At 36.9% G+C, this 114524-nt stretch overlaps 4 protein-coding genes and 1 long non-coding RNA gene across 7 annotated transcripts; 1 reads left to right on the forward strand and 4 right to left on the reverse strand.

Annotated features, from left to right (window-relative positions):
- The first annotated feature begins 9267 nt into the window (after nt 1–9267).
- LOC133525908 (homeobox protein aristaless-like 4) lies at nt 9268–62708 on the forward strand. Its single transcript, XM_061862325.1, has 6 exons — nt 9268–10894; nt 29519–29688; nt 30642–30749; nt 46055–46222; nt 58482–58623; nt 60808–62708. Exons 1-6 carry the CDS (start codon nt 10264–10266, stop codon nt 60915–60917), a joined length of 1329 nt encoding a protein of 442 aa, XP_061718309.1. The 5' UTR covers nt 9268–10263; the 3' UTR covers nt 60918–62708.
- On the reverse strand, nt 19060–22013 carry LOC133525911 (GATA zinc finger domain-containing protein 15-like). Its single transcript, XM_061862329.1, has 2 exons — nt 21376–22013; nt 19060–20718 (listed from the first exon to the last, which is right to left on the reverse strand). Exons 1-2 carry the CDS (start codon nt 21419–21421, stop codon nt 20102–20104), a joined length of 663 nt encoding a protein of 220 aa, XP_061718313.1. The 5' UTR covers nt 21422–22013; the 3' UTR covers nt 19060–20101.
- LOC133525871 (cilia- and flagella-associated protein 61-like) lies at nt 33329–91865 on the reverse strand. The gene is made up of 33 exons (XM_061862279.1): nt 90988–91865; nt 87406–87540; nt 86948–87108; nt 85601–85745; nt 85014–85149; nt 84660–84808; nt 84159–84252; nt 82752–83063; nt 81637–81769; nt 81258–81369; nt 79793–79904; nt 78239–78315; nt 77091–77267; nt 75972–76050; nt 75345–75473; nt 74821–74933; nt 74572–74703; nt 74188–74382; nt 73755–73883; nt 72652–72823; nt 72194–72205; nt 71946–72116; nt 71484–71679; nt 70371–70540; nt 69813–70022; nt 69160–69294; nt 68534–68707; nt 67954–68211; nt 67509–67715; nt 66589–66651; nt 66470–66502; nt 65221–65415; nt 33329–33500 (listed from the first exon to the last, which is right to left on the reverse strand). Exons 1-32 carry the CDS (start codon nt 91128–91130, stop codon nt 65260–65262), a joined length of 4620 nt encoding a protein of 1539 aa, XP_061718263.1. The 5' UTR covers nt 91131–91865; the 3' UTR covers nt 33329–33500; nt 65221–65259.
- Nucleotides 56583–57487, reverse strand: LOC133525886 (uncharacterized). Its single transcript, XR_009800646.1, has 2 exons — nt 57045–57487; nt 56583–56756 (listed from the first exon to the last, which is right to left on the reverse strand). It is a non-coding gene; the product is annotated as an uncharacterized LOC133525886 (long non-coding RNA).
- Nucleotides 91866–95065: 3200 nt separating the features above from the next.
- LOC133525906 (REST corepressor) lies at nt 95066–104104 on the reverse strand. 3 transcript variants are annotated; one of them, XM_061862321.1, is made up of 11 exons: nt 103809–104104; nt 103356–103508; nt 103062–103276; nt 102458–102646; nt 101952–102041; nt 100805–100920; nt 100453–100684; nt 99865–100018; nt 99573–99725; nt 98848–98936; nt 95066–98745 (listed from the first exon to the last, which is right to left on the reverse strand). In XM_061862321.1, exons 1-11 carry the CDS (start codon nt 103912–103914, stop codon nt 98653–98655), a joined length of 1590 nt encoding a protein of 529 aa, XP_061718305.1. In that variant the 5' UTR covers nt 103915–104104; the 3' UTR covers nt 95066–98652. The 3 variants fall into 3 exon arrangements, with proteins under 3 accessions (XP_061718305.1, XP_061718306.1, XP_061718307.1); XM_061862322.1 differs by having other exon boundaries at nt 103356–103493; nt 103809–104102; XM_061862323.1 differs by lacking the exon at nt 101952–102041 and having other exon boundaries at nt 103809–104099.
- Between the last annotated feature and the right edge of the window lie 10420 nt (nt 104105–114524).

Consider the following 114524-nt stretch of genomic DNA (forward strand, 5'->3'; position numbering starts at 1 on the left):
ACTACAAATGCTAGAAAGTTGAAATTTACACACTAGGTTTCATTTATAAAGTGTACAAGAGCTAAGAAGCTATTTTGAGAAATTCAACCCCTAAGGGGGTTAAAAGGGGATGAAAGTTTGTATGGGGTTCAAGTTTTATTTTAGCTAGGGACTTGACACTTTGTAAAAAGGTATTTTATTTAAATAGAAGAATACTAATTTTAGCGTTTTTGAAAATTTATCCCTTAAGGTGGTGAAAAAGGGGTTGAAAGTTTGTATGGAGATCAAACATTTTTGAGAGTGCGGGACTTGAATCGTTGTATCACGGCATATTATTAGAATGCAAGAAAACTGATTTCAGCGTTTTTGAAAATTCATCCCCTAAGGTGGTGAAAAAGGGGTTGAAAGATTGGAAATCAAATAGTTTTTTGAGTGCGGGATTTGAAACTGGTTAAAAAGGGGTTGATAATTTGTATGAGGTTTAAAATTTAAATTAAGCTAGGAACTTGAAACTTCGTAAATTGGTACTTCATTAAAAGAGAAAAAAACAATTATAAGCGTTTTTGAAAATTCATCCCCCAAGGTAGTGAAAAAGGGGTTGAAAGTTTGTATGGAGATCAAACGTTTTTTTGAGTGCGGTGTTGAAACTTTGTATATGGGCTTTGTATAAAAATAAAACAAAAATTATTTCAGCGTTTTAAAAAATTCTTCTCCTAAAAGGGTTAAATAGGGGTTGAATGTTAGAATCCATTCCAAATGCTTTAAAACTTCATAGATAAAATAATATAAGATTAAAAAAAATATTTTAACGTTCTTTGAAATTACCTCCAATGAAATTTTAATCGTATTAAGAAAGACTGTAAAGTTTCATTTATTTTACTTTTTTTTACTTATTTTAATTAAAATAGATTTTCAGAAAAGCCATATATTTTCTCATATCTTGTAGATTGTTATATATTTTACTGCTCAGAAAGTGTCATATCAATCACAAAAAAAGTGTCAAGTGTGAATCATTATTAAATGGAATAGAGTTGTGTTTGTTTCATTCTATTTTCTTATGGCACTGATTTTAATTCGACTGCCAATTTTTCTTGTATGGACCACTAGATGTTTAAATTACCAATATAGGTCACGAAGTTCTAATCGTGTTCACCAACTATATATGTTAGTATGTAAACACGTATCTCGGGAGTCCGGCGTCCCGGAACGGTCGGCCACAGGAAGCCGCCGCGACGACCTGCGACGGCTGCGACGCTCCCTCCTCAATAATATACGATTCATTGCCGATAAATTAAATTGCTAATCATTTTATTCCAAGTGATGACTGTTTAAGTAGTAAGTAATGTGAAAAGGAAATGAGATCTGTTCCTGTACTTTGTGATGTTTTTTAGGAAACAAGCAGAGACTTGAATAGATAAAGGTGAGGGAGTGTCATTATAAATGTCATATTTTTATGAAACATGATAATTATGACACACTATGTCATTACTAATGCCATGTAAAGTTAACCTGGTCCAACTCTATTAGAGCAGCACCATTATCTCGTTTGATTTATTTGTTTCATTGATAATAATTTTAGGATACTTCTAGAGAATATGACCTTTTGATAACATCATTCAAGATACAGCATGCAAACTTAAGTTCTGTCGTTAATTAAACAATCATTGAAAAAAGATAAATTCAGCTGGACTTGAACCAGTATCGATACACCTTATTGGGGCTACACTACGACCGCTTTACCGATATTAAGCTATGGGTAAATTAAACTCGTGGTGTGGGTTCTTAACAAATTCCACTTGAACATATAAAAAGTCGTGTTAATTAAAACCAAGATTTTGGTTGAGATTTAATTAAATGACATATAAAATACTGGTAGTTGGTATGTGAACATAAATCGCATTGAAAGTTTTAACACGAATAACATTAAAGTTTTAACCAATTATGGTTTGACACAGTATAACCTAAATGGAATATAAATAAAGATTTTGAATACGGCATAGATATCTTTAAAAATATGCAGAATGCAGATTCTCAGACCCATAAGTTACGAAATGTTTTTTTTTTAAACCAACGATGCTATGGTTTAATACAACCTCGGATGAACATTAACCTTACAACTCCGATATCAAAATATACGATCCCCAAAATGCCGCGTGCAAAGCGGCAGATGAAAGACATGTAATTTGGCGTCGTACCACATCGCATTATTCCTTTGACACACTCGCAACAAAGCGACGGGGCGGGGCCACACATGGTCAAAATATAGTACACTAAGTAATTGTTGGGATTTTCCCCAATTTCTGAACAGTCACATTTCTGTAAGCGCATTAAAGGACATTTTAGAAATACAAAAAGCCATTTTAGGAACAGTTCTGTGTTTTTATGATTTCGTAGTCATCTAGAATCCGCATTGTTTCACTATCGGCCCGATTCGGAATTTAAGGTAAGTACGTCAACCATTTGCTAAAGATACGATATGAATTAGATACACAGTGTCAAAAGTGATGTTTTTCAAACAAAAATGTCACTCTTGACACTGACATATCCAATCCATATCGTATCTTTAGGAAATTTTTGACGCACCTTAAAGTTCGAATTGGGCCGTATGTCTATCTGTCCATCCTAGGCTTAGCTCCGTGCTCGTTTACTACTAAAAGCTGCAATTTGGCATAGATATATTTGGGAATTTCATACCCAGCTCAAGTGACTGCCAATTCGTCTTCGTCGGAACTCTCATATTCTTACCCTTCTTTATAATATTCTCTTCAACCCCATTACCCTCCCCATATCTTAACGAACGTTTTAAATATCTCTCTTCTGCTCGGTGTGCGGGAAAGCATCTCCTTGCTCCTCCTCCTTCTTCTTCTAAATTTTATATTAATTCCTTCAGCTTTCGGGCAGTTCGATTGTGGAATGCTTTGCCGTTGGATATAAGATGCGCCAAATCCCTTCCCATATTTAAAAACCTTCCCATATTTAAAAATCTCATTACCTCTCGCTTCCTTAATTTGCCTTTATTTATTTATGTATGTGTATTATATGTGTGTATGTTATACATATGTATATATTTTATTTAGTATAATTCTGCAACATATATATTCATGCTTGATATGTGATGCTGTTTCTATTAGTATTATTCTAATCTCGTATCAGCACTACCCGTTCATTGTTGTAAGTTATTGGTTTCCTGCTTCCCAAAGGTTGTCTGGAAGAGATCGCTATTGAGCGATAAGACCGCCTGTTGTTAACTAATATAATATGTGTTCTTTTTCTGTATTCCCTTTTCATTATTTGGTGCATAACAAAAAATATATTATTATGAATTTTTGAACCATGTGTCGAAAAAAAGGAAAAAATCGGTCAAGAGCATATCGGGCCATGCTCAGAGTAGGGTCCCGTAGTTACTCTTCCGTCACAATAAGCTGAACTGGAACTTAAAGTATAGTAGATTATTAACCAAGGGATGAACTGTGGATAGTACGTCTTACTATGAAGGGGAAACTTTTTGCGATAACTCAAAAACAGCTAAACTGATCATGTCCGCTTCATTTTTCTTTCATAGTTTTCATTAAATGTCTTTCTTAAGCTCTACTTCCACGATTTTTTTCATATTTTTTTGACCTATGGTTCAAAAGTTAGAGAGGGGGACACATTTTTTTTTCTTTCGGATCGATCATCTCCGAATATATTCACTTTATCAAAAAATTATTGTTGAAGACCCCTATTAGTTTTGAAAGACCTTTTAAACGATAGGGTTTGGGTTTGCTTCAACCCCACACTGTAGGGTTGAAGCAAAAATTTTCATCCCCACTATACGTGTAGGGGAAAACCCTAAAAAAAATTTTTTTAGTTTTTATTCTACGACTTTGTCGGCTGTATTGATTTGATAAATTCTTAAGAGAATACGGGAGCTAAGTTTTAAATATTTTAGGTGAATATATCCGTTTCACTAACGAAAGCGGGTCCTAAAACTAGTGTGATAAGGACAACGCCAGGTTAGGCGTAAAATCGGCTGTAGGCGTAACGAGTATGCCTCAAAGGACACTAAGCCGCCTTAATCGTATATATACGATACGACCTTCAAACCTTCAAGAAAAGAGCGCACTCCCATCTTAAAGGCCGGCAACGCACTTACAACCCCTCTGGTGTTGCAGGTGTCCATGGGGGCGGTAATCGCTTACCATCAGGTGATCCGTCTGCTCGTTTGCCTCCTCTACCATAATAAATATATATATATATTTGAAGAAGAACATTATTTTGCTCTGACGTGTTAAGCTTAACAGCTTAACAGCTACAGCGCAAGATGTAGAAGAAAAGAGTAGATATTCGTCATTATTTTAAGATCTTAGTAATTTTCAGATCTTAGTAGTAAATCAGAACGAGATACGTGTATGACTGTGTGCAAAATTAACCATTTACTACAATCTGTACGTACATTCTAGAGGTGTCCCCATACATATGCGCTTAGGAATCTTTTAATAATCATGGGCAATATAACGGTAGTATTACCCACCCAGTATCAACTTTACATAAATATTGTATTTTAACTCTGACTAGGCATTAAAACTTAAACTGAAATCGTATCATTATTTACTTTAAAATTTACCCACGTCGCCTCAAAAAGCACAATATATGTAATACAGTACACTGACTAAAAACTACTACTACTAGGTCAGATGGCAGTCGCTTTCGTAAAAACTTGTACCTACGCCAAATCTTGGGATTAGTTGTCAAGCGGACCCCAGGCTCCCATGAGCCGTGGCAAAATGCCGGGACAACGCGAGGAAGAAGAGGAGAGACACTGACTAAAAAGTCGCGTCTTAGATTGAACTAGGTATGTATGTAAAACATGGCTCGGAATCTATTTTTTGCGCCCTCGTACGCATAGCAACCTATCTAGTGGGAGGACGACGTATCCAGGATGGGGAGTAGTACTCTTGAATAAAAAACAAGGTAATCAGGCTCTGAACTGGTGTGTCACTGATATCTAGTAAACTCAGATTCGACGCCGTCTCTGTGTGATTTACAATATGAGTAAGAGCATACTTATTTATTGTACCATCAGCCGTAAAAGCGCATGGCGACGTTATCAACTGATTCATTCATAATTCCTAAATGCAATTTTTCAGCTCACTGTACTGTAAATAATACATACATTGCCTCCATAGTGCCCGAGCACAGGAGTCACACTCCAAGAAGCGTGGAGTCAATTAAAACTACTAATAAAGTTCTAAGACATTTCACTCCAAAGTCTAGTTGAAAACTTCGCCGTAGTTACACCTGGAGTGAATTCTATTTGGCCCTGCCTTGGCGATGGCTAAGAGTATGCATGTTCCTTAGCACATTACCATTTTTGAACTGACTAATGTACTGACAGTAAGCATATCATGCGTTAGGTTTGCGCCAAACCAAATTATCTGTGGTACCTGTACCTGATCTAACTATAAAATAAAATAAATTACAATTTTCATCGCCAAATGAATGATTAGCCGTCATCGCCCTTTTCGCTGCTCGTGACCAACTTTCGACTGCTGGAAATAAACTTCCTCTCATACACCAGAGGCATTACGCTACATAGCTCCCCAGCGTGGGAGCTATGTAGCGTACGTGCTCCTCAGTTCGGGTTGGAGATGTCACATATAACTTCTAAATTTCATGGCTCATCTGAAAACCAAATCGATACTTAATATACTAGAGTCCGTGTATGTTGTCTGCGCGTCAAGTGGTACGTCAATTAGGTGTGATGAAAAATATTGTGTGCATCACGGGCGGTTCAGGGATTACAAATCCTTCGGCTTCGGGCTTTAATTCACACTCGTTCATAAATTCTTGTATACCGCTCTTAATACACAATGTACTATGAATACCTTTACACCTCTTATTTATGCGTCACACTTATTGTGCGTCTGTGACCGTTAAAACATTTGCCAAATTGTATTGTATATTTTTTATAGTTCTTCATTGAGTGACGTTGATCAGTCCGTCGATTATAGTTGATGTAACAGGCCCTTAATGAGAAGAGCTTCTAAACGAAAATAATTAAATAAGCGCAACACATACATAAATTTATTCATTCATCATAGGGCGAATCGGAATAATATGAAAAATCCATTGATATTAAAATTTATAATTTACTAGTAGATTTATTTCCCGAAGACACACGTTCAACCCCCTTTTCACCCCCGTTTAGGGGTTCAATTTACACTTTATAAATGCGACCTAGTGTGAACATTTCAACTTTCTAACTTTTGTAGTTTCCGCTATGCGTAAATGAATCGGTCAGTCAGTCAGTCAGTAGGACACCCACATTTATATATATAGATCGATAAGTATTATTTGAAATATTAACACATTTTTAGCCTGTTCCGATTCGCTCTGTGATCAAATTCGGCTCGGTCTACGATACACCGTGTTTTTTGTTTATTTCCGTTAAATTAAGTAACTTTCTCAAAGACACCGGTATTCTAATTAACTCCATTTCGGAGATAATCATAATTTAATTTTTATCTTATAATGCCCTTATGAGCGTGTACACTTGCCTTAGGGCCTGTTTACATATCGATTAGTGTTTAGTATGAGATAACACATTTGCTACTAAACGTAAATACTATTTCGGACGATTGATGTTCGAAATGACAGTGATATGTCACAGTTTTCAATTGTTTGGTTGAGTTAAATATAATGCCCGTCTTACAACAACGCTATATGCAACCTTTGATTACTTTTTATAAAAATAATAATATTTAAAAAATTATTAAAAAAAGTTTTTATTTTTATTAAATTAACTATGCCATTTAGTTTCCCTTAACGTTCTTACTGATACCCCGAAGTTAACGGAATTCAATAAAAACACGGTGTATGTACATTAAAGCAAAAGTATCAATACTACTCATACGATGCGATATCTTCGTAGCTACGTAGCCGGGCTACGAAGTTTACCGCCCGATGTATAGCTATACATCGCCATCGGCGTCGTAGCATGATTGGGGAAGTGTTTTTTTCTGTCGAAGTCTTCTGAATGCAATTAAAAGAATCCGCGTTGCCTCTTTTTTACGTCAGAGTTATATATACCTATTACTAAGCATTTCAAATGGTCTAATATTATTTTCATCACACTTGCTCGAAAACGGTGTTATTGTATGCCAGCATACAGAGATGTTTATGATGATGATGATGATGAACAGAGATGATGTATTTCCTTTGTTGTTTTTATTATATTTGTTTGACATTTAGAATTTATTCTTGAAACAATCTAGACTAGTATTTTTTATATTTTTTTTTTGTATGACTATATTTTGTGAAATTTTTAATATTAAATTTGATCTATGAATTATAATCATTAGTTTTTTTTTTAATTTGATTATAATTACAATTTATTTAAAAACACAACATAATACATATAAAACTTAAAATCTAAATCTAAAAATAAATAAAACTAATCTTAAAATAAATAATTAAAAACTATCCCCCTGCGGCATGGTGCCGTAGATGCTGGCAGCATTTCCTCGTTGTATCGCAATACTTATTAGTATTATATATGGAATAATATTTACAACATCAATAAATTGCTCTGATAATTAGATTAAGATAATTATATGTAATACTGTCTTACTATTCATAAGTGCTTGTTGCTAGGCCTACATGAATAAAGTATATTTAAATTGAATTGAATTGATGCAATGAGCTATATTATGACCACAGGCGTATTTTTTTTTTAATTTCTTTACGTTCATGGGCATATTGGGCATAGGGTTTTTTTCACGTAGGTATGAATGAGTTTTAGTTTTAAAATACTGGCGTTTATAAATTATTTGTTTGTGTATGTTTATAAATATTTAATTGCCGTTTAAAATATTTTTACACCATTTTCAATCGTGGCTGATTGCCGGATAGATCTGTACTTTCGATACCTAACCAAAACCAAAACAATAAAGTTTTTTTCCTCAATTATGATGAAAAACGTTGTGTGCCACGGGCGTTATACAAGAATTACGAACTCGTGTTAATGAAGCCCTTGCCTTAGGCTTCGGGCTTAAAATTAACCCTTATTCGTAAATACTTGTTTACCGCCCTTAATACACAATTTACTATACCGTAGTATATTATGGCCCTTAGGCTACTGGTTCTATTTTCCAAATATTCATACAGACGTGTTGGCGTAAAGTATTTAAGAGGCCGATTCAAACTTATGTTCTGACATCAAAAACGATATCTAAATGATGTCAGTCGCCCGCGTTTCACTCGCGCCAATATGATACACATGTACGGACAAGTACGAACAAAATGCACGCGCGACTGAAATCATTTTGATGTGAGACTGTAATTGGCCAATACGAACGTGCACTGTCTTTGAATTGGCCTCTTGAAGTTTGCGCACCAATTTTGAGGAAGCGATATGAGGCACAGCTCGACCCAGGCCTAATGCTTCGTTTATTTGTCTTTGTTTAAATTACAAAATTACTTGTTTACAGATTAACATTAACACTCCTTACCGACATGTGCCTGTTTAAGATAGTTTTACTACTCCGATACAAGTAGCGCCATGGCTAACCTAACCAAGCAGTTGTCTCCATTTCAACACAATACGGCCTATTTCTACTATACGATTTTTATCTCCAATCTAAACCTCAAATTAAACATATCGAAGCTGCAGATCAGACACCGAACCTGATACCCTATCTGTTAATGGTATTCATAACTCGGTATGCAAAATGAAGGGTTGGTAGGATCGGCTACACTCGTATCTTTGATATTTGATATCTTGTTTAATATTAATTGTTTAAAAATGCTGATAATGGAACTGCGGTATTTATTATGTTATTGTTTTCTGTACTAAATGTGTATATGTGTTAGTACCTACTATTATGAATAAATCATGTACTTAAAGCCAGACAAGCTAAGTTGATAATAGCCCATTTTGATAGCCCAGTCTGTGCAAGTGTTAAGTAAACGTCATAATTTCATTGACGTTTAATATAACACTCGCACTGTCTGAGCTGTCGAAATCGCTACCAACTTATCTTGGTCTGACTCTACCTACCTCCATGCACGAAAGTTTATTATAAAATGATGTAAACTTATCCCTCTTTGGGGTTCCGTAGTCAACTAGCCATCCTTATAGTTTTGCCATGTCAGCCAGCTTAGCTTATGGTCTAACTCTACTCCCTTTTGCTTATTATGTACAGTCAGCATCAAAAGTAGCTGATCAAACAAGGTTTCAAAAGTATCTACCATTCTATAACTGCTTAACAAAATGTGATGGTTCTATATGTATAACAATTAAGACGGTAAAAGATATACTTTAGAATTTAAATTTTAGAGATTAATCTATATTTGGAAAAGTTATCCAGAATATCAGATACTTTTGGCGCGTTATTTCATCCGCTACTATTGATGCTGACTGTACCTGTGATACTTAATAATAGCTCCCGTTCAAGGCAGCCAATAGTGACCGACGAAAAACTACGGAACCCTACACTGAGCATGGCCTGGAATTTCATCCGTTACGATAGAGGTTAAGAAAGTTTATCTCTACATTTTACAATACTATAAACAAGATAATTATAATTGAGTAATATACGATTCCTATTTAGTTAGGCATCACCCAAAGACAAGATACACTCAAGAGAACGAAGTGCTTCGCTTTTATTGCTCTCGAATGTATTAGTAATTATTTAGGTTTATACTCAAATATTCATGAATATTATATACTAAATGATATATTTTTTTATTATAGTTACCTACTTCATGATTGAAAAATAGGATAACATATAGTGCAGTCTTAAAATATGTACAAAAATATAAATTTTAAATAATAAACTCAAATAACACGATAGCAATGAGTTCAATGAAAGTAGATGTGAGTTAAACAAAATCTACGATTTATCAGCAAGGAGAGTTATATAGGTGTAACAAAACGGGCTTAGATCAAACACAGCACTATCACAAAACACTCCTTTTAATATTCGCAACAATTCCTCATCTCTGTTTCACGTCTTATTTACCTCGAGAAGTTGGGACCCGTGAGCTATTTTGTTTGAATTTTGTGAAACAAAACATGGTGCAATGCATAAACTTTAAACGCAAGATCGACGAGAAGCCATGGAACAATAAAACAAACAAAAGCCTATCTGGCCCGGAGCACTGCCGCGGCGGGCTCCGCCCCCAGCTGGCGCTCGTTTGCCATTGGTCGCCCGCAGCCGCCCCCGACGCAGGGGCGCTCTTCGCAATGGGGGCAAACGAGATGCAGCATCCCTATAAAGATTTTACATCGATTATGGGGGTATGGGAGCAGGCCGTTTCGTTCTAGCCCGTGGGCGGTGGCGTTCGGTCCTCTCGCGCAGTCGCGAACAATTAAAACGTGCGGGGCGGCTTGTGCGCGGCGACGGCGACGTCACTATAATGTGGTTAGTCAGTGAGCGTCGGGGCCGGGCCGACGGCGACGGCACGCAGCACGAGGCCCGCAGCTCGCTCGGAGAGCGCTGGTCGATCAGCCCGCGAGCCGGCCACAGCACGGTGGAGTTCAAGAGTGCGGCGTGCGCGGCGGCCGGGGAGCCGCCCGCGCCGCCTTTGTCAGCGCTGCCGGATCCGCAGCAGTTCAACATCTTCCCCGCCTTCTTCAGCAGGCAGCTTAACTTTACTGGTGGAGGCGGATGCGGCCAAGGGTCGAAGATTATGGAGGAGTTACGGCCGAACCTAGTCGGAGGGTTGCTTGGAGTCGGGGGGTTGTTGGATGAGCACGGGGCGGACGCCAAGTTCCTGCCGGGCGGAGAGAGCAAATACACGCCGGACAAGGGTCGCAAGTGCAGCAACGCGTCGAGCTCGTCGGCGGAGGAGTTCGGCGCGCTGTACGGCGGCGAGCACGCGGCCACACCGCCCGCACCGCCGCTCAGCCGCTCACTACAGGATCATACACGTGTGTACACTTCTATATTAACGTGATCAAGGATGATTGTCCATCAATGGGAGAGCCATAAAGGTAATGTTTATTTTTCCCATCCTAACCTCTGGTGGACAATTAGCCGCGTATTATCATTGGTGATCGAATTTTTGAGTTCTCTAAGATGATCTTTTATTGGACACAAAAAGTGCGATGTGTTCCTTTGTGTTGATAGAGAGCTTATTTTTTTCGAAGCATCGTAGATTCCAATAGCAATACTTACCTGCGCGTAATTTTGGAGTACCTATTTAATTTTTATGCCGCTTCTAACAGGGAAGTCGATCGTTGTACATTTAATGCAAACCAATAATACTATAAAAAAACTACAGAGAGATCGATTGGATTGCAGTAATTTTATTAGAAAACTTCTTCTATGTGTCTTTCTACTTCTTCTGGCTTTTTCATTTCATATATAGTGGTTCCTAATTACGACTGTGATGATTTGATGAAACTAAGTAGATTTAATTGTAGCCCTGCTGCCCGCTGTAACCATGCAGCAAATAAGATATCTGACAGTTCAAACTATTCATTTAGTAACAAACTGATAACCCGCTCCGACCCAGACTGCATGCTTTCATGATGAAAACGACAGTATATAAAGTGGAAACAAACAATACGGGATATTGTTACTAACTCTAATAAACTACTTAGACCCTGAGATACTATCTAAACACCCGACGCAAAAAGAGAGGGGTTATATGTTTGACGCCAATGTCTGTCTGTGTGTCAGTGGCATCGTAGCACTCAAACGCATGAATCAATTTTTACGTGAAAGCGAGTCTCCTTTCTGTGGTTCTTAACTATGTTGGATAAAAATCTATCCAGCAGTTTGAAAATTATCATAAAGGACTTAAACGCCTGTAGGGTCCATATCGCTTAAAACCATTATGAGTTCGCTGTGATAATGACTCTATGAAGTAAGTATTTATGATTTTTAATTTTTTTAGCTTATCGCGAGATGGCTCACAGAGCCGCTAGTTTACCTTACTATGGCTAAGTAGTACACGGTTTAGACATTTTGTCCCCAAGGAAAAAACTCTTTTTCGCATTTTTATTAATTCTGAAACCATTTTATTTAGATAATTTGTTTACATTGTAGATAGGTAAGGTTATGGTTATACATATTATTAGGAACTATGGGACGAGCAGGACACTTGCAGGGAGAATAAACAGTTAAAGATGCTTAAAAATATTAAAAAATAAATAAAACGATAATTTGTTTATTTTAAAACAAACGGTCATACAAAAAATATTGTTACAGTTTCTTCTCTTAATCTAGACCTATATTTTCCATTTTTGTTAAACTTATCTTTATATAGAAGCACGAAAAGTACCAATCTTCGTTTAGGTTCAGCTAAGTAGTGACATAACATTATTTTCAAGTGGAGATACATCATAATTTAATTTAAGCCATTTGCTGATTATTTACATATATATATACAATGTGATAAGTTACATTTTAACTTTTGAAACCGAAACTGTTTTAATTTTTGATGATAGGCGGAGCATATAAAACGGATCTAAATCTTGGTGATAAAGTTCGTGCGCCGGAGTCATGCACGAAATCGGATGGCCGAATGTCATGATTTATTTTTTATGTTCACATTAAATATAGCAGTTGAGTAATAATTTTAATGTGCAACTTTTATGGATTACGCCGATAAATACAGGGGTCGTTGGGAAAATACCATTATACTACGGGCAACACGGTAGGAAGTGGGGACACGGATCAGGTTGGACAGGCTCGTTTACTTGGGTCGAGGCAGTCAAACAGAACACACCGTGAAGGTTCAGTCAGATCAGAGTACCTGCAAGTACCTCGATTGTTGTATTAGTAATTGTTAGAGGTATATCGTATGGTTAACGACAATAATCTTCACAATAGTAAGAGGTTACACAGAATAAGACAAATCAGTTTTACAAAACACTCGGTAAAAAGCACAATGAAAAACATGTTCTACTTTTTTTTTAAATAAGTATCGACAATCATGACTTCATGACATAATACTTTAAATAATACTTTTAAATATTGACAGATCGCGTTAATGAACTTATGGTAGAGTTAAATATGTCTACATTTTTTACAATGTTATTTATTATCATTATAGAGTGCACATCATGCTTGTTGAATAAACATATTTTTGAAATAGTTCTACTATATGGAATGGAGAATAAATGTTTGTATCTGAGACGACATCGGCGTTCTTTATTACCTGGAAATCTTATACAATTCAATAATAAACCAATGCATAAATTACATTGACGTAAAAAATACCTTACGTAGTAGGACTTTCCTCATACAGTTGCCCTTATCCGGAGCAAAATAAAGTATGTTTGTAAAAGGAGTAACAATAACAATAAAGATAGTTTAGATCCAGGTATTTTTAAATATTTGAATTCAAATTTACCTAGCTTTTCAATATTAGATAATACAGGCAGTATTTCGGCATATTTCGTTCTGACTGCAAAACGAGTAAGATCAACTGAGATAAATGCAACTGTGGGATCTCTCTATGTTACGTTTTATTTTACAAATAACTTAGTATGTGTCACTAGGTACTAGCTGACTGAAGCTCTTAATTATAATTCACGTTGTTTAACAAATTACACAAATAGACGCAATAATCTCATAGTTGTATTGCATTTATCTCGGCCCAATTTGTGATAATTTGGTCGTTTACAAAGTGTAGTATTTGGGAAATATGGAAACAAGACTCCTTGAAAATATTACTTTCAGTATCTGTTTTGTTGTAACAGTAATATTCCATATCTATTTCATCTGTTTGGCATAATATTAGACAGGTAGAAAATCCTTCCAGTGTGCTTTGTTTTGCCTCGTACTAAATTCTACATAAGTACTGAACGTGCGCACAAAATTTAACGAGAATCGGTTGAGAATTGTGACCTGTAGAGGAGAACATCCGGACATACGAAAGCATTTTGCTCGAGTCAAAACTGACACCTTCGCTAACGCTTCGGTCAATAATACTAGCTTTTAAGGGTTCCGTAGTCAAGTAAGAACCCTTATAGTTTCGCCATGTCCGTCTGTCTGTCTGTCTGTCCGAGGCTTTGCTCCGTGGTCGCTAATAAATAAAATAAAGCCGACCAAGTCGTACAATAAAATCTAAAAATTTTTTTTTTAGGGTACCTCCCCTACACGTAAAGTGGGGGGTGTATTTTTTTTGCTTCATTACTACAGTGTGGGGTAGTGTTGGAAAGGTCTTTCCAAACTAATGGGGGTCTTCAACAAACATATTTTGATGAAATGAATATATTCGGAGATAATCACTCCGAAAAAAAAAAAGTCCCCCCCCCCCCTCTAACTTTTGAACTATAAGTCCAAAAATTATGAAAAAAATCGTAGAAGTAGCTTAAGCTTAGCTTAAGAAAGACATTATATGAAAATTATAGCGGACATTATCAGTTTACCTGTTTTTGAGTTATCGTAAAAAGTCTCCCCTTCATAGTAAAAAGACGTACATCCACAATATGTCTATTACTTTTATTAGGTACTGGTAACTCGGTTGAAAGATACCATTTCATCCCTTGGTTAACAATCTACTTTCTTTCGTTCTGCTCTTTCGTTTAGCTTTAGCTTATTGTGACGGAAGGGTAACTACGGAACCCTATACTGAGCATGGGCCGACATGGTCTTGGCCGGTTTTCATAATACAATAGTACTCATAACTGGGCAATAATTTGAGAATAGTCTTGTTTAACCTACTTTATCATTTTCGGAAAAAATATCGAGAATTGATTTTATCGGAATATGAACTCCCTACCTGTCATTCAATTTTCCACCTAATACCCGATGCTCGGTTATTATGAATATATTATATACATAGGTATACCGGGTGTCTCCTGTACCACGAGCAAATAATTAAACCATATATTGTACTCCTAAAACGATATAACTTTTGATTAACAACTTTTAAAAATTATGAAATATTTCAATTTTATCTTTTTCATATAAATTTAATATTATTTTCAATGTACGTGTAGTGTGTTTGACGTTGCTGGTCACGCTTTAAACGTAACAAATGTAGGTGAGTTTGGGGAGTACAACTTACAGTTACATATAAGAATACCTATATATATATATATATATATATATATATACCTAATAATATGACGACTAATCGAGAAACAAAACTAAGTATAACTAAGTATAGTTAGTTATACTTAGTTATACTTAGTTTTGTTTCTCGATACCGGCAACAGATCGACAGACTAGGAAAAAATCCTACACCGAGGCAGAATGTAAAGTTACATTGGAATGGCATTGTAGCAATGCAATGTGGCAAAATGGCGGGCGCCGTCGGTTCTTCGCTCTGCCCGGGCGCTAAATCTGAAATCATTCGACTATAGGTACCTAAGATACCTACTGTTAAAGGCACACATGAACTAGGTATTCTTATATGTAATCTAAGGTAGTTTATTGCAGAAAAATATTGTATAGTGTAAGGTAAGATAAGGGTACTTAAACTATTTTTCAAGAATCATTTTATGAAAAAACTTTTAGTTATGTATTCGAGCAAACATATTACCTACCTTCATTGCAACGTACAATGCAAGCCCAAAAATGCCAGCAGACAAATCTAGGGTCTTATCGAGCATCCTCGTATCAGCTCACAATAGCAAGGCGACCTATAACCAAGCACTGTACGTGCCAGTGATTACAATTGCAATTAGAGTAATATAGCAAACAATCGGGCCCGAGTGACGTCATGAATACGAAATGTCGTCACTAACGACCACCCCCTCCCGTGGGGGGTGAATTTTCAACCACCTCGCCCAACTTGCAGTGTGAGCAATTAATGTACGATACATTTCAGTTGACGTCTTTATATTTTAGCTCGATATTTCAATTTATCCTGTATACCTACTAGTATAAAATATAGGCGCTAGGCATATAGGTATAATAAACGATCGATTCATGTACGAGACATTCCAAACCTGAGAGACTTTATATTTTTAGTTTTTAGTTAGTAATTGTCTTTTTTTGTAGATTGTGTACATATTTATCCTAGAAAAAGAAAAAAATATGATATACTTACAGCACAGCGCTCACTGTTTTTTTTACTGTTCACATTAAATCTCAGAGTTATGCAAGACGAACCTGATAAATTTTGCGCTTTTTTGCTTATTTATAAAATTATTTAACTTTACCTAATATTTATCGCGTGCCACTCTTAGTTATAATCAGGTCGTAACATAGGTAACATTACTTACAACAACTTAGTTACATTTACGATGCAATAAAGTACTTACTTAAAACTTATTTTATAGTTTATAGTTTTTAGATACTTTTGTTACTTACATGTAAAAGAAAACGCAAATCGCTGCGTTTAAGCCATATTTAACTACTAGCTGTTGCACGCAACTTTGTTGGAGTGATTTTTTATATTGGTTGTTGTTACGCTACCCGAACATCGTGCTGCAAAACGTAGCAGTTGGGTTAATAATTTGACAACACATAACATTTATCTGTCACAATGTCATTCTACAAAGAATCAAATTTCTCACTCAAAATAATTTATATTTTCGATAAAAACTTTCAACTTCCTCTCAACTCTCTAGAAATATATCTCAACCCCTTTTTAACCTCCTTGGAAGACAAAAACACTAAAATGGACGCAGTTAAAGGAAAAGGATTCAATCCACAGCGAGATGAGCAAAAGTTATGGAGGTTTAAAGTTAGAAATGGTATTCCTCATTACTGATTCACTTTTCCCATAATACTTATTTGGATGAAACATGAGTTTTGACGTGTTTTAAGATTCTGTACATAAACGATTTAGTTTAATGTCGTATTTCTTGAGATATTTAACTAAATGTGGGGTTGGATCCATTTTGAGAAAATACTTTTTCCATGTAACCTTTTTTCATTTTAAATAGGCAATAAGGATTCATCCCAATAAATTGGAAAAAAAAAAAACGAGAAAATCACCAAGAAAATATAAAAAACTATTAAAAAAACAATGTAATAGCTTATCAAAGTATTGAGTATTAACAGAATTGAGATCACTTCTGTTTAACGATAATAAAAGCCTCTTATAATCACTAATCGTTTACATAAAAAATCAGTCTGAATGTTATACACGAGATATGTATTTTAATCTGTATCTATATTAGGTACTATGCATTCTGCTTCAGGATCTTCAGTTTCAAAGTCAACAGGCCCTGTATAGTCTTCTATGTCTTCTTCAAACGTGGAATTTCCTCGAAGAGAATAGTAAAACGGTAGGTAGTCCCTTGGGATAAGATCCAACATCGATCTTAAATCATCCAACTTTGCTTGAGGTATTTGCCACAATAGTTAAAAATCAGTTTCAGAGATGGCTAGAGGCCTACCTTTTACCTTTTTCTCAATGTAGTTCTAAAGTTTCAAAATTATAATTACTATAACATTATTAATACCAGCAACGTATTAACAAAATTAATAGTAAAAGCAAATTTTTTTATGAACAATATAATTAACATGGATCGTTATTAAAATTTAGCATTGTATTACCATTTAAAAAAAATCCCTATAACGTATTCATGTAAACTAGATCTTCTCCGTTGATTAATTGGCCACTATGAAACTATACCTGGAGTAAATTATCAAAAAAGATCCAAGTAACTTAAATCGACTTTGATGTTTGACCCTGAATATAAGTACAAGTTAATTTAAACCTGCAAAAATGATTCAGTTTGAATTATTTCTGTTATTTTTCCTCATCTATTTAATTTGTTTATGAATTACGATCCAAGTCGACATATAAAGCAAAAAAATCAAAATTAGCCTGTCATAGTAGTAAAACTGCCTTTTAGGTTAAGTATAAAGCTGTTTAAATTTAAAAAGTCAGCCTAAAGTAAAGTTAATATATTTAACATGAATCGTTTTTGTTGTTTACTGACACACCAATGCTGGAATAACAAGAATTCCACAAATGTGATCCAAGTTTGCTGAATCGTTTTTGTTGTTTAGCTAAATTATGTACACATCGTCAAATTAGTTTCTCAAAAACGATCCAAATGGGTTGGATCAGTTTTGTTGATATATATTTAGGATGAATAGTATTCATTGCATTTTCTCAAAAAGATTCCAAGCAGTTTGGATTTTTCTTGTTGAAATTTATATAAACCAGTCCTGTCACTAGCCTAATTTTACAACAAGGTACCAAGAGTATTGAATACTTATTGGTGAATATCATTTTTAATCTTTCATACATGGGGGATGGTATCCGATGTGGATTAAAATATGAAAACGCTATGTGAGCTCAGTGCTTTTTTGCTGAATGAAAATATACACATTAAAGGCTTGCCTGGTACACTTAACTCATGTTTTGGTATTTTTGTGGATTGGATCCTTTTCCTTTAACTACGTCCTAATATTTTTTGTTTTCTTATATTGTGTCTTCCTACAAAGTTTAAAATCACACAAAAATAATATTCGTATCTGATACAAACTTTCAACCCCATTTCAACTCCCTCTTGGGATGATATTTCATATCACTTTTCTGATATTCTAACATTAGATCTTGCTACGAAGTTTCAAGTTCCTAACTTAAAATAAAACTTATATCACTCACAAACTTTCATCCCCTTTTTAACTCTCACAGGGGTTGAATTCTTCAGTATCGCTTCTTATTTCTTGTAGACATTAATATAACTTGATCCATCTTCGTAGCATTTGTAGTTTTAACCCTGCGTTGATGAGTCAGTCAGTCAGGACATACGCATTTATATACCTATATAAATTATTATAGAATACCTTCATCTAAATACTTCCATGGCCAAGAGGTACGAAAACTCTTTCAAAAAACCCTGAAACTATTCCCATCCCCGTCAATCCATTCTAATCGTAGAAAATGGCAGCCAACGAATAACAAATTCGACACAGGTTTACCGGGAGAGAAATAAAGGCGCGCACAGACACGTACCGCGCAGTACCCGGACAGCTAACAATGGCGAACGTGACCGCGTGCACCTTCACTTTGTAGCACAAACTATTGCAAGTTTCGCAGTTCAGGACATGCCTTGTTGAAATTAAGCAATGACTTAGCAAAGTGTTGCTTTTTTCTTATAATAAAAAAGAATATTATAATAAGCTATGGATTAAAAACATCGTGAATTATAAATGAATCATATTATGCTTAGTGAAAAGAAACACTTTAATATTATATTATATCTAGCACAAATTATTGTAAGTTTTTAGAACAAATTATTTCAGAACATACCTTGTTGGAAATTAAGCAAAGCTCAAGCAAAGAGTTGGGCTTTTAATTACAATGAAATATCATCTGAAATATCGTTTAATTAGATAAAAAATGCGCCATATTCTACCCGGTAAAATAAAACACTTCAATTATACATGATACTGCTGTTTTGACATGCCTACATATTAAGGGTCGGAAAAAGTGGAACCTGTGAAATATGGGACTACTTTTCGGGAATAACGGGATAACATTGAAAATACGTGCTACCCAAACTATACGTATTTAAGGAATGAACATTCATCCTAAATGCAGTATGCATACAACACAGAACATAGGCTTTGGTGCAGCTTGCTGAGGCAAAGCAAGCGTCTTAAAGCTGTCATTAAAAAAGAAAGATACTTATGTGCTTCGTAAATTACTAACAATTACCTTTTTTATGCCCAACAAATAAATTAAAGAAAACACAAGTTTCAATGAATAACAATAATGTGCACGAACACCGTGCCGCGTTCCCGGACAGCTAACAACGGACGTGACCGCGTACGCCTTCAGTTTTTACCACAAACTATCGCAAGTTTCGCAGTTTCGGAACACAGTTGAAATTAACAAAGGGTTAGCTTTTAGTTACGATGAAATGGTACGTGCGTTTTAGATTAAACGTTATAATAAAGTTAAACCAACAAATTTATGTATAAATAATGTCAATACATGGGCGCTACTACTTCAGTTTCCTAATCATTAACAGTTTAACAAAATGAAACTTGTTAATTACACTTTACTATTTAGGCTAACATTATGAAAAATAATCCTGTAGTAATTAATAAAAATAAATTCAAAATTTCTTAAAATGTTTTCAATGATGTTAATATGAATGAGGACTACCTGTATAGACTGACTGACTAGGTGTATGAAACACTTTTGTCTTAAGATTTTAAAGCTTTAACTTTGACCGACAAAATATTATTATCACTTAAAAACCTCAGTCCTGATAATACACAGTTTGCTCATATTTCACCGCTTCATTTTCTGGCACAACCGGCATCACCATAAAGTAAAACTTTTTCTTCGTCAATGACTTCAGAACACCCGTTTTCTCATGGTCATCCTTTATATTTATATTTTCATTGTCATTACTATCTGTTTTTTTATTATCACTGCCCGTACCTTGTCCTTGACTTTCTTTTTCTCTTTCCAACTTTTGCTGTTCTTTCAACCTATTTAGTTCCTTCAACCTTTCCAATAGTTTCTCGGCTTCTCTCATTTGGTTCTTTATGTCGTTTACATTATTATTCGGATTGGTTTGGCCTGTGTTCGTATTACGATTGAAATTATTTAAGTTGTTGGTGTTCGGTCTATTAGCATTTGTATTACCTCCTAGGACTGATAGTAAACCTCTATTTGCATTATTATTGTTAGGGTAGTTATTTGAATATTGATTGTAGTTACTGTTCAATGTATTTTGATTATTGTTTGATCCTAGGCCTAGGGCGCCAATGAGTGGTATGTTGGGATTGTTGTTATTACTGTCCTGGTTATTTCCGAGAAGAGAGCCAACAAATAGCTGAGCCTGTACTGTAGTTGTCGTCATCAAACTTCCTGTAGACAATCAATTTGACATCTTTATATTGGAAGAATATTAAGAATCTTCCATACTTGTTAGTAATATTTGAATACGTACTTTGCATGTAATCACAAAGCTCGAAAGGCATTATAATTAAATGAATGTCTGGCCTAATGGGTAATAACCCTGTCTATGAAGCCGATGGTCCCGTGTTCGAATCAGGTAAGGGAATTTATTTGTGTGATGATCTATTTATGTATGTACATATATTGTCGCCTAGTACCCATAGTACAAGCTTTGGTTTGTTTGGGGTTTCGGGCTAGGTCAATCTGTGTAAGATTGTCCCCAAATATTTATTTTATTTAAATTAAATAAATTATCAGTACTGTACTGAACATAAAACAAAACTAAATTGGTTTTGTACCACAGTCATCTGTGTTTTGTACAAAAAAAAACAATTTTCAGTTTTACAGAATGACCAAATAACAAACTAAGTAAATAGGGTCAAAAATATCCCTTGGACTCTTTACACGCCAAGACCAGTCGAAGCAAACATTTTTGGTAAAACACAATAAAAATAGATTTTAAAAGTTAACTCAATTACCTAAGTGGAGTGGAGGTAGACCACTTTATTAAGTATCATCAAATATAGCACGATTACTGACGCATTACGGAAAATATAAACTACTTACCAAAAACAATAGATATAAAAGCATGTCTACAAATTAAACTCTGCATTTTGATCAGGTAAGTTAATTGCACAATAATAAATTAACCAGACATTTCTCGCGCACAACCGCAGTTACCGCTGACAAAATCACATGGATAACTAACATATTTAATAACCATTTAACGTTATATCTTTCCGGTTTAATCATTAGATAAATATAATTAACAAATGTCCGTTTAACAAATGGATTCTTTTTTTAGCCGGAATAACTCAGATAATTGTCTCCATTATTATATTTATTATATCATGCACTGCACCATACATTATGTTATCTAGCTGTGATTGTGTGTATATCATAAAGATAATATAGAGATGAAATGGGGGAGCGGGGAGATGAACGAGATGCTCTTACGGAACTTTCAGTAAGAGTAGCAGAGAAAGCGTTATTCTTGTTTGTCCTAGTCATAGTCGCACTTGTCATTCCCAGTTTTAAAAAGTCCGAAGTGACATAGTCGATTTTTGTTGCCCACTGTTTTTTATGGTGGGTAACAATGAACCCGACCAAATTACATTGGTTGTTGTTGGTATGTTGTGAGGAATATTAAAAGGTGTTTTTAATTTTGTCGCATTGCGTATGATCTGTCCCTCACGGGCGCACGCGTATAGCACATATATAATTATGATCCTACCATCTATACATATATCTATATGTTTTGTCGTTATTTATGTATATATTATAAGAAATATAAGTATGTATATTTATGTATGTATGGTATGTTATTGTATTATATTTGGTTGTTGTTGTTAAAGTAGCACCGCCCACAATCTCTCTGCTTTGCCTAAAGGTTGACTGGTAGAGAATGCCTCATGGCATTAAGTCCGCCTTTTGTACTATAAGGTTTTCTTTTGTGCAATAAAGATTAAATAAATAAATATACATAGTTTACGAGTATGCTTAGTTAGCAAAATAAAATGAGGATAGAAAATTATTACAACAATATTCATTTAACCGATATAAATGATAAGTTTAATTTTCGGTAACTTCTTTGATATACACGTTCTAAGCACATCGAGATCACGGCGCACGGCGTGGTGTAACAGGTTCATCGAATATCGCGATATTAAGTAGGTATGTATAGATTTACTTACTTACTGATCGTACCTATGCCCAAAATTATGAAATAATATGTGTTTAATACCTAATAAATCTCTCTTTGCGTATGGGACTCCAGCTAAATCAAAAAGACTTTGTAATTTAATAGGCGCATGGCACACTGCATCCGATTCGCACGTCACATCCCTTACAACGGATACCTATTCGAAAATCATTGTTATCTCTACTTTGAAATCAATTCAGGCTAAGATGACTGCAAAATATGCATGTGCGCTAATTCCTGGCGCGTGCGAGACGCGTGCGCGGTTCACCTGCGTGCGTGTACGCAGAAGGGTTCCCTTGTAATGGATTAGTTGAGCCTATTTTTTTTTTGGGTAGGCGTGTGTCGAAATCAGTCGAGCCATAACTAAATGGACTGGTCAGTTGCTGGTCCATCTGCTTTCCTTTTAATTATTCTTTTGCAGGAGGGATCATTTATTAGAAAGGGTCGATAAATCCTATTTGTTGTATATAAAATCATAAACCAAACAATTTTTACTACCTAATATAAAACATATTTTACCACAAAAATTAAAATAAATATAGCTTTTATGTCCAAGATAGCTTTAAAAAAATGAAACATTTACGTGGAACTTAATCCATAAGTGGTCAGTGGCATCCCTGTAATGATTAAAAATTAAATACAATATAATTATTTGATTTATTTTTAATCAATTGATGATTTTCTCAATTAACAAGACAGAAGAAGGGATAGTATTTCAAAAATCTAGATTCCGTATTTTTTATCTCTCTTACCTACTTGTATTAACTGTAACTAAAAACCCCTAATATTCGCATAATAAATCCCATGCTTAGCACCCACTCGACATAATGGAGTGGCGATTGTGCGCCCCACGCACCGCACCGGGCGACAATCCGCTAAACCTATTGTAATTATACACATCAAAGCACCCTTTGGAATCAGCTGGCTGACAAAATATGTTCACTTTTTGCACCAAGGACTATTTTGATTATAAGAAAATACGAATTTTGATGTGATAACATTTAAAAATATAAAATAGGTTAGTATTTTGTGTGTGAGTAATATTTTTATTTAAGAGTCTAATGTTAGGTATCGTCAAATATAGCAATTAGCAAATAAATAAAAATGATGACTGAGCCAAATGCCTCTCTTTCTTACATTATTCCTTGAGCAAGCAACTAGTCAGCAATAATATGTTCAACTTAACCTACTTAATAATAAACACATAAAAATAAGCATTTTAAAATCTGAATGATTTAATAAAATCTGAGTGATTATAGCATCATATTATACCATCTTCGCATTGGTATCCGAGGTCCGTCGAATCGACCCCGTGCTGTGCTGAACATGTTTTGAACACTTTAACCGCAAATTTTTAAATAACCTGTCCATATTTATTTTAATAAAGCCTTCATTTTTGTATTCATTTAAATTGTTAATCTAATAAAAAGGCTTTTATATGATAAAAGTCCAGCATCAATGAAATGACTTCATAGTGTCGCCAACATAAAAACGTTGCGCCCCAACAGTTTAGAACTTCAATTCAAACTTATTATCGCAATTCTTTATCATCAGCATCCCAATGACGGGGATTTGTGGCATTTGCGCCGATTACAAATCTATTAACATGTGATAACATATGGACCCCCGGAGCCGGCCGGGGGCCCGAGCGCCCGGGGTGCCACTGCGATTGTATTTTGATTGCGATTCATGTTGAGCGGAATCTAGTGCAAATGACGACAGTTTTTTTAATGTCGCATTTTTCGTGTCTCCAAAAGAGGACTTAGTTCAGATAAACACAAAGTTGAATTTAGAAACGAAGCGGGGTATGAAATAGGATGTTTTAAAATTAGTCTTCCTAAGTAAAATAGTAGAACATTTTAAGGGTACTTTAATTGTTGAGTGTGTAACGGTGCATTATGAACGTTTTTTAATGTTAAGAATCGACCCTGGGTAATATCTAAAAAAATATGGATCACCTGATAGCTGATAATTTTTATTCGTATTTCGTATAAGACCGCCAATTTTTATTAGAAATTAAAAATGATAAACTTTTTTAAACGAATTACTGACAGTCATATTACACCATCTTATGATCGTCCTACTAAAAATGACTTCTCAGTAGGCTTATTAGTAGAGTCATGTGGGGCAAGTGTGCGCACTTTTATTTTCAAACTAGTATTAAAATTAAACAATAAGTATGGAAGGGAAATGAATATATGTATCAGGTAAAGCATTTATTAAGGTAATAATTAAATCAAGAAATAACTAATAAAATCTTGACACTCCGGAGAAAAATCGTTTTAATTAAATCAGCTCAAAATGCGCACACTTACCCACATTCTACGGGTAAGTGTACGTAGCTAAATTTAATTTGTAGATTTTTTTTTGTAAGCAGACTAATTTTGATAACATTTTGCGAACTTTATTGCGACATAATATAGCTTCATATGTTATACTGAATAAAAGGCTTAAAAACATTACTAACAGGAAAAAAAAATCATTTACTTGTGACAACTTTCATCTTAACGACAAATTTTACCTTAACAGCACCGGATTTTAAATATTCTTTTTTTTGAGTAAATGAATTTCTATCTCGATTTTTTTTGCATAAACTAATTCTTCACCAACATGTCTTTAATTTTTTTACACATATCACAAACTTCCCCCTCTCCAATAGTAAAGAAGTATCTGAGGTACTTACGTTTTTAAATAATATTTTGCGAAATCGACAAAATAAAGGACGTACATAATTATTTTAGGACTAATTCTCATTGACACTTTAATTGATTTGTCTATAACCGAAGTCATTCAAAGGAACAATTAAATTTTAGAAGAAATGATTAACACTGTAAAAAGGGTTTCAGTAAAATTCACCTTCAAGCCTAAGTTAGTGCGTCAAAAGTACTCCACTATAAAAAAAACAATGAAAATATACTAGAAACATTAAAACATCTCAACTTTCAGCAAAGCCGGTGTTTAGCGACCCGACACCGCAGATGGCGCCCTGTCAATCGTCATAATTAGGGATCAGCGCCCTAATGACACGTTGCACTGAATCTGTTACGCCTCCGAACAAATGTTTCCATTCTGTGAACAGTGAACACTTGACTTTGTCACTATGGACCACCCTCGTTTTCAATTTTCGCATTATTTTTATTTATTTGTGACTATGATTTTGGGAGTCTAGGACTTCTTATGCAGTTTAGGTGTAAGGCTTGGAGAGTGTCGAAAATTCTTTTATTATTTATTTTGACTTAATTCCATCACGAAACAGCGGCGAATTTAAAAAATATAGGGTCTAAGCTGGTTCGGTAAAATGATACATAGAATGTGAGTAGGTATTACACAAGCTGTAGTAAAACTGGTTAATAGTGTTCAATCTGTTGACCACAATCAATGTATGACCACTGTATTTTTTTTACAGCACTTCATCTTACTCGTACCGTTTCATTATAGGTTTTCTCGTTTATTCGACATAATTAGAACGTTATAAAAACGTTGAAATATCGGCGAGCCCGAAACAAAATCTAAAAATCTCTAATGGAAAAAATGCAAAAATGTCGCAACCATATTCGACGTCAAAGCGCCTAAAACATAGAAGCGGCTAAAAAAAGCCTTTTAAACGTTAAAAGGCCCGTTTACCGCGGACGCAAACACTTAGCTGCCTGTTAATTAGTAAGTAGCTGGGACACCGTCAAAGGGAATGCATGAATACTTGCTAAACCGACCTCCAACGGTGCTTTTAAAATTTCCCCCTCTTAATTCGAAGCTCAGAGAAACCGAAGCTAAACCGATTATGTCGCCAATATGGGGATTTTTCAGGGAAACGTTTAACCTTTGAAGTTAGAAAGCAACACAATTAGAAAGGACTGCTAGAAAATTGATGGCACTGACCGAGCGACCTCAATCGTGAATTTATTACGACAAAATATGACACGGGTTTGATTTTAAACTTCGTCATAACCGTTTCTGGTTCAACTCCAAGTAATGAAGATATGAATGAGCGAATCCCTTGTAAAAAAGTATTTTAACACGTTGTTATCATATTTAATTCATATCACCATGCCAATAAATAAGTACATGTTTTACAGGGGGCAAAGTTGTTGTTAAGTTGTTACTCATGCTAATTTGTGCACGAGGGTTAAACAAACTGCTCCAGAGTGACACATCAATTTCTCACGCGACGCGAGCAATACTAACCGTAAGATTATAGTAGTTTATGTGACTGCTACATAATAAAAGGCATTAAAATACACGAGTGTGGGTTTAATGCCTAATGATGTTCAGTTACATTCACTATTTTATAAACACACACATTATAAACTTGCTATGATATATTCACTAACCCAAATTACAGGGCATCGTTGCTCTCTTGGCGGAACTCGTGAATATGTGGCTACGTTACCGAAATATTTTTATCGCCCATAGTTACTTTAATAACAACAAAACATATTCATTATATACTTCAAACTAATTCAAAGATAAACAGTACGTCAAATGGCGGCAAATGGAAACTTTTTTCACGCATGTCACGCATTCGTAGTTTTTTTTATTAATTCCATAGACATACAATATAACATTAATTCAGAGCCAAACTAGAGTCGGGGGCCTATTTCCGTATCATTCGATACGAACTAACATGCGAGATATGTCAAAATTGTATGCAATTGACATTTCATTTCGAACAAAAGGCATCTCGACTGATATTATAATAGAGGTCAAATGGTTTTTTCTTCAGAGATGTTCCAAATTTGATATCATAACCAAATCGATATTGATTTAGTTATGAAGCAATTACAACATCATCACAGATAAGAAATTTGTTATAACAAAACAGCTTATCGTAATGTTGGGCATTATTTACAGATTTTGAAGGCATCATAGAGGGTTTATGATATGCGTGTAGATAAAATATTTAACATTCAAAATCATCACTTCCAGTCAATTCCAGTGGCCAATATGACAAAACGATTTGTATCTTATTAAGTTATTACTTTGACACTCTTGTGAATAAAATTCTACATTGACAAATAAAGAGAACCTTTAAGATCAGAACCCCTAGTGTAATTTTTTTCGATAGCGTGACGTGACGTACGCGTTTGCGTTAAGTCTCATTTTGTATGGGATTTAGAAACAGCGCAACGGGACGTTTTGGAAACTCAAAATCCCATACAAAATAAGACTTAACGTAAACGCGTACGTCACGTTTCGCTATCGAATAAATTTACACTAGGGGTACTGGTGTTGTGAAAAAAAACTTAAGTACTCAAATTTTGAAAACAGCTCGAATAAAACTTAAGAATTGAGGTTAGAGAACCTAATACTAACTGCTTGGTAGTTTTTTTTCATGGTTGTGAGTTTGGACGCTAGTAGATTATAATCACCATTAACATCCATCTTAACCAGTTATAAGCTTACGTGGTTTCAAATAATATTTCTCAAGCAATCCACACATATCCAAAGAAATTAAAAAGCTGAGGGGTGATGATGTAATCCTGTTATCCCTCATTAGGGACAGAGGGCTCGTAGAAAAATTTTCCATTTGGAGCGATCCTGAGCGGCTACTTCCAGCTCTTTCCAGCCGATTCCAGTTGAGCCAGCCTCCTTCTCAACTGATCGCTTCCATATGGTAAAAAGCTGAGTACAAGCTGAGTATTACAAATTATCAACTTTATGGGCATGATCAAGTCAATTGTAACATACGAATGATAACCCTAAGGGTATAATTGTGCTGGGTAAAGATACGTCTAAAACTGATACCCAAATATGTTTAAGACTTTTGCCCACGACCATAATTGTAAAATTAACACAAATAAGGTGTTGAGATTTCGACTACATCGTTTCTAAACTTTATAAAATGTACAGTAAAATTTATATAAGCGTAGGACTTTTCTAAACCGATATAACTGCCATCGAAGTGTTTGGTCCATTTTGGCCCACCAAAAAACACGTGATCACTCACAGCCAGCTGGATGCGTTAATGAAGTTAGATACCTACGCGTCAATCAATAGCCCAGTGTGGCCAGCAATCCGACAAACTTTTAATAATATAAACCAAGGATTAAAAAGAAAGTGTATCTGTAACTACTTACTTTTGTTATATAATTTCCCTTCTACTGAAACATAACGCGGTAAACAAAGCTATGTTGAAAAGGCAAAATTGTACGTTTTGACGATACTATTGATGCTGACTGTACGTCCATCAAGAGTTACAATTATGTACTTACTAAAAATCAAGTTACTTTGTTCTTTTCGTGAAATACCTTTTTGATTCACCAGTGTCTGTACATCCCCGAAACCCAGTCCATTTTTCCTTTCCCAGCAACCCGGTCCAGTTTCCCCACACTGCGCGGCTCTATGCTAATTCCCGACAGGATTACTTAACCGCATTACTTAGCCAGGCGCCGCAATTACGCGCGCACTTGACCTAGCCCAACCATCGATCCTATGCAAATAAGAAACCTTTCTTTGACTGAGTGAACGTGATTGTATACACTGTACAGATGGTTAGGGTTCAAGCATATTTTGTAGGTAAAGCGGTTAGGTTAGCAATGCTTTAGTGACACATGATATATTTTATTGAAGCATTTAATTACAAATACTAAAAGTAGGTAATCTGGTCCGAATTAGCTGAGGCATGTTTTGACATTTATATATTGGGATTATTGACATTATGATCCATACTAATTTCTACGGCCATATTGGTATTAAACTTGTTGGCCACTGTCAGGTGTCAGGTTTAAAGTGAAAATTAAATGCAGATCCGCTCTCCATTCCGGTGACCGAGCAAGACATCGCTATATACGTACCTCATCGCTATATAAGTGTCCTGTTCATAGACCGGAGCGCCGTGCGTATCCGTATCAGTTTGATAACGCTGTTACAATGGAAATTCTTTTTACAAAGGAGATTGCAGAGATGTTACTTATTAATTGTATGAAATTGAAAGTCAGAGATGCCTAGTCATCTGCTCGACATTGAGCAACCAGTATTGATTCCATTTACAAGCATGGCTATTATTTACAGCTGAAGGCGCCTTCAAAAAGTTAAAACCGGAGCCCGGCGCGAACAACGGCACATCGGGAGCGACGTCGGCACTATCTCCCGCGTTGGGTCCCCAGCACGCGGGGCACACCCCAACGACGGCATCGTGTCCTACGCCCGCAAGGAGGCGGCATCGGACAACCTTTACACAGGTACTAACTACACCTCAACATGTTCTACTGACGTCAGCACTACCTATATCCCGCGTTGGATCCCCAGCACGCGGGGCACAGCCCTACGATGACATCGTGTCCTACGCCCGCTTTGGCATCGGATAACCTTTACACAGGTACTTAACTACACCTAAACATGTTCTACTGACGACGGCCCCAAAAAGCGGGGATCACTTCTATGTCTCCTACGAGAGCCTCGTGCTCTACGCCCAGAAGGAGACGGCATATTTATATGCTCATGAGGGCCTTTATTCAGGTATACAATTGGCTTTTTAATACATTTCTGCGGATCAGATGTCGATATGATGTTTTTTTTATTTGACCGCCAGAATGATTTGTCATTGATCCACAAAGTTACCTTTCAGAGTACCGTCAACTTTCAGAGTGCTATTCTCGAGAATGTTCTCCGTTTACTGTGGGCAGAACGTCACAACTATAGCATTACCTAACTATGCCAAACATTGCCTGGCTTGAAAAACAGTGGTATCCTACCAAATCGCTATTTTTATTTCATTCTTAATAATGGGAAGAGAGTAACTGTTAAGAGGAATACGACATACACAGCTATTTGACAGAGAATCACTGTTTTTTCAAGCCAGGCAATGTTTAGCATGGTATATAGGCAATGTCAAAGCAGTTGTCGGTATAGCAAGAGTTGAAACACATTCCATTTGCCCTACATTTAAGACACTACGGCCGATACAAAATAAATACCGCTTAGACGTGGCGTTTATCAGCAAATTTACATCTACTAAACTTCTGAATAATTTAAAAATATATAAAATCAATGTGGTGAGAATCGGCATATAAAATTGATTGCAGGGAAGACCTCTGTACAAAAGTAAGAGTTTAAAGCGACGAAAGAGCTTGTAGACGGTCTTCCCCACATTGGCCTTCTAATAAAAGTACTAAAATGAAAATTTGTTGCACAGGAACAATTAGCAGAATTAGAAGCAGCATTCGCGAAATCACACTACCCTGACATTTACTGTAGAGAAGAGCTCGCGCGGACCACGAAGCTGAATGAAGCGAGGATACAGGTTAGTTATTTATACTCGTAGTTTTTCTTAATCTTCATTTTCATAACCCAGATACCGCCGGGGAGACAGCGTTGAAACGGACTTGTGGCAGCTCTAAGCCGATAATTTTCAGGAAGCGGCGCAGGGCTATAACCGCGAAAATCGAAGTTCGTCAAGTGCGAGCATTTTTCTCTGTCACTCTAATTATGTCCTAGTAAGAGTAAAAGAGAAAAATCCCCGCAAATTGCTAATTTCGGTTTTCGCGGTAGGCCCCCAGGATCGGGAAAAGTGATGTGCTTTTGTTTCGGAGGCCAAGACCCTTTTTGGGTCGCTGAGACACATTCATTAATCATCTTCATAAAAGAAGTAACTAGTCCGTTGGATGTAACCTAGGTAAATAAGTAGCTGATGCCTTCAATAATGTTTCGAAAATAACTTTATTGTTAGTACAGTAGCGGATCTTAGAACCGTACCTTTCCGCAAACAAGCTAAGTTGCTTTAACATCAAGATTAGAATCATTTCTTTAATTGGCAGTGATCAGGCCAGTGGAAATCGATAAGCTATATACATGAGGTATTATAAATTATAACGCCACGCCAATATAATAAATAAATAAATATTATGGGCCATTCTTACACAAAACGACCTAGTCCTATTAGACGATACATAAAAATAGATATATACAGATATAGATCGTGTCATTCACGAAGACGCGTGTGATGACTCATAATGTCATGTTGGATTTGACAAATCTGCCCGACATCGTAGATGACACGAACTAACTACTTAAATTCATAGAAAACATTCATAACTCAGGAACAAATATCTGTGATAAGCACACAAATAAATGCCCTTACCAGGTTTAAAATAGAACCCGGGACCTCCTGCTTCTTCAGCAGGGTCACTACCAACTAGGCCTATTATAGAAGCAATATTTTTCAGCAACACAGTCTTCCTACATTATTAAAAAATTGGAAAACATTATGTCAAGTTTTGTACATAGGTATTCTTTTCTTTAACAGACATTATGTTTTATTTTATGATGGTTTAAAAAAGTTACAAAAAGACTTTATATCCATTTCGCAAAAACAAAACATATAAGTAGGTCATAAACAAGCGCAAAATATATCGCCCTAACAGAGCTTGAACAGAATTTTTGAAATATCAATGATGCGAATGCTCGCATAATAGAATTTAGAGCGTAGGCCGGAGGCAGATTGAATTAACGCCATCTGTCGTCTGGACCGTATGAATACGAAATGCTTGCAGTCACTCCGAGCGATCTTTATCTCAGTTTTAAAATTGCTCAATCCCTCAGGGCGTGCGCTATTGATTTGTCCCCCGGGCACCTAATTCGGCGCTTTAGATGTTTTATACAGAAGTACGTCGAAAACTTCCTCTAAATTTCGTGAAGAAAATACCTAATGAGAAAATATTACACGCATTTTAACAATAGAGTGTTCCATTACGCCCATGTATAAGTTCAAACGAGTAATGTTTTATTCACCGACACTCCATCAAGAGACGGTAAATGACTCTTTTATTTCAACGGCAATAAGCGAAGTTCGACTTAAGAAAATGAAAGGTTCCACGAAATGACATTAGATCGGGGACGTACGATGTACATACCTACCGCTAAAAGCACGTGAAACACTGGCGTATGTGCCACGTGTGAAGTGCTGGCACGTGTAGACATCAGACCCGAAAGGTTCCATAAACATTGGATCTTAATATAGACATAGGACTCTTTGTTGTTGGTTGTAAAAGTGTAAGTAGGTACGCTCGCACGCGCTCCGTAGGAGGCTATTAACGTTTAGGCGACGCTACATAAGAATGTAAACGTTAAAGACGACAGCGACGTCGCTTTCCCTCCTTCTAGAGGAAATTTCGATATAAAAATACAACGTTGTCGGGCGAACGAGGGTAGCGGGAGGCGGGTGGCCCCTGAGGCATTGCAATCCCATCAAATGGATCCGTAACGAAGTTAGCCGTTCATCCTCCCCGCGCGCCGCCGACATTGTCTCTGCCCTCAAATGAATTCTACAATTGGAAATAAGAAAATGTTTTGTTGGATCCCGTGCTTTTTCAGTTTAAAGGCGACCGTTTTCTCCGGATAACTCGGCCTCGGAAAATACCTATCTATCCGTCTTTGTTATACGATGAAATGTTTTAGCTTCAGCGAAAGATCTTTACTGAATTAAGCTTTATCTGCCTTTAAATGTCGCTCAGAGAGGAGTTTATTTGAAAGGTTAACAGGTTTTGGCCCATATAAATACTTGATTATAGCGACCTTTTCAGTTTAATGATTACAAAATGTCAGAAAATTTTGTTAAATCATCGTTATTAGTCGTGAAGTATTAGAGCTATTTTTTCTGAAGTGGTGCAAATGGAATAATTATTCGCGACAGGATGTTTAATGTCTTCTTGTATATTTACTTAATATGTATGGGAATGTGTTTTATACAACATCGCATAAAAACACACTTAACTTATTTGGAACTTGGAAAAATTAATTGAAGCCAATAATTATAAAATAAATAATAAACTGCTTTCCTATAAATTACAAGGGACCTCTTTACTAATAATTAATACAACCAAAGATATTTTACGTGTTTTACTAAAGATAAATATTTATATAGTATGTAAATAACAAAAAGAACATGAATTATCAGGCACATTAAATTACTCTTTGTATAGGAAAACTCCCATCTTTTTCTGTTGAACTCGTGATTGCTTTGGAGTCGTTTTGTGCGTTTTGCGTCAGTGCCGACCTGAAAGGTAAACAACTCTTATGCAGTGGCATATGTGAGCGAATAACTTGCGATGCGACACGGCGCGGCGCGGCGGCCCAATAGTACGGTCAAATTAACTCAAATTTCACTAAAGTCAGGAACTAATTCTAAGGACTAATAAAATCACTACGGATTGTTTTGTATGGGCTAAAAATCGAACTTTATACAATCGTTACTAAATTCACCCCCCCGGAAAGGGGTGAAATCGGCTGAAAATAATGTAATGGTTGTAACTAAGAAGAGAAAAAAGGTGTACTCGGTGCAATTTGGCGTACGTTTTACAACACTTATATCTAAATTCGCACGTGTTATTTATGTTAATTTAAGCTACGGAACAGGTAAAAAAAAAAACAACATACAAAAAAATCTATTTTGGCCATTGCGGGTCTGGGGAAAGTAATGTACTCGGTGCAAATTGAGTAAATAATTAGAAAAAATATCTAAATCCAATGTCAAATTCGCACCAGGGTGCGACACCCGGAAAGTAGTTTTTCATGTTTTACTGTCGTTGTACTTCGGGGGAAATTTTAATACTATTGGAAATTGATGCAATCATATTCATTTGATTTTGTTTACATTCGCACCCCATAAAAAATTGGCATTTTTATACGGAACATGCAGTTTTGTAATCAAGTACCAAAAACGTAGAGCAATAAATACAGAGAAGCGACAAGCGCGTGATTAGTGGCAAGAGAAGGAACGCGCGTAGATGCACCGACGAAGCACGGCTCTTGAGGCACGAGTAGTGGCATGTACCTACTGCAAAAATAGTATGATTTTTTTTTTCTTTTATACTACGTCGGTGGCAAACAAGCATACGGCCCGCCTGATGGTAAGCAGTATCCGTAGCCTATGTACGCCTGCAACTCCAGAGGAGTTACATGCGCGTTGCCGACCCTAACCCCCTCCCGCCCCTCGTTGAGCTCTAGCAACCTTACTCACCGGCAGGAACACAACACTATGAGTAGGGTCTAGTGTTATTTGGCTGCGATTTTCTGTAAGGTGGAGGTACTTCCCCAGTTGGGCTCTGCTCTAGATCTGGAATGACATCTGCTGTGCTGTGCCCTACCACACATAGCGAGATGACATTCACAATGCCCATACCTCTCGTAAAAGGTTTCTGAGTATGCAGACAGACAGTCAACAAATTAAATACAGGTACGCTCAATGTTTGTTAAATTCGAAAAATCGCGTTTTTCCATATACTTACGAAAACGTTAGACTACTTATTTCACTCAATGATTGTTTAAAACAATAGTTCCGTTTTAATGCCAGAAGAAAGATTTGTGCTCGTTGCCCGTCAAAACTGTCTCGGAACAATCGCTGCACGTAGGGTTTGAGATCCGGATATCCGAAATATCCGGATATCCGTCAACTATAAGATCCGGATCTAGCGGGTCATAAGATCCGGATATTACGGATCCGTTAAATATGGTTATTGACCTATAACCGAAACAATTTTCTAATGAAATTTGTGAATAATTTTGTCATTTAAATATAGTATTTTCATATATTTAAGCAATTCAAATACTAACAGCACATCAATTTTGATAAGTACATCATGTCACGCAGTAACTTTATACAATGAATGCGAATGTTGCTTAATGCAAACATTAGATTATTGGATATCCTGATGACTTGGGGCTATAGGCTCAAAACAAAAGCGACCTGGAGGCCAAGGCTAGGATAGTAGAGTAGGAAGGAGAGAAAAATGGTCTGATAATCAACCACTAGAATATCTCCAAATGAATAGGGCTAAGATGGTCGGCTCTTTATCATTTGTCATGAAGGGCATAGTGACAAGTGATAAAAATAGAACCATGCTGCCACCGCAGATCGAAAAGAAAAGACCTACCTAAAGTAATCGGGAAGAGGAGATAGATGTTCGAATCCAAAATGCCCTAAGATGCTCAGCAGCGCTTCACCGAGTTCTAGTATCCAAGCTGATCAGTAGACTGTCCATGATTCAAGTCTATAAGACAATAATTAGATTTTGATGAATGGCATCGGTAAGTATTACACTTGGACTCTGAATCAGAAAAAAAAGAACAAGTTCTTAGTTAAGAAGACGAAATTCTGGCGGAATATTCTGGGACCTATCAGAGATGAAGATAGAGAAGATGAAAGCGTAGGAAAAATAGGGAGCTAAAGTAGCTAGTTGCGGCACCCAATATAATTAGCGAGATTATCGCCGCACGACTTCGCAGACTTGGTCACTTGGAGTGGACGGGAGAGAATCGGGCTGTGAGAAGATAGGAGCGATGTAGCCCTAAAACGCCCTCGGAGTATCCAACTAGCGTGGAGTGGTGCAGAATAGAGCAGAGTGACGTTGTACTTGTGTCAAAGGCCAAGATTCTTTTTGGGTCACTGATCCAGTGAAGTAAGTAAGTATTGCTTTCATAGTTAGTATTTCATGACGAATGAACACGAGGTGAGGCATTGGATGTATTTCCAACTATGCACCAGCTAATCCAGATATAAACCCTCCTTATTAAGTACGGTTTTAGAGATAACATTATGTTAACTATTATAATAATCAAGTAATCATTTAAAATTGGTTGGGATAATATCATTGTATTAAAACATAGTTAAAAACGTAATTTCTGTGTTATCTAAATCCGTTTATTCGGATAAGTATTTATTTTGGTGGATATTCGAATAATTAGAATATCACAATATTCTAATTGCAAACCCTACATATAGTAGTGACACCCAGTAGTGACACAAATAGGTAATGTAAATACTGCGAGGAGGATCTTGATTAGGAAATAATCAGACAGACAGACGGACATGACGAATCTATAAGGGTTCCGTTTTTTGCCATTTGGCTACGGAACCCTAAAAACAGAGCGATCGAGTATATTTCTTCAACAGGATGCTCTCTTACAGCATATAAAAAGGGCTTAACAGACCCACATTGGGACCAATTTACCTGAATAGCGACCCACAAATGCTAGATTCTTGCAACTAGGCTTGGCGAAAGAAAAATGATGGACCAGCGTACACCTCTTTGTAGAAAACCCTTCCTGATGCTAGTCTCAGCTGCAAGGAGCTATTGTCTTGCAAGTGCAAAGAACGCTGTACAGGGTGTGGGTGAGTAAAACACGGATTTAAATACACTATGCTTTGCGCATGCGAAGGTGCATGCTCTGGGACAAAATAACACGTAAAAAAAAATTGTTTAATTAGTGTGTTACACAATCAAGTTCTACGTCGAAACAAAAATACTCGTAGTACCTAGTACGCAAATGCGTATAAAGTCCCACTACGATCTACGATTGATTTAATTAATTAGTGTGTAACTTTAATTAGCTAGATCCGGAGTAAATTACAATAAAACGATCTCAGTATTCTTAATTTTGATAATAATACTTTTATCGAAAATATTACTTTACTATAAATATCGTTCAGCAAGTTACCTTTACTTAAACATCATTTGCCTTGCAAATTGTATTGAAACAGCCATCCGACTCTTGGTGGTGTCATCCGGTATGGAACAAAAATAATGTAATTTGCTTGTTTATAAACCGATTTTCAAAATTTTAATGGAATTTAATAGCTTACTAATGTAGCATTCATATCTTGATACAATGTTTTCCTGTAAAGTTACTAGTAAAGTTGATGAAAACAAAAAACGGATTTTTTTTCGGGAAAATTTAAATAAAACTTAAAATTTCTCGCAAACTATGGTACTTACAAGATCAAATGTTTAAATGATATTGTAGCGCATTTAATTTTGCTTTTTATGACACCCCACACAAGCTTACATGTGATATACTTTCTGTGGTATACGCAATATTCTGAACACGGCACCGGCCATTTTGATGACGTCATAACTGGTGACTTAACCACGTTTGAAACTGTCTCCCGATGGTTTTTTTGTCAAAATAACATGCTTAACAACATACTAAAATATGGTGCTGGTTTCATCAAAGGCACCTTTTGGGCCCTATATGACCCTAAGGGAAGCGCCTTCATACCTACTCGTATAACATTTTTTTATACAATCAAACACATTTGAATAAGTAGTCGATAAAGCGGTCAAACACCGATATATTATTAATATGTTGTAACATGACATCACTATTTTTGATCTCACATAGACAATTTACGCACAAACTTGCATTTCATTTTTGGTCGCACTTTTGAAGTTTGACAGTTGTTCTTGATATCCTATTTCTATGTATCCGGATCCGAAAAATTGTCGGATATTGCAAATCCTAGCTGCGCGCTGCGCTATCTCCCCGCCCCGCGCGCCCCGCGCCGTGTGCGGCAACCACCTTCGCTTGCAGTTCGTTGCGATTAATTCTATTTACTTTTTGACAAACTTCCGGTAAAAAAAATCTATTTTTTATTTAGTGCGAATGTAGTGTCTTTAGATAAGTACCGTTTTTAAAATTTTCACGTCTCTCTTAATTTCCCCCGAAGCACAATGTACAAAATAATTAAAAATACATGTTCCATAATTTGCCCAGGCGTGCAAAGTTAACTGAATGTTTATAATGCTTTAAAAAGCTTAACTTGAGATTGCACCAACCGACTGACTTATCCTCGAGCCGCAATCGAAAAAAAAATTTTTTTTAGGGTATCATACATTGCACATCTTTTTAATTAAGATATACTATGCACCAAGGTGTTCTCTATACACTACTTAGCTTGAACCCAATAGCTTTTAATTTACTCCAAAATTACGGCACTTTATAGTTTATACCTAAAATTTAACGGTCTTCCGTACATAATAAAAACGGTGCAACTCGGGGGAAATAATCTAGTTGCGCCATCTAACGAATCCAAAAAAAGCACGACTACACGACTTACTTCCATACTTTTCGTTAATTTGACTATACTACAACGGCATTCACGTTCACAACGAGTTCGCCGTTCCAACGTAGGACACTTCCATTGGTATCAAACGATTGAATTCACCCGCGCCGCGCCGCGCCGCGTTCGGGAGTTATTCGCTCACGTAAGCCGACACCTTATCGTAAAGGACGTAATAATAGAGTTTAAAAAATGTTACATACTTTAATGTCTAGTTTAAAGTAAGAAATACAAAAACAGTTTTCAGAACATTTCATGAAGTTATATTTCCAGCACATAAGTGGTAGAAATGACAACATGTAATATTTTTTCTTGTGAAAAGTTTTGTTTCTTAATAAGCTATATTTACTTAATTTTGAAAGTTAAAAGTTAGAGGGTTAAAGTGATTATTTCGTCAGGTGACAACCAAAACTCACTAATTGCTATCAGAAGTTCAGAGCCATGGATCACTATGGGTGCGTCCTATAATATATACGCACTTTTGGAATAATTTCAGTTTACAAACGTTAAAAATGTATACTAATCTTATGTATAATAAAGTAAACGTATACTTTCAATTAGTATAACATAAAAATAATATAACATACGACATACATATGGCTGTTTGGTATAATTATAAGTTAAGCTCATTTCATATAACTGTCATAATATATACATATTAAAATATAAATATCATCTTATATAATTAAGTAGTAAAATTAGTAGGATGACCTAGAATTTCAAACCTCATAGAACACACTACTAGAAAAAAACTGCTAAAAGTGGGTTAGGTTAGGTTAGAACTGTGACCCCCTAGATAAATAAATTGTTTCCAGAATAGGTAGCAGGTTAGGTTAGAACTCTGAGGCTTCGGAGAAAGAAACTGTTAACAGAAAAGTGGGTTAGGTTAGGTTAGAACTGTGACCCTCTAGATAAAGAAATTAGCACCAGAATTACCACAGAAAAAAGCTGCAATCTGTAATAAATAAATATGTAGCAAACTACGTTGAAATATAAATTCGCATAGTATAGATGTTTCAAATACACTGCTCATTTCATAATAATTTAAAAACTGTATCTGTTCATTAACTAACACACAAAAATATATTTAAATAATGTAATTTCGGTAGTGAGGAAAAAAAAACAATCGATTATGCAATGAAAAGTACATTATATTTTGCAAAAATACATGCAGTTGACCAAAAAAACGTGTCGTTATTTTATTGTTTTTCAAACTTAAATTAGATGCGATTGCTTTAAGATATTCACATTCGGAATACTCAGGTTTCCGTTTTATCACATTATTAATACGCGCTTGTTGTTGCTCGTGTATTTTCTTACGCTTGACGGATGGCTCGCCGTTTTTCAGTTTTTCTATATCGGCCAAAACCTTTATGCTCTCATGCAGGAGTTCTACAGCCACATGATAAAAACCGGGCTGCACCTTATCGATTATTTGGTTAAATCTGTGGTGCCACGATTCGGCACTGTTTTGAGTTCGCGGTAAGCCACGTGATTCCAAAGTAGAAACACTCCATAGAGTCGGAGGAAATATTGGCTGATTTAAAACATAATCCTTACCAAAATCACCAATTATATTTTCGGCTTCAGGCGAGCACTGTTTTTTAAGCATTTTAAAGTATTTTGGAATTTCATCGGGTTCCAAAAAAGCCAAAGCTAGAAGACATTTCATCTCAATAGAAAATTGTTTATCAATACCGTATAAAGTTGATTTACCATCTGTTGCCCCAAATGGAAAAAACATCCGTTTATTTGGACATGATCAAAATAATACTTCACGCTCTGTATTGCGGCCATTTCGAAGTCCATTATTACATGTTTAACGTTTATTTCAATATCGTTTTCTTGACAGTATTCAATAATAGCTTCTAACATTTTGATGTAAGTCGCTTTGTCTTTGTGACTACAAAATGTGTATACCAAAGGATATGTTTGTCTATTGTCCTGGAAAATATTTCCATGTATGACGTACAGTTGCTGGAATACTCCTGCCACAGAAAAGGTGCCGTCCATAATCCATAGAGCAGATCTCCCTAAATATCTCATCATACATAAAGATGATAGTATTATAATTCTCTTACGCTCAGTAATAAATTTATCGGCAATAACAAAACTTGCATTCTGTAATTGCAATATGTCTTCATGCAAAGTGAAGAAGATATCTTTTGGTTCAATTAAAGTTGGTTTCCCTTTTTGCTTCTCTCTATACGCAATTTGCCGTAAAGATGATGTGGAAGGCAATTGTGAAAGTGTAGTACAGTCGTAGTTCCTTTTACAGTTTTGTAAAATACGACAAGTTTTCAGATCAGAATGGCTTCTTGATTCATTTTTTATGTCCTCAATAATGTTTGAAATTTCCAGCTTAAATGGGTTTGGGTCATGATTGTGGTTGTCATCTACCTTTTTAACTATATGAAGATCACTTTCGCCGTTTGTAACTGTGATGGCTCGAGCCTTACACTGCTCCCTATGCCTCAATTCACAAATCCAGTAATATTTACTATCTACTTGTCGATTCTTGCAATAACTATAGCCATTTATAAACAACTTTATTCCTCCCTTAGCACTTTTAAATGTTTCACATTTGTACGATTCCATTATAAACTTAACTCCACTTAATTGCGTTCTAATCACTACAAACTCAAAGTAAATAGTAATAAATTTAAGATTATTTTATTCTTACCCACATCTATTGCAATACCAGTTTAGAAAAATAAAGGTGCAACTATGCACGCTATCTGCGTAATTGCACCTAACAAATAGTAGGCGCTTATTTTTAATGTATGATATTTGTTTTGTATGTTATATTATTTCAACGTTATACCTTACTAATGTTATCGTAAACAATGATATATGTAGTGTTTATTATACAATTTACAATTATAGAATTCGTTGTTATACATATTGCATGTTATTGCAATTGAATATTATTCCGATCAAAATTATACAAATTGAATTTATACATTCAGAGTGATATATTATAGGTTTGTATACGTTCTATTACTTACCCGGATCACTATGGCTCTGTGCTGGTACAGTCAAAGAATTTAATTTCCTACCCATTTCGTACCTTGCCACAGTGACAATAGTATGAGGTCTCTAGCGACTTTCATGTTGTTTGTCACTGTGACAAGGTACGAAATGGGTAGGAAATTAAATTCCTTGACCTTATCAAAAGAAGATAAAATTTTTGTTTATTTTGTTTTTGCAATTACCTACTGAGTATTGATTGTCACCTGACGAATTTCGAAAATATTCACTAAAATCAAAACACTTTGTTAGAAAGCTTAATATTGTTTTTAATGGTCCATCGAATGATGTGGCACGTTGGATTTATATACTGTTTTTTGTCACTTTGAGTTAGGCTCATGTGCCCCAAAAAATATTTTATATAAATATATATTTTATAAAAGGATATATATTTTTCGATTTGAATTTTTAATTCGATTAGGTTTTCCCGCGGGTCTACATGAGGTTCTTCAAAAAAGGAGTGTACAGATTTTTAAAAGGTCGGCGACGCGCATGTAACACCTCTGAAGTTGCAGGCGTCCATAGACTACAGTGACTGCTTACCATCAGGCGGGCCGTATGCTTGTTTGCCACCGTTTACAAATTTAATTGAAATATTCTTATGGTTTCCGAGTAAAATTACTGTGACGTGCGGACAGAGGGACGGACAGAGGGACGGACGGACAGACGGACATGATGAAGCTTTTTGCCATTTGTCTACGGAACCCTAAAACCTGCTCATGTGGGTGTCGGACCACGCATGGAGTGTTCCACACCTTAATACGGTAGGAGTTGAAAGTAATTATTAAGTTTGATAATGAAGTTTTATAATTATTAAATTATAAATACAATTTGTTTTCACTTTTTGTTACATGGCGCCCTAAAAATATATTTTATTTTGATTTGTAAATTAAATACATAGGTAGCACAAAATATATTTATGTTCCAAAAAATACGAACACAGACAACACGATTTATACGGACAGAAAGACGGGCGAATGGACCGACGAACGGACGGGCAAACAGACGAACACAACGAACCTTCATATTAAGAATTCCATCTTTGGTACTCCACGGTCACATTTTGTTGCTTTTGTTACCGAATGAATCTCCATACTAGTATTAAAAACTATTCAGTCAGACTAAACAAACTAATCCCGTAACTCATCAACAACTAATCAATCTGACCTGGCGCTAGTTGCGCACGCTTAATGCCGCACCACGATACGATCCGACCGGACCGGTACAGACTGGACGTTCGTTTCGTCCGTGCAATTTTATTTAGTGTTAAGTATGTTCGTCATGTTTATTTTATGTATCTTTCCTTTTTTCTGTTACCTTCCGTGATTACTTCGCACTCGATGGTCTCATCGGAAGATCAGCGCTGGAAGTCGCCAGCAACATGCTGAGATGAGGCCATTTCGTGACACTTTACTCTCACTATGTTCTCTTTTATGTCTGTCTATTACTGTTTGTGTGTTTATGAATAAAACAAATTCTATTTCTATTTCTATTCTATTTCAATCTGATTAACGTTTAGTCTAACTGAACTGAATATGAAGTATCAATATCTCCGATCACACGAGCTAATTCTCAATAAGATCATCTGTTAGCAGCATAACGTGTTTTTTCATAAGCTACTTTTGCGGAGTTTGCTTGGTCATACATATTAAATCAATGAAATTCCGACACCGTACCCTACTAACAGCGACGGTATAATGCTCACGGGCACCTTGTAGATATATAGACTTTTCTCAATACATTTTGGATTTCGTAGAACAGCAATATGACTGACACTTAGCTGACACATATCACTGAAAGTTATAAGCTTTGTCTATTTAGCCAATACAGCATTTCCCGTTATGATTAAAAAATAAAAGTTTAATTGGCTAAAAAAAATTATGTCAAGTATATGTCAAACTTCTTGCGCGGTATAACAATAATTGACGTTGTCAACATACGCGCGGTTTTTTGAGCTTTAGTCTCCATATTTATTCAAGTTCGTGTTATCCACGATGGCGCGCAGATATGTCAAATCTAACCTTTAATAACATGGCAATACGAATCAAGGCACGCAAATTCCTAAATAACACGATCTATTTATAATGAATATTAGATAGGTACACGTACAGGGCCCAATTGTTTAAAATTACAAATAGAGAGACATACGCTTCACCGTGACCAAGGTCCTCGCCTTATACCGTTACGCGGGGTCGGCTTTCTTGATTTTGAGGCGCCATCTATTCCGCTGTTTTGCATCGTCGACAGACAGGCCACATTCTTTCATGTCCTTCTAGACGTTAGTCATCCACGTAGTCTGTGGCCTGCCCTTCCCTCTCTTTTGTGTAGTCATGGAAAGGCACTTTTTAACAATATGGTCATCGTGTCTACGATGCACATGCCCAAACCGTCTCAGTCTAGTCTCAGTTATTTTCTCTGTAATAGGAACAACTTTGAAACTCCTTCTTATGTGCTCATTGCGCACTTTGTCCTTAAGTGTAACTCCACCCGCCCAGCGCAGCATACGCATTTCCGTGGTATGAAGTTTTTGTTCTTTTTTTTTCTTCATAGCCCAGGTTTCACTACCGTAGAGTAGAATTGGTCTTACAGCGGTTTTATAAACCTTACCTTTGGTTCTTATTGGCATCTTGGGATCACATAAGACTCCTGTTAGGGTGCGCCATTTATTCCACCCACATGTAGTTCTATGTGTAATGTCAGCGGTTATCGATCCGTCTTCTGCGAGAACTGAGCCTAAATATTTGAATGTATTTACTCTAGGCATTACCATCTAGCGTGACGGCTACGCTCGACCGGCTTGACTCATCGGGACTGAAGTTGCAGACCATGTATTCAGTCCTTGTTCTGCGCAACCCATTCGATTCGAGGGATTCCTTCCACTGATCCAGGTTTTCTTGTATATCGTGTATACTGTCAGAGATCAGAGCCACATCATCTGCATATAGGAGATTCCACGGCGTAGGTTTCTGAATTTTCTCAGTAAGATAGTTCATGGTGATATTAAATAGCAATGGCCTCAGCACACTACCTTGATGAACTCCTACTTTGATGTCGAAGCTCGATGGCATACCGGCCGGACTTCTTACACTGGTCTGCACGTTTCGATACATGTCCATTAATAGTCTGACATAGCATTCGGGTACATTCTGAGCTTGGAGAGCTTGCCATATCAGACTTCTCGGCACACGATCAAACGCTTTTTCGAGATCTATGAAGACCATCCATAAAGTTTGCTTGTTTTCACGAGCCTTCTCCATTACCAATCTAATTGCGTGGATCGCGTCTGTAGTTCCTTGGCCCGCAGTAAAGCCAAATTGATTTTCTGTTAAATTTGTTATATGTAGAAGGCGTTCACTGAGGACACGTTGCCAGACCCTACCGGGCCGGGTCAAAGACCAACGATATGTTAAGTATCTAGTATTTATGTTTGTGCCTAGTAACTTAATGCAATAAAATAGAGCCCAGTGTATACTGATACAACAATAAGGAAAAAAGTCCACCAAATAATTCCATTGCTTTCAAAAATAAACCATCAAAGCTACAAAATCCTCGCATCGTCATTTAAACCAGTCGGATATTGCCTCATTTTCCACTACAACGCGTAGAATGTCAGTGCAAAAACTAATATCCCATTTACGTTTCCTCCTACAGTTAATACAAGTATATAGGTACGCGTAGGGAGGGTTCGGCTACCCTATACCTATATAGAGTGTATCGGTTTATTTATATGGAGAGTGCGTAGAGGGCGCGGCCCTCCCGTCGGGCCCACCCCTCTAATCAGCTGTAATCACCATATCAAACGACGTACGCTCATTCCTGTTGACAACACGCAGATTAGACTATACTCGCTACTATGTTTTGTTGTTTCGTCTTTTATGTTGTCGTTAATGTCATTAAGCGAGGGAAGTATGTACCTCTTCGTGAGCGGTTCATTCGATTACATTTAACTATATGGCGTATCGATTTCGCTTTTTTACGGTAGGCTGACAACTTTAGTTGGTTGCACGAGTATGCGCAAAAAAATACTAATGTGTAAAGCTACTAAAATCGAATTATCTAAAGCAATTGAAAATAGCTAAATAGCTTGATTTGTAAGTTTAAGGCGCGAAAACTTTAACCACGTATTCCTAATCCTAATTAGGTCATGTTTAACTTTGGAGAAACATATAGGTATGAAGATTTGTGATATTAATTGAATTATATCAGTTTTCTAAAGAAATAGCTAAAAGTAGAACTTAGAAGTAACTAATAGTCTAAGGATCGGCTTTAACTCAATCTTCTTCTTCTCCTTCCTCGCGTTTTCCCGGCATTTTGTCACGGCTCATGGGAGCCTGGGGTCCGCTAGACAACTAATATTGTAAAAAAAACCTTGAGAAAATAAACTCGTATGATTTTATTAAAAAAAAAGTGTCAAGTACTCTGAGTCAAAGCTCTTGCTCTATAAGTAGTTATAAAGCTTGGTGTCAGCCTTGGCACAGTGCAAATCGTTTAAAACTAAGTCACGTACTGAACCTAATGACGTTTACGCTTACTAACTGAGCTTCGGGTAAAGCTTCTTTATTTAGTTTAGTCGATTGCGACCGTACTTTAACTATAATGTTTTTTTTTTTTTCAAAAACTTGAAATTCAACTCCTGTTTGTCAAATTGTCAGACATAGATGTAAATATTATTATTGTTTTAGGTCTGGTTTCAAAATAGGCGTGCCAAATACCGCAAGCAAGAGAAGCAACTACAGAAGGCGCTAGCACCGGCGGTACTACCTGGCTGCAACGGTATGATGCGCAACATCCAGGGCTACCGGGGCTACCAGCCCTACCCGCACCCCAACACCATCAACCGGTATCCACAGGTTGGTACTACCACTAACTTTAAGCATCTTTAAGCATCTTTGTAGATAAAATCTGCGGCCCGATTCAAACTTTAAGGTACGTCCAAAATTTGCTAAAGATACGATATGGATCGGATATGTCGTTTCTTCAAACAAAAGTTCGAATCCGGCCCTTGGTATACTTTACTGGCAGGTACCTTAGATTGGTACATTAAAAAATGATTTCATTAAAAAGTACTTTGTGAAATAACAATGCAGTGAGTCATAAGGAATGGAATGGGATGAAAATTGCTTACTTTTGTTTTATCTCAACACATTCGAATAAAACATCGATCATTAAGCTAATTTCACGGTTTGACTAAGATATCATGTATTAGCTTAATGTCAGTATGGCCCACGACAGTTTAAATTCGAAAACATCAATCATTTGAAGCTTTACAATATTCCACGGCTAAACTTTGCCGATAGCCCGCCATTGTCCCGTACCTCGCGAGGCACAATCAGGCTGAAAACAATGCACTACAGCGAAGTGCGCGCAATTTTCGCCTCATTACTATGCGGCGCTAATCAACGCTGATTACGCGATAATCCGATTGCGCGGCGCGCGGTCATACGCGAAAATATGCAGCCTGAGGCGCTTTTGTTTTGATTGTGGTGGAAATGTGTCTCTTTATTTTATGGTGAGTGACAGGAGTGTGAAACTATCGTAATATGATTCGGACCTATTGATTAATTCTCTAAAGCTGATGTGATTTGAATAAACTACAAGTGGTATCCAAAAACTAAACTGACATATATTTGCGAGCATGTCTTCAATAAGATTACCGTATACCGTCTATACTTTTTATGGCTAAAATAACTATTATATGAGTCGTTCTATTCCTACCCATTTGCTCCCTAAAACGACTGAAAAAAAAACCAGAAAATATAGGATTTTTTCTAACTGCTTTTAGTTTACTCTGATTCTGTATGCTCAGTAAACGATGGCAATGTTGGCAATCTATCATTGTGTGAGCTAAACCTGGCAAGATTCTATTTGATCTTCGCTATTGAGGATTTTCAGTGGTAGGTAACTCCTAATTTATTTTACTGACAAGGCGTAGGTAGTCTTTGAAAACAGACGTTGAAAATCATAGAATTTCACCGATGTACACAAGAAGAAAAGATTTCGCATCTATCTAGCGTGCTCCACCGTAGACCGCATCATCACTTACCATCAGGCGTGATCGTGGTCGAACGCCTGCCTATCTACCTAAATAAAAATAAATAAATAATTTTTTCCACAAAAATGCTAAAAATGATTTCCAAATATGAAAGACAATATATTTTAAATATGTATAGTAAAATATGTATTTACATTAAAAAAAGGACAACACGAATTGCATAAAATTCCAATAAACAATGTAAAAATTGGTCATTGACATAACCTATGCTGACATTTCATAGTACGGTTCTATTTAACTGCTTAGTTAGTTTGAGTTTAACTTAACTCATTCGCTGACAATACTATTAGTACAAAATCGAATGTTAAAAAAAGAAATACATACAAAGAAATCAACTTCGATAAATGTGCCATTTAATATGAATATTTGAAATCAAACTTTGATGAATAGGTAATCGTTATAAAGCCAAACATGTCAATCTGGATTCTTTAAAAATAAGGTTTTACTTTCTACAAATATTAATACGAAGCCAATTCAAACTAACTGTACCGACTATACATGATATACGCATATTATTACGCATATTATAAGGATACTTCGAAATCAGATATTACGGAATATATACGCGAAAAAACCAAAGATAACATCTTGCTTGATCAAATAGTTATGAAAAATAAAAACAGCAATCACAACGCTTATAAGTTCTACGTGTGCAAAAATAAAGTGAATATGTTTCTGGACGAGAAGTTGTGGCCGAGCGGAGTTATATTTCGCCGTTTTATAACTTCTAGTTATAAACCTACCGAAAACAATGATTACGCATCTACCTCCCAAGCGGCTGTGAGTGCTACGGTGGACGCTACTATTGCTACGCACGCTACGACGAGTTCTAACAACAAAGCAGTCAATGGGAATAAGTAAAATAAATGAAGTTACCCTTTGCTCTTTTAACTGTCGAAGTGTTAAGCGGTCAATTGATGATATAAAACGATTGTGTAGCACGGCTGATATTATAGCTTTACAAGAGACTTGGATTCTACCTCATGACCTCGGATATCTAAGCAGCATCAGTGACGAGTTTGCCTGTACCGGAACATCAGCAGTTGACACGTCTACGGGTATCCTGCGGGGCCGGCCGTTCGGCGGGACTGCTATTTTATGGCGTAAGAAGTTGTTTCCATCGACTACGGTTATCCAGTGCGACAATGTTAGAATCAGTGCGGTTAAGATATCGTCGGGCGATAAGCATATAATAATATTTTGCGTATACATGCCAATCAATGGTGTGGATAACTTACCTGATTTCGTGCAGTGTATGAGTGCAATAGACGCTATTGTAAAAGAAAATTGCGTTGAAAATGTTTATATATTAGGTGACTTCAACGCGCACCCGGGTGAGTTGTTTTGGGACGAGATGTCTAGTTTTTGTGCGGAACAGGGGTGGATTTGTGCCGATACGGTAAAACTAGGCATAGACTCGGGCGCGCATACGTACTTAAGTGAAACACACGGGTCGAAACGATGGTTAGATCATTGCGTGACCACAACAGCTGCGTGGGACACTATTATAGATGTGTATATCGACTATGATGTTTACTGTTCAGATCATTATCCCATTGTAATGAAATGTAATCTTGACGCGGTTAAATCTAAGCACATATGTAATAATAATAAGGAAAACAGTGTAATCTCGAATAAAAAGAACGTTGTTTGGGGGGAGAGAACTTCCTATGAAATAGAGAATTATATGAATAAATGTAACGAACTATTAAAGACTATTGATTTTCCTTCTGAGCTTTCCAACTGCTATGACGGATACTGTATGGATAACTATGAACATTGCAGGATACTTGATAATTTGTACCTTAAAATAATATCCTCGCTATGTGAAGCTTCTTCATGCAGTAAGGCCGTCACGAGTGGTCTAGCCAGTGTTAAAAAGAAGGTAATAGGATGGAATAAGCATGTTAGTGATGCGCACAGAGAGGCGAGGGCTAGATTCGAGGAGTGGGTCTGGTACGGCAAGCCCAGGGGGGGATCTGTTTTTGATGCTATGTGTCACAGTCGAAAGGTATTTAAATCGAGACTAAGGTGGGTCCAGAATCATCAAGAACAAATAAAAATGGATTTACTTGCCACTCACCATAAAAATAATGATTTTAAAAACTTTTGGAAAAGTACGAAAAGAATGGAGTCTAGGCCTGGTCTGTCTGTAAGCGTTAACGGTATCTCGGATCCTAAGTGTATTGCTAACGTGTTTATGGAACAGTTCAATGTGAGGTGCTCTTCCACCGACATCGGCGAGGTCGAGCCGCAGCAGGTGCTCGATGCTGGCGGACTGGACGGGGAGTCACAGACCAGGTTCAGTATTAGCGACGTAAGTCAAATAATAAAAGGTATGAAAAGGGGTAAATCTCCCGGTCACGACCACTTGAGCATCGAGCACCTGCAGTGTGCCGGTCCCCACCTGCCTCGAGTACTAGCAATGTTTTATAACCTATGCATATGTCACTCTTACCTACCACCGCTTATGACTAAAACGATTGTAATACCTATTGTCAAAAATAAGACGGGTGACATTTCGGATAGTGCTAACTATAGACCTATTTCTCTGGCAACAATTGTAGCGAGGGTGCTCGACGGCCTGCTCAACGTACAATTGGATAGGTATTTAAAATTGCACGACGCGCAGTTCGGCTTCCGTGCAGGCTTATCTACCGAAAGTGCTATTGTTTGTTTGAAGCAGGCTGTCGAGTACTATACGCGTAGGAAAACACCTATTTATGCGTGTTTTTTAGACCTTAGTAAAGCCTTCGATCTTGTTAATTACAATTTACTTTGGAAAAAACTTGACGATGTGCAATTTCCTCGAGAACTCACACGCATATTTAGGTGTTGGTACTCTGGCCAGAGAAATAGTGTGCGTTGGGGTGACGTGATGTCCGACGAGTACGGACTCGAGTGCGGGGTGAGGCAGGGGGGGTTGACCTCACCCAAGCTGTTCAATTTGTATATGGATGCCCTGATCGGTGAGCTCAGCAGTACTCATGTTGGTTGTCATATAGATAGGGTGTGCTTTAATAATATAAGTTATGCCGATGACATGGTACTGTTGAGCCCATCGATCGGTGGTATAAGAATACTAATTGAGAAGTGCGAGTCTTATGCCCAAAAACATAACTTACGATATAATGTCGCGAAAAGTGAGTACATGGTTTTTAAGGCGGGGAGCAAGTGCCCATCATACGTCCCACCCATTCGCTTGAATGGCGTACAACTGAGGAGGGTTTATTCCTTTAAGTATCTTGGGTACTTGGTCACCGACGATATGCGTGACGACGCGGACATCGAACGCGAGCGTAGGGCATTAGCTATTAGGGCTAATATGGTCGCCCGTAGGTTCAGCAGGTGTACAGCGCAAGTTAAAATAACACTTTTTCGAGCGTATTGTACCTCGCTGTACGCCTGCAGCCTGTGGACGAGATACACGCAGCGTTCTATAAATGCCATGCGTGTACAGTACAATGACGCGTTCAGGGTACTGTTGCGGCTGCCGCGATACTGCAGTGCGTCGGGCATGTTCGCCGACGCGCATGTGGACGGTTTCCACGCGACGATGCGCAAGCGCTGCGCCGCGACGCTCCGAAGGGTGCGCGACAGCCGCCACAGTCTCCTGGCCGTCGTGGCAGGGAGATGGGACAGTGCATTAATTAGGCACTGGACCTCCCAACATCTTAGTTTAGGTACTAACATAGTAATTTAAGTATATTTGAACTAACAAAATATGGATTGTGTCGTCCGAAATAAATGATTTTTATTTTTATTTTATTTTATTTTTATTTATTTATTACCATATATGTAAGCTGTTTGTCGCGACACTAAATATCTCAGGGCCAAATAAAAAAGCGGCCAAGTGCGAGTCGGACTCGCGCATGAAGGGTTCCGTACGATTTATGACGTATTAAAAAAACTACTTACTAGATCTCGTTCAAACCAATTTTCGGTGAAAGTTTGCATGGTAGGTAATGTATATCATATATTTTTTTTAGTTTTATCATTCTGTTATTTTAGAAGTTGGGGGGCAGGGTTGGGCAAAATACTGCCTTCATCGTATTTCAAATACAAATTACAAATTACATAAAAAATTGTATTTGAAATATAAAATACAAATAACTTCGGTGACAGGTATTTGAAATACATAATACAAAAATACTCTGTTTAAAATAATGTATTTTAAATACAAAATACTAAATATATTACTTTTTATCATATCATTATTAACTTATATGCCAATATTTTTTACAGGTTTTATGAATTGAAGAACGAATTTCCTTCCATAAAACTTATTTCCTATTAGTATGTATTAGCTAGGAATATACGTATCGCAGGCATAAGGCATAATAGATTTTTTTTAAGTGCAGTAATATTTATATTATAAGTTTTTTACGACGTAAATAACGAACAACTTATTTTACATGAATCTTTCCATGCATTTCGGCGTAACCGTGCGCGCGCCACATTAATATTGGCAACTTTGGAAGTTGTTGGGAAAAATACAATAGATAGCAGGTTTATTAAAAAAATAAATCTCACGGGAAGAAGAATCGATTGACATTCTCCAAAAATTTCATGCATGTAGCTAATTGTAAGACAAGTTCAGAGTTGTTTTTTTTTTTTTTTTTTTTAAATATTATAGGACATTATTACACAAATTGACTAAGTCCCACAGTAAGCTCAATAAGGCTTGTGTTGAGGGTACTTAGACAATGATATATATAATATATAAATATTTATAAATACTTAAATACATAGAAAACACCCATGACTCAGGAACAAATATCCATGCTCATCACACGAATAAATGCTCTTACCAGGATTTGAACCCGGGACCATCGGCTTCGTAGGCGGGGTCACTACCCACTAGGCCAAACTGGTCGTCAAAGTTGTTGGTGAATGAACGTATCCAGTCAATGGAAACAATATCTCAGAGCGGAGCTAGCTAGGAGCAATATGCGGAGTAGCAGAGGTTTAGTTAATTTTTCTTATTATTAAAAAGATAACTTATTATAATTGCTCCCAGATGCAGACCATAAAGACATCGTCATTATTCTTGCTCGATTCTTACAGATTCTAAATAAATAACCTTTGCCAGTCCTCAAGGGAGCAGTATTCTGGATCCCATCGCATTTTATACCTATAAACACACGCCCACTCACTTAGCCTAGCTTAGATCAAGCTAAATTTAATAACATTCCATAATACGATTTTATAAAATGTATTTTGTAGAAATGTATTTTTAAGCTTGAAGTATTTGAAATACAAAATACTAAATACATGTGAGTATACTATTTGAAATACCAAATACAAAATACTTCCCCAAGTGGTATTTGAAATACGTATTTGTATTTCAAATAGATGTAATTGAAATACTGCCCAACCCTGGGGGGGACACATTTTACCACTTTGGAAGTGTTTCTCGCGCAAACTATTCTGTTTAGAAAAAAAAAAATTTGAAACCTCGATAACATTTTTGAAGACCTATCCATAGAGACCCCACACGTATTGATGGAATTTTTTTTTTTTTTTTTTAATTTTATGACGTATTAAAAAAAAAATTTCGGTGGATGTTTGCATAGTAATGTTCATCATATATTTTTATTAGTTTTATCATTCTCTTATTTTAGAAGTTACAGGGGGGAGGGACACACATTTTACCACTTTGGAAGTGTCTCTCGCGCAAACTATTCAGTTTAGAAAAAAATTATATTAAAAACCTCAATATCATCAATTTAATCAATTGTTTATTTTTCTTGTATATTTTTACTGAGGTATAGTTAAAAATTGAGTTTCAGTTCTAAGTATGAGGAACCCCCAAAATTTATTGTTTTTTTTTCTATTTTTGTGTGAAAATCTTAATGCGGTTCATAGAATACATCTACTTACCAAGTTTGAACAGTATAGTTCTTATAGTTTCGGAAAAAAGTGGCTGTGACATAAACGGACAGACGGACGGACATGACGAATCCATAAGGCTAGGTTCACACGGCGTTAATTTTTCCCGTATACCGTATACGGGATTTTATCGAATACCGCAGTGACAGCAACATTTGTATGGCTTCTTTCAAAATCGTTCACACGGCTAGACGGCTTTCCCGCATAGACGCCGTGTGAACGATTTTGAAATAAGCCATACAAATTTTGCTGTCACTGCGGTATTCGATAAAATCCCGTATACGGTATACGGGAAAAATTAACGCCGTGTGAACCTAGCCTAAGGGTTCCGTTTTTGCCATTCGGCTACGGAACCCTAAAAATGACAGGCTTTACTTTCTATCCTATTAACCTGCACAGTACATGTATACGCACTTGGAGATCCAGCAACACATAACACAAAATTTCTCGAACTAAGGCCAGTGCTGCCGTTTACGGACTAACCTCTAGTCTAGCAATTACCTATACCAGCTCTCAGACCACTTCGACTAGCCGAGATGCCTTCTAGACATGTACGTCTAGCCGTTGTCAATAGGATAGTGTAATGGCTCTGGTATAGTACTGGTTTTGTACTTATACGTGATGAAATTAGGCCAATTTACAGCATTGCGTATTTATTTGCCGCTTTGGTTTTGTGGGCTGCATATTAGCTGCAGTGTACCGTAGTGAGCGTTTCAAAGTTTAACAAATTTCAGCATATACATTTTGGTAATTGGTAATCGAAAGCTACTTCCTACCTATCCTCAGCTAACTACCTAATTAGTCTGCATGAGATTCTCTAGCATTTAATTGCCTGTTTTTAATTGTTTTTGTCCATTGATTTTTTTGTACCTACATATTATAATATGTTATGAATAAAATATTTCACGCAAGACCTAACCCGATCGCGATGGCGGCCGCGATTGCCCATTAGCGGGCTTCAATCAGTGCGCGATAAACGACCACCACTTAGGGCCAGTTGCACCATGCCCATTTGATGTACTGATCATGTGTAAATATGGCGCTAGCGAATGCTAACTGCATATTTGGGTTGCACCACGCTATGTGTCCGTTAAAAAGTTACGCTGCCCTTAACCGGTGGCAGAGCACTGGTTAACAGCAAAGTCGTTCGATAAATATGGCAGCGCTTTTTGGAAATCGTCCGTATTTCACGAATTTATGTTTGATTATTAAATAATTTGAGTAAAAAGTAATGTAAATTATTAAAAATATATTTATAACAATAAAAAGGTGGAAATATCTAAACGCAAAAACGTGTGATAGTTGACATAATGGTTTTAAATGTCATTTTAGTTGCGAGACTACTTGTGTTTCATAAAATACATTAATTTGTTCCGGATATTTAAAGAAAAGGTGTGTTTTAAATTGAAATCGAGTGCAGAATGAGTTTAAGTTGAGGATAAGATCAGATTGATGCTATTACAGGTTAACAAATACGTCCTATAAAGTGAAACTCGACGGCATGTAATGAAAACTATTTATCGACAGACTGGTCATTAAAATCAATTTAAAACGCTCTATGTTTATTGGAATCAAGATAAGAATGTTATATCCCTTGGAAATATTAGTGGACTAACTATGATATTCGAAAACAGCGAGATGACAACTATAAACATATACAAAGTCGGCCTCTGAAAATCGTAACCCAGAAGAGAAGTGAACTATATTTATAACTATAAAATCACATAAAACAAGATGCTACATATGAAATCAAGTATTTTAGTGCGAAGAAAATGTATTGGACAATTCCAGACCAGTCGGCATAATAGGTTATATATAAGTGGGCAAAATGTGTACCTAATGTAAAACTGATTATAATACTTCAATTCATACATACTTGCTTGTGTTTTATTTGCTTTTACAACATATCTTATTCATTAACCCTAGAAACAACAACTTTGCAAGTAATTAACTAAAACAGTTTTATTTATGGTGATATTTATATTTAAATTAATATTTATTAGAATACAAAGTTACAATTAGATTTAACAATTAACAGCTCCAAAAATCTACATTTATTTTGAGTGTGGGCTACCTGGGTTTCTCTTATCTTCAATTATTACATTATACCTATTATAGGGTCCCGCACCCATTAGCGACATGGCATGGCAGGGCGTCCTTCAGCATATTGCCGAGGCATCCCTACACATTGAGCTCTGCTTGTGAATGTCAAGGTATCCCTCTGGAATTTTCAGGTTTACCACAGTGTCTTAGAAATGCCAGATGTTCTTAGCATTTGTTTGTGTGAGGGATGCTTCGGCATGCCCTGACATACTTACCTTGATACTACGCCAAAGGATCTCTTACTGTGTCTAGACAATAGTAGCCTCCGAGCCTAATAAAGTAATTCTTCTGGAAATATCGAATATACATGAGAACAACTGAGTAGTTTAATAGGTATAACCTGCAGTGGCAGCATGGTTCCATTTTTATCCACTTGTCACTATGCCTGTCACTTTTGCACATACATACTTGTTAGGCATGGTGACAAATGATAAAAAGCTGACCATCTTAATTGTTTCCTTTCATACTGGATAACATTTATAAATATAACAGCCAATACCTGGGTTAGATAAAATATAATATGGCCTCCCTTCTGTCACCTGAATTTTACTTGTATTCAACCAGTCATACAGTGAAGTCGCATATAAATAAATTACAATGTAACAATTGTATGTAACCCTAGCCATGTATTGGAAATAACATAACAGTTAATTAGTAAAAATATAATCCATAGGTCTTAATTTGCAAAAGAGCATTACAACATACTTTAGAGAATGTGTAAACCCATTATTTTTAAACCTGACTACACATTTATTATACACATGACTGACTACTGACAATACCCTACCTACATATTAACCCACCAATCCCTATTCATCATCATTTAAAACCTAATATACCTAAATAGCTCTAAAATCAGTCATAATAAAAGGCCCTCAGATTGATTTTATTTGTTTTCCCCATACCAGTTTTTCAACAGCCCATGCATGTTTCATAAATGATTTATATCATGATCACCCCAACAAAGAAAAAAATAAATAATAGTTGGAATAAACAAGTGAAGTCACCAGTATGACAGAAAATATAATAAGTAGGCACTTAAATATAATTGTGAAATAATATATGTCAATGAGTTGTTGATTTCTCTCCGGATAACCTTTTACCTCCATTAGTCACTACCTAAAAAGGATTTAGTGTAAGATAGAAAATAAAGTAAGATAGGGTAACTAAAAATGTATTTTATTATCAAAAATTAAATTCAGATATCATTTATAATACTTTATTTTTCGCAACAAGTTTTTCCAGTTAATCTAGTGTATGATTCTTTGATTTCTTGAATCGATTCACTTGTGTGTAACTTTCATCTTGTATTCCATATCAAATGGTGTATATCAAACCTGAAAAGAAAGTAACATGAAATTATTGTGCATAAAAATATATTGTGATCCGTATCAACCATTGGCAAAAAGAAAATGCTTAGATCAAGCAGGTTTAAATTAAAGTACAAAAGTAACTTGAATATCTGCTACTAACAGAACTAACAGTTATGTATTATTGTGTCAACAATATATGTAATTGGAAATGTTGCCCCAACTGTCGGTATTTGTAGGTAGCGTAGGTAATTCCTTGTGCTTAGGGCTCTGAAAGTAGTTAGGGATACGTATTAAACGAATAAGATAACTTACCGGGCAATGCAGCTCCTTGTTTAATTCGGTATTGCAGCTTGGAAAGCACTTGGACACTGCACAATCGTAGTCAGCAGTTTCACTTTAATTTAATGTGCCATTAATATAATCATAAATATATTCAAGATTGGCATGGCATAAATTGTGTAATATTTAGATTTAAAACCTGAAAAGAAACTAGTTCGCGTCTACAAGTTTTCTCGTTGTTGAAAAATTTGACAACTTTGACATTTATGACTGGGTTGCTATATGAAAAAATAATTCTACCATAAATTTTTTGGTAGGAACGCGTTCATAGTATGGCCACACGATTAGCGCCGACATTCTGTTATTTTATAGTTGGTGCAACGCATTTTATTTAGCAATCGTTAAGACCCCCACGTAAGCGTTAAAATTTAGCGAACTGTGCTTACGTTAGCAGGTGGTTTGGTGCAACTGGCCCTTAATGATGATCATTGATCACTATGGCTCGCACCAAAAATTGACACAGGTAAAACAATAACTAAAGCCCGTCACACATGCGCGACACAAACGCGCTGTTCAGTATCGCGCATCTGATTCATTATAGTAAATTAGCGTTTGTATTAATCAAGCATCAATTGTAATTAAAACAGCCATACTGTATTTGTGGATAATGGTCACTCTAAGGTAGTAATAACACTAATAACACGCTTTATGACGTTTATTACCTTTAAATTCAGTACCTGTGACCTATGTTGCTAATATTGCCTCTTGACTGAGCCGCTGCATTTATCGGAAAACACCACTTAGGTAATGTACAAGTATATTATATGACATGACACTAGCCGAAATTTTACATACTCAAGCAGCCAGGTATACACCCCGACTTTTCGTAATGCTTCGCTTCAAACGTGAGAGTCACGCACAGTTAAACCACCACTTATCGATGGTAAACTTATTTACATCAATAACGCTAGTTGGTACTGAAAATATATGACAATATCAGAATGACATCTAACTGATGTCATTCGTTATCATGCATTTCGCTCGTACTTGTCCGTACATGTATTAGCGCGGGCGAGTGGCACGTTAACTAAATAACATCATTCAAATATCATTCTGCTATCAGTGTACGTTCGAATTGGGCTGATTATTAGCGGCTCCTATAGGAGTCCAGTACCCCTAGTGTAAATATTTTTGACAGCGAAACGTGACGTACGCGTTTGCGTTAAGTGTCATTTTGTATGAGATTTTTGACTTTCCAAAACGTCCCGCTTGGCGCGTTGTTCAAACACCCATACAAAATGAGACTTAACGCAAACACGTACGTCACGTTTCGCTATCGACTAAATTTACACTAGGGGTACTGATAGTTGTTAAGTTAAGTACAGAACAAAAAATGGTCAGGTTTTGGTTTCCGATTTTGTTTTTGCATATCATGTCGGTCAACCTGTGTAACTTTTTCTTTTTTTGCAGCACCACGGGAGCTACGAGGAGCTGCAAAAAGACATCTTCTCGCTCTCGCAAATGGGCGGGGGCTCGTACCCCATGACCCAGGGCTTCTCCATGGGGCACGGGGCCAACATGAGCGCCGTCGGTATGAGGCAAGATGCCATGGGTAAGTTGAATTCTTTTAGAGCTATCACGATGGTAAACTAACGAACCGACAGCGACAGTCGGTGGTGATTTTACTAACGGGGTATATAGGGATGATGTATATAAGGTGTAAATCCTTGCATTTTTTCCAACTAACCTCATTGCTATCCCTACTAACCTAACTACGGGGTGACGTGGAATTTCCTACTTCTTTTTGTTTATCGTTAACATTATGAAATGAAATGACAGATAATTATTAAATAATTAAAATTCATACAATCGGAATATTGTTTATTCGTGTTTAAATTTGTGTTTTGTCCTTTCTCCATTGTCCATTTTACGATAAACACAATATATTCAATTCCGTAAACACCGTATCGGCCCAAGTTTGTTTTCAACTAATACATTTTCAACACATCACATAAAAAATAAAGTTTTAATATTATTCAACGTTCGAGCATGACGCTAAGACGTAAGTTGCGAAGGGAAGGGAGGCAGCTTTCATCAACTTTCTATTACGGCCGTCGAGGCAATTATAAAGTTGCGCGCAGGATCGCAGTGCCAACCTCCGTTTTACACAAATACTTATCTTATAATAATGAGAAAACTTGCTCTTTTTGTCGGCCGCATTGTTTGACTAACTTGGATCAGATGATCATAAAAAACGACATTCCCGCGGTCTTAGAAAATTCTGCAAGTTAAGGTTTAAATTAAAGAGCGAACGAAGAACGAGGTGCTTAAAATTTTGAGTCATTACGCAGTAATTCACTCGTATTTGTATCTTAACTCATTAGTCTCATTACACTACCTATATAATGAAACCAAGTTTTAGTTGGTCCTGTACCGTACGGAGTACGGGATATCGAAAAAATACTCGCACGAAACACATTATATTTTCTCAGTTTTTTTTAACGTTACTGAATAAATTGTTTAGTTCACCGGTTTAGAATAGAAATAAGTGCAGCCATTAGGCGTGACGGCGACATGTCATGCGCGTCTCGAAGACGCGGGTAGCGCTAATCCAATGATCCTTGAGTCTGTGGCCGGAGATTATTAATTTGTAGTACGGTACGTACGTGCAACTAATATCTATCAGATCATCATCTATGTACAGGCAGAATTGTTAATTTGCCGTTAGAGTTAGCAAACTGTTATGGATATAGAATCTAGTACAGCAAGTTTACGGGGTGATTTATTATGCAGAAAGATAAGCATAGGTATCTATGAAATGATATGTGAACATTTGGAATATTAATGGACAAAATTAGTATTTAAATCAGTCTACTTGCCAGTCTAATAGTTACATAACTATTATGTATAAGAAACAGAATCTTTGAAAGTTCTATTTGGGTTTAGTCTTTTAATGTAATGGATTTTTTTCCATTAACTTATCCGTCGCTCAAAAAGTGTCCCCCGTAACACGTATAAGAAAAACGCGTAGGTACGCGATAAAGCGTGTAACAAGAGCCGGTCTGGAAGATTCCTGCGTAGCAAAAAACGAGAGAGGCAAGGCATCGTACCGTAGATATTCTAATAAGAAAATTTCCACTACATTTACTTTGGCGGGCGGCCTCGCGGCGTCTTGGCAAATATCTTATTTCCTGCGGCGAGATTGCATCTTGAGAAAACGCGAGGGTCGATTCAGTGCCTCACTATTCGCTTCCCGACCCTCTTACAGCGACCTATATATAGCTGGAGCTAGAGGTAGGAGGGTCGAACCACTTGCCGCGTACCTTGTTTTGCACAGTTTTATTTTTCTACCTTAGTTTCCACGATAATATAAATAAATAGGTCAAAATAACCTTTTTATGATATTACGTCAAATTCCAAATTATCTAGTAAAATTAAGCTATTTAAATTACGATTTTATTTAAATTATCTCTACCTACTATTTTACTATAGAATTTTTGTCTTTTCAAAAATATACCTGTCCTCCTAATATTGTATGTATTTGATTAACCGGGTGCAACAATATGAAAACAGCTCTGCCCAATAGTATCCACTTATGTGCAACTTTAACCTTTTCGACGCCATTAACTTGATATAAAGTCAGCACATTTCGTGCCCCACACGCCATGACTTGATATGTTATACGGGTTGTCTACGTGCAATTTTTGACATACCGTTGATGACACTTTATTACTTTATTGGCGATGAAAAGATTAACAAATGTGCGTATATTACTAATACCATTTTTCTTGTACAGGCATGAGCGCAGAAGACGAGTGGTACAACAAGTCACTATCGGCCCTGCGGATGAACAGCGGGCACCACGCGAACCTAGCCGCCGCGCCCATGCTGCAGTACCAGACCTAATCGTTGCTCCACGGCGCCGACTACTCGGCGTCGGCGTCGCCGTACGCGCCCCCTTAGCCTAAAAGGTGAAGCTACGATAGACGCGACAGTGGCGTTGCGATTATACCGCCGACTTTGCCTAGTCATAAAATTGAAACTGATCTCAAAGTGAAATATTTTGTTTCCTAATTTATTGAAGCTGCACCGCAGACTGGAACCCGAAAGGTGATTAAAGAAAGTTCACGGTACGAAGTGTACATCCACGCGAAAAAAATAAGTGATTAAACTATGTATAAATTATTTCTGCAACTAATTATAATTCGGTATGTATATTCGTTATTTATTTTCTAGTCAACGCCACTGTACCAAACTAGTTTTTCCTAGCAATTCAACTTTCTTGGAAAAGAGATATCGATTTATTTATATGTATTATACATTTTTATAGCTGACCATACACACTAAGATATGCCTGCGCAGTTTTATCAACTGCACATGTAAAACGGAGGGTATAATGGTATTATACTGTGCAGTTGAACTGTACAGCATACATGGCCAGCTTAATGTACAATTCCCACCGACCGGCTGGAGTCGGGCCGCGCCGGAACGGCTTTGAGTACAATGTGCCTATACATTATGTATGGCAGAAGCAATGACGTCCCTCCGGAGCCGGTCGCATACGCGAAGAGTCGACTGGCTTCCGGCAGTATAAATATGAAATGCGCGCCGACTCCCATTCGGTGGAAATCGGACTTTAAGCTGTGACTTTTTGACTTACTTCAAATCGTTATAAAAATTCGAGGATCAGAATCGAAGTTTAATATGGCTATATTATACTACAATATTATAAAAAGATGATAACAAATTGTATCAGTAGAGCAAAGATGGTCGGTTTTTTATCATTAGTCACCATGCCTGTCCCGTTCTAACAAGTATGTAAGTGCGAAAGTGACGCATGACATGACACGTGATTAAAATGCGACCATGATACCGCTGCAGATTATGTTTCTACCGAGTAACACAAAAAATGTGACTGACTCAGCTGTCAAATATGAATTTACTTTTGCGTTTTATATACGGTTCAAATAGTTATGATGAAAAATTAGAGGAAAAATCATAATTTGTTACATAATAAATAATCGAGTCATTCTTTAAAGGTGCAGTGGGTTCAGCCAGGAGGCTTTTTGAAAAATCGAAGAACTTTTTCAGATCATAATACGGTTGCCAAAAAAAATGAATAGCAATCTTGAGGCCTTTTTCTCGTTACTTCATCGATTTGAAACCTGATTACATTAGCACAAAATCTAAAAATATAAAAAATTCTCCCATTAATTCGTAATTTTATTTTTAATTGAACTGATCGATTACTTTTTTTTGTTAAAACTGGCTAAAAATAACAATTCATAAACAGTGATATCAGGCCGCGTAGCCAACGTGCAAATCTCTTACGCTCCGTAGCGATCGAAACGCAACTATCACTGTCGAACTTATATTGAAGAATGCTAAAGAGACACAAAACGTTTCGGTGTCGAAGCGATAGCGATTGTCACCTTCGCTAGGTCGGCTGCGATCCCGGACACGCACAGCCGTATCGCTCACGCTCAGTAAGAGAGAGGAGAACCTGAACTCACGGCGCCTTAACACTTCCCAGTCACATAGACAGTAAGAACAAAATGTAAGACTTCAATGATCGAACTAATAAAGTAATATGTTATTTTATATTCATATGAATCTTCTACATAATTCGCAAACTTCTCGTTCGGCCAAAGTCTTCAATTAAATTATCTAGTATTTTTTATGACATTAAGATACAATATGAATTGTATCTTAATGCTTGCGGAATTTGATATATTCCCTAATATTCTAGGTGTACATGTAAATTCGGAAACTGAATTGCCTAACCAAACTATATATTTTTTATTTCAACAGAGATATATCTTTTTCCGCAGTCATTCGTGAGTTTAGATATTTATATATAGGTACAAATAGTGTTATAATTTGAATATGAATAATTTGTTCTACATTACGTAAGGTAAATCAACGTGTATGCTAGTCTGTACAGCCATTTAAATTGGTTAAATGATAAGTATTTTCATAATTGTTGTATTGATTCTGATATCAAACAAAACATTTATTTGATAGCTCTCGTAAAAATACATACTTTGGAAATCTTTGGAAAATATTTTAAAGGTTTTTAATACTTCAAATTTCGTACAGTATAAATATTGACGATTGCTACTTGTAGATACCAGCAAAAAGGTAAATAATAGTAGTCTTCCGACTCTTCTCAATAGAAAAGTAAATAGTAACACGAGGCATTGATATTGATACTTAGTTTTTCCATCCTCTTTCTTGAACTTAATACTTTCAAGGATCTTGTTAGTATTAGAAATATAACGAACTGTAACAAAACTGTCACGTTCGTGGGGGTAAAAACAGTCGATACTCGGATATATTAAATATATTAAAACGCTCGGCAGTGGCTACATGTTTGAGCCTTTTGAGGTGGAAACGTTACGGCCATGGGGGCCCAGCACCCGGCGTTTTTATAAGGATTTAGCGTCGCGTTTAGTGGATGCCACGGGTGACCAAAGGCTTGGTCAGTATTATGCCTAAAGAATTAGCATCGCCATTCAATGGGGAAATGCGGCCAGCTGGGCACACTGCCTGCTAGCCGTGAGTTAGAGGGTGTTTTTTTATTTGTATGATTTTTTTATTTATACTTTTAGAATAACTAAGTTGACGAAGCCTGTTGCAGATTTTACCGTTGTATTGTATTGTGACGAAACCTGCGTTGCGGATATAAAATTATGGTCCCTGGATAAAAATTTAAAACGTTTAACTCACCTATTAAGTCGAAAATTGCTCTACATTCACTTATTACATTCATTCATTTGTCGAGAGTTTTAATATGTTTGTGTCTCACAGAAGTTTGTTATTAAACACTAACTATGTACTGGGTTTTATATATTTTTGTAATGTAATTTAAGTTAAACTTCTATTCAGAGTTTACAATAGATTTCAATAAATATACCAACTTATAACACTACGAATAGTTTGGAGCTATCAAATAAAATGTGTTATAAAGTTAATTCTTTATCAGTGCAACTCTACCAATGTAAATAATCGTTTTGCATGATAATGATATTTTGTAAGATGTTAACAGCTCAACGATATCATAGCGTTAACTAATTAATTGTCTAGTCAAATTAAAATATAAGAGGCCGTTACATTCTAGTCTGGTCAACAGATTACAAGATCAGTTGGAGCAAGTGCGCCCACTGGAAAAGCGCTCCTACAGAATATAATTACAGAAAGAGGTTTGGGTTACAAACTCGTGGACGCACATATCCTACATGACTGGCAAGTGCGCCAGTTAGCCTTTGGACGCAGTTCGCAACTGATTTTAATAAAACTCATTTCATACGTTCTCAAGCTAATTAAAATTTGATCTCATAGTTTTATATACCGTAAATGTAATTGACTACCTAATTGTTTATTCCAAATAATGAATGTTTTGAATTGTGTACAAACAGAATCATATCAAGTAAGACTGTTTCGGCGAAAAATCTTTAATCATCGATGGCCATCCTGTGCATTGTGTAAATATAATATTTAAGAAACATTGTCTAAATAATGAACATGTGTAAAATGGAATAAATTGTCTAAAACGTATAAATAAGTTTTTCTTGGAGTAGTAATAGGTATGTATATCAACTACTCGCATGCCTGTTACCTCAACCAACGCCAAATAGAGTGAGCAGAAAAAGCGTATCATACTTATAGCCGCCACTTTCAAAGTAAATCGAATTATTTTCTTTTTTTTATAAAGTGCAACTCCACACTTTCTGACAGCCTTGTAAAAAAGTCACGTAATGTAATTATATGGAATTTGTACACGCACAACGGATCTAATTTCAGCTCCAATCCCATAATTACATAACACTAAAAATGTTTGCTATGTCTACAGCAGCGAGCATACCATTGTCCGTCCGTTGTATTTATGTAGTGTTTGTTCATCGAAACAGCGCATATCCTAGATAATATTGGGCCTGATGTTGGCGTAGGTACTGCGCGCTCAACGTACCCGGTTGCGGTCGAAGTGCGCGGTCACGATGCGGTCGCCGCCCAACTCGTTCCAAAATTCCCTCGCATCGTTACGCAGTATTACAATTTGGCCATGCAGTTTCGCACCTTCTGGCAGCTTTATAAGTCGCGTACAAGTACAATAATCGAGACTAGGTATCTAATTTACGCCGGTCCCAGTCCTTCTCCACTCAGCACTAAAAGCCATGGCCATATCTACTGCATGCTGCAGCAAGCTTACCTTTGTTTGTTCGTAGTTTTCATCGGAACGGTGCATATCCTAGATAAGGTCGGGCCTGATGTTGGCGTACTGCGGGTTCAGCACCCGGTTGCGGTCGAAGTAGTGCGCGAGGTGCGCCGTCACGATGCGGTCGCCGCCCAGAGCATGCCAAAATGCCTTCGCATCGTTACGCATTATCGTACTTTGACCACACTCCTACAAAATGAACATACAGTTTAACTGGTATTATGGCAAACGATATTTTTTTCTCACATCCCTTATACAATCAGCATGCCAAGGTGGTCAAATTTATCGTAAATAAGGATGTGTTCCGAATGTTCCAATATATTTGGCCCCTTGGCCGTCTATTTATCTATTAATTTGCTGCTGACTGTACCTAGAAGTACCGATAACAGCAATATATTGAAATTATTGTTCCTTTTTTGTTTGAAAAGTTTCTTAAAGCTATTTAACTTAATATCATGCATTAAAATCGCATTCACTCATTTTTTTAATAACTATGGAAAATGCCCAATATTAAGAGGGGGCAAAATTTCAAAGAGTAGTCAAGTGACTAGGTCTGGGGTATAATTTGAAAGTACACAAATAAAACATTCAGAAAAAAATATTTATGAAGAAAAAATTTTAAAAAAATACTACCCCCCCCCCCCCCCCCCCCCCCCCTTATCTCCGAAGTTTACCGAAGAAAAGTTATGAAATTTTTACATAATATTAACATTACTATAAATTTTACAGGAAAAATACGAATATAACTAGCCGTTAACTTTTTTAGGGTTCCGTAGCCAAATGGCAAAAAACGGAACCCTTATAGATTCGTCATGTCCGTCTGTCTGTCCGATTCTGTCACACCCACTTTTTTTTATTAACAAAAACATGTCCGAATTCAGTTTGCAACTTAACCAACTTTACGTGTGTTTATTACGAGTACACTTGAAATGTCTATAAGATTACATAAAAGTCACCTTTTTTTAAATAAAAAAATCAATTTTTGAATTCGGTTCACATGACAGCAAATACATATTTCGCGCAAATTAGTTAGACATTTGCCGATAGATGGCGCTGCAGACAATTACATTTACTATGGGTACTTCTGATCAAAAGTGTTTCGCCTTTATAGTTACACGAGATAATTCAAAGTTTGTACGGAACCCTCGGTGCGCGAGTAAAACTAACTCGCACTTGACCGGTTCTTCTTAATTCTTTAACTCCCTACTTAAAACTTATCAAATAGAGTGTATTGGATACTTACCGACGGGAGGTGTTTCTTTAAACCCTCGTTCATCTGTGAAAGATAGGTGGACGCAAATTAGTGACAATACACGAAACACTGTCTCAAATTGAATAAAAAGACGTGTTGTTAATACTAACCTCGGTAGAAATGGGTATAAACCTTTCAATTACTGAACGGACTGTACCAAGATTTGGCGCATCCTAGAAGAAACAAACAAAAACATGTAAAATAGAATAGAATTAATTTATAATTACTTGTGAAAACGGGGTATTTACCAAGTACATTTATTTTGACGACTTCTGGATATTTCATCACACTTGCTCGTGCCATATGTTGCGAGATTAATTGTGATCTACCCACACAACATAGCGCTCTCTCGGATTCGCTTGTTACACACGGTGTATGTACGCTACTATACCTCACTATGGAAAATAACCCGATTCTAAGAGTATTCGAACCTATTGGCTGTTATACAATGTTATATAACATCGTGTGACATGGACAATATAATAAGTTACTATAATAGTACATTACAACAAGTACGAAAAATAGGAAATTCGAAACGAGTGGCGATAAATTAAAACACGACCGAAGGAAGTGTTTTAAATCGACACGAGTTGCGAATTACCTATTCGCACATGTATCGTACAACGTTTTACAGTACATATGGCCCTTTAAATGTTTGACACAGTAACGTAATATACTAATTTTCGCACTAATGCGGTAAAGTAGCACCATAATATATGTACTGTAATAGTACATTACGATACAAGTGCGAAAAATAGGAAATTCGAAACGAGTGGCGATAAATTAAAACACGACCGAAGGGAGTGTTTTAAATCGACACGAGTTGCGAATTACCTATTCGCACATGTATCGTACAACGTTTTACAGTACATATGGCCCTTTAAATGTTCGACACAGTAACGTAATATGCTACTTCTCGCACTAGTGCTATAAAGTAGCCCCATATGTACTGTAAATACTATTATGATCTCCCTGTGACACGTTCTTGTACAACATTGTATAACGGCCAATGTGGGAGCACAATACTCACCCCAGCGCAAAAGAAGCAGCCCGGTTCCGAGTAACAGGAATGGATAGTAGAGCAAGACATAGTATCTGTGACCTTTTCCGACGTTTCCATTCCGTCTTCATTAAAACTCATATCATCACGGGTAATCAGTGAGAAATGAGATTTGACGAGATCATACACCTGTAAGATAAAAGTTAAGTACTGTAACTTTGTCCCTAAATAAGAGATCTAAAGTTGATTTCCAAAAACGTTCGGAGTTCGAATTTCAGACGTAACGATGCTCTATACTAATTCAGTACGGCTACCAAGAGTTTAAGACTGACATATTCGCTAGCGTGTGCAGCGTAATACTAATATAATATGCGACTACGAGCAACAGGCATTGAAAGTAAGTTACGCAGACGTTAGCAAATATGTCATTTTGACACTGCTATGAGTAACGCAGTCGGGGTAAGACTACAGGTCAATCAAAGCAACATTTTAAATCCGGCCCGCGCGAAATTTCTATTATACAAGATACTACTCTATATAAATATATTGTCTGGCCATCAATTTTCGTAAGTAAAACAGGGAAAAGTAACAAAAATGTCTTGAAAATCTCTGTTATTACCGTCCCCACATTTTGTTGGCAAATATGTCTGAGTAGGTTCCCGAAAGTCTCCTGGTACAACGCCGACATCCACGGCTGCATGAAGAACTCGTAAAAATCGTCTATCTTGTTCATCTGTGAAATTGAATCGCCCTGATTGCATTTGACTCTCTGCGCTCACGATTTTCGCGCGTCACCAATAGGTATGTTGCGAATATCAATATAAAAAATCCGAACATATGTTGCAATGCTACGGTTAATTTAATATACATACAGTAGCTGATCTAATCATTCCATTTAATGTTGAAATGTATGATCTCTACGCTGTACTTATCTTTAAGAAAAGTAGTTAGTTTATGAATATTGGTTTGCTACAAAAAATGCCTAATAAAACAATAATTTTGTCTGTAAAATTTCTGCCCTAGAATTATTTTATTTTTGAGAGCTATAAATTTACCATAAATCTAGCAAGCAAGTTGTTGAACAAAGACTCGTGCATTCCGTGAATCTGAGCGAGTATATCGTAGCAGGGAACTTTTTTAGCAAGGCATGTGGCGCCATCTATGCAATGAAACTCGTCAAGTTGCAGTTGGAAATAGTTGCCATCCTTATCCGTGATCAGCGAATGGCCCTGGATAAAAATAATTATTCCCATTATTTTTAAAAGTGATTCATTCATGTGTCAAAAGCGATTCATGAATAGCGCGGAAATCCAATATATCAGAAATTAATAAATAATTACCAAATTCTTTTTTTTTTTAGTTTTTGTATAGTTTTATATGTATCTTTATGTTTTATCTGTCGTGGCATCGCCGAATGGGCCAAATGGAAGACCAGCAATGGCTTCCAGCCAGTATTATGCTGAGTTGGGTCCATTTCGTGATGCACTCTTAATGTTCTGTTCTTTTCTTTCTGTTATTGTCTGTACATATTCGCACATGTTTTGTCATCTTCTTTTATCTTTTTTTTTCTGACCATGGCAAAAGTTACACACCATGCAGGCCCTAATCACGTACTATCCACAAATTTAGTAGCCAATTTGTGGACTAATGCAAAGTCCGTTTTATTCGAGTTTGCACTTACTTGATGAGGTAGGGTCAGTCTGACTTCCATCGGTATGTCCACACCAGGCGACTTAAGGTGCGAATAATACAGTGGGCCTGGGAAAGTAGCCGCAAGTAATAAAGGCGACTCAAATTCCATCACAGGTTCCCACCTACGAAATTAAGTTATACTTGCGTGTTGGTGAACGTAGAAAAAATATACATATAATTATAGACGCACGAAAGTTCACATACTTAATTTTTTTTCTATGATGCACTATTTAAACCCATGCGTGTTGGTGAACGTAGAAAAAATATACATATAATTATAGACGCACGAAAGTTCACATACTTAATTTTTTTCTATGATTCACTATTTAATTACCGGGTGGGCAAATAAGAGTGTTTTTGAATTTTAATATATTAGGTACAAAATTTATTAAATATTTTTTAATTATGTTCCGCATGTTTTTATTTGCCAACCCTGTATAATATATTTTTAAAACAATTCTTAATAATCTTTGAACTTAATATAGTTAAAATTTTAAAACAAAATGTATACTTCTAATTTGGCCATCCTGTAGCTCTAATTGTCATGGTCTACGTCTGCGTAGCGTAGCAGGCACATCTATATTTAATATAAGTATGCTTTTAACTTACTTTCGATTCTTTTCCAGTGACGGTCTAGTCAACGTTTCTATGCTTGGATGAGGAAAGCTGAAAAAAAATCAAACATTTGTCGAAGTGTAAAAGCGAAATCGTGCTTAGGTAAATATTATACAAGGTATACAAAGTGTACCAGGTCAGCAAGCTCGATCTGTATCGCGGCATGGGATCCAAAAGATCCGATTCCGGGTCCGCCATAACAAAAGGATCCATTTGACGCAGGAATATATTCGCAAGCTGAAATTATATAATCCTATGATAGTGAAACTCAAATGCGCTATATTAGGGCTCGCTTTTTTTTCCACCGCTCTGCAAACTCGCTCAGCTCGGTTGCTTACTATTAACTTAATTTAGGGTGTGCTCCCGATACTGGTTTTTATACAAAATTAGTTCCGGAACCAAGAATTCCCGGTCCTCAACAAACTCAGTACCGGATATTCACTAAGTTAATCACTTGATTTCATACAACAAGTTTCAATAGGTTGGCTTAACTCACAATAAGCCATCAGATAAAATAAGTTATACCTAACAAAAATGAAACATTTAAAAATTAATTGTTCTTTTAGAAACTCGAGACACCCTTACTGCCTCGCCCACGTCCTCGGAACAGCGATCACGGTGTAACTGGCGGTCAGCGCGCAACCGTCTCGAGTACTGAACGCAGGTACCCGCGCCATATACGTGAGCATCGTTGGTCTTGAACTTCGTGTCAACTACTAAACCGCCGTCGTATACCAGTCCGCACTCGCTAATCGCTGAAAATAACAAGTTAATCGTTTTGAAGATGATTAAATACATAGGAGATGTTCCATTGAATATTTCCAATCTATTAACTAAGCAATCGCATATATTGCAATCAAATACCGTCTACCAGACAATTTACACAGCATACAGGATATGGGGTAATTTTAGTGGACTTGCTTAAACTGTGAGGGAAACAATGTACTTACTTTATTATGAAAGCACTTTACGAGTATGAGAGATTCAATGAATTGTATTTTATAATTATAAATAATAATAATAATAAATAAATATTATAGGACATTATTACACAAATTGACTAAGTCCTACAGTAAGCTCAATAAGGCTTGTGTTGAGGGTACTTAGACAACGATATATATAATATATAAATATTTATTTATAAATACTTAAATACATAGAAAACACCCATGACTCAGGAACAAATATCCATGCTCATCACACGAATAAATGCCCTTATCAGGATTTGAACCCGGGACCATCAGCTTCATAGGCAGGGTCACTACCCACTAGGCCAAACCGGTAGTCAAAATAATTGTTGATGTGCTTGTTTTTGCTTGTATGTAAATTCCTTGTTGACGTGTAAAAGTGCCCTTGTGGCCTATTTGCTGAATAAATGTTGAAGTTGAAGAAGAGCTAGCTCTCTCCCATGTAAACTATTCAAGGTTATGGAAACAGCGCAGCTAGCTTGGCTTACGTCACCTAAATGTTCTCCGAGAACTAGGTATGTATATTCAATCAATTAACCCCACCTCGTTAGCATATCAAATAATGAGGGTATGTGCTCTTATAACCTGTTTTTATATTGATTAGATGATTAGTGTTAAGTGCGAATTTGCTACTAAACGCAAGTAGCACATTAATGAACTCCACTTAACAATATGTAAACAGGCCCTTAGATAGGAGTACTCACTGAATTCTGGCATAAAAATAATATACCTTTAAAAGCATAATAGTTAATAGCCTTCAAGCCGTAATAAAAAAGAGCGAAGCAGGGTATGGAGATCCTGTGGAGCGACGACATAACGTCCAGGCTGGTGATGCGAGTCCCCTGCGTCTGCCAGCTTACGAAGTGACATTTACGATATACGTAAATTCCCAAATTGTCTAAGCTTGCTTGGACTCTTTCGTCAATCTAAGACAAACAATAATGTATTACCAACTTAAATAAGTCTTCTAGAAGAAGGAGTCTTCTAGAATATAGAACATGAAAACTTTTAGCGTCACCAGCTTTTCTGACGAGTCCAACGTCAATAAAGGATGTTTGACACATGGCAACGAAAGCTCCGTGTTACGCTGCGTCGTAGCAAGTACAGCATTAGCAAGTTTTTTTTTTAATATAGCCTTTATGATTTATGATAATGCTAATTTTTATACATTCAAAGAGTCGAAGATACACACCAATTCATCGTTAAAACAGTTGACTCTCATCACGTTGCGATCAACAGGCGGGAATGGCTCCACGAAGGCGATCTCCTTAGGAGTGATGCCTAATTCAAGTAGAGCCGCCATAGTGCTGTAGGACTCCAGGTGGTCTCCGTACACAATTACCCGATTCTTGGCGCTTAAGTGCTCGCGGCCTGGACATTAAACAACAAGCATAAATCAGTTTACCCTTCTATGATGTGGAACAAAGGGAAATGTTCAACGAAAGGGATTTCCTGAGGAGCGATACCCAGCTCAAGTAAAAAGGGCATTGTACTGTAAAACTCGAGGTGGTCACCGTACACGATCAATGATTCTTGACGCTTAAGAGTAGGTGGTCGCGGTCTGGATATTTTAAACAAGCTAGGTAAGACTCCTTGCAAGATTATATTCTGGTCAAAGAGACCATTGGACTGGTCTTAGAAAACTAAAGGGTCAAGTTCTTGAGGCATCTTAGTTTTTCCTACAAGTCCTACATATTTTAATTAAAATTACGAAACGTCACCTTAAACTAAGCAGAGCAACAACAACGTCTACGCTAGTCTTGAGAAATAAGTACCTATTATTATACTCTCAAGTAAAATTTCTCAATAATAAAGTATGCCATAGCTAAAGGTCTAGTTAGTCTTTCAGCCAGAGTATTTTTTAACTTTATATAGATGATTGCTTGCTTTTAAAATACGTAAAGTTCCGTACGTGCATTGACCATGGACATCAGCCTTCTCAAGCAAATGTTGGCTTCGTACATAGAATTAATCACGAACACGTTATCGGGTAAGTCGGGCCGAGGTGGCACTTTGTCTGGCCGGTACTTGGGGTTGTCCATCAATATCCTCTCACATGGCTTGCCCTTACTGTCGCAATAAAAAAATGGAAAAAGTTAAAAATAACGCTTAGCATGATTTGCGTTGTCGCGCTGGGCTCAATATGTTAAGCGCGACTCTAAGTATGGGCAAACGCGCGCGACAACGCAAGTCATACTAAGCGGTTAGAATCATAAATTTATTATGAGGTACTTGAATGGTGGAAACTTGACAATTTCCTGTACTTATGGGGTTGGACCTTTCTCCCTAACTCCCTAATGCTTATTAAAAACCTTTATTTATGAAAACCCCAAGAACTCGTCAGCAGGAAATCACCAAATTCCTACCATCTGATCTTCAGACCCACTGGGAAGAAAATAAGCCTTGTTGACTTTCATAATTTTTTTGGGAAAAAATACATTTTTGTTATTAGCTTTTATCGCTGACTGTACTTTTCTTTCCACGTGCAACTAATACCCATTGAGACAATAATAAAAACACGATTAGGTTGCGTTGTTCTATCACAGAGTGCCTATGGCCTCCTCCTGTCTCCATCATTAGATCAGCTCGATGGTACAATGATATTACATTATCACCCGACTTACACATGTATGCAAATTTTCAGCTTCATCGGAAACCGGGAAGTGGGTCAAAAACTTGGAAGATTTGATTACAGACCCCATACACTGACAAACAATGGGACAGGTGAAAATAAATAAAAGATTGTAAAATGCACAACCCTTCCAAATCACAAACCTTCATCCTTCACCTTCGTTTTGTTCAGCCACCATCGGATATATCGGAGCGGCCTAGGTCCTCAAATATCTCAACAAAGCCCCTATCATCAAAACGTAAAGTATGTTCAGATGTTTTTGAGAACCTTGGCCGCTCTGTTGTCCTATAAATCTGTTGGCGACTGTTCAACAAAATAGATAACAATTACAATTAAAACAACTAGGTTGCAATGTATAATTGCAATTACCTCATCTTTTTGCTATGTGCGAAGGACTCCGCCAAATAATCCGGGTGTTGAAATTGCTGGCCGCATGTCAATACCAGCTCGTCGTAGTACTTAACCGCTCCGCCTTGCAGCCGGATGAATTTCTTCTTTCTGAGAATACAGACAGACTACAATCGTAGGACGGATTTAGAATCATAAGAAGACTAAAATAAGAAGGCCAAAGCGCACTAAATTTGATCATAAAGGTACAGAAAAGGCATGAAACTATTACGGGCCCTTCACAGTTTCGCACTAAACATACTTCCCAATCCCCAGTATCCTTCACCATAGTAATACACTTCTCATAGTAATAGGGACGCTTATTTGATACTCTCAGATCTCTAATAGAGACAAAATCTGACGGCATCGGAATACCTTGCTCGTAGAACGTTGTTAATTGTGAGATAATATATACCTATCAATCTCCACCATAACGCCAGTAATGCAGTCGACGTAGTAATACAACGGGAGGCTCTTCAGATATCGATCCGTGTACCGACCACTCCTGGGGACGCAGGTCTCCGCCGCCGGAATACACTCGCATAGCATGGGAAGACCGTGCTCGGATACAAGGGTTATGTTCGTAAATGTCAGGTAACGGGATGCGGGACTGTATAGAAAAATTACAGTTAATTTTATGAGATGTCCTCAAAACCTTTTACGAGTAATAGATAAGTTTCATGTTCAGGTTTATAATGTTTCACTTGTAACAACAATTGACGGATAGATGGATAGCGCAGACTCTTCGGTTAATATCGGGTAAAATAGATTTCAGTAAAACTTTATATCTATTACTCACCCCATCAGTAGAGTTTCGATAAAGGCCAAGCCAGTCCGACTGGCACCGACGACCACAATTCCATGGTTCACGTCCACTTTAGGCAATGCTGTCAAATGCGTCTCAATGCCAAACAATGCACAACTTTTCGTTCTGAACAATGACAAAAAATATAAATTTTCTGATTTTCAATGTTAAATGATGTCATTTAACATGAGCTGTGTGAACATAAAATAATCAAAGCCTAAAATGTTTAGTTATTTCACTTACGAATTCCTCACTTTATCCAAATATTTGATCCCGGTGATATTAGGCACGTGATGCCGGTACGGCACGATGGGAACCATTCGTCCTGCTAGGGACATTACGTTTCGGCTTGAGTACTGCAATTATATGTATACAAAACTTCATCATCAGAATATTTAACCAGAACTTTCGCGGTTAGATCTATATCTAAACCTTAACCTACTTTAAGGAACGTTACAGATATCGGTTCCTTAGAGTGTTTTTTCAAGTTTTACCAGTTTCTTACTTGTTGGAATCTGACCAATTCTGCATGTTGAGCCTCATTGACTATTCGTACTCAGTCGTTGTCGTTCGTAGTCGTCATTGTATTCACATTTGAAGTATATTTACTTTGCCAACGTCGTTTTTCGAATAAGTCATGTCATTACATTTATTAACAACACATTGTCACAGCGACAAAAAACAAGAAAACCGCTAGACATCCAATATTCGTGAGATTATAACAAAAGAAGTGGTTGAGAAATCAAATTCCTTGATCGTGTAAAAACATGTACCTTGCCCGTTTTATTCAGCTGGCTCGGCCAGAACAGGTGGTAGAACTTTGAATGGCGTATGAGATCGCGGAGATACCAGCGCGCGTGGGGTTCCAAGGCTGGCGAGAGTATCCCTGCAATGATCTGTCGCAATCACAAAAAAAAAATTATACCCAATTAAAAAAAAAACTACTTCAATGGACAATACGGTGTTTAAATACAGCTATTTAAATGAATATTTATTACGAATCAATAAATAAATAACTTCTTAGTGGCAATGACAACATTTAAAACCTTCCTTGAAAAATCATGAAGAAACTTCTCTTTATTACGAAGGCTTATTGAAAATTGATTTAGATTCCGTTGCCATTTTCCAATATTAAAATCTATCACACTAATAATAGCTTTAGTATATCATTTATATCACGCAACTCCTTACAACGATAGTAACGATGGCAAGTTTATTTAAAGCAAAAATCAGGCTGACAGCGATTCTTTAGGTAAGTACGTCTCATAGTCCTCTTGATAATCATGTTTTCAAGAATAAATCTCCTCAGTCACCCAAGCTATCAAAAGTGGGGATGCAATAACGCTTACTTAGTTTAAGTAAAAATATTTGTAAAACAAGTGGATTTGACTCACCGCTCCGTCGGTGCCCGCGCTCCTGGGTTCAGGCTCTAAGTCGTATTGCGTCCGGACCCCAACACAATTATCTAGAGACCTGTCCAGGAAATAAATTTATAGTCATTATATCACCTTTAAACCGCAAAATACGATCCTGATATATTAACCAAATAGGTATTAGATATCGACATGGACAATGAGCCAAAAATATGCAAACTACCTTAATGTATGAAAATAAGGTCGTGTAAGTATACATATTTTTGGCAATTTGTTCGTTTCGATATTTACTACCTTGACTGTACGCATTCCAAGTTGTTGAGTGTGTGACATGATGACATCGCTCCACTGTGTACCTATTACCTATATCGGCTATACATATATCAGTCGGAAACTTTATGTAGGTAAGCACCTATTATTATTGTAGTGTTAGTGGGCCTTTCGAGTGCCACAGGGACCAGGTATTGATCTATTGTAACGACCCCTTAAAGTTGATTACTAATGCCCGTTGAATCTAGGAAATTCCATATTCTTGGGGCCGTAAAGCCAAGAACACTCGAAAGCTCTAATCAAAGGGTTCAACAGCAAAACTGCTAAGGAGCTTCTAGGGCTCAAAAGACACAAAACATGCGCAGTGACTAGGTAAGTAACCTAAAGAGGTTATTCAAAAAACGAGTAACAGGTTTTAAAAGGGTCGACAACGCGCATGTAACACCCCTGGAGTTGCAAGTGCCCATAGGCTACGGTGACTGCTCACCATCAGTGGGACCGTATGCTTGTATGCTATCGACGTAATATTTAAAAAAAAAACCTAGTGATGTTCAATGGAAATCCCAAATAATGTAAACAAATATGACAGATTTTATAAGCGTTTGACATACCTATTAATTACCTAACATTTATAGGAAGATTGTTTTCACTAAAATATTAACAATTAACTTATATTTTTACCAAAAGTTTACATTAATGCTGATAACATACATAAAAGTTTTAAGTAAAAAAAGTATTGATAAACATCTTGATTGTCCCTACAAAGTGCGAGATTACGAAGTAATGAAAGTAAAATTTACATTATTTTCAACTTCTATGAAACTCCTTTTTGTCACGCATGTCACACAGCACATTAACTTGTATAATTACTCAAGTATAACCACTCCAACGGCCTGACGCTGGCTCAGCAGCACGTAGGCGTCCAGGTCGTCCGATACGAGACTCCTCTCCAGGAGCCGAAGTATGTTCTGCTTGTCGTATACGTGTTCAAGGATGTGAGCCATGGACGGGAAGTCGAAGGCTTCCGCTGGACGAACTGCCACGCTCCTAATAAGACGATACAATATCAGACAAAACACATTGCCTTATATATTACTTCGTATAGACGGGCCTTACAGGCCAGTACATTGGTGTCAAGTTGCGTTTACAAGTCGTGCAGCCTAACACAACTAAGAATGAAAAAGTAAGTATGAATAAATATGTTGCGAAAAGTGGAATCTTGAGCGTTGCAAGGGTATCCAGGCTCGGGCCTGAAATTTTTTGTATTATACTAGGAGGCAAATATATTCACTACACTAACGCGAGGAAAATACTAACTGTAAAACATCACACAAAATCAAACCATATCAGATCCAAATAAACGTTATATACTAAACACTGATTCATGGTAAACCTTGTCATCAATGGAAGAGCGGAGCCTTCTAGCACAAGTATTTGTTTTACTTTAAAAAAGCCTCTTGTTTTGGTTCTAGTTAAAACCTATTGTGTACCAATAAATCATTTTTCATTTTCATTTTTCAATCATGTCTTAGCGAGGCAGAAATTACGTAGAAAAATTTGAATGTCGTGTTACATTTTTGTTTTTTAACAAATACTATTGTAAAAGTACCTAAGGAATAACAGTAAACCAATTTAAACAATGCATTATTAAAATAAATAACACCATAGCTCGTATACGCGGATCGTTCCGAGCGATAGTGTACACCAGATTATTGACAAGTAACTGATAATAAAATAATAATAATAATAATTCAGCCTATATACGTCCCACTGCTGGGCACAGGCCTCCTCTCATGTGCGAGAGGGCTCGGGCTATAGTCCCCACGCTAGCCCAATGCGGATTGGGGACTTCACATACACCTTTGAATTTCTTCGCAGATGTATGCAACTGAAGTAACTGATATTCTTTATTAACTCGTATTCAGCATTTCTAGCTCCATTCATGCCGGCGCTGGGTTTTAAACACTAATATTTTGCTGTGTTTATAAAGTTTTAATGCCTCTCCCGATCATACTTACTCACGTACGGTGTTAACATGCGCCACATAGAGTGACTGACTTGTGTACTTCTCCCGGTAATGTTTGGGTGTAACTAGCTGAAAAAAAATCAAAATCTATTACAATTGAAAAATAAGATAGTTACACTTTTCTTGTAACATAAAATCCCTTAGCAAACAAAAATATAGTAGGTATATAGGTAAAGGTAATGCAATACACCTCCCTAGGTATCCTAACACTTTTTAGTTATAATCTCAGGCCAGCGATTCCCTTTGTCAAGGGCGGAACCTATAGTTATTTTTTCGCAAATAAAACATTAAAACTTATTTTACAGTACATATGGGGCTACTTTATAGCACTAGTGCGAGAAGTAGCATATTACGTTACTGTGTCGAACATTTAAAGGGCCATATGTACTGTAAAACGTTGTACGATACATGTGCGAATAGGTAATTCGCAACTCGTGTCGATTTAAAACACTCCCTTCGGTCGTGTTTTAATTTATCGCCACTCGTTTCGAATTTCCTATTTTTCGCACTTGTATCGTAATGTACTATATTGTAGATCCAGCTCAGGGTCAGGGCCCATGGGGATCATGTCCCCCATCACTCCCCTGGATCTGCCCATGTTAGGCTATGTCCCTTTGTACCGTGTATCATACCTATTTTTGAGTATGGAAAACTTTAGGTGCCTACTTTTTTTAACCATTCTTTTTTAGGGTTTCGTAGTCAACTAGGAACCCTTATAGTTTCGCCATGTCCGTCTGTCTGTCTGTCTGTCTGTCTGTCCGAGGCTTTGCTCCGTGGTCGTTAGTGCTAGAAAGCTGAAATTTGGCATGGATATATAAATCAATAAAGTCGACAAAGTCGTACAATAAAATCTAAAATTTTTTTTTTTTAGGGTACCTCCCCTACACGTAAAGTGGGGGTGACATTTTTTTTTCGCTTCAACCCTAGAGTGTGGGGTATCGTTGGAAAGGTCTTTCAAAACTAATAGGGGTTTTCAAGAAATATTTTTTGATAAAGTGAATATATTCGGAGATAATCGCTCCGAAAGAAAAAAAAATGTGTCCCCCCCCTCTAACTTTTGAACCATAGGTCCAAAAAATATGAAAAAAATCGTGGAAGTAGAGCTTAAGAAAGACATTAAATGAAAACTATAGCGGACATGATCAGTTTAGCTGTTTTTGAGTTATCGCAAAAAAAATTCCCTTCATAGTAAAAAGACTTTAATTAGGTACTGATTATGCAAATTTGCCTATTTGTTTAACTCGGGTGAAAGGTACCGTTTCATCCCTTGGTTAACAATTTACTATACTTTAAGCTCCAGTTTAGCTTATTGTGACGGAAGAGTAACTACGGAACCCTACACTGAGCGTGGCCCGACATGCTCTTCGTTCACGCTCCGTAGCGTATCGTAGCTATCTCTCTCTCTCTATCACTCTTCCTAACATTAACAAAAGGTCTGTTCTGCTTATAAATTCTCGGACCACCTCAGGTGCTGCCAGAGACCACCACTGGTCCGCAGACTACCGGTTGAGGACCACTACTCTAAATAAATATATTCTGACTGTACCGTAAAATGTTCAAGGAGAGGAAATGCTGGTTGGTTGGATGGAAGACACAACACACAATAATCTCTGTCGGGAAACATCTCGAACGCTGTCTGCAGAATATCGTACCCATATCTGAAAGTGAAAGGTTTTCTATACAATTGATAAATTACAGATTTATAATAGTTATTTGTTTTACAAGGGGGGAAATTAGTTGTTTAATTTAACAGCTCGTGCTAATATTGATTCCCGAGCAACTTCAACTTCAACATTTATTCAGCAAATAGGCCACAAGGGCCAAGGGCCACGTCAACATGGAATTTACATACAAACAAAAACAAGCACATCAACAATTAAGTATAAAATACAACTACAAAAAATAACTAAAATAATAATAATATATAAAAAAACCAAACATACAAAAAAAATCTAAAATTATTTAGAGGTGTAAATATCTCTAAATGTCAGAACTAAATGACTTTTATCAAATTATCCTTAGAGATGTATAGAGTCTCTAAGAGTCAAAATTCCGTATAATTAAAACATTCATTACTTTCATTAGCAAGTGAAAGAACCGAAATTGAAAAGTGAAAAATTCGGAAAAGTGCTTGAGTGTTGCGAAGGTATCAAGGCACGAGAGTTAAACAAATTTTGCCATTCAGTAAAACACTTAATTTTTTACCACACTAACGCGAGAAAAATACAAAGTAAATGTAAAATAAAACATCAAACAAGTTCAAACCAAATCAAATGCAAATAAATGTTACTAAAAATATTTACTATCAAAATCTTCATTTAAAAGTAAATTCTACCAGCCAACATAAGGAAACAAATAAAAATTTGCATCCAATTACTTTCTCACTCTTGTGTATAAAATGTAACTTTCTTATAAGTTTTTGAACAAACAAGAGAGTCTTTACGAGCTGGTGAGGTTTAATTTAATTTTCAAATTTAACTATTAAACATATGTTTTACCCTTTGTTGTAAATAAATGGTATACGTATAGTTGAACACAATGTGATTTAATAGATTTGACGTGTAAAATCTAAAATATAATATACATTAACAGCCGGGATACCGAAACTAAATCCCGGTTATATTATATGACAAAAATACCGGTATTCAATTTCTGATTGTAGATGAACTCGTAGATATTAAGTATATGTTCTAAACAGAAAAAAAATGGAAAACATACTTGGCATGTGGCATGTAAAATAATAATAATCAAAACACCACAAAAAGTAAACAAGCCAAGATTGTAGAATATAACTTCTGGCAAAGCCCACTTTGTCAGTACAAAAAACGCGCGAAATTCAAATTTTCTATGGTAGGACAACCCTTTTCGCGTCGTCGTTTTTTCTACTGACGGAACGTACCTAAATCGCTTGCCAAACAAAATAAAGCTATGAAATAAGCTCACCCTAGCATGATACTGGCCTATGGATCACTTTAAAATTTATTACATATATATATACATTTTAATCTTACCTTTCGTCATAATCTGGATGCATCGCAAACACTTCTAACAGAAAAGCGTTCGGTGTTCCCGAGTAGCGAACGATTTCAAACGCAGATCGAGGACGAATTTTGTCGGTTGATACTGAAATTTAAATAAAAAATCAAAAAATCCCATTTATAGGTCAAGCTTTTATTTTATTACTGATGGTGCCATATTTTCCATAATCCGAATCCGAAGTCACGTCATCAATTGAGACAATGGTAATACGTCTCCAAAGTTACAGTTATGTTATAATATAGTATAGCCAACTTCGGTCACTCTTTCTTTCTCTCTTCACTTCTTAGTTATGTTTTTAAGCGCCATAAACATACGGTGTCATGGCGTCAATAATACATTGGAAATACTTACCGGCTTTTTTCGGCTTAAGGATATTATTTTCAAGATCTTGAGCAACCAACATTTCCTTGGTGGTGACTTGCAAAGTCCTATCCGACTTCAGCCTATGCGACAAATAAATCGTTTTATTGAATGGGGTTGGCAACTGCCAAAAGTGTTTATAGATGTCGCCAACATCGGTTTTACCTGTCTCTAGTTTGATTCTAGTGATTGGCTTCATAAAAATCTAGGCCATAAAAAAAAGTTTAAGACAGGTAAGCCCTATGCTTGCGCCCTCTGTAAAATACTTCAACCGGCCAACACCATTTTAAAAAGTAAGGTAAATGAGTAAGTACAAGTACACTTGTAGAAAAGTATAACCAAATCAATTCCAGGTTACCTCCGAACATGCATAGGAAACGGGTCTGATCAATTTGCGCGCACGGGCTGTAGGCCCGGATAGGAGGCGCAGGAGTGCAACGCTAACCAATCTTAGAGGTACTACTTATTCGTGGCGCATTCGCTATACCTACCTGGAGGCACCTTTCAGAGAGACCCCACACTATAACGTGTTTTTTTAAGATTAGAATTTTTCTAACCTCAGAAGTAGTGGTAATTAACTTTTTTTTCCGAAATGCTATGATATATTGCGGTACAATAATATGTAAACGGCACTATAATTGCACTATAGTTACTCAGATTTAATTTTTGAGGAAAAACGTTAAGGGCGTTGAGGTTATACAACGGACTAAAGCGTTTCCCGAGCGTCGCGTCGGCGTCTACAACTGCGCTGGACTGGACAATAGCGTTGCTGCGCAGTTGCGCCGCAACCAGCAACGCCATTGTCCATAGCGCTGACACCGGCGCTCAAAAGACGCTAGTGTAGGGTCCCTTTTAGAGCCACCCCACACTACCGTCTTTTGAGCGTCGGCGTCTAGTCAGCGCCATGGAAAATGTTGTTGCTGTGCAGTTGCGTCGAGGCATGGGGTATCTCAAGTAGTCATTTTTATTTGAGTTAAGTGTCCCCTCGCTTTTCCTAAGGAAGGTATTAACTCCTATATTCATATCACTTAGTTAGATACCACTGATACCAGCAAGCCGCATCAGATAGTGGTGGCTAAGAGACATGTCAGATAATTTGTTATTTACTCGAAGACTATATTGAGTTCCACGGAGAGTGGCCTCGGTATCCGCATCAGTTCATTAGTGATGTTGACTATGTCGTATTCTCCCAGGTCGTCGTCGTTATCCACCATCGGCAGCGGGAAGACTACCTCCTCGGATTCCCATTGTGAAGCCTCATAGCCCCAGTTTAAGGTCTGAGGAAATAGATAGATAGATAGATAGACTTTATTCAAAATCAATACAAGATTGTGTGAAATTATAAAAACTAAAAATCTTAACCTATTAATTAAAATTAAAATAAATCTAATATTGACAATAGCAAATGTCATCATTATACACAATATACATTACATTCTTTACAATATACATTATTATTTATGGCAAACCTCTTACATTTCAGACTCAGACGATTTCTAATTAAAATACCTATTATTTGCTCTTCGGCACTCAATTGAAATTGACACTACAGACATTATACTTTCGCACTTTAATATAGGTATAGACCGTCTACACTATCTTTGCACCGACATCAGACCAAGGCCAATAAAACTGCAAGTTACAATTTTAAAGCGTTAGTCTCTTTCTAACACATAGGGTTAGAACGAGAGTTCCGCTTGTGAATTGTAATTTGTTGCTTTATTAAATAGGCCACAGAGAATGGCAAACTTTCGAGAACATCCGAGTCAACTGAACTATAAATCACCAGTTATAGGAATCTCAAAGAGCCGGTAATGCTTTTAGTGGTCAAAGCAAAGAACTCCTATTAATTTTTGGATGGCTTGAAAAGCCCCAATAGTACCTCCGAAGAACAGCACCGACCCCTGGCGTAAATTGGAATCTATAAGTATATCTTATCGGTCTGAAATAAATGTTTTTTTTTTATGTTTTATCCATGATTTAGATAAGAGTATTATCATTATTTTCAATTATTTCATCACATAATAAGTTTATTATCAATAAACACATAACCGAATATCAGGTCAACCGAGTGTCAGGCCCTGGGTCTCGCACTAAGCTACTATCGCGAAGATCCAGGGTGCCTTGCCAAAATGCCAATCGTTTGCGCTACGACCACGAAACCCTATTTGTCTATCTCTCGTACTAATATGTAACAGAAGCATTCCATGAAAACGGTAAGTTTGTCTAGCCTAGTCCTTTTTAAAAAAATCAGTTATTCAAGCAATGGTTAATTGCAACTCAAAGTATTGGCGTAAGCGTAAAAGCGTAGCGTAGTAAAAGCGGCTTGCAGATGATACTTATAATAAACGAAAAAAGACAAGCCAAAAGAGTACCAGGCTTGGACAGTCAATAAAATGAGTGCAAATATCGATTACGTAACGGTGGATTGCTTCAAGAGTGATAGAGAGACGAAAAGCGTTTGGCATCTTAGCTAGCCCCTGAGTTACAGTTTAGGTTATTGAGCTCTTTACCTTCGTCTTCTGCTCCGCTTTATCACAAGGGGGAACGGGATTTCCAGATCTCCTAAGATTCGAGTCACGCCTCTCTGGCTTCGTGCTCCCCAAACTGAAGACACAAGTTTTGATGTCATCCAAAAGTATGGCCCCATTAGTGACGATGCGTTGCGTTGTAGCAGCGTTTTATGTAGTTGCGACGATACGAATGTAAACCCAACGCAACGCACTATGAAATAATGAAATTAAGGTGTGTACATTCCGCTTATTTATGTTTGCCTATTTCATAGGCCAACCAGATACTTAAATTATTTTTTCGAACGAATGATAACTAACCTAACCAAAATAAACACTATCAATGAAACATTTGTTCAGATAAAATAAATTAGGTAATTTTCTAATAGCATATTTTTACATAACAACACACCTACCTTCATAAAGTTTCTTAGGAAATTTCACATTTTTGATTTTATTAAGAGTGGCTGATTTGACAGACAGAATAATACTGCATGGACTTACATTTCTGAGGAAGAGTTGACGTATTGAACAACAGGCTTGCCGCCTAAATGACGGAGTCCCGCGAAAGGAGAGAGATCGAAGCTCTCCTCCAAAGACTCGTAGTCGATCATTGTGTTCAAAATCATCACTCCGATTGCCAATTCCTGACGCTAAATACAAAAGCTTTCAGTAGACTAATATACTTAAAGTAGGTTAAGTCGGTAGGTATTACAGTAAAAGCATAGTATTTAGAAAACGATTTACTGAGGTGATACCTTACCTACGCTTGTTTGTCAAATTGCCATTGTCGTTCTGTGAATTAAGAGTTTCTATAAAGATGGTATATTTTATTTAAATCATTTTAAAAAAAATTACCTCACCAACTAAGAGAACCCGCTCAGACTCTGGATGCCGCGATATCAACTCGCTAATGTAGAACTCGCCGTACATTTCCCGTAGGCGCTTGGAATGCTGCTCGATTATTGGAACCAAGTCATCATTGTCCTCCTCGCTGCAATACAAACAGTAATAAGTAAGCACCTTCATGATTCTCCACTTACAAAAAGCCTTATGGCTTATTATAACATCAATGGAATTAATTCTGATCGGGAGCTCTGGGTGCTTTCCCAACTCAACAAATGATTTGTACCCAAAAATATGAATGACACAGATCTTTCTTCGTACCTACCTCGGCTTTCGTGACAAAGGTACAGACTTTCTGTCCGCTCTGCTATGATACCCGCCGAAAAGAATCACTCTATAACATTATCACTACTACACACGACCATTGTGGCCCGCCTTTTTGGCCGTCTTCCTCCCCTGGTATGATAGTCCTACCTAGTCCACATGACAAGAGAATGCCGAAAAGCTTGCGAAGTTCAAAAGGAGAAGTCCCAAAGCGGTAATGGATTTTGAAGCCGTACCTGATAATGCAACTGGTATAAAATATTACAAAAACTAACACAGCCCTTCGCACCCTGAGCCTCGGGCACACTTCTGAACGTTCCGCCAAGCAGAGCGAGGGCACTAAATCGGGCGGCAACCCGCGCTCCGCCGCAGATACTCGCCGAAAAGAACCCTCGCAGCGACTTTGTCCTGGCATCAGCACTGAAATACAAGCACACACTGCGTAATAATCGCCTTTCCGAGCGTATTTTGATTAACTTTTCACTTTCGTTCGCCGCGTAGTACAAAAACTCACTAACGAACATAGGTAACTATTTAACCCTTTACCAGGCTGACAGTTCAAAAATGACAATCGAATGTCAGTCTTACTCATCGAAAATAGAACACATGTTTGAAGAGCCTCATGTGGGAAATATATATCCCTTAGCCTGGTAAAGGGATAAAGGGTTTAAAATAGCTGTTTAAATTCGCCGTACTGAAAACCTGAAGGTTACTTAGCCAATGAACTTGAACATTGTCGCCGCAATGTTGGTTTTTGGGGTGGTAGGGACGGTAATTCACTAATTTATTTAGGCCATATAGTCCCAACAAGGCCTAGTTTACCCTCTGGGTTGGAAGGGCAGATGGCAGTCGCTTTCGTAAAAATTAGTGCCTACGCCAAATCTTGGGATTAGTTGTCAAGCGGACCCCAGGCTCCCATGAGCCGTGGCAAAATGCCGGGACAACGCGAGGAAGAAGAGTACGCTTTGACACTATATAACGAAAATCGATTGTAGAAGTTGGACTCATCAGGCTATCAATGCTCCAGTAGCTTCGTTGGCACGTACTTAGTCCAAATCCACTCGAAACTTGTTGCAATAGCCGCCGTGAAACAATGACTGTGGCGTAATGTTAACCTTTTCGACACCAACGACGGATTAATCCGTCACAGATTAACATAGACCTACGTGCATATGCATAAAGTTCAATTTCAGTTTTGACACTTCGGTGACGTGACGGTTTTTCTGTTTGACACAAAAAAGATTTTTCTTTCTTAATGGCTCAGATTCATTGATCGATAGGCCCCGTATGCGGGGTGCGGGAGATTTCCAAAACGCATGCCACTATTAGTTTCACTAGTTGTTATATGTACCACCTTACCGCCTGCGAAGAGTCACCCGCATGCTTTATATCGTCCGAACTATCGACTAATGAGTTTCATTAGTCGTTATATCGCCTGCGGGGATTCCCCACACGCTTTATATCGACCGAGTTATCGACCAATGAAACTGAGCCATATGTCTTCAACTACTTTCCAATTACTCTAAATAATATTTATGACCATTAACTAACAGGCAATGGTATACCCAAATATGATTACCCTCAACCGCGCTACCCCTAAGTAACTACACAAGTAGACTTACTTGGATATTTAGGCATGCACTTGATGAAAGCAACGTTCATCAGGTAGGAGTCGTGCATGAACAAACTTTTCAGTAGACTGTCGACTACTTCGCGCCCGTAGAGCTTGCTCCAACAAAGGAGATGGATAAAAAGGGTATTCCGAGCAGTCATTTCTATAGTTCTGGAAATATACATTTAAGTGTTCGGTAGCGAATAAGCGGATGGCCTCTACAACAATGATGAGACCTCAAGTTTGTATGATGTATGTACTCGTATATACATATACATACAAATATTCTTTAATTCTTACCTACATGATTCGCAAAAATTATTCAACTAAATAACAGACAAAATATTTAGTATACATTCTTGGGAAGTAATAAACATATAGCTATTACTGAGGGTACAGCTACGTGCAAAACGAACAAACTTTAATCATGAATGAATGAGTTGAAAAAACCAATGAAATAAAACCTACTTGTATTTAGTCCAGATATAGTGTTCCCAGGCAGATGGGTGGACCGATGGTAGTAAAGGATGGTCTTTTGCGGCCAGAAACCCGACGATTACGTTTTTGTCATTGAGTTGAACAATGGATAGCGTGCAGGACTCTCTGAAATAAATATCATGCGTTTTAAATAACAGTTTACCAAAAATAAATTAAGAAAAGACAAGAGCCGAGACCGCGGTCACTTTCTAGCCATAGGTAAATATTTATTAAAAATAAAATGTGCCCCATTACTGCAATGTTCTGCCGCCAGAGTGCAGCACTAGCACATATTGCAGATAAACATACTATAGTTAGGGAGGCGAGGTAGCTAAATGGCGTAATTCAACGGCGCCGTCGAGACCTATCAAAATCGAAAGATAAAATAATTTCGAAAAGAAAAGCTCGTATGGTAAAAACCATTTTAGCGGTGGGTTTGGCGTGTACGGTTTTTCAAAAATGTTAAAAAAAACAGTTACTTGGGCATTCTCGAGCGCGTCAGATATTCATACTACGTATGCCCCAAGTGCCTCTGATAACAACGGTATACTAATCTGCCGGTTTTCGTGGTGGGGGTAGGAATATAAAGTAGTCAAAAATGCAAAAAAAAAAAAATTTACTCGAGCGCGTCAGATTTTCGGAAGGGGTATTAAGTAGGCCCCAAGGAAGCTCCCTTTAAAAAAACTGAAGATTTCGGCGTGACGATAAGTTACGATGAATTTTTGAAAATGCTAAAAAAAAAAGTTTTTTTGAAATACTCGAGCGCGTCAGATTTTCATAGGGGAGGTTTATCTCGGTATCCTGAAAGCATATTTTCTTAATCTGACAAAAATGTTGGTGGGTTCTCTTAATCTGACCGAAAAAGGTTTTTTGGTTTCTTTTTTTTTCCTTTAATAAATTTTGAGATATAATAAAAGTCACATAATTTAATCATCGTTATTTCATATCAATTTTTATTAACACCCTCAGTTTTCGAGATATACTCAAAAAGCGGCCAAGTGCGAGTCGGACTCGCGCATGAAGGGTTCCGTACCGTTGATGACGTATTAAAAAAAAATCTACTTACTAGATCTCGTTTCAACATTTTACCACTTTGGACACACATGTTACCACTATGGAAGTGTCTCTCGCGCAAACTATTCAGTTTAGAAAAAAATGATATTAAAAACCTCAATAGGTTTTTTGATGACCTATCCGTAGATACCCCACACGTATGGGTTTGATGAAAAAAAAAAATATTTTTATTTTATGACTTATTAAAAAAACTATTTACTAGATCTCGTTCAAACCAATTTTCGGTGGAAGTTTGCATGGTAATGTATATCATATATTTTTTTTAGATTTTTCATTCTGTTATTTTAGAAGTTACGAGGGGGGGGGGGGGGGCAAACATCTTTCCATTTTGGAAGTGTCTCTCGCGCAAACTATTCAGTTTAGAAAAAAATTATATTAGAAACCTCAATATCATTTTTAAAGACCTATCTATAGATACCCCACACGTATGGGTTTGATGAAAAAAGATTTTTTTAGTTTCAGTTCTAAGTATGGGGAACCCCCAAAATTTATTGTTTTTTTTCTATTTTTGTGTAAACATCTTAATGCGGTTCATAGAATACATCTACATACCAAGTTTGAACAGTATAGCTCTTATAGTTTCGGAAAAAAATGTCTGTGACATAATCGGACAGACAGTCGGACTTGACGAATCTATAAGGGTTCCGTTTTTTGCCATTTGGCTACGGAACCCTAAAAACCGGGAGTTTGAGTTTTTATGATGCTTCAAGTCAAAAAGTTTTAACTTTGGACAAAAATGTAAAGAGACCTTTTTTGTGTAAAATAAAATTACCTTTTCTGTTTATTTAAACTTTTTTTTTGTAAAATGTATCGTTCGCGACTTATATGCCGCAACGCGTTTTTCGGAAGACGAAATGGCTCCTCCATACTTCCGGTCATGCGGAAACCGGCAGATTTTGTATTTTTAGTAAGTTTTAGATTATATTCTTCAAAATAAAAAATAAAAAAATCGCGCTCGAGAATGCCGGATTAACGTTTTTTTTTACAAGTTCGCGACTCTATAACTCGGCGGCGTCAAGGACTTATCGTCAGATTAGTTAATTTTAGTCTTAAAACACTAAAATCAACCCCCAATATCTTAATCTGACGCGCTCGAGTATTTCAGACTGTCAATTTTTTTTTACTAATCTGATCGTCTATCCTAGGCGCGCGTCACTACATATAGAGCTAAATACTTTACAAGGTTGTTCTATTAGGTCTAAGGTATCTCTCATATCTTAAACTGCCACGCTCGAGTATTACCGAAAATTCCCCTATTCGCCTCCCTAACTACTAGGCATTAACAGTTTACTGCAAGCCATACTTCGTAAAACACAAAATACTTACTCTATCCTGCCTTTACATTCTGTAAACAGAATTTTACACAAGACGAGGAGACATAGGTACCCACGTCCTACCCATCTAGATTCAAGATTAATACCACCACCCTCCCGATTAAAACTACGATTGACTGGCCCTTTAAAAGTTTCAATAAAATTGTACAATAAATTACCTGAAGAAAAAAAAAAAAAGGAAGTATTTTTGCAAAGAAATTAAATCAAATGCTTATTAGAAAAACTTATTTTATTCTGTGAATGAATATTTAAACAACAAACTATAAAATGTATTTTTTTGTATAATAAGCTTGTTACTAAGCTAGTGTAAAAAAAAACATTAAGTAATTACAGGGCTCATGTTTAAAACTTTTATTTCATAAGTGACGGCAAATAAACTACTTGAATACTTTATTTGAATTTTTTTCCCAGATAAAGTTAAAAATAAAGTTTTTAAATGCTGCCAACATTTTACCTTAAACAAGAGCTAAAGAGCTGCTTAAGTTTACTTTTTCATTGATATTAATGAGTTTGAAAATTAATGGCGCCATACATCCCAGCATGACTGGAGCAAAAAACCATAGTTTTAATTTGTTAATAGCATTGAAACAAATTGCAGTAGCTTTCATTAAATACACAGAAAACATAAGGACGAATAGGACATTCAACTTTTAACGCATAAAGCGGTGGAAATTTTACAGGTGTCGTAGGAATATCAAAACTACTCCATATTTTCTCTTAAATGTCCCATGATTGGCGCCGTTAACATAGTCGTTCCTTTCTCAGCACCCATCATACAGACTACCACCAGTGCCGCCTGCCGCTGCCGCCTTGCTGCCACTCCTATCGCTCCTATTTGCTCTAGGGTCGGGCCTTCTGGGCCTTAGGGCAAATCCGCCACTGCAGAGGGCCTACCGCGAATCGCGAAAATCGAAATTTCGTTCTCTGCTTCTATCGCTCGAATATGGAGTGATAGAGACATAACAAAATTTCGATTTTCGTGTTTTGCGGTAGACCCTCTGTTTGTGCTAGTGCCGTCCCCTACGCAGAGTTTTGCGTAATACTATTACAGGCGCACAGGTGGACGCAGGGAAATAAACCACACTTGCCTACCTTGGTTGAAAACGTTGGAGTTCAGCGCAAGTCACATTATAAATCCAGCAGAATAAATTAGGTACCTACTTACATAAGGACAATTATGTCAAACACTTGACGTATGCGGAAATTCTTCGCCATAGATTCGTTGATGAGCTCAAATATGTCGGAGACATCCTGCAGGGTAGCAAGCCGAAGCCTGCCAAGCATCGGTGTAGTCATCTTGATCTCCATTTAGAAAAGTATACACCTCAGAATACCTAGTGGAAATAGATTTTTTAAATCGATAAGTTATGTATGTTATGACTGATCCATCCAAGAATCGTCATTGATGACATTCTAGTTTTTTTTCTGATAAGAAGAGTACTTACGCAAAGAGCATATAATCAACTAATCACTATTAAGTACTATATACGTTTAACTGACAATTTGGTGACATAAAGGATGGATTTATTATAAATTGCAAGCGATGCGTAACCCGCGCATGATGATGCATTTACGCAGCGCAGGTTACCTATACGCATCCTGTTAACAACAGCATAACAGCGTAGCATGTGCGAACTTACGAAGTGTGCAGTGGGAGCTGTGGGAGCACATGTAGAGCAGCTATAGGGAATGCAATACAGGGAATACCAGGATTCCGAAATACGGGGGGAAAACGATTTTGCGGGATTTGCCTACTGGCCGAAATTCTTCACGGAGCCTAGATGCATTTGTAGAGGTAGGGGGTAAAGACACGGAAGAGAATTTCGTCCTAACTTGTCAATTTTTACCCGACTGCCAAAGGGAGGAGGGTAATGTTTTTTGAGTGTATGTATGTATGTCTGTTTCTATGTGGCCTCCTGTAGCCTAAACGGCTTGATGGATTTTGATGTATGAGGTATCGTTAGATTCGTCTTGATCACGGGAGTGTCATAGGAGTTTTTGAGGTAACTAAAAAGTTATAAATAAATAAAAATTAGTATAAAAAAAAAAAAAACAAAAAACCCGACTGCACACAAAAAAGAGGAAAACACACGTTTTTGATGGTAAGTATCGCAGGCGGGGACCAACAGAGGGTTACTTATAGTCATTTTGGTTGTTGGTTGTTAAGTTCACCTTTTAGCAGAATCTTACTTAGGTAGGTATTTTCGTTGGTGGCGGTCAAGTTGGTCCCCGCCTGCGATACTTACCAATAACAACAATATTCTTGTGGGGCTTGTTTTCCTCTTTTTAGTGTGCAGTCGGGTTTTTGTTTTATAATAATAATAATTTTTTTGCGACCTTGTGCATTGAGTAATATTTGTTTAGATATGTATTTAAAAAATTCATTTATTTATATGAAAAAATATTTTTTGCTTGTAAATACTTTAACTTTAGTACTGGCAACAGTAGGTACCTACCAAGAAACTTACGCTGTGTCATGTGTGAAGTATTTTTTGAAGGCCAAATGCAAATTGTGTAAAGCAATAATAAATCTACGGGCATATTTTATACAAGTAGTGTCTAATAATTGTAATAATAGAGTTAAATAAAGAACTTTTCATCACACTTGCTCATAAAAGGTGTACACGTAGACGATGCGGTCCATAAATCCTAAACATCGACCTAGGGCTGTAATGTATTTCTTCATCACACTTGCTAGGCGATGCGGTCCGTAAATCCTAAATTTCAACCTAGGGCTGTAATGTACGTCCGAAATTAGGTAATTTTTAGGGTTCCGTAGCCAAATGACAAAAAAAAACAATACATTTTGGGGGTTCCCCATACTTAGTTGTTTCATCAAACCCATACGTGTGGGGTATCTATGGAGAGGTCTTCAAAAATGATATTTAGGTTTCTAATATCATTTTTTTCTAAACTGAATAGTTTGCGCGAGAGACACTTCCAAAGTGAAAAAAATGTGTCCCCCCCCCCCCCTGTAACTTATAAAAAACAGAATGAAAAATCTAAAAAAAATATATGATATACATTACCATGCAAACTGCCACCGAAAATTGGTTTGAACGAGATGTAGTAAGTAGTTTTTTTTTTAATACGTCATTTAATAAATGGTACGGAACCCTTCATGGGCGAGTCCGACTCGCACTTGGCCGCTTTTTATTTTTACAATATATATGGTGCTACTTTTTCGCACTTGTATCGTAAATAAGTATTTCGACAGAAGTGTGACGAAAAAACATTGTGTCAGGGGCGGTACAGGAATTACGAACTCATATTAATTATGCCCTTCATACACGATGTAGAGATAATGTCTGAACCTTCAAATTTATTATCAATTATATACTAACTTGCAGGATCCCACAAATACCGGGATCCAGCGGGACTGAGAACTGACAACTGACGATTACATTCCCTAAGCAGCTACAACCAATGATCGCGCTTGACATGGCAAAAATGAGAACTTTCGTCGAAATAAATTATGCTACTCATTGTCATTTGCCCCACATACAGTATAGTATAGTGCGCAATCTCGGACCGCTGACAGCAGAAGGTATCGAAGTGTAAGGGCCTCCGCTAGCTAAGGCGGATTATCCGGAACGGACGCCCCGTCTAATAAGAAATTGTATGAACAGCGCAAACTAGCGCGGGCGCGTGCGACGGATTTGGCCTGGGAGCAGGGCCCGCGAGCGTGCGCACGCAGCGGGCATCCGCGTCAGCTAGCGATACCTATTTTTTTTTAACCGACTTCAAGATTTTAAGTTTTTTTTTTCTACACTGTGCTGTGGTCAATATAAATTTATACCTGAAAAATTAAGTGACGAAATAAAATCGGACCATTGCATCCTGGTGTCGTATCATACCTTTTATAATGTTTTGAGATAAGATTTAACCAGTGATGTGAAAAATACTTTATAAAAAGTATTTAAATACAAAATACAAATACTTCCTTGATATACTATTTCAAATGCAAAATACAAAATAGTTTTCAAATTTGTATTTAAAATACTAAATACAAAATAGGTATTTTCAAAATGCTTTTTAAAAATACAAATACTTTGCGATAAAAGATACTCTTAAATAGTGAATACCTAGTCTGAATTAAAAATTTAGTATTGCTCGGAATTTACAACTTGGAAAGGCTTTCTTTATTCTTTAAAAATAGTGTGTATATCAGTCCTCTAGAGTACAAATTTTGTGTCTCCTCATGTTTACCGGTTGAATGGACTTTTAAGTGATGGTTTTTAACGGTCAATTATTAAAAGCATTAATTTAGATTTGTATTGTTTTACAGCTAGTATATACCTCTCGTTGGTTGGTGAAAACGTCTCGTTTGTGTTTCACCAGGGCAGAAAAGTTTGTTTACCTCTCGTGCCTTGAAACCCTTGCAACGCTTAAGATTCAACATTTTTAATCTCTCGCTACGCTTGTCGTCATTTGCGGCGTTACTAAACAGATTCACCAGTTCTATGTTAAAATAATAAATAAATATTATAGGACATTATTACACAAATTGACTAAGTCCCACAGTAATAACTGTAATAAGCTCATTAAGGCTTGTGTTGTGGGTACTAGACAATGATAAATATTTATAAATACTTAAGTACATATACATATACATAAGGTCGATAATTAAACGATAGATACAATAACAGCTTCGACAGGAAAACATAACTAAGTATGTAATAATAGTATTAAGCAAACGCGGATCGGTCCGCGCGATCTTGCCAACTATTACATAAACCCTAGAGGTTTACAATAGTGGCTTATTGTGTTAAACCCTGTTTCAAAAAATTCATAGTGAACAAATACACAAAAAAAAACAGATAACACCCATGACTCAGGAATAAATATCTGTGTTCATCACACAAATAAATGCCCTTACCAGGATTTGAACCCGGGACCATCGGCTTCATAGGCAGGGTCACTGCCCACTACGCCAGACCGGTCGCCATAAAAGAATGAGAGAGTTGCAAGGATTGTAACGTCAGAAGAGATTGTAACTCCTACTTACTTCACCTAATAAAAAGTATTTTGTATTTTGAAAATAGGTCCCAAAAACTATTTGAAATAAAATACAAAATAGTTTTCTTTAAAACGTATTTAAATACAAAATAGGTATTTTGCATTTTGTATTTGCATTTTAAATACAAGTATTTCAAATAAGTCACATCTCTGGATTTAACTACTAGAATTACTAGAAATAAAGTTAATTATTAGATTTATTAGTGGGTAAAATGAAATGCTCGTTTAACGTACTTATGCTTATTTAATATCCTTAAACCAAAATCAAAGCATCCTCGATTTTAAACATTGTACCTAATCATTTGTAGAAACCATAAGTCATTCAGAGCGTCACTCATAGACTAACACGGGTTATTTGAGCTTTAACTTAAATAATAAAGAACTTCATAAACGAAAATGATTAATATCCTTAATATACAGAACACATCATTCTAAATAAAAAATAATTTAATTCAGCAACAATAATCTTACTTGCTCTAATTAGCATCAATAAATAAGATGACTTCATTATGTGGATTTCTTTGGAGTTGTTGACATATGTAAATAAGACTAACATTTTGTTTCTAATACATTTCAAGATGTGTCCGACGAATTCTTATGGAATTTATAAATGGGATTATAACAAGCAAATAGTAATGTCAGCGTTTAAATATTTACAGGCGTTCAGCAAGTCTAGGATACAATTAAGAAAAAACCAATACCAGCTTAAATATAAGTTCAATCAGAATACATGATCACATATTGAAGCGAAGATGATCCCGCTTAAAATTAAAAATATACAAAACTATGAATTAAACATATTGCTTACGTAAATGTGTTAGAAAGCTATAACAGCGAAAAAACACTTTTAGGCGGACATTTCCCTGTTATTTTCGAAACAAGTAGCCAAATGTTTTTCGGAAAATAAGAAGTGCTTATATTTCATTTAAAATGCTTATATCTGGTGTTAGTTACATAAAAAACTGAAACATCACTACGTCAATAAAAACTTAATATCGGTAACCACGTCTTCGGTTCGGTAAGACCAAATATATCATCTCATTCGTGATGTACGTACATTAAAACTAGTACATTATGCTTTAAAACTACGCAAGTATAAATCCATTAACCTAAATTGAATGAAATCTATTTAGAATAAGATTTAAAAGTCATAATACTATAAAATAAAGTTAAATTTCAAACTATAAAACACGCTTCCACACATAATTGCCCTAAATTGTGAGCTGTCCTTTAACATACAAAAATATCGTTAATAGTATATTATTTTGATATATCATCTGCTCCTACTAGATTTAACTAATTTACTATTTGGAACAAAAAAATTACTTGACTGGTCGCAGAAATGTTATCTTGGTCATGAATTGAATGTTGATTGACCCCATGTAAACTATCAGGCCAGCTTCAGACCACAAAAATATGTGCAGCTCAAAACGGATGCCTAGCTATCTTAAGATATTAACATTGCTTCCAATGTTTAGTTTATTGTATAATTAATATAATTATTGTTTTTTATACATAATTTTCGCAAAATAACCAAGAATATCAGACTTCTACGAGCATCGTAGAATAAAGAATGTTTGGATATAGATAGATTGAATGTTAGTTTTAACGTAAAACTACAAGCGACGTGGACATTTAAAATTGATAAGATAATACACTTATCCATAAATTAAGACTACATGAAAATGCCTAGCTACTATTTGCTCTTATTTATAATACAAAACTATTATCAGTAACACTGCAATACATGCAGTACTCTGTCATATGCGTATATTAAGATGCGAGTATACGAGACATAATTTATCCTCAATCAAGGCAAGTGAATATAATATTCCTATAGGTACGTTGAAACGCTATCACACAAATCCAAGGAGATCATAGATAGTGTTTAGATTTAAAAATTTGCCATGATGCATCCTTTAAGTGATTACATTATGAATATGCCGTATCATTCGTTTAGAAGTCAACAAAATCTGACTTTTGGAATGGAGTTCATAAAAGCAAGTAAGAAGCATATAATGCTAAACCACTACTTCGATATTAATCATCTGACACGACAAAACTTGCCTTCACAAAACCCAGTCTTATAACTTGAATAAAATTCCAACTCAATAAAATGATGTTTTCCTGAAGCGTATACTGGCGTTACTCTGAACTTTTTATTATACAGCCGACAAAACCTCATCTAGATCACGTATCTTCCATAATTATTTATTACATTTTGCACCATTTCGTTTTACACATGCACATTTTGTGCATAACATTGAGACTTACGACTTAGGAGCTGGATTTACATCAGGCATTATTTCGCAAATGTGGAATGCGAGAAGTAACATGTACATATTACATAATAATGATAAATTATCATTATTAACATTGATATTTTTTATCTCATTTGTGAAGTACTGACTGATTGTGATCATCCTATATGTTGTGTAATGTTAAAATATTTCAAAACAGACTCCCTAACTATCAATATTAGGCAAACTAGAAATTTCATAGCAACAAAATAGATCTTTTGTGACAATACTTGATCTCCACGAGGGTTATTTCTTATTATACTTATCATCTTTGAAGATTTATTTACTACATCTCCTGGTAGGAAAATTATAATTCATTACATAAGACTTATAAGAAATGTCATAGAATGAATATTCCAATTGTGAACATATTGCTTTGATACTCATAAAATAAATCGTTTAAATGTTAGCAAACCTAGCAAATAATTTTGTGATTGATTGACGATGGATGACAAGCCTGTGAGACAATGACTGTATAAATTCATTAAAATTGGCAAATGCACCTGAATATAGCTTAATCCCAAAATATCGCATTTTTAACTTACACCAAACTATACATTTCAAGGATACTTTCAGCACACCTATAAAACTGTGGCATTTTGACATCGAGCTAATCTTTACAAGGACAGTTGACAAAAAAAAAAACGTGCCCCTCACCTTTTTATTCCATGAAAATTACACGTTTTATTGTTACACAGAATTACAGATTCTTCTATCATAATGGAAGAAAAGTGTCCATGATTTCATTCCTACTCTGTTTACCGTTTACCTCGTACGACGGCAACGAAATACTAAGGTACGAATAACTTATTCGTTTTTGGGACAACCCTAACTCCATTAGGACCATAAGCGCCTGTGACCTGCACGGTGAACGAATGCCGCTCGGCCCTCCATTAGTATGTCACATGGCCCTACAGGCGGCGGGGAGGCGCAACGCCGCTCGGCACGCCGACAGCGTGGCGGCATCAGTTGGCGGACTTGTGCTTGGGCGGCATGGTGGGCGGCCCGCCCTGCTCCACTGGCGCGCCGACAGCGTGGCGGCATCACTTGGCGGGCTTGTGCTTGGGCGGCGTGGTGGGCGGCCCGCCCTGCTCCGCCGGCGCGCCGACAGCGTGGCGGCATCACTTGGCGGGCTTGTGCTTGGGCGGCGTGGTGGGCGGCCCGCCCTGCTCCGCCGGCGCGCCGACAGCGTGGCAGCATCACTTGGCGGGCTTGTGCTTGGGCGGCGTGGTGGGCGGCCCGCCCTGCTCCGCCGGCGCGCCGACAGCGTGGCGGCTTCACTTGGCAGGCTTGTGCTTGGGCGGCGTGGTGGGCGGCCCGCCCTGCACCGCCGGCGCGCCGACAGCGTGGCGGCTTCACTTGGCGGGCTTGTGCTTGGGCGGCGTGGTGGGCGGCCCGCCCTGTTCCGCCGGCGCGCCTACAGTGTGGCGGCATCACTTGGCGGGCTTGAGCTTGGGCGGCGTGGTGGGCGGCCCGCCCTGTTCCGCCGGCACGCCTACAGTTTGGCGGCATCACTTGGCGGGCTTGTGCTTGGGCGGCGTGGTGGGCGGCCCGCCCTGTTCCGCCGGCGCGCCGATGGCCACGCCCTCGCTGTCTACTTCCGTCTATCACAAAATATATACATATCATAACATTTCTCCTGAACGACACATGAGAAGCAGTGAATGCGTGGACAAACACATTGAATAGGTATGCTGTTGACTTACTTTTTCATCCTTAGATGTGATTTGTGGGGAAGCTGTCCCATTGTTAGAGTTATCAACAGCACTCTCAGCGTTTTCCGTGCTTGTAGTTCCTGAAAAGTCATCATTCAAATTAATTCCTACCGAGCAAGCAAGCAGCAAGAGCGGCTAAGTGGATGTGGTATTCAAAAATATCCAGACACATGTAGTCTCATAATAATAAAGTGATTGGTTTAGGTTATTTTGAAGTCGCTGCCTTAGCCACTTCTACTACTGACTGTACATAATAATACATCCTCTCATGTTTCATAAAAGAAACTTAACCATAATAGACCACCAAATATTTGTAACCAGTTACTAATCCATACGACTAACTACACGATACGAAAAACAATAAAAATTTCACATGTCCGATTGTTTATCTGTCAGAAAAGTATATCTGGTGAGCAAAAATAGCGACAAAACAAACTTCTGGTAAGTGATTATATGATGGTTGGACTTAATTTGTACTTTTTAAGCAAGTTATCAATTTGGCTTTAACTGTGGTTAATTTGGCGCCCAGGTCTGTATAAACATGAGCCTTATTGCAAAAGCATAAAGTGCCATTTGTGCCAGGTGTGTGGCTGGCGTTGCTGCGATCTGCCTCGTACTCACGCAGTACGGCGTCCAGGTTGAATCGCCGGCATTACGAGATAAAAAAAAAGTAAGCATTATTGCCACAGCATAAAGTCCAGTTTGTACTGGTGTACCTGCAGGTATATGGTTGGCGTTGCCGCGGTCAGCCTCATGCTCTCGCAGCACGGCGTCCAGGTTGTATCGTCGACGGTACGAGATGAAGAACGTGCGCACGTGCGCTTCGGTCTTCGTGCCCAATGTCTCTGCGATGGCCTGAAAGTCTTTGCCTGAACACAAAGAAATAGAGTTTAATTGCGGTATTCTTCTTCGTTACTGCACTTTAAATCAGTTCTTACAAACATGCCATTGACGCCCAGTTAGATGAAATTGATGAAAAAGGCAACATATTCCAGTATATCAGCTTACCATATTTCCGAACTGCTGTCACAGCCATTAATAGCTCATCATTAGTCCATCGTGAGTTTATTTTTGCCGGAGGCTCACCAGGCCTCAGTTCCTCAACTCCACTGTCTCCCACTTTTCGTTTCATTGCACTCAGTTGCTGCTTATTCTGTTGCACCTGTGAGAGAAATTCACAAGCTTTAGTTTCCACAGGATACACAAAAAATTAAATAAGCACTAGCAAACTAAGAACGACTGGTAGTGCATATCTGGATTATCCAAGAAACTAGTAGTAGGTTTGTGGGAATGTATTAATAAATAAATTGCGACATAAATAATAAAGGACATGGGAGGTAAAATGAGTTTCTGTGGTGCAGAATGCATTTCTAAGCAAATGCAATACCGCCTAGTGCGTATTACAGATTAACACTACTCTTGTTCGTCTGGGAGCAATGGTTGTTAGAATCACATTCTCACATTACATCACACAAACGCTTCACATGTTAAAATTAATACAAAACGTGGGGATTGTTAGCAAGTGTCAACGTAGAGTGAGAATGCGTCTCCCGCTACGGTACTACATAGCGACACTGTCGACGGGTGGCGTCTTACTTGTCTCTTGAGAGATATAATTTCTCTGTCCATGGCTTTGAGCATTGCCTCGCCCTGATTGACGAGCCCGGGCTGCGAAGGCTCGCCGGGCTGCGGGCCGGTCGCCATGGCCACCAAATCATCATGATTGATGTAAATGCCTCTCGGCAGCCGGTGCTTGTATCGCTGCTGTTTGGAGCCGGGCCCGCGCCGCCCCGACGGGCCACAGAGCGGTCTCATCGTCCCCGTGCGTCTGTCACATCACCGCCAACATTCAAACAACAATCCTAATCGATTCAAGTCTAACTTTAAAGACATGCAAGATTCAAACGGATGGATACAATGAGTGTTACCTAAGCTTGGAGGATACTACCTGGCGTGCACGAGGCAGGCCTGACACAGCTTTTGCGAGTTGTGCGCCGTGGTCTGGGAGCATTGAATGCCGCACACCGAGCACCACTTGCCCGCGCCCTCGCCGCCATTCTCGCCCTAAACCCCAACAACATTTTACTAGCAATCAACTCCTTACGCGCTCCTACGTATAGGACAGACTTTCAAGGAATCCCTTACACACTTCTTTTAAAAACCCGTTAAAATGCCATTCTGCACACACAGTTTACTTATAAGTTTATCTGGGGCTGTTAAAGGAAGCATGCGGGAATTAGGTTTTAGGGAAAAGGGTTTGGAAGCGCGAAATTATTTCCATTTATAATTATAAGTAGTGCAATAAATGTCTGTATTTAACATAGATTTATGATAATTATGACAAAGTTGTTAACATGAACATCTCCGAAACAACATTCATTCCATTAATTATAGAGCAAAGCACCCTTCTGTTTAGTGAAGAGGATAAAAAGCTTAGGAAATCAATATTATTTCAGTGCTGCGACAATCCATGGAATTAAACACCACATAGGCACATACACATAATAAGTAAAACATCCTCAACTGAGAAGTTAAAGTAGACATTTTTTACAAAAACAGGAGACTACTCATTAGGATGAATCATTAAAACCTTATTTCTTTGAAATAAATAAAAGTTTCACATGAGACTAGCAATAGTATGTAGATAAAAATGCAGAGCAGTCAAAAACAAAAATAAAGCAATAGCTAACAATCAAATAATAATACATGATGGTAACAAATAGTAAAAACAAAAAGTTAGAAATGAATTTCAAAACTAGAGGATGTGTGTCTATATGAAAAATTAATTAGCTGCTATTACTAAAATGAATTTATGATATGCAATCTACGAAAATAAAAATGATGCGTGAAGCGTGGTCACAAGCCAAACATCAGAAAGTAGACATGAATGATAAGTGCATTACTATAGGTACTGCATGACGAAAACAGACACCATTGAATGGGAACCTTGGAACAGATCAACATCTGGGAGAGGGAATTTGACAGACATCGAAATATGAATGATAAAACACCAATTAAATAGACAGACATGGTGAGAGAATGGAAGAAGACACTGAACATCGAGTTTCCGTGAGAAATGAAGTGGGAGGACCCACCTGGGCGCCTTGCGAGCTGCTGCGCTCGCTGCGCGTCGCCGGGCCGGGCGACCTGCTCCCGCGGACAATACCTCGATGGATAGTCCACTTCTGTCATAGCCAACACATGCCCATAACTCATAAAGAACTATAGCAGATTTCAAGTATAATACCTAAGTCCTTGTTCAGTCAACGGGCACCATTAAACGCTGAGTTACTGAGTCGGAAATAAAGTCAGTTTGTCTAGAGGGCTTGGAAAGTATATTATTATCAAAAAGAGGGACTACCAATCAAAATGTACACTACTCTGCATTTCTATTCACTACTAGTGCCACTATAGGGAACTGATTTTATTGGACAATCCAGATAGACCATCAGCAATTATCAAATGGGGAAAGATCTGAATATCCAGTCACTTTGTTAACAAATTACATACACAAAATAAAAGTGGGGCTGTACAGCAAAATATATTTGGTAATGAGACATTCTACATGTAAGCTATTCTTGTAAATGTTGGCAATGCCTACCTTTTCATCATTATCAGACTCCTTGTCCGAGCCTCCGGGCTCAGACCCGGCACCTGAGTCCCGCTTGCCTGTGCCTGATCCTGTAGCTGTGCGTCCTTCACCAACCACATCCATCAGTGAAGTCCGTGCTCTTGTTTTTTTCCATGAATAGTAATATTTAACTAAAGACGCTATTGATTTGTCAGGTAACTGTAGGAAAAACAAAATATTGTTAAAATAGTCAAAATTAAAAATTTATTCTGCAAGTAGGTGAAAATTTATAGTAACATCATATAGTGGCATGAAAAATACATCAAAATATTTATAAATACAACAGCCAATACCTGGGTAAACTAATGTTTACCCAGGTATTGGTTGTTGTATTTATTATCATAATCTTAAAAGTTAGCCTTAGTTATGGAAAAACATCTGTACTTTTTTACTACAAAAAAAAAAATCTTATGAAATAAAAGCTCAATATACCTCATGCTAAGCATCATTCAAAATGCTTGCCAAGGCAATTCTAATCTAGTTTTTACTTCAATGAGTTTGAATTTTTATAAGAAAACAGATATTACATTAACTACTATTGACACAGCTAGCATTTGTAGGCAGTAGTACTTACCATCTGCCTAATTCTGTGAAAACTTTTGCCATGAAACTGGAATGCTTGCTCAAATAGCACTTTATCCTCCACTGTCCACTCATCCGGAAAGGGTGTGAAGTTTGCCAAATCCATTGAGGCCCGATTTAAGTCATGTTTATGCCAGAATAACATACCAAGAGCTTGTTCACCATTATATCCATATTTTTCTTTGGCTATAGTTATGTATTCATCCACTATAACAAAATTATTTTAAAACTGATTAACAATTCAAAATGTATTATATAAATAGCTTAATTTAGATATGAAACTTACATTTGGAGTCAGATATGTCACAAGTAGGTGACCACACAAGCAATGCTCTGTCAGAAATTAGTTCAGGTCTTCGCTGTTCCAAGGGTTCGAGCTCGGGGCACACTGCCTGGTAATCCCGTCCTACTCTTATCTTCTCAGCTGCAAATGGCACTACTGCTTGTTTCATATTACATGACGAGGATGAGATGAGCAGTATGTAGATGGAGGCAGATGTAGATGATGAGAAGCATAAAAAAGAAAGCATGAATTTAGGTGACATTTACAAAATCATGATAATGCTGGTGAATATACAACAACGTAAAAGCCCCGCAACAAATGGTCATCCCGCGGATGGACGACTCATACTCAGTGACGTCTGCGATGAACAAAAACCACATGCAATCTGTGATAAGTTCATCAGAAACTCAACCTTAAGATCAGAAAGCAACCAGCAATTATTAAAGAGTACTTTACCATTTTCATCCTCAGAACTGGAATCTGGACTTCCATGGCCGTTGGGGCTAGGCCCTCTCGACCGCTTCCCGTTTCGAACATCAGTACTTCGTTCCGCGAGAACCATGATTAACTGAATAAGCACTTACGACAAATAATATAAACTCAACACAAATCACAAATTCATTTACTTAAATTAAAATATAACATATAAAACGAATATTATTGGAAATGCGGAGCTTCGCACTTCAATTCAAACCACCGCATCAATAATTTGACAAACCAGCAACGATACGCAACGGTTCATTTAATGGCGTCTGTACTTGACTTGCGGCATTCACTTCGTGTTTGTCTTGAAAATATTTATTAAAATTAACCATAAATAAAATATTTATCCTAAAATTTATAATATCCTTGAGGAAAATAACAAATTAATATCTTTATAGCACGCAAAATTATTGATACAATTTGCAAATCAAAGCCTGAATGAAATTTAAATGCTAGCAACACCATTAGTACAGACTTGATGAAATGAAACATTACATACAATATTAATTAAGAACGATTTATTCAATGACCTTTTAATTATAGAGCCTTAAATATTAAAACGGAAGCTAAAAACATTATCACAACAAAAATTACCCGCAGAAACTGAAACAAAAAATGAGTACATACGCTTGAATGAAACTTATACTCCTACTTTTATGGTACGCTTTCGGGCAAAGAGATGGCTCTCTAGTCTAGTTAATGTTCATGTCTCAATCGAAGAAACCGGCTCATAATTACTGAAAAATAGGTACGCTGATTATGTAAAAGCATACTACTTTACAAGTTTGTATAATATACTAAATATATGTATACATTAAAATTTACTTAAGATTGTATTACATTTTCACACCATAATCGAGCATACATTTTGGCAAAAATAGGTACGGCGTACGGCTCACCAACTTTAATAGATTTAACTTTTTTTATATACTTATAGTGATCGGCGTCAAAGCGTCTGGCTCTGGCTAGATCAGAGGCGTAGCGAGGGGGGGGCTAGGGGGGCCATAGCCCCGGGCGGCACATGAGAGGGGGCGGCAAAATACGGTATAAAAAAAAACATAAAATTAAGAAATCCATATTTTCAAATCGTGCCACGAAACGAACCAATGCACCGCGGGAGCGCACGGCGGTCAATCGCTGCCGGAGTGCTTACACCGCCGAGCATACACGATTGTTCGCTGGGCTACAACCGCGAAAATCGAAGTTCGTCAATTGCGGGCATTTTTCTCTGTACTCTAATTACGTCTTACGAGTAGTGAGAGTAAAAGAGAATGATACCCGCAATTTGCGAATTTCGGTTTTTGCGGTAGTATTTGATTTGGTTTGATTTTTTTGGTATTTAATTTCATAGTTAGTATTTTCCTCGCATTGGTGTGGTGAAAAATGTTGTGTTTACTCGGAGGCAAAGTCTGTTTAACCTTGAAACCCTCGCAACGGTCACCATAGTCATTACACTGCTCGAACTTCAATTTTTGAATCTTTCGCTTGCTTGGGTATCAATATTAGTACGAGTGGTTAAACAACAACGTTGCCCCCTTGTAAAGCAAATAACTATCACCTACATTCGCTGTAATGTTTTTTTTTTACCAAGATGTAAAAATAAATAACGTGTCGTGTGCAAATACACACACATTTTTGTCGAATTTGATCAAAACTCCATATGACGTCAGAAATACGTGGTTAAAGTCTGTCGGGTTACTCGTTCCCACAGTGTATTAAAAAAACCGGCCAAGAGCATGTCGGGCCACGCTCAGTGTAGGGTTTCGTAGTTACTCTTCCGTCACAATAAGCTAAACTGGAGCTTAAAGTATAGTAAATTGTTAACCAAGGGATGAAACGGTACCTTTCACCCGAGTTAAACAAATAGGCAAATTTACATAATCAGTATCTAATTAAAGTAAGTCTTTTTACTATGAAGGGAAAACTTTTTGCGATAACTCAAAAACAGCTAAACTGATCATGTCCGCTATAGTTTTCATTTAATGTCTTTCTTAAGCTCTACTTCCACGATTTTTTTCATATTTTTTGGACCTATGGTTCAAAAGTTAGAGGGGGGGGACACATTTTTTTTTTTCTTTCGGAGCGATTATCTCCGAATATATTCACTTTATCAAAAAATGTTTCTTGAAAACCCCTATTCGTTTTGAAAGACCTTTCCAACGATACCCCACACTCTAGGGTTGAAGCGAAAAAAAAAATTCACGCCCACTTTACGTGTAGGGGAGGTACCCTAAAAAAAATCAAATTTTTAGATTTTATTGTACGACTTTGTCGGCTTTATTGATTTATATATCCATGCCAAATTTCAGCTTTCTAGCACTAACGACCACGGAGCAAAGCCTCGGACAGACAGACAGACAGACAGACAGACAGACAGACAGACAGACAGACGGACATGGCGAAACTATAAGGGTTCCGTTTTATGCCATTTGGCTACGGAACCCTAAAAATTAGTAAATTATGTTAAATTGTATTTCTTTATTTAAAAGATGTAAATATGCAATATTTTCTCCGTGATTACTTCAGATGAGATTTTTCTTCTTTTTTCATGCTTTTATGAGCCAGATTTTCAGTAGTCGAGTTTTGATTTTTCAACATATTTTTGTATTTTACCACTTTTACCCAACTTTGTCTAGTCAGGTCATAAGTTATGTCACAAAGGTTTTAACTGATAATATGTAATACAAAGTTTTTGATAAAAAAAGTTAGCCATGATTTGAAAGCTTGTTTTATATGATCAAAACGTATTATAATTGTTTTAAAATTTAGATCGCGCCTTTATTTACTACTTGTTTACTTTGGGATTGTTGTTAGACGCGAATACGCGGCTGGATTGTGAAAAAATATACTTCACAAAAGGGAGTAAAAATCAGTGTCACATAAATAAAATAGGTACAATTGTTTATTTATATGAACCTACTTTATTATAACGCTATTTCATCACCAGCATTTAGTTCTTCGACAAGTTTATACTTCAGCTAATACCTTCATACTTAGGGTACTTTTCAGTAACATGGCTTATTTTTGACTGCCATTCAACGAGTAGGTTTGGTAAAACATGTACAGTTGCAATTTTGCCAGTCCAATACACATGATTTAAGTATCTAAGGAAAGATAAAAGACCCAACATTTGTTTTATGTACGATTCAACCATGTAAAACAGAAAAAATAATAAATAGGGATCAAAATCACCTTAAAGAGGCCGCGTATTTTTTTCATGATTTTTTATACATTTGCGCTTACTTGTAAAGCATGCTGTGTTGTTTTGAATCTCGTGCTAATTTTTAAGCCATCATATGCAATTGTATGTTTTTCATGATATTGTACGATATCTGTTTAGTGTACCTAATAAAGTAAAATAATAAATTTAAACCATTTCCTTCGAAAATTAAATAGAATAAACTGTAAAAACTGTACCTATAACTTTTTTATCAGTAAAAATCTTTGTGACTGAACTTATGACTTGTCTAAGTGATGTTGGTCGTAAATTGGGGCGGCAAATTTCTGATCGGCCCCGGGCGGCAAACACATACGCTACGCCGCTGGGCTAGATTTTCAAGCAAAATTGATTGTTTATATCAGGGGTTCCCAAAGTGTGCGCCGCGGCGCCCTGGTGCGCCGTAGAAAGTAAAGAGGGGCGCCGTGAGTTCTATCATTATCCGAAACCACAAATATTCGCGGGTACCTATTTGAGCGCTCGCATCGGTAAATAATATAGCGTCGTGTCACTCTTTTTCGACCGTGATTTTAAATTTACAAGGGCGCCGTTGCAAAATACTAAACTTGTAACTGCGCCGCATGTTGAAAAAGATTGGGAACCCCTGGTTTATATTGTCTTCTACTGTTTCACAAATTTGTCACAAAGTATTAAATTATGCAATTTATTATTATTTAGGATATGGGGCGCCACCCGTGGGATAAGGGTATTGACCATGTATTGACCCATCACGCTCTAGGTCATTCCTGGTGGAGAGACTGTCCATTGCAATTCAAGTAATTCAACGCCGTGCCAACGCAGCATGGGCGCCGCCAGGATTACTTTCAGGAAGGTGCATAATAAATGGAATAAAAGAAGCGATGCAGTTATTTTATTTTTCATCACACTTGCTCGAAAAATATCTTTTTACATGCAGGTGTATTGAATGACAAAGTGCTATTTTGTTCCCACGGGAGTTATGGATTGTGAAGAGAAAAAGCGGCCAAGTGCGAGTCGGACTCGCCCATGAAGGGTTCCGTACCATTTATGACGTATTAAAAAAACTACATATTAGATCTCGTTCAAACCAATTTTCGGTGGAACTTTGCGTGGATATTTTTTTTAGGTAAGTATATCATTCTCTTATTTTAGAAGTTACAGGGGGGGGACACATTTTACCACTTTGGAAGTGTCTCTCGCGCAAACTATTCAGTTTAGGAAAAAATTATGTTAGAAACCTTAATATCATCTATATTCCATTCTTTTTAACCCCGCGACTCCCCACTATCTCAAGAACCCTTTTCAGCTACCTCCGTTCTGTTAGGTGTTCCAAGAACTTGCTTCTTTCTGTACCACCATCCTCTTCTAAATGTTATAATAATTCTTTCACGTTTCAAACTATCCGACTATGGAATTCTCTGCCTATAGACTTAAGGCGCGCTCAATGTCCTAATTCTTTCAAGAGACTCATTAAACTTCACTTTTTATCTGCTCCGTAATACTTTTATCTGCTTCCTTTTCCATACTTATAGCTGGCATTTATTATATGTATAATATGTATTTTAATATATGTATTTAAATATCTTTTTATTTATATTTGTATATGATATATCGTTTTGTTTTGTGTTTACTCTGTGATAGACTTCTTTTATTGCATCTGGAACACCTACTGACATAAGACATAACATAATTTTTTTTAAATTCCGCTACCTAAAGGTTGTCCGGAAGAGATCGGTTTTAAGCGATAAGACCGCCTGTTGTTTACCTCTTCTTTATGTGTTGGATTAGTTGTACTGTTTCTGTATTGAGGTGTGCAATAAAGAGTATTTGTATTTGTATCATTTTTGAAGACCTATCCATAGATAACCCACACGTATGGATTTGATGAAAAAAAAAATTTTTTTTTATTTTTATTTAGGAAACAAACAGTCACGTATTAATATATATATATAAGCTTAAGTGATAACAAACAGACCTTTAGTTCCATTGAAAATAAAAGAATACATAATAAATTACAGATCGAAACAGGGAAGGTGTTAGGCATCTTCTTGTCTGGCACGCATACAGGAACTTCAAAACATCAGTAGGTAATTAATAAATGCATGACATAGTACAGAATTTAAAATGGTATACAAAATAATTAAAAATATATGTATCGCTATAGTTGTTATGCGTGCAAATAATATATAGTTACTAGGTACTTAAAAGAAAACATACAATATTTATAAAGAAAAGATTGAACTTCGCAGAATGCTACTGTATTTACAAAATGATAATGAAAAAATATCTAAATATTTTATTTTATAATGTATTAAAAAAAACTACTTACTAGATCTCGTTCAACCCAATTTTCGGTGGAAGTTTGCATAGTAATGTACATCATATATTTTTTTTTAGTTTTATCTATTTTTGTGTGAAAATCTTAATGCGGTTCACAGAATATATCTACTTACCAAGTTTCAACAGTATAGTTCTTATAGTTTCGGAAAAAAGTGGCTGTGACATACGGACGGGCAGACAGACAGACATGACGAATCCATAAAGTTACAGGGGGGGGGGGGCACACATTTTACCACTTTGGAAGTGTCTCTCGCGAAAACTATTTAGTGTAGGAAAAAATGATATTAGAAACCTCAATATCATTTTTGAAGCCCTATCCATAGATACCCCACACGTATGGGTTTGATAAAAAAAAATATTTTATTTTATGACGTATTAAAAAAAAACTACTTACTAGATCTTGTTCAAACCAATTTTTAGTGGAAGTTTGCATGGTAATGTACATCATATATTTTTTTAGGATTATCATTCTCTTATTTTAGAAGTTACAAGTGGGGGGGTGAGGACACACATTTTACCACTATGGAAGTGTCTCTCGAGCAAACTATTCAGTTTAGAAAAAAAAATTATATTAGAAACCTCAATATCATTTTTGAAGACCTATCTATAGATACCCCACACTGTATGTAGGTATGGGTTTGATAAAAAAAAATTTTTGAGTTTCAGTTCTAAGTGTGGGGAACCCCCAAAATTTATTGTTTTTTTTTTCTATTTTTGTGTAAAAATCTTAATGCGGTTCATAGAATTCATCTACTTACCAAGTTTTAACAGTATAGTTCTTATAGTTTCGGAAAAAAAATGGCTGTGATATAAACGGACAGACAAACGAACATGACGAATCTATAAGGGTTCCGTTTTTTGCCATTTGGCTACGGAACCCTAAAAAGCTATAACTCTATAACTCCTTAGGAAGTTATAGCTTTTTTTTTAAATTATGTCATACAAACCAAGTAGCATAAATGAGTTTTACTCTTAAAATACTGACGTTTATAATTAAATATTTTTGTTTATGTTTAAAATTATGAAATTTGATTAATTTAACAGCCGTTTATAATATTTTTACATAATATTCAATCGTGGCTGAATGCCGAATAGGTCTGTGCCTAAGATGCCTAACCTGTCAAGAAATTACAAAATGGCGGACGAATGTTTCATATGTCACTGTATTTAAGAATTATTTCGCTTAAAATTTCGTTTTTTCTTCGCAAATATGATGAAAAACATTGTGTGTAGCTCCGGGGGTAATAATATTACAAACTCGAGTCTTCCATTCCCTCCAGCCAGCCTGTCGGGAATTACCACCCTCGTATCCAAAATTTCACGTATCCCCCTCGTTGCATAATGTAATATTTCTTGTGTTATATAGTTCCGAATTATGCTATCAAAATCATTGCAGACTTATATTGGTCCAACTCTAATGTTGGTGTAGACGCGTAAAAAAACGTATTCGTAATTTTTTAGGGTTCCGTACCCAAAGGGTAAAACGGGACCCTATTACTAAGACTTCGCTGTCCGTCCGTCCGTCATAGACTGTATCTCATGAACCGTGATAGCTAGAGAGTTGAAATTTTCACAGATGATGTATTTCTGTTGGTGAAAGTCAGAATGGCGCGTGTACCTAAATAAAAATAATTGAAAACCATACCATATTTTTGTACCTAATGTACTATTTAGTACCTTCTTTAAAAAAAATTTTACCTCACGGTACTTAAAGTTATCACCAAAAAACAGTACACCCGCCATCCTGACAGTCAGAATGGCGGGTGTACTTTATTACGCTATGGTCCCGTGGTTATTGTTTATTGATAACTTCTATAAAAGCCAAATTTTTGTACCTTTTTTGTACTTTCATATTCAATTATAATATGAGTTATTTTATTTGTGGTTTCCAAGTTTTACTCATTTTATATTTTGCTTGCTATCACAATTTTGCAGGCGTTATAATTTTTCAAGTTATCGATTTCATTTTTAAGAAAAAACGCTAAGATATAATTATTTTTATTACGTCAGGATTAGGTACCTTTAATGTTTAATCTGTTAAGTTTAAATAACTCAGTAAATCATGTCTTAAATAAGGCTAGGCGCCAATTCAAAGAAATCTTCCCAAGAAAAATCATTTTTATTAAGAAAACCGGCCAAGAGCATGTCGGGCCACGCTCAGTGTAGGGTTCCGTAGTTACTCTTCCGTCACAATAAGCTAAACTGGAGCTTAAAGTATAGTAAATTGTTAACCAAGGGATGAAACGGTACCTTTCACGCGAGTTAAACAAATAGGCAAATTTGCATAATCAGTACCTAATTAAAGTAAGTCTTTTTACTATGAAGGGGAAACTTTTTGCGATAACTCAAAAACAGCTAAACTGATCATGTCGGCTATAGTTTTCATTTAATGTCTTTTTTAAGCGCTACTTCCACGATTTTTTTCATATTTTTCGGACCTATGGTTCAAAAGTTAGAGGGGGGGACACATTTTTTTTTCTTTCGGAGTGATTATCTCCGAATAGATTCACTTTCACTTTATCAAAAAGTGTTTGTTCAAGACCCCTATTAGTTTTGAAAGACCTTTCCAACGATACCCCACATTGTAGGGTTAAAGCAAAAAATTCACCCCCACTTTACGTGTAGGGGACTAGGGGAGTCACCCTCAAAAAAATTAAATTTTTAGATTTTATTGTACGACTTTGTCGGCTTTATTGATTTATATATTCATGCCGAATTTCAGCTTTCTAGCACTAACGACCACGGAGCAAAGCTTCGGACAGACAGACAGACAGACGGACATGGCGAAACTATAAGGGTTCCTAGTTGACTACGGAACCCTAAAAAACGCTAAGGTACAATTATTTTTATTACGCCAGGATAAATGTACGATAATTTAGGCTTCGGTACGATGTATGTTCCAAAGAGCATTATCGTACGCAAAAGTCCGATAATTTCAGCCCTTGGATGTTGCCACCCAAAAAGTATAGTATTTCATTAAAAATAAGTATGACACTTTCCCTCAGAAATAGGCTATAATTCCTTTTGGGTATTCGGCTCCTCGGTGTAAGTCAAAATTGTCGAAATTTTCTGTAAACCGTTTGGATATGTCACAAAAATACACAAATATAAAACTTATTTTTGCTATATGTAGACGAAAATTGTGTTTTCTTTGATTATATATTAGAAATCTAAGTTTATTTTGCTATTTTTGGGGTACTGTCTTTTTGATAGACGTACCTACGATATTTTATTCAACGGTACGATTATTTGAACACTCAAGTACGATAATTCTCTTCCGCAGACCTGGCAACAGTAACATTGCACTGTACTGCCGGCGCCAATAGCAGCAACGCAGTGTTATGGGCGTCTTTGGGACCTTTGCGTCTGGAGTTCTGCGGCGTGGCCTGTTCCAGTATGTTTATAATGTGACTGTATGTTTAATTCAAGATTCATTGAAGTTTTTCAAGTTTAAGCTAGTTTAATTTTTTGCTAAGAATTTTAAATGTTGCCTTTTTTTACCACGGACGTAAATAACAAGCTGGATAGAGTACACTAGCCAAAAAGTGTGTCCACATGAGAAGTCAAACTAGAGCTTAGTATCTCGTTCTAATTGGGGTGACCATAAGTCATATGTATGTGGGATATTAGGATAAGTTGCAAACTTGGAATGTATAGTTAGGGCCAGGATCTTTTCTCATTCGTGCAGTCAGAGAGAATCATTCTGTATTTTCCCTATGCTTTGCACTCTGGAACACAGACATATTATTATCTTTTTCTTTCGAGAGTATTATGGACATTGTTACAGATGTAGTACATAATCCACTGCCGTCGTATTTTCTTGGAAACGTTCATAATTGTCATGCAACTTCAGTCAACGTCAGTACTTTCTGTACTAAGACTGACTGAAATACCATAACACGTTCCTACGTTTCCGTGAAAATATGATGGTAAAGGATTTGCGAACTTCGGTGTTCGAGGTAGACCCTCTGTCTGTGTGTCTGTATTCACCTTCCCTTCCCGTGTTTAGTAACTGACACGCAATACATGAAACACGACAAGAGATATATCTCCTATCGTCTTTCACGTATTGCGGCGTCACTCTTGTCAGTTACTAAATTCAGAAAAGTGTAAAAAACGTGAATCATCTCATAAACATCTTTCTCTTTTACACCAAGGCGTAAATTAGATTAACATATTATAACCTTAAATCTTATCAGTAAGCCATGATAAATTGACCTACACTAAGAGGGCAAGTTAAATAAAAGCTTGTAAAAACATTTTGTCAAGTCCTAGCGTAGCGTAACAATTAAGGTTTTTATTGAATAAAAGTATAAAATAGTAACAAACAACGAAATACAAACTTATATTTAACTGTGAAACCCGGCCTCTTACACTATTTATGCTTTTAATTTAATGAAATACCTATTGTTTAGAAAATTTCACCCGGATTATCATAAATACCTGTTAAACAACACGACACTATTTTGACTGTAATACGTTTTTATTAGTTTTCTTCCCAATTGATTTATATTTTCTAATTTAAAAATGTCGCTGCCACGATGCCAGCCATATATGTGTTTGAAAATGAATAAATGTCGGCCGTTGGCGGCCACTGTTGAACTCAGTTTTTTTCATTTGTAGTTTGCCTCTTTCGCACTCATAGGATGTTCATATACGTGATGGCTTCCCTTTTGCACACTTCAGCTATCTTTAAGCGTAAGCATCATCGTAGATCTGTGATTGCAACAATTGTTTCAAATATGCCGCCTTGTTCTACGGAAGGAAATGTGCGTCCAACCTTGGTCCAACCTATATAGAATTGATTACATATGTATAAATAGTTTTAGTAGAAGCAACGTTTTAGTAAAACAATATTAGTCTGTGATGTTTAAGGACTTTGGATTTAAATTTTGACAGTTATTTATCATATAATCGCTCTCATTACGTCGACCTACCTACGACTTATTTGAATAAGCTTACTTTTACATTAAGTACGTTTTAAGAATTCTGTAAGACCACCGTTTCATATCGTACCGACATCATAGTCACCCTTGTGAACTTGACAACATAGTCTCGTATTTTTATCATAAAAGTTAATAATTGTGACTTACCAGTGAAAAGATATTAACGAATGTCACACGAATGGGTTTCGCCCACAAATCTAGTAATTA

Source organism: Cydia pomonella, chromosome 15 (assembly GCF_033807575.1).
Source record: "Cydia pomonella isolate Wapato2018A chromosome 15, ilCydPomo1, whole genome shotgun sequence".
Classification (NCBI taxonomy): domain Eukaryota; kingdom Metazoa; phylum Arthropoda; class Insecta; order Lepidoptera; family Tortricidae; genus Cydia; species Cydia pomonella.

Bases quoted from the DNA above. Each gene is read 5' to 3' on its own strand.
- LOC133525908 (XM_061862325.1), top strand. From the start codon at position 10,264: ATGGGAGCAGGCCGTTTCGTTCTAGCCCGTGGGCGGTGGCGTTCGGTC. The intron at 29,689-30,641 runs GTACTAACTACA...TTTGTTGCACAG, and splicing joins ATCGGACAACCTTTACACAG to GAACAATTAGCAGAATTAGA. The intron at 58,624-60,807 runs GTAAGTTGAATT...TTTCTTGTACAG, and splicing joins TATGAGGCAAGATGCCATGG to GCATGAGCGCAGAAGACGAG.
- LOC133525911 (XM_061862329.1), bottom strand. From the start codon at position 21,421: ATGCAGAGTTTAATTTGTAGACATGCTTTTATATCTATTGTTTTTG. The intron at 20,719-21,375 runs GTAAGTAGTTTA...GATTGTCTACAG, and splicing joins TTTTATATCTATTGTTTTTG to GAAGTTTGATGACGACAACT.
- LOC133525871 (XM_061862279.1), bottom strand. From the start codon at position 91,130: ATGGAGATCAAGATGACTACACCGATGCTTGGCAGGCTTCGGCTTGCT. The intron at 87,541-90,987 runs GTAAGTAGGTAC...TATTTATTTCAG, and splicing joins TTTGACATAATTGTCCTTAT to AGAGTCCTGCACGCTATCCA. The intron at 77,268-78,238 runs GTAAGTATGATC...TCGTCTTATTAG, and splicing joins CATGTTAACACCGTACGTGA to GAGCGTGGCAGTTCGTCCAG.
- LOC133525906 (XM_061862321.1), bottom strand. From the start codon at position 103,914: ATGGTTCTCGCGGAACGAAGTACTGATGTTCGAAACGGGAAGCGGTCG. The intron at 100,921-101,951 runs GTGGGTCCTCCC...GTTGGGGTTTAG, and splicing joins GCAGCTCGCAAGGCGCCCAG to GGCGAGAATGGCGGCGAGGG. The intron at 98,937-99,572 runs GTACACCAGTAC...ATGACTTTTCAG, and splicing joins CGCCAACCATATACCTGCAG to GAACTACAAGCACGGAAAAC.